Raw genomic sequence first — 135,743 nt, 5'->3', positions numbered from 1 at the left:
TAACAATGGCAAAGCACTGGAAGACATCCCAGTTGAATCGAGTGGGCATAACAGCATCAAGAAATCTGGAACTGGAGAGCAATGAAGAAAGGAAAGGAGACAAATGTGTAGAAACATCGTGCTGCTGTATGGAACGCACTGTTTAAAAAGAACTCGCCGCCTCAATCATATGGGGAAATGACTTTGGTCGCTGGTAGGCGCGACAGAACAGATGCAACTCGGGGCGCGCCGGCTTTGCCCAATGCAATGCCCATTGCAAGCGGTGCAGCTGCGCCCAGTTCTCCGCCTGCGTTTTCTCCCGCTGCCGCCACCGCTTTGCCTCGCCTCTCCCGGCCCCGCCCACCCGCGCGAGCCGGGCTCCCCCGCCCTCCGCCTGCCGTCGAGGCCTCCCGATTGGCTGGGCCCGGCATGGGCTCATGTCAGTCCAGATCGGATGTTGCGCCGCGCGCTTCGGGACTTGTAGTTCCCTCCGCCGAAGCGCCGCAGCCGCCGCCGCCCGCCTGGACTTCCCTTCCCGGCATGCCGCGGGGCGAGGCTCCCCGGCTCCAACTCCCCGGCGAAAAATGCGGCGGCGGAGTGTGGGCTCGGGCGGCGTAGTGGCAAGATGGAGGGGGCGTGAGTATGGCGCGGAGGAGCCGGGGCTGCTGCAAAAGGAGCGCGGGGGCGGCGGGGCGCTTGTGCTTTATTTTTCGGGGCGCTTGTGCTTTATTTTTCGCACCGGCGTCGCTTCTGGCGCTGCGCTCGCGGTCGCCCCGGGGTTGCAAAAGTAGCATCACTTGAGCTCCGTTGAGAAAAGGGAACGACAAAAAGGAGCAGGCTTGAAACCCTTCCCTCAGGAGAACCTTTCACTCCCTGCAAGCTCAGAAAAGTTCTTACCCTGCCTCAAATTTGCCTGAGCCCAGTCCTGATGCTGACCTGCAACCCTTTACAGTGGTACCTCGGGTTACAGACGCTCCAGGTTACAGACACTTCAGGTTACAGACTCTGCTAACCCAGAAATAGTACCTCGGGTTAAGAACTTTACCTCAGGATGAGAACAGAAATCGTGCTCCGGTGGCAGCAGGAGGCCCCGTTAGCTAAAGTGGTACCTCAGGTTAAGAACAGTTTCAGGTTAAGAACGGACCTCCGGAACGAATCAGGTTCTTAACCTGAGGTACCACTGCACTGTAGTTTGAAGATGGAAGTCCTTTGGGGACACTTTTTTTCCTGAACCAAAAAAACATCCTAGTGCTCCGTTATTTTTAATCTGAACTATCCTAAGATTTGACTCTCCCCTGGAATTCACCTGTTCCCTGTATCTCCCCTGCTAGATGTCTGCGGAGAAGAAGAGGCGGTCCCTATAAGACAGAGCCGGCCACGGACTTGACCCGCTGGCGCTTGAGCAACGAAGAAGGGCGGCAGCAGTGGCGATTCCTGGCGGATGGCGAGGATGGTGGTCGGGAGCAAACGGCGCTGGAAGCTCACTCGCTAGGGCTCAGCACGGTAGGTAGGAGGCTGAGGCGACCCCTCGCTTGCTACCAGGTTCTGTGGAGAACATGCCAGTTGCATTAGGACCGCTTGGTTCTTTGGGGATAGTTCCGTTGGAAGTTTGATTTTCAAACTTCATTTTGTCTGAATGCACATTGACTTGTCTGCTGAAGAAATCCTGTAATGCTTCTTCTTTGGCGATCCCTCACAGCCGAGTAAGAGTGTCTTCCATGATCATGGTCTTAACAGTGAGCCCGTAAGTGACTGGAAGCCAATTCTGGATCCCCACATCCTTCCACAGTGGCAACATAGGTTTCCAGGAGGGAGTTGATCACAGTGAGGGTTTGCTAAACGTGCCTTCCTCTTGGCACATTTCTCCCTTTTGTCCTGAGTTTGAGTGTTTGAAGGCATATCTTAGGGTACAGGCAATGTTCATGTGGGGCTTCCCTAGTGCCCCATGTGCCCAGAAAATGGGTCCTAAAGCTTTGGCGGTGCTTCCTGGCATCAGCGTGTTGAAGGGAAAGGGCAGAAGAGGGTGCCTTGCAGGAGAGGTTATGAGTTTCTTGTTGAGGAATTCCTGATGAGATTCCAGGGAATCCCAACTCATCTGAGGCTGCAGTTTAATTTCCTAAATGTTACAAAGTGGTCCTAGAAGTCTGTGTTTTTCCAGTGCTAACTGGGATGTGAGAATTGCCCATATCTCTGCTCCAGAGAAAGTAAGCAGTCTTCATGTATTGGGAAGGTTCTTTACTAGCTTGTTTATTCTTGTTGGAAAAAATACGTCGTAAAAAAGCTAAATTGATCTGGCGGCAGCCCCTATGCTGCATTTATGGCCCCTTTCTCCCTTGCCCACACCTTCTGGCTGTTCCTTCAGCCTCTCTTGTGATACCCTCCTGAAAACTGGTTGGTCCTAATAAAATTTGGCTCCAGAGGCAGGTATTCAGCCCTCAGATTCCCGGTGTGTGGAGGGGTATGCCACCCTAAGGAAGCCTGGGAACATACTGAGAGGAGGCCCTGTGGTCCTTCCTGATAGATGCCAGAGTCTTTGATTCCCTTTCTGTTTGCCTGTTTTGCCAGCCCAGTCTCCTGCTTTTCCTTGCCTTGTTGTTCCTCCTTTGCCCTCTCCCTTCTCCTAGGAAGAAGAGAGGAACTGAGTGCTCCACAACTTGTGGAATTGGTCTCCTGCCCTACAAGGTGCTCGCTGGAGACATTTATTCATTCATTCTATTTCCCTGTCTGTTGTGAACCTAAGCTTCTGCTATAGAATTCACCTGTGTCTCTTTCCTCTTTCTTCTTCACTGTAATTGGCAGAGCGAATTTTTCCCGGACTTGCCAAAGGCCTGTACAGCACAGGAAGCAGCAGTGAATGGGATGAAGTTTTACTCAGGCCTGCAAGCAGAAGATGGCCACTGGGCTGGGGACTACGGAGGGCCTCTCTTTCTGATGCCAGGTAGAGTTACCATGACAGCAGACTTTTTCTCCAACCAGAAAAGCAGTGTTCCAGCAAGGGGTGATGTGTAACAAGTCCGAAAGCGAACGCTTTGGGTGCGACCGAATCCCCCAACATCCCTGTGAGGGAGAGGTAGTGGCTGGGCCTTGCTTCTCCTGCTTGAAGGTACCCGTGGAGTTGACACAGTTGAGAGAAGTGTCAGCTGGAGAAGTGCTGCATGTGTGCAGGAGAAGGAATCATAGTGTCATAGAATTGGAAGGGACCCAAGGGTCACCTAGTTGCATCTGTCAGCTACCAACTTAGATAAGAAAGTTAATTTTTAAGTAAAGGGAGGTTAAAATAACATGTGCCTCATCTTATGGAATCATGTTGCTGGAACATTTAAGGAGGCAAAGAACCTTGCTTGTTTCACGACAGAGCTGTGTAAATTCATGATCAGGATTTTGTGAGGTATTGTCTACATTGACTGGCAGCCACTCTCCGGGTTGTCAGGGAGGTGCTTTCCTCAGCCCTGCCTGGAGATGCCAAGGACTGAATGAGGGAGCTTCTGTGTGCAAGCCAGGTCCTTCCCCACTGTGCGCACCCATCCCTACAATCTTGGATCTCACGCAGGTGTATCCGCCTGGGTGTGAGGCTGGTGGCCTGCCCCTTCTCTGCAGCCTGTGGCTGGACCAGGCGGCTTCCTGCCTATGTCAAGACGTTGCTCTCAGCACCTTTGATTGTAGCCAACGTGAATCTGTCTATCTCTCCTCCTAAACATTAATGTTCTTTTTAGCTGACTAAGAGAATCAGCATCTTTGGTGCTTCTGAGGACTGATTGTGTAACACACTGATGTCCCTAAAACAGGGCTCTTAAATGTTAAAATGTTGAGGTTCTTAGAAAGAAAAGGAGATTACAGCAACAAAAGGTTAAGTTAAAGAAAAGAATAAGGAACACATTTGATAAAATTAAGTTTAGGATTTGCTGAAATAATTTTTGAAATTGGGATGTAGAAAGGGGAGGTTTGGGGGAGTCCGAGAAGTGAGGTATATGAAAAAAAAGGATATGAAATTATACATGTTTGTTTGTCTTTTTACTTGTCTGTATTGTTCATAAAAATTTTGTAAAATTAATAAAAAAATTATTATAAAACAGGGCTCTTAATCACATGCTACGTTGCCAAGATCCCACTGCCAGAAGAGACCAAGAAGGAAATGGTGAGGTACTTGCGTTCAGTTCAGCTCCCAGATGGAGGATGGGGCCTGTGAGTAAACTATAAAATTTGGTGCTTTAGAAACTGCCCACCTGCCAAGCTTGGTCCATGAGGGGTTCGGGGTAGGAGGGATCTGACCCAGCCGCTGGATCTAGTTCACCAGCCCTTGTTGAACAATATGTTATGTTCCAGGTTGTGGAGACTAAAAAGTGAGTTTGCCTTCTCCACTGCTCAGTGCTAGAAACTGGAAACTGGTGGACTAGAAAGGAAAATGGAGAAAATGACTCCCCCACAGCCAAAGGTTAAAGTAAATGTTGGGTGATAAAGTTGACTGTCCCCAGTGAGAGTGATGATAGATACAACACGCCAAAAACATTAGCACATAGATAATTGAGTAACAAAAATGCTCATAACAAAAGGGCCCTGAAAAAAACAGACAGAAGTTGTGGGAGAGTTACAGATTAGCTGGTGTGTCATATGCAGAGCCCATGTGCAGCAGTAGTGGGAAAAAACCCCTTGTGCATTTGGCCCTTAGATTAGCCAGTTTGCATGAAGAGCATGGAAACAGTGGAAGAGGCAAGGCTCATTCTTGTAAAATTTAACTATGGATTATGTATTACATCCAAACTGGTCTAGTGTGTAAACAAAACCCTGTCCAGCAGAACCAGACCTGCTGGGAATTGAAACACCACATGAAATTTGTATAGTCTACATTTAAAATAGATGACATAATGTTCCCATTTGTTTTTGATGGTTGTTCTCTGCATGGAAGAGGATCAAGCTCTTTCTGTTGCTCAAATTGCCTTAGCCAGCTTGCAGTAATCTTGATCTATCTGAAGTCAATCAGGACAGACTGAGTAACTGGGTGCAAGGCACATATTCCTAACAGTTCTGATGTTTTTGTCTGGCAGGCATGTTGAGGACGTATCCAAGGTATTTTGTACTGCTCTCAACTACACAGCCATGCGAATCCTTGGGGTCAGTCCTGATGACCCAGATCTGTTGCGGGCTCGGAACAACCTCCACAGTAAAGGTGACTAACCAGGAGGCCAGCTCACATGAAGGTGGCTTTGTTTTTCAGTCTTGTTAGCCTGTGGAAAGGGAACTCTCCTTATTCCTAGAGTGAGTGTCTAGTTCTTCCAACATCCTATCACATCCATGGACTGTCTCCTTTCAGGAGAGTTGGAATCTCTTTTGAATTTAATATTGGCTGCCTTGAGTGCATCTGCTTAAAACACTAGGCATGAGGATGCTGTGATAGAGCTCCATGCTGTTGTGCACAGGAGGCCAGAGTTCCCTGTTTGGGTCTTCTCTCACCACCGATTCAGCATGATTGGCGGCACAGTAAGGAGGACTCTTTGGAGAAGGCTGAGAGGAGGAGGGATGAGGAAATAATCAGGGGTCATCCTTTGGCTCCAGTGGGAGTGTTTTGTTTATACTATCCCTTTTGCAGACAAAAATGTCAAACAGTAAACATTTGTTTCTTACAGAAGAGTCCATTTTACTGCAGCGATCTCTGGTTTTATAAATATCTGTATGAGTTCTTGTATATTTGGCTCTTCAGGTGGTGCTACAGGAGTCGCTTCCTGGGGTAAATTTTGGCTGGCTGTTTTGAATGTCTACAGCTGGGAAGGAATGAATACACTTTTCCCTGAGATGTGGTACGTGCAGTTTTAGAGTATTACAGTGCAAGCCTAACCATGTCTTCTCTGAAGAAAGTGCTGTTAAATTCAATGTGACCTGCAGGTATATGGCAGTAAAAAAATTAATACATAATAATGTGGCTTACTCCCTGGTAAGTGGGAATATCAATTTGAAGAGCCAAAAAAGACCTAAGTTTCAGGAGGCCCCAGAGACTGGCCACAGGAAATCTAAATGTCAATTAACATTTTAGCTCATACTGGTGAAAATTTAGCTTTCAGAAAGCTTTTTGGGTAGGAAACCTTAGCTTTACGCAGGCTACGGTACAAAGGCAAGACTCACAGCCATTGCTCCACCCACCTTTGTCTCTTGCCACGCCTACTTTTATGCCTGCTCATGCTCGTTATGGACATGCAGTCTCTGAAAGGTTGCCCATGAGTGAACACAGACCTCAGCCAAAAACCGGCTTCCCAAGCCCCAGTTTATCATGTTGTCTGAACCCTAAATTCTGGTTAGTGTTAAGTATGGTTTGTTTAAACAAACCAGCTTGATGAATTTTGGCTTGCAGTTAGCCTGTTTCAATAATTAAAATTTATTAGAGTTTGTCAGGTTCAGGCAGCAGAGCAAGCTGTGTTTGATGGAAATCAGAAGAGAAAGCTTGTCGCACCTCCTTGGGGCTCAGCCAACCAGGACGGTGTGCGAGCTCCTTCTGGTCCCATTCAGGTGGGCCATGGGCTCAGCACTCAGCCAGTTTAGTCTTGAGTCTGCTCTGGAGCCCTGCTGCGTTCTGGGTAGCTTGCTGTGGAATGGATGCTCTGTGGGAATCTCCTTAGGGCCACAGATACATGGCTACCAGCTACCGGCTGCCATTTCTAGAGTTCTGCCCATCCTTTACCGCAGGCTTCCCTTTTGATTTCTGATAGGCTGTTTCCTCGCTGGATGCCAGCCCATCCTTCCACTCTTTGGTGTCACTGCCGTCAAGTTTACCTGCCCATGGCCTACTGCTATGCTACGCGACTCACTGCGGAAGAAGATGAGCTGGTTCTGAGCCTCCGGGAGGTAGTTCAAAAGGGCCTTTTTTCCTTCCTCCGTCTGTCTGTTTCTCTCTCATAGAACCATAAAATTGTAGAGTTGGAAGGGACCCAAGGGTCATCTAGTCCAGCCCCCTGCAATGCAGGAATCTCAGCTCAAGCATCCATGACAGATGGCCTTCCAACTTCTGCTTAGAAACCTCCAAAGAAGAAGAATCCACCTGAGGGAGACTGTTCACTGTCAGACAGCTCTTACTGTCAGAAAGTTTTTCCTGCTGTTTAGTTAGAATCTCCTTTCTTGTAACTTGAAGTCATTGGTTTGAGTCCTACCCTCCAGAGCAGGAGAAACAAGCTGGCTCCCCCTCCATGGAGCAGCCCTTGAGATATCTGAAGATGACTATCCTATCTCCTCTCAGTCTTCTCTTTTCCAGGCTAAACATACCCAGCTCCTTCAACCATTCCTCATAAGGCTTGGTTTCCAGCCCCTTGATCATCTTGGTTGCCCTCCTCTGCACTCGCCCCAGCTTGTCAACATCTTCCTTAAATTGTGGTGCCCAGAATTGGACACAGGACTCCAGGTGTGGTCTGACCAAGGCAGAATAGAGTGGGACTATTGCTTCCTTGATCTGGACACTGTGAAGTGCTTTAGAAAAGTGTTTTTGATGTGATTCCTCTGGAGGCAACACAGATGTTCTCCTGGAACCCCAGTGAAAGCGTGGCTTACAAATTACATTGACTTCTTTAAGACTTTATATCTCTTTAAGGTTGTACAGAAGTCAAGGTACTTAGTCCAAAAGTGTGTGATGGATTGGGAGGCGGAACATACAGCAGATACATAATTTAAGCATTTGCTTAGGTGGCATAAACGGAATGAAATTCTGTGGTCAGAGAAGACGCTCCGCCTGGTCTTATAGCAGGTCTGAGGTTGAGAAGGAGCCTAGGCAGCCTGTTTCCAGCTTTCTCTTCTCTTGCCAATTCTGCTTGGTGTTGTGTGACCCTTCTTTGCACCCAGGAGCTCTACACCCAGGACTATTCCCTCATTGACTGGCCGGCGCAGAGGAACAACGTCGCTGCGGGTGATGTGTACACGCCACACAGTTGGCTGCTCTCCATCATCTATGGTGAGCAGAGTGTGACCTCTGGGCTTGGAAGGTAGTCATGCTTGTTTGCGGACCTGTTTGCCGTCGCCAGGCCTCTTGTGCTGTTCACTAGCTGAGATGGTTACTGCTGGTCAGAAGAAGGAAAAGCGATGGTTCACAGAGAGGCATCGCTGTATTGCCCCAAGTGGAGAATTGGGCGGTAGTGCATACACCCTTAGAGGATAGTGTAATGTGCAGATCAGGGCTGCCCGTGTATACCTGGAAGTAAATCCCACCATGTTAGCGGGTCTTCCTTCACTTGGGAAATGTAAGGTTGCCTGCCTGCTCTCCTTGATGCTTTTTTGCTTTTGCTTTCTGGCACATAGTGGATAAATGCAATGGAAAACTCTGTAGAGGAAGGTTCTGCCCTGTGAAGAGGCCTCACCTGTATGCATGCACTATGTGTAGTTGGCCTAAATGCCTCTCTGGCAACGGCACATCTCCTGGCATCCGATGCGTTTCCTTCAGATATAAAGGCTGCATAGGCCTGGCACGGGGTGGGCTTGGCCTGGTCAGGGCAATGCTTGTGTGAGTCTTCTTCAGAGAGTCCTCTGCCTCTCTTGGTCAAGGGAGCCCTCAAAGCTTTTCTTCAGCCTGCCTTTTCCTTTTTAATCTTGCTGGCCGTGGCTGGCTTCATTGCTCAGTGCTGCAGGGGTAATCAGAACTTGGATTAGCAGCCTACTTGACATTATTCTCCTTTTGTACAACTCCACTTACCTGCTGATTTCACAAGCCATTGCTTTGTTGTGATTCAGAGATTTCATCCAACAGTAGACAGAAGTGGTTTGCTTTGTTTACCTGACAGGCCCACTCACTTTGCAGGGTTGCTGCAAGCGCTCCGCCCATGTTGAACAGGACTTGTCTGTTCAGAGCATATAGCATATATAATTCAGCCCCCTAGTCTCTATGTTCTCATCCCTCAACCCTTGCTTGGCTATCAGCTGAATCCTGACTCCAGAGACACAGTAATGCCACAGCAGCTGATTCTGGGTGATTCCACTACTTCAGCGCAGTTTGTGCTGGTACAGGGACACGAAGGAAAAGAGTGAACATGCTTCTCATGTGCACAGGGATTGTTTGCAAATGTGGCTTTGCCATTTTCCAGTGACAGGATTGATAATTCACAAATGAAGTTTGATTAGCTCTGAACTGCCATGGAAACCTAAGTTAGGGATTTGCTAAGTGCATGTGGCTCAATTCCTGCCCGTATTACTCTTCAGTGCTCATATTCAGCAGATAAATATGAAACCTCTTTCTCTCTGCTTCCATTCCAGCAATTATCAACACCTACGAGAGATTCCACAGCACAGCTCTGAGACAACGAGCAATTGAGCAGCTGTACGACCACATTAAAGCTGATGACCGATTCACCAAATCCATCAGCATTGGCCCTGTAGGTCACTTGGAGTGGCACTTACAGCTGAATAGCTCTGGAATGGAACTTGATTAGCAGATTCCAAAATGTTTGTTCAGTGCATCTGTTCTTGGTAGCACAGTACCTAATGAGCACAGGCAGATGGCTGCAAAATTTGTCACCCCATTGATCACCAGGGTTGATTTGGCTGCCCTGACTGGCTGGTCAGCCACCCCCAATGCCCCCCCCCCGTGCAACCCTCCCGGTGGAGCACAACCATCCTGGATGGAAGATGTGTGCCTCCTGCTCTTCAGTGGAAAGCAAATGGTCGTTGATGAGCCCAGGCTCAAAGCTATACACACCTGGAAGGTTCCTTCCATAGAGCTGAGTGGAAATCTCAGTGGCAGGGCACATGTTCTGCAAACAGAAGGTCCTGGATTCCACCTTTGGCATCTCCCAGTAGAAAAGGAGCCACGAGTACCAGCAGAGCTCAGAAATAGCCCTGCTCTCCACTGACCCCCTGATCCCCTTCAGCCGTTCTGCAGTGGGGAGAAGCGTTTTGGCTCCACCCCCACCTCTCTTCCAGGCAGGGGAGGGCGGTTGGGGCAGAGCTCAGCATAGTTGTCCCAGCTGCAGTTAATGCTGGAGGCAGCTACTGTTGATGAGTCTTCTTTTTGACCGCATCCTTAGGATTGATGTTGGAGTTGAGTTTATAAAGAGGCACAAATATTAGGGGCTGTTTGCTCTATTGTTCTTAGGAGAAATGACTTTGCCTTTCTCTGCCCATTTAGATATCTAAAACGATTAACATGCTTGTGCGCTGGAATGTGGAGGGAGACAAGTCTGCTGCCTTCCAAGAACACATTTCCAGAATCCCCGACTACCTCTGGTAAGGCTTTGTTGGAACTCAGACTTGTACATCCTTACAGCTGCTTGTGCATAATGCTCTTAAGGACTCCTGAGTACTGACGGTTCATCAGGAGAGACTGGAGGACACTTGGAAAGTAGCTGCTGAACTCCCCTGATGAGAGCAGGATTGCCTCGTGTTGGTGTTGCCGTTCACCATTTCGACGGCATATTAAGCTCCCAAGCAGAGGACCATTCCTCTTCTCTTCCCAGGAGACCAGTAGTATTTGAACAATAAGGTTGAGCGTCGGCAACTTGCCCAAGGCCTCCCTGTTGGCTTAAGAGCTGAACAGGGATTTGAACCTGAGCTCTCTTCAGCCCCTGTCAAGTGGGGACTCCCTTAGGGCAAAGTTTATGAGGAGCTCATTAGTGCTGGTGTGAAGATAATTCAGCTTGCACACCCTTTGCCCTTTTGTTCACCCAGGGTACAGGAAACATAGTTGAGGTGCAGGACTCTGTTTAGCCAGTCTACAACGCTGAGTGTTTTCTGTCTCCTTGCAGGCTGGGACTGGATGGCTTGAAGATGCAGGTAATAATCCCTGGAATGGATGAAAGGGATTTATTTTTTCTCTGTCTCATTGAGGGCGACATTGCATCAGTCACCCTGTTCAAACTGGAAAAGCTGCTTCCAGAGTGGCTTCAGGATCTGGGAAGCCGCAGGGTCAGCTGACATATTCCTGCTCCAAATTGCCCTTTCTCCTGAACCCCACAGCCACCCTCTGGTTTCAGAAATGTGGGGGGAAATGCATTATAAACTTGGAGCAACAAAGCAGTTTGGGAGATGTCTAGGACACAGGTGGCAGAAAGCTTGCCATGAATCCAACTTAATGCAAGTTGAGAGCCACTTGGTGTCAGTGGTTGAGGAGTGAAAACAGAGCTTCTCCTTGACAGTTGCATCTTCAGAAGGTCGTGTCATGAAGCATTTTGAGACCTCCTCCATTCTGGCCCAAATGATTTAGTATAAGAGTCCCCAGAGGACTCCTGCGACATGTTTACTTAATACTTTAGGCATAAAAGCCCCCAAATCCACCTCGTTCAGATATCACAGTTGCAACAGTTTAGCCCATGGATGGATCCAGAGCACCATTTAGCTTTGGGTTTTGGGGGGTGATTTTCAGCTGTTGCAGCCAAAGGAGACAAACACAGTTTTTGGAGGGGTGCAACTGACCACTTGCCCTTTTTGGCTTGAGGCATCTAGCAAGAGGGTATTATTGAATGACTCAGCCCAGTAGGTGATTTATGTCCCCTCGCAAGAGGAGTTTTTGAGCACTGCAATAACTATTGTCCGGTTGCTTTTAGTTTATTTTTATATTTAAAAATCTGTCCTGCTCTTCTGGTGCTCATGTGCCACTCAGGACGGCTTACAACAAATTAAAACCACAATACAATTCAATGTAGTAAAATTGAAATGAAAATAAAAACACACATCAGACGAACTACACAACATTAAAATCCATTTTGAAGCAACTTTGGCCGAGATCCCACGTGAAAACCCCACTAGCCAACTTCACTTTGTGCCAGTACCAGAGGGAGTCCTGGCTGGCACTTGCCCATGAAACATTAGTTCTTTGGGCATATTGCCGCAGGTGGATTTTTAAACTGCATAGGTTGAAAGAAAACATTTATCCAAGTTATAGATAAATTGTTGAGTTTGTAAAACGGTTACATTGGTCACATCCTCTAAAATACAATAAAAAGAAAGCATATAAACTACTTGTTGTATACTTCTTAATTATTTTTGCAGGGATGATCAAACCAGTTAACAAATAGTTTAATGTTAATGAGAATTCAAATAATATTAACCAAAGACAAAATATTACGTAAAGCAGATTACAAATGTTTTGTTGGTCACTACGGAGTTCCCCCCTCCCAGCTATTTTGATGGCTAGCACTTGGTATACGAGTGGGGAAGGTTGTAATAAGGACTTCCTTGGTGACAATATAAAAAAATTCCTTCCAGTAGCACCTTAAAGACCAACTAAGTTAGTTCTTGGTATGAGCTTTCGTGTGCATGCACACTAATTCAGATACACTGAAACAGAAGTTGCCAGATCCTTCTATATAGTGAGAAGGTGGGGAGGGGTATTACTCAGAAGGGTGGTGGGAATGGGAGATTGGCAGATAGCTGAGATGAGCCTGTTGACGACTCTTAACGACTGCAATAGGTCTTACAGGAAAAGGCAAGGGGTGAGAAGGTGAAAAATGGCTTAGTCATGTATAATGAGATAAGAATCCAATGTCTCTGTTCAGACCAGGTCTCTCCATGGTTTTAAGTTTGGTAATGAGTTGCAATTCAGCAGCTTCTCTTTCCAGTCTATTTCTGAAATTCCTTTGTAGTAAAACAGCTACTTTGAGATCTTGTATAGAATGTCCTGGGAGATTGAAGTGTTCTCCTACTGGTTTCTCTGTTTTGTGATTCTTGATGTCAGATTTATGTCCGTTTATTCTTTGGCGTAAGGTTTGGCCTGTTTGTCCAATATAGAGAGCTGAAGGACACTGTTGGCATTTGATGGCATACACAATGTTAGACGATGAGCAATTAAATAGTCCCGAGATGGTATGTGTGATGTTGTTGGGGCCAGTAATGGTGTTGTCTGGGTGTATGTGGCAGCAAAGTTGGCATCTGGGTTTATTGCAGGCTCTGGTGCCAGTGTCCGTGTTAAGTCTGGTTGTAGTATTATTGTGGGTTAGGAGTTGTTTAAGATTGGGTGGCTGTCTGTAGGCAGTGAAAGGTCTTCCTCCCAGAGCTTGAGAAAGAGAACTGTCATTGTCTAGGAGAGGTTGTAGATCTCTGATGATGCGTTGTACTGTTTTAACTTGGGAGCTGTATGTGATGACTAGAGGTGTTCTGTTATTTTCTTTTTTGGGTCTGTCTTGTAATACCCCTCCCCACCTTCTCACTATATAGAAGGATCTGGCAACTTCTGTTTCAGTGTATCTGAAGAAGTGTGCATGCACACGAAAGCTCATACCAAGAACTAACTTAGTTGGTCTTTAAGGTGCTACTGGAAGGAATTTTTTTATTTTGACTATGGCAGACCAACACGGCTACCTATCTGTAATTGTTGACAATAGGCTTTTCCTTTTTAACCCATTGCCAATAGTAGGGGAAATTGCTTCTGGGGAACAGCTGAGCACCTTCTGTTGGCTACAAGGGAGACAAGTCAGGTGGGAGGTGAGTGTTTCTTACTGCACCTTCCTTCTCTTTCAGGGCACTAATGGGTCACAGCTTTGGGACACGGCATTTGCTATCCAAGCTTTCCTGGAGGTAATTATTTTTCTTTGTTTTGACCTAGGACTTAATAGGGGGAAACATGGCTGTTCCTCTGTAATTTTGGGGAGAATTTCTAAATCAAATGACTGAAGAAACAGTCTGGGATATAGAGCATATCTAGTTCACACAACACAGAAAAGTATTACAAATGGTGACATGTGACTAGTAGAGATGCAGTCAGGCAGACAGCCAGTAAATTTCTGTTAAGAATGTCTTTTGATTGCTATTGCAAGGGAATGCAAAGCAGCAAAGTTTTAAATAGCCTAGGATGTTTAATTAATGTTACTCAAAGGGTATTCCTCAGCACATAATAGCATGAAGACAGTTTTGTTTTGTACATAGGAACCACAAGGAAGTCTGAGCAGCTTTAGGACTTTGGGGGTGAGCCGGGGAGTTCAACTTTTTCCCTGCCCCAGTTCTGATATAGTGATTTATCGGAAGCTTTCAAGGAAAGCATATTCCTTGTGCTCATGGGAGTTTCCTTCAAATGCAGATGACAGTTCTGAGAGGTCATTTTTGCCAAGACTGTGGGAGGGAAAGAGTTAAATTCCCTTCCAGTCCCGTCACTGCTTGCGTTAACTACACTCACGCAATTATCACAACTCAGTTACTGCTTGGCCCTGAATTCTAGTGAGATTTGTGGGCCTGCCCCCCCCCCAGGTAAGTATAGGATAAGATTGTAGCCTTAATTCATCAAATTTTAATGAAATTAATCTTAACAAAATATTATTAAGATTGATTACTGCTCCTGGATTCAGTTTTTTAAAATCACATTATGTCAAATGAAACACCTTTTTCTTTTTTTTAAAGGCAGGTGCCCATAAAAGGCCTGAATTTAACTCCTGCCTGCTACGTGCGCATGAGTTTTTAAGAATCAGCCAGGTAAGAACCAGGCATATACGTATCCATGATCCAGTTCTGCTGTAATACTGCCCACATTCTAAAAATATGTAGGTTTTGATTTTGCAGTGTGCCTCATAGTTATGTCCAAGAACCACACCCACAGCCATACCCACCTATGCTTTGCTCCCGGGAATGTGTCCCTTTGTTGTAAGACAAAAATAGCGTATCTTCTGAGTTTATGCCAATAAAAACTCCGAAACGTGAGGAGTCCAGCGTTTATGCAAGAATGTGAATTTCAGCCTCTCCAAATTCACGTCTTGGGGGGAAGTGTTCCAGCAGGTGAACCAAATTTAACTACTACATCTGGAGCACTTTATTCCTTTTCTCTATGCAGAGAATTTCTTGATTTCTTCTCTGTAGTTCTCAAGGCACTGCAACATCAAGAAAGATTCCTTGTTGAGGTCAAAATTTGCTGGCATTGAATTGCTGAATTGTGTGTGTTTGTTTATAGTTGCAAATATCTATACCCATACAAAAATGTTTTTATGTCTATAACACCTTCAGGCCCAAACTTGAAATTACAAAGACCGCTGTGGCTTGTGCTTGTATTTCAGACTTTTTATATCACTTTCTCCCTTGCGTCTAGCATTTTTAATAGTGTAGCTCTTAAAATAGTGTTCCTTTTATGTCAATTGCACTTGCTTTCTTTGTCTGAGTGTAGCTTGTATCTCCTCCAGATTCCAGATAATCCACCTGATTATGAGAAGTACTACCGTCAGATGAACAAGGTATAATCACAAAAAGAGCTCCCTTTCTGAAAGCATCAATGCCAGATGCTAAGTTAACTTGGGAAGATACCTGTCCAAAAATCTTACTCTGAATTTTTTCCAGGAGAAAGTTGCTCATGAAGTTAGGATTGTTTTCCTCACTCTTTAACCTAAATCTTCCCGCAGGGCTGTCTAGGCTGCGGATAGCAGCCTGCTGCCCGGTGCGCATGGCGCCCTGAAACAGAGCGCCCCTCGTGCTGGACAGACATCCGCAGTGTGGGGAGCCCCGCGGGAGTTCCCGCAGGGCTCCCTACGCTGCGGATAGCAGCCTTCAACCCGGCGCGCGGGGCGCCCTGAAGCAGGGCGCCCCGTGCGCCGGACAGACATCGGCCAGCCCCACAAGCTCGGGGGACAGCGGGGAGGCGCAGCGCCGCCATCCCGCTGTTCCTCGACCTGGTTTGGTTTCCCTGACCTGGTTTTGGGGGGGAAATAAAGGGAATTTTTTTCCCCTTTATTTCCCCCCAAAAAACTAGGTGCGTCCTATGGGACGGAGCGTCCTATGGGACAAAAAATACGGTATCTAAAAGAGTAAGTTTTTCTGTACTCAAATGCTGGAAGAAAGGTCAGCTGAGCAGCAGTGTTATTGGCAATATATGTGGTCCTGCAAGAATCCTCTGCTCTGCATTGCCTAATGCTCTCAATTGTCTAATGCTCTCCAGGGTGGATTTCCTTTCAGCACGCGGGACTGTGGCTGGATTGTAGCTGACTGCACTGCGGAGGGGCTGAAGTCAGTGATCCTTCTGCAGAACAATTGCTCTTTTATAAAGGAGCAAATCCCACCGAACCGTCTCTTTGATGCTGTGAATGTGGTGAGTGGCTTGGAAGCAGAAGCAGCCCCTGGGTCAGAGTCCAATCTGCCTCCCAGACGATGTTGCCTTTGGCTAGTTGGTGGTCATAAGCCGGAGGTGGGGATTTCTGGGTGAAGCGTGGAGCTTGTGGGAGTATTTCTGATTTCCGCTGGGCCACTGCTTAAGGCTGTGGGGCAACTCCACTGAGCTCCATCTTTGCCATGCCCTTGTCCAGACGCTCTCTCTCTCTTCCTCTGTGTCTGACTTCAGTTGCTGAACATGCAAAATGTGGACGGTGGCTTTTCCACGTATGAAACGAAGCGTGGCGGCTGGCTGCTGGAGCTCCTGAACCCTTCCGAGGTGTTTGGTAAGAGAAGGGACTTGCTTTGCATCCGTGCTAGCATAGTTAGTAAGAGGTTTGTGTGTCAGTGGAAGTCCTCTTGGGCAAGCATGGGGAATGGGGCATCGTTGTCTCAGTAGAAGAACTGAAGCCATTCCACACCCACCCAGCCTGCCTGCCCCGGCAATGTGATTTGGCTCCTGCTGGCCCCTCTTAATCTTCTTCTTTTTTAAAAATAATTTTTATTAACCGACCAATCAAATCAAATCAAATCACATCACATAAATTCCGAATTACAAGGCCGAATTTTAAATTTTTGTTGGGGGTACCCATATTTCAAGTTCCGAAGGGGATTCCAATCATCTTCTTGCTGCTGCATTAATGTCCACAAATCTGTCCAAATAATATTCACAATTATATCCAGTCCTATCTTGCTGTTCCCACATCTCATCTTTTTATTTTCATATATTTTTCATTTTTCTTTGTGATCTCTTCTGATAATCTCCTTAAGCAGGTAAGCACAAATTGTAATCCTGTGTGAGTTTTTCCGTTCGTCCAATAACCATATCAAGATGGTTTCCATATATCATCAGTTCCATAAATAAAAGCACTCTTTCCATCATTAATCTTCACAAATCTGTCGCCTTCTTTAGTCCTCTGATGAGGTTCGCCCGCAGTATGAAAGCAGATGCATTCCTCCTCCCAGACATAAATCTTTCGACAGAACTTGCGAAAATGGTGACGCTGTTTTTTACTGCGTCATCCCAAAGCTCTTGTACTTTCCACGATCTCCTTAAAACATGCTTTTTGTTAAAAATTATCTCCACACAGTCTTAAATCATCCTGCTTAGGTCATTTAAGCGGAATTTCTGACTTGTGGGGGGGGGTTATTGGTTAATCACATAGAAGAAAGAAAGGAAAGTGTCCGTCCCCCCATCCAGTCCCGTTGCCGACATACCGAGCCTTGATGTGTCTTCTCATGATATATTCCCGTTTATCCGACCCGTCTTCTTTCTCAGAGATCCCTTCAATTAGCAGTCTTTACTCCCCATTCTTCCTTGAAATATGTGCATTTGCTTCATCCTAATTGTTTCTTTTGAAGTTGCCGCAGCTAGTGGCGCGAATCGGAGACAGCGTCCAGGAGAGCCGAAGTCCGCACAAGGGCTTTCTGCCTAGTGCCCCCACCCCCTCGAGTTTGGGGGTGGTATATGGGCACAGCAGGCAAGGGCAGTCCCCCCATTCCCTTGGGGGGGGGGCAGGGAGGCTGCATACTCCCATCACAGCCACTTAATTACGTCGTGTGGGTCGGCGAGATGTTATTGTCGGCCATCTTCCAATGCGCCCCTAGTGGCCCCCCGGCCCCTCTTAATCTTCAATCAAACTCTGATATTAAAAAGTTGACAACAACTGTACCCGAAAGGAAAAGACAAATTATTTTAAGTTTCAAGAAACAGAGGCATGACACACAGGAATCTCACATCTCTCTCTAGAATCTGTCTTACTGATTTTCAATATATAGCCTTTAATGATATTTCTGCTGCATTTCAATCTATTAATCAAAATAGACTCTGGGAGAAATCTGAAATTGCCAACCTTGACTGCATTCTTTGGCTTTCATCCAAGAACATTACAGCAACACAGGAATGAAGGTCAGAGTAGGTTTAAATGGTGATACGACTAAGGCTTTTAAAAGTCACAAGGAATGAAGGAAGGTTGCATTCTGACTGCCACGCTGGAAGCTGGCTCCTATTACGGATCTATGATCTGTATTGTTTTATTGGTTCTGGTGCTGTGGGTTTGTCATGGCCTTTCGCTGTATCAGCAAACTTGTATTTTTTTGTGGTTTGCAGGGGATATCATGGTGGACTACACTTACGTAGAATGCACCTCGGCGGTCATGCAGGGGCTGAAGCATTTCCAAGAGTGCTTCCCTGAACACAGGGCAGAGGAGATCAGGTAAGAGGAGGGAAGGGAAGGAGCGGAGCAATGGAAAAACAGGATGTGAAACCTTCGTTTCAGAGTTGACATGGGAAAATAAATTCCCTCCTGTCATTGGGCACCTGACCCTTCTGTGGGGTGGGAGTGAATAGCATTTTTATTCCTTCCAGTCTGGGCTAGAGAGAGGGGTGCTGGGAATCGTGGGTATTCACAGGGTTGAAAGGGTTTCCCACTCTTTCCTTTTTGCTCAGAGAGACGCTGCAAAGGGGCCTCCGCTACTGTCAGAAACTTCAGAGAGCTGATGGTTCGTGGGAAGGGTGAGTGTCCTCATAAAGCCAAGGGCCGCTTCAATAATTGGTTGGGCTTTCCAGCTGCTTGGCAGGGTATTTAAAATAAATAGCAAATTGCCTGCCTTGGGGCAATTTTAAGAATCGGAGGTAAAAAATCCCACTTTTGAGCACCAGTTTGAGACCTTTGGGTAGTTCTAGTAGGAGAAGCCAATAGCACCTTTTTATTAGCAGTTTAATTTGTCTGAGAGACCAGTGTGGCATCTGACCCTACAAGTCCCGGGTTCAAATCCTGTTTCAGTCGTGCTCCCACTGGATAGCTTTAGGCAACCCGCCCTCCTGCTTTGTCGCAGTCACTCAAAGAGTTAAAATTCATATCTTGTCCATATGAAACACCTTGAAACTGCCCAGTGCTATATAAATGCTCAGCATTATCATTTATCTTTTATTAAGTCTTAAACCATCAAAGTTAGAAAAGAAAATGTTCATGCCTTTATTTAAAAAGTAATTGTACAAATGTAATACATAAGCTTGACAGATTACAAGAATTTAAAATTTGTTCTAGAATATTGTATGGAACATGGCTGGGGAATCTGTAAGCCTCCAGCTGCTGTTGAACTACAACTTCCATAATTCCTGGCCATTTGCCACTCAGACTGGAGCTGATCTCCTCCCCTTCCTCCCAGTCAAGAAAGAGCATGCCAACGTCCTCAGGGGCAATGGGTTGGGGGGCTGGTAGTGATAGAACTAAGTCACCAGGTGTAGGGAGAGAGGGGCTGGGGGAATATCTAGGGTCAGCCAATATTCTGAAGTTGCAGGTCCATACTTACCTAGGAGTAAGCGCCACTGAACTTGGCTCTCTTTAGACAAATGATGTTGGTGCAATAAGCGAAGGGAAGCTGCAGAGTTTTTAGAATAAACATTTAAAGTAGATGAATTGTATAAATGCTATGAAGACATTTTTTAGAGAGAGGAGGTGGAATTTATAGCAGCTTGCCAGATGGAACGATCTCTCCCCCATCCCCTGTGTCCCACCCTAGCCAATTTTGGGAGGTGTGTGAGGGTTGGGGGGGGGGGAGCTTTTTTATGTGCGGGTGGAAGCCCTTGCAGAGGAGCTGGTGGCGTTTATCAGAGGAATCATGGCCAACAGCTTCGGCAGCATTTGTTTTTATTCCATATCCAAAGTAATGGCTGAAATACTAGACTGGTATCTGATGCCAGAAACATGAAATGAAGCAGAAATTAGTTACGTCAAAGAAACCAGCTTTAATTTCCTCCAATATATCTCACGTGTTAAAAATGATTACAACATTTGTGTTGCTGTGGCAGCAGCCAAGCTGAATGTATATGTTCCAGACATATACATTGAATCATGTTGGCTTAATAGATATTTGAAAGATAAGGAAAATAATTTACAGTGGTGCCTCGCAAGACGAAAAGAATTCGTTCCGCGAGTCTTTTCGTCTTGCGATGTTTTTCGTCTTGCGAAGCACGGTCCGTCGCAACTGCGCCTCTTCAAGCGGCTTTAAAAAAAAAGCGCAAGACGTTTTCATCTTGCGAAGCAAGCCCATAGGGAAATTCGTCTAGCGAAGCAACGCAAAAACGGAAAACCCTTTCGTCTAGCGAGTTTTTCGTCTTGGGAGGCATTCGTCTTGCGGGGCACCACTGTATATTGTTGGTTTTGCTTCTGCAAGTAAACTTCAGGCTCATTCCCTTGATTTGGGATTGTTTGGCACAGCAAGGAGGAAGGAACTGGCTCTCCTCCCGGCTCGGTTCTGTTTGCTGACCGACTTCTCCCTCCTAGGTGCTGGGGGGTGTGCATCACCTACGGCACGTGGTTTGCTCTGGAAGCCTTTGCTTGTATGCAACACACCTACCAGGATGGGTGAGTGAAGACCTTCACCAGGTTTTATAATGGAAGCTCCTCTGATCAGAAGAGCTTGCTGGCAGTGAGTGGCCTTTCATTCAGCATGAAGAATTGCGCCGTCTTATTGCCCTCTATGGGATGGGGAGAAGGAGGGCACCATCTCCCTACACTGAGCCTAGAGGCAAACCACTCTGGGATTCAGCTGGGAGCCAGCCTCACCTGAAGAGCCGAGTCAGCAAAGGTGGCCGCTCTCTCAGGCTCACCTGCGCAGGGGAGGGACTGGAGAGACCGGCACTACTGGGCCAGGCAGACCCATTGTTCTCACCCACAACTTACGGCGGTTTCAGCAGCTGAGGACAGGCCTCCTGGTCAGCACTGGTTTGCAGTGGTGACATCCGCTCTTCTCTCCATAAGTTTCTTCCCCTGTATATATTATCCTGGCCCCATCAGAATGCAGAAAGACCATCCCATCAGGCATCAGGTGGGCCTCCTGCAAATGCTTCTCCCTTGACATTTCCAGATTCATCTTGTAGCTCTCAGCCAGCTGATGGGTGCTGTGTCTATGGGTGCACATGCACTCTGGGGAGCATGGAGCCTGTGCTTTCCCTTGATATCCTGTCTCCTTTTCGTTTGTCTCTGCCTGGCGTGATAAAATTCCTTGCCTTGTCCTTGCTAACCACCATATGTTCCTCCGCTGAGGACATGGAGCCGCTCTGTGAGTTCCCGTTCTCCTGCCCTTTCTCTTCCAGAGTGGCGTGTGGGGAGGTGACCCGCGCTTGTGAGTTCTTGGTCTCCAAGCAGATGGAGGACGGTGGATGGGGAGAAGACTTTGAATCTTGTGAGCAGCGCAGATACGTCCAGAGCACCACATCCCAAATACACAACACTTGCTGGGCTCTTCTGGGGCTCATGGCTGTTAGGTAAATGTGCTTGGAAGTGACCCTTGGCCTCTGCACGGGGACGAGGGCAGATAGAAACAGCCACCAGTCTTGAATTGCATCTTTGGGGGACCCCCATTGGCTAGTAGAGGCTACCACCAAGCATGGCCAAACAGTAGTTTCCTGGGTCTGTGCTGCAGCCTGCACACAAGAAGTCCCTTGGGAAAAGGCAGGCCTCCCTTTCTCCTGGAATGCCCTTGTGCAGAAATTCAACTTTTGGCAGCTGCAATGAAAAGATCACAGCTGCCTTGTCTGGCAAATATTTCTGCCTGAGCATAGCCTGCTGTCACTGCGCATCTCTCCTTGTTAGCCATGCACCCTGGCATCATGCTCCTCTGCCTTGCAGGGAACAGAAATGCTCAGTTGCTGCATCCAGTCCTTGAGGCCGTCCCTTTAGCTGCTCGCTTTGTTTGTGGGAACAGTTAACAAGTCTCTGACTGAGGCCATGCTAACCTGGTGGCATTTGATCTTCCTGCCTAGGATATTACATCACTTGCAAGAATCTTTCCGATATTTGTGAATTACCTGAGCCTTAGCTTTTCCTCTCTAAACCTACTTGAGCAGAGAACTTGGGTCAAAACAACTCTTCTTGCTTTGCAGGTATCCAGACGTTAGAGTCCTGGAAAGAGGGATCAAAGTTTTGATTGACAAACAGCTGCCTAATGGAGACTGGCCTCAGGTGAAGTGTGCCTCGAGTGCATTCCATATAAAGGAAGGGCACAAGCAACTTGCACATCTTTGCAAATCACAGCATTGCCATTTGCTTACATTCTCTCTCACACTAATACACCTACAAGCACACCTTTCTTCTTAGCTTCTCAGAATTCCTCTTCCACCCGGGTTGCGGATTTTCCTTCAAGCACCAGAATCTCTTTTGTGTTCCTTTTTTCAGTATGATTCCCACCACCCACGTTTTAGCTCCTGTTTGTACCAATCCCAATCAAACACAGCCTTTCCTTGGCTGGGAGGGAATTCCCTCTTGACTATTCAGCAGCTCATGAAAAAAGCAGCCCTGGCTATTGCTACTTCTTGGAAGGGCTGGTTCTCAAAGTGTCCTTTAAGCCGCCTGAAGTTTTAAATGTTTAAGCATGGATCAGGAACAGTGGAAGTAGGAAAGCTGGCGCAAGCCAGACTATCAAGATCATTGTGCATTGTCTGGTTTATCCTGGAATGCCTGCATATTGGAATCAGAGCCTTTGGTCCAGTTCATGCTCAGGGCAGTGAAGGTGTCATTTATTTAATTTTAAAATGTAAACATTTCAAAAAGTATCAGCTACCTTTTCGCCATAGATAGTCAAAGCAGGTCACACCTGTCATATGGTACCTCCATGTATGAGGAGGTTTGTGCAGCTCAAGGCCGCTTTGCAGGTGCTGATGCCCTTATAGGTCGCTCATCTTTCCGTGCTTCTTACTGTGTTGGAAAGATGAGAGGATGGATGAGATGGAATTTCTGTGTTTCTTTGCCTTTCAGGAGAACATTTCCGGAGTGTTCAACAAGACCTGTGCAATCAGCTATACCTCCTACCGAAACGTCTTCCCCATCTGGACCCTGGGGCGCTTTTCTCACCTGCATCCTGCCCACCTACTGGCTGGCAAGCGCTTGACGGAGGCATTAAGAAATGGAGAGAGGGGCCTGGCTGGCAGGATGGCAAACGGACATGGAGAAGCACCCTCTTCCTGAGTTTGGGTCTGGTACCAACATTGCAGGCGTGGACTGCCAATCTCTCTGCTTATTTTTCTAAACTCTTTGGAAGCTGGTGAGGAGGGAGAATTGAAGGGGAAACACGGAAGGCTTCTCTGGATGGTTTGCTGCCCTCTTGCTTCTCGCACTTCTACATGCCGGACAGAAAGGAGTTGGCCCAGGAGAAGTGATGAGTGGCAGACTCTGGGTCTGTGCTGTGGTTGACTCGCATTTGCTGCTTAGAATGGACACTTTAGACACAAAAACCCATGATTCTGTGCCATTTACTGGGCATTAACATTTATTTAACTTTCTGTACATGCATACCAAACATTATGGTGGCTGCGTGTATCCCTGCTGTTTCACTGTTATACTTGCAGTATTTGCAGTGGAAGCAGAAGAGTGTAACTTTTAGAGTAATTGAGGTAAATTAACACATAACTTAATCAGTGTTGATGCCTTATTTTTCTCTTACCTTAAAGATAAGCTTAAATTGTTCTTTAGGGTATGGGTGGGGAACCCTAGTGCCTCATCCCCCCTCATGGCCAACTTGCTGGGGTGCGTAGGTGGCACAACAATTGAATAGTGTGTGCTAGTTGCATAGACTACACATGCATATCCCAGGGAACAGACATTCTGGGATTGGGTCCGCCCAACTGCCACTGAGAGCCAGCCCACATCCAAGGTAGTGGGGAGGCTACAGCTGACCACATGGCCTAAGTAACTTGTGGTCCTTGACGTCTGCCAGCATTGGCCAGCGTTTTGGAGCTTACATAGCCTGGAGTTCGAGTCCCTTCTTATCATTTGATCTACTTACCCCAAGCTGAACATAATTTTCTTACCAGAGAAGATTCAATACATGTTTTGTGGAGATTGACACACACACAAGCCTTGGCCTGTGCACATCTGGCCCTGATCTTGCTGTGTTGCAGGGGAAAGGTTTGCACAAGGCCTTAACTTGTGGTTGCTGGAAGGCAAGTAAAACCCTCCACGCAATCTGAAGGCTCTACTGAAATTTGGTACTTTTCTCCTGAAAGTCAGGCATACCTCAAGCAGGAGGGCATTCTGCAAACAGGGAACCACCACTGAGAAGACCCTGTCATGGTAAACACTAAGCAGCCAGAAGTGGCATCTCCAACAGGACTCGAGTTGCTCCTTTAGGCTCTGGGATCCTAAGCCATGTAGGGCTTTGCATGCTGGTACTCACACCTTGATTTGGGCTTGGTAGCTCACTGACAGGCAGCGCAGAGCTTTCTGGACTTGTGACCCTTGGTTCTACCAGGCTGTCCCATTTACCAATCTAGCAGCTGCATTCTGTGTGAGCTGCAGCCTCCAGACTGTTCAAGGGTAGCCCCGTGTGGAGTGCATTGTAGTAATCTATATGGGGGGTCAGTAGAACATGGGCAACTGAGGCCAGGATATCCTGGTCCTGGAATGACTGTGACTGGAATATTAGCCTTCCTGGCTTGGCACTCAAATGACGATTTGGAATCTAGGACTCTTTCTTCCAGGAGAAGTGCAACCCTTCCCAGAACAGGTCATGCATCTCATTCCTGGGTATGGGAACCACCACCAACAGGATTCAGCCTCAGTTCTCCAAGGACCCCAAAGCCCAGGGAGCCAAGCAACCATCTCCTAGATCAGGGGTCTGCAACCCGCGGCTCCGGAGCCGCATGTGGCTCTTTTACACCTTTGCCGCGGCTCCGGGGCGGATACTAGCGAGGGGAGGAGGTGCATTGTGCGCCCCAACACTCCCCACTGTGGCGGGCACCGTACTGGCTGTGACGTCGCATGGGGGCGGTGCGTGTGTTAGTCACGCACCGTCCCGACGTCACCTTCCCGCCCACTGTTGGATCGGAGGGCAGCGGCGTGCATGTTTGCGGCTCCCAGTGTTTTTTTTCTTCGGAAACGGGTCCAAGTGGCTCTTTTTGTCTTAAAGGTTGCAGACCCCTGTCCTAGATCTACCTCCTGCTGATGACCCTGTAGATAGGAAGAGAATGGCAATGCTGCCTCCACCTCCTCTTCCAGAAGTTCCCAGAGCTGCTGAGAAATCAAGAAGATGCCACAGGGTTACAGTCCCCCACTTCCACTTCCATCCCAATAAAGGGCATCCGTCAGGGCAACACAGGTGCTAAAACGGGGCCTGGAGCCTGATTGAAATGGCTCCAGATAATCTGCTTCCTCCAAGAACACTGCAGCTGCTGCCCTCCATCACCTTGCCCAAGAAGTAAACGATAAGAGGCGGGACTAAACTTCTGGATCCAGGGACAGTCTCTTCAAGAGAGGTTTATCGCCACCCCTTTGAAGGCAGAGAACATAACTCACTCTCACAATAAGGCATCAGCTGTTCCTAGACCCATCCAGTCAGTCTTGCTAGTGTTTGTCAGCCTTGATAATAATAATAATAATAATAATAATAATAATAATAATAATAATAATAATAAATAATATCTTTATTGTCATTGCCCCCTTCGGGGACAACGAAATTACTTGACTGCTCCATAAAAACACTAATTAAACAATACAGTATAATACAGCAAGGGAGATTAGATGACTTTCAAAGTCCGGGCTTCCCATTCAGGGCCGAGATCGCTCTGGAGAAGAAGCTGTTCTTAAGACGGCTCGTTCTGGTCTTCATCGTCCTGTATCTCTGTCCCGACGGCAGGAGCTCGAAGAGACAGTGACCAGGATGCGATGGATCTTTTACTATGTCCAGTGCCTTCCTATGGCACCTTGTGGCATAAATCTGCTCTAAGGTGGAGAGTGGGCAGCCAACAATGCTCTCTGCTGCCTTAACAACTCTGCACAACCCCAACCTGTCCCGGGTAGTACAGCTTCCGTACCACACACATAAGCCATAAGTGAGCACGCTCTCAATGGCACAGTGATAGAAGGCAAGCAGCAGTTTCTGCGGAAGATGGTTTTTCCTTAGAATTCTCAAAAAGTACAGTCTCTGCTGCGCCTTCTTCACAAGCCCCCTTGTGTTGACACTCCAGGACAGATCCTCTTGTAAGGGGATGGGCAGGGAGCAAGGTATGCATTTGGCCTCAGCACCACAAGGGTGCTGTCTGTCACCAGGCTGCAACAATGGAAACTGACCCCACAGGTTGGACTCTTAACAGTTCTCCCAGGACTCCTAATGAGCCTGGACTGTGATGTTGGGTTTGGCGTGGATCCAATGAATTTCCCCCTCAAAGTGCTTTTGCAGCAGGCTAATAATGGAGGGGCACTGGGCAGCACCAGCCCATTTGCCAGCTCTGCTGCTGGAGATGGCCAGAAATTATTTAGAGGATGGGTCTGCCTTCTGAACGTGCTTAAACTTCTATTGAAAAAGAGCTAGCATGTTCAGAACAATTGGGCTTACTGGGGAAATGGGGAGGCTAAACTTGGAGTGAATTGTGCATTAGACCCGTGGCATCTTTCTGCTCAGGAATTTCCAGAGACTAGATTCCAATATAGGGGTTTGTGACATTGGAGGCTCCCCATGATTGAAACGTGGCCTTCTCCATGTCCCAGAAGTTATTGCAGTGGGGCTGCTGCATGTAGGAACCAGACCCATGTGCTGAATAGATGCACAAGAAGTTTGTCATCTGGCAGAGGGTTCATGGGAAAACCATTTCCTACCCGGGCAGCTTGTATCTGTAACTACATTTACCATTAACCGCCACCTCCCCGCCGCCAAGCTACTGAAAAACTGGCTGGAGCATTCAAAGGCACGATGGTAAGTAGAAACTGGGTTGTGAGATGGGTGCGTGACAGAGCAATGATGTGCCTGCATGTGCCTTGCCTTTTGTGACCAGCAGTGAGCCATGCAGCCGTCAGGGCTGGGAGCAGCTGCTGCTTCGACCCCTCTGACCAGCAGACCTTGCGCAGCTCTTGCCTCATCCTGAGACACAGGAGGCAGAAAGCACCTTAAGATGCAACCGGGAGAGAGAAAAACAAAGCATTCAAAAGGTGGCCTCAAATTAGTGCTGGAATTTAATAAAGTTGTAGAACACCCAACACATATAGAAGTGAAAATCTTCAGAGGTTTCCCAGTACCATTTTACTGATAAGTTTACTTTTAAAAATAATACTGCTTAACAAAAACAACAAAATACAACAAAAACAACTTAATAAAAACCATTAAGTGGCTTACATAAAAACAACAATTCACCAACAGCATCCAATAGCATTTGAAAAACCAAAACTACACAAATAAAAATTAGGAGCCAGAATCCAGGAAAAACTGGGTAAGCCTGCATATTTTAAGGAAACATTTAAAGCTAATTGGCACCTCCACATCACAAATTACCTGAGGGAGGCCTGCTGTCCCTGAAGAGGCCCCCTTATGTGCTGTTGCCAAGGGACAATGGCGTGTTCTCAGTAAACCCATCTTCTGACCTGGTGGTCATAAGCAGGTGGAGGTGGAAGCTTAGGATGGCTGTTCCATCCAGTAGGTAAGCCGTGCCATTTTGGTCACATCTATACATTTAAAATGCATGGCTTCCCCCAAAGAATCCTGGGAACTGTAGTTTTTAAGGATGCTGGGAGCTGTTAGCTCCGTGCAGGGCAAACTACAGTTCCCAGGATTCTTTGTGAGAAGCCATGTGCTTCAAATGTGGCATGGCTGTGATCTAATTCGGCTGCCCACAGGCCTAGCCAAAATAAATGATTTCAGTGGAGCAACAGGGCGTACTGTTAAGAGGTGGCGACATCATAATGCCGTAGAAACATTCTAAACCTGTTGAGCTTCCTGTCAGCCTTTCAAAGCACTGGGACAAGTGACCTGTCCAGCCAAGGCTGTTCCTTACCAATTAATCCTTCCTCACCAAGGAGGAAGAAGAGGATGACCGAGGAGAGAGAGTGGATGAAAAGGATTCAAGACGAAAATGCGCACCTGAAAAATCAGATTCGGCTGCTCAGGGAAAACTATGAACTCCGTGCTATGTTGGGTCAACAGTGTGACAACAGCAGCCAAGTCCAGTTCTTAACGTATCCAATTTCTCCTGCGTATACTGATGCCGGTTTATTGGTAAAAGGAGGTAAGGAGCAAGATCTACAAATTTGCTTACCAGACATTTTAGAAATAAACAAGTGATAAGCATATTCCTGCCTATGTGTGCGTTTGAATTTATATGTGCAGCTCAGCCAGACATGGCCTAGTCTGCCCACCTGCGTAAAATGCTCATTAGAGCAGTGTTCCCCAACCTTGGGCCTCCAGCTGTTTTTGGACTACAACTCCCATAATCCCCCACTAGCAAGACCAGTGGTCAAGGATGATGGGATTTGTAGTCCAAAAACAGCTGGAGGCCCAAGGTTGGGGAACACTGCATTAGAGGAAGAGGCATTTGTAATAGAAACCTGCCTTGGCCGCTGGACGACCCCGTGATCCCAAGGAGAGCTGAGTCTCCTCAGCACCTTCAAGTTTCAGCTTTTGAGCAGAACTGGATGAAACTACGTAGGCTTAGCAAGCACATTAATTTCATTTGTATGAAATTTCGTTTCATTTTACTTTTAATTTGTATGCCGCCTTTCCGTGTTACTATACACAAGCTGAAGAAACAACAAAATAGACAGCAAAGAGCATACACATAATAGCAATCTGATCCAATACAAAAAGTCATAATAAAAACATAAGTTTAAAATAAACAATTTATATCAAATAAAGCAATATTAAATAATCCATTAGAAATAAAGCTTATACATTCACCAGCGCCATTCGTAGCTTTAGTTGCAAAGGCAAAAGTAGACAGGTCTCTGTCTTGGGGAGCTGACAATGTCCTTTCCTGAAATCATGAAAGTGGAGCAAATTCCAGGCCTGCAACAGTTCCTGACCAGATGATGGCCACTGTCATCTGGTTTAGGTACTTAAATATTCAATTGCACCTCTACCCGTGTTTAAGGTGGCTAACAGCAAAGAGTTTTGCACAAAAAATGCAATGGTAACAATAAAACTAGGTAATAATTTTTTGGAAAATTAAAAGTTTCCAGGTTTGTGTCTTAACATGCTATTACGCAGTATAAAATTGGGTTTTGTTTTTTAAAAACGAGCTGGAGGCTGAAATTTGAGATCTGTTCTGAGGAAGGACTTAAACATGTGTAGTTGGAATGGGGGAATGGTTGCAAGTCAGAGGAATCGACACTTACCCTGAAGGAACTGGGGCAGGACAGGATGTTATGTCTGCTACGCCTCTGGGGTCTCCCTCGCTCCCCACCTGTCCAGGCATCCATCATTCTCCCCTGCTGCTGCTGCTATAGCAAAAAGGTGCAACTTACTTGTTGCAAAAAAGGGTGCAACTTAGTTCAAGAGACGGGGAAGAAAGATGGCCCCAGAAAAGACAGAATCAGTGCTGAGAATTGCTTCTGCTGAGTCGGTACTATTTAAAGGTAAGGGTAGGTATGGTGTCTGTGTGTATTTGAGGGGGTAGAGAGAGGAGGGTCCAAGACATTTCGCTGCATGTGGTGCTGTAGCAACCCCCCCTCTACAGCCACCCCCTCCTCACCGCCAAGGTGCGTCACAGCCAAGGTTGGTCAAGTTGTTTTGATGCCTGAAGCAGAAAAATCCCTCAATTGCCTCTTCTGGGGAAGTAAAAATCCAGCAATAATAAAGGCTGCTTTAATGAAATTCTCTCCCTCCCCCCGCAGATAAGATCCTCCTTGGTGCAGAGGAGCCAATCTATCTCCCTGTCTTTACAATAAGGCTGCATATTGGGCTGTTGCCATATATTTGGCGGCAATTGTGATTTTCCTCTTCCATATTCTCTCAAGAGGAGTGGTTTGCCTGTTCTATAAAATAACATCTCATCCTCAGACACATAGGACAAATATTTGGGTACCTTCCAAGCTGCATTTTTAAATTGCATAGCCTGTCTCTTTAAGGGTGTACGGCACCTCTGGAACTTTAATCTCAAGTTAATTTTCTTCTCTGGAACAGAGACTCTGACACAGATGTCAGTCAACTACAAATACACAAACTTCATCCCTTGCTGTAGTTAACAAAACTGTATGTGTTGTTGTTGTTGTAGCTCAGTATCTCGGAAGAGAAGATTTTGGTTACTGCTCACACATCATCTCCAAGGAGCCCACTGTTCTGCCCAACCCCAGTGCCCAGTCTCCGCTGAAGCAGCTCCAAAATGAGCCTCCCCCTTTTCAGCCTAGAAGTGGAGAAAAGAAACCCGGACATTTGTCAAGCATGTCGTGCTCCACCATTGGAGGGAAACAGCTGGAGGAACCCACAGAACTGATGGGACTCAAGAAAGCGTGGCTGATGGACGGCCATTTCCCTGGCGGCGATAAGGCTCAGTCGCCCCTAGCACTAAACATGGGTAAGAAATGGTCACTGGATGTCCACTCTGGGGAAGGGAAGAGGGTGTGGCAGTTTATTTTATGGATAATTTAAACAGGTTCCAATTTCAACCCATCAGATCAGACATAGCATTGGTTAGTAGCAGCTATTGCATGTGATAAAGTCCTATCTCTGGGCCTATTTAAATGATAGCCAGCTTCACGTGAGATGCTTTCCTTCCTGCTGCTGCCACCACACACTGGTGTTAGCCCTGGTCATGTCACTGGTTTGCTAGCTGCAGAAGTGGACATTTCTGAATGTCACAGCTATTGGCATGGTTTGTAGTGGTGTACAAAGCTACATACATTGTTTTGCCTTCCCGGTTAGGTTGTTAACAGAAATCCATTGGCAGTTGGTCTGAAGAAGGGAGGGGAAGGGGCGCATGACGCAGCTCATGCTGTCAGTCGTGAAGGCAAGGGAGACTCAGCAGGAGGGAAGCCATATTGTACTGGGGTTGGAAGGGGCCATCAAAGTGTGTAGTATCCAGACCTATTGGTCAGGGAAGAGCATGGGAGACTCTCATGCATCAGCATTTTGTCTTGATGTTTCTTTGAATTTGGAATAAAACTTTTGCTAAATGTGCTTTGTCGTAGCTCAATACAAGGCTGCAAGGCTACTCGGTTCAAAAGACACGGCGAGTCATTCACCATCATGGACAGAAGAATTAGCTTCCTCCAACCCTACACGCTTGGCGAGCAAGGAGGAAGCTCAGACCACATTTTCAGATGACTTCAAAATACGCAAAGGAAGTTCTTCCTTGGGGATTTCTGAAAGGCAGTCCTATCACCTTTTGGGCAGTGCCCAGGACCCAAGCGCAGGCAAAGCACAGCTTGAAGAGATGCCCAGGAAGAAGAGAGTCTGGTTTTCTGATGCACCAGACACAGACAAGTTAAGGAAGTCCCATACGTTCTACTTGAATGGTAATACTGAGACATGGCATGGGGCTAGTGTAAAAGACTGGTGTACCCCCTAGTGTACCCCTTTCCCCTTCCTACTTCAGATGTCTTCTAAAAATCTGGTAGTTGTTTTTTTCCTTTGACATCTGGTGGCAGGGTGTTCCACAGGGCAGGTGCCACTACTGAGAAGGCCCTCTGCCTGGTTCCCTGTAATTTCGCTTCTCGTAGTGAGGGAACTGCCAGAAGGCCCTCGGTGCTGGACCTCAGAGTCTGGGCTGAATGATGGGGGTGGAGATGCTTCTTCAGATATACTGGGCTGAGGCTGTTTAGGGCTTTAAAGGTCAGCACCAACATTTGAATTGTGCTCGGAAACGTACTGGGAGCCAGTGTAGGTCTTTCAAGACCGGTGTTATGTAGTCTTGGCGGCTGCCCCCAGTCACCAGTCTAGCTGCCACATTCTGGATTAGTTGTAGTTTCCGGGTCACCTTCAAAGGTAGCCCCACGTAGAGCACAGTGCAGTAGTCCAAGCAGGAGATAACTAGAGCATGCACCACTCTGGCAAGACAGTCTGTGAGCAGATAGGGTCTCAGCCTGCGTACCAGATGGAGCTGGTAGACAGCTGCCCTGGACACAGAATTGACCTGCACCTCCATGGACAGCTTTGAGTCCAAAATGACTCCCAGGCTGCACACCTGGTCCTTCAGGGGCACAGTTACCCCATTCAGGACCAGGGAGTCCTCCACACCTGCCCGCCTCCTGTCCCCCCAAATCAGTACTTCTGTCTTGTCAGGATTCAATGTCAATCTGTTAGCCGCCATCCATCCTCCAACAGCCTTTGTTCCGATTCAGCAGCAAACAACGGGGTTTCCCCAGGGAAAGTGGCAGGTCCAAAAACAAAACAAAACAAAATAAAACAAAACACCCTGCTCAGACCTTAACGTGGAAAGCATGGACACTTTTCAAGAAAGCCTGGTGCAAAAGGAAGTCTGGATGAGCCCTCAGATAACAAGTTCACCAACAGAATATAGATGGATGAAAGGGTGATTGGCATCTCAACTACCAAGGAGATATATACATTTCAGACAAGCCTGTTTTTAATATAAGCTCTGGCCTCGTATAGCAAAGGCCCAGTATATCTACGAAGTAGCCTCTTTCTTTCACTTCCTTGTAGATATAGAGATTACTCAGAACAGCAAGAGGAATGGGCGCATCGTGGGAGAGATTGCCTTCCAGTTAGACAGGCGCATTCTTGCACATGTGTTTCCTGGAATCACAAGGCTCTACGGGTTCACAGTGTCCAATATTCCTGAGAAAATCAAACAGGTGAGACCCAGCACTTTGAGGTAAATTTGTCTTTTTGTCAAAACATTAGTCACTTAGGTCTCAGAAATTTAGTGCAAAGCCTGCTTGGCCATAAAACAACTTCCTAAAGACGTCTATCTATTGGTATCACTCATTATCACTCCATACCCAGTTGTTAACAACACCACAGTATCACATCCTGTTGAAGAAGCAACCATACCCTGTATTACCAGGGTATACCTTAGTACTTTCAGTTAACTCTAATGCAGCTGAAAATGACAGAGCAGATTTGTTCATAGGTCTGGAAAAGATTTACATTTCTGCTAAATTCAGCTAAGCTCCTCCTTAGTTTCTACTAAGTGCAGATAAGAGCCATATTTAAATTGTTTTAACTGGAATGCATATGAGAATGAGAGGGAAATTATTGGTCCATATGGTGCCTCCAAATTTATTAGATCCTTATGGGCAGGGCTGGCCCAAAACATTTTGGCACCTGAGGCAAACCACAAAATGGTGTCCCAAAGTGAAGATCTGCCTTGTTAGGAACAAGGTGGGCAGGAGACCACCAGCCCCCTATTAGCCAAGAGGCAACTGTAGAGGCACTGGCTAAAGGCTGTCCAGGCAAAGGCCTCCAAGGAATGTGCCACAACGTTTGCTTGTCTACACTTCCACTTGTCTTGCTGCTTTCCCCCAAGGAAAACCTGCTCTTTACCCCTGAATCGGGGCAAACGTCAGTTGGGTTTTCTGTACATTGATGCTTGCAAAGAGCTGGTTTTCCTGGGGAAAGTGGAGGGGCAAACAGAAAGGGTGGATGAGTCTTTTGTAACAGAGGCATTGCTCTGACATGGTGATAGGGGGATTCCAGATGGGGGCTTAATCCTGCAGATGGGCCATAGAATTTATTTTGAACCTTATCAGATTTTTTTCCTGGGAACAGCAAATCCTAATGGGGGGGGGGAATACAGGCGAGTATTTTGACGTCAATGGCATATGAATCCTGCAAAAAAACTTGCTTGCACTGAAGCAACCATTCCATAATAAAAACCAGTCTGGAAGCAGCCATAATATCAGTAAACCCTTCCTTGTTTAGTTTTTGCATAGCGGAATTCTGCCCAGCAATTATCACTTCATTATATTGTTTATCTTTGATTTGCTCTCTTGTCTCCTAAAAGCCGACAGTAATTAAGTCCATGTTGCCCTGCATCTCTCTGTATCTTTCTAAAAAGCTATTTCAAGAGTCTCAGAGGGAATTCTGGCTGGTTCCACTTAACCATAAATATAATACTGCAATCATTCATAGGCAACTAATATTCCCACAGTGACTTCTTACTTACTTGGTGTGTTTATCTTGTTTTTGCAGCAGTTATTGCTTGGGATGTGTCTGCTATGGTTGCTAGAAGTCATCAGATTTCAGTAGAATTATTGCTCCTAACTCAAACTGCGATGCATTATCTGAAATTTGGATAGCACAACATTGTCTGAGGTGTAAACAACCCCAGTGCAATATTTTAAATAAATTGTTTTTCTTTGAGCTGCTGCTTTGGTGGATACTTTCAGTTTAAATTTCCTCAGCTAATTTACTATTCCCAGAAAAATTCTGAATATCCTGTGTGGATTGGGGTATCATTCAATGGGCAGAGCTCACGTCTTGTCAGATTCTGGAGACAATTTCTCACCGAGAGAACTCTGTTTCCCAAAATACACACTTGCTGTTCATATGTCCACAAATCCATGCCCACTTTGGTCTTCTTTGGTGGGACCCAAGATAATGATATAATCCATTAATGTTTTTGCACTGGTAAAATGCTTGTGTATCATGGGCCACAATCCAACATCAAATGAAGCACTCGTAGGTTTCTTGATTTTAGCAACTGAACTTTCGAAGCACAGACATTTTCGCTTCCTGTTTTGTTAATAAATTCCATTTCTGCATCCATTACTTTACTCTTTCCCCTCTTTCTCCCCCCCCCCAAATATTCAGACCTTGCCCAAATTGCACTGAACTTCATAGTTTGCCCTATGGCAGGCAGAAACTTGTTACAAACGTCTAAAATTTCTTCCCTTACAAAACAATGCAACAAAACTTTTGATTTAACTTGACCCTATTTCTCCTCTGCTCCTATTGATGCTAAATTAACATTAGGATCTTTAGCCCTTCCATAAAGTGCTAGCGATAGCTTTTTAAAATGTATATATGTATGTGTATATGTGTGTGTATATCTAATGAAAATACCTAGGTCTCCATGAAATCCCTAGATGGCTCTGTGGACGAGAAGAAGTACCGAGCCATGACCCAGCGCTACCTGGACCTGACTGCTCGCCTGGAGAAGATGGGCTACCACGTGGACGTCCACCCGGTGTTCAGTGAATTCCTCATCAACACGTACGGCATCCTGAAGCAAAGGCCAGACCTCAGTTCCAACCCCTTGCACAACAGCCCCGCGGATCTCAGGAAGATGGTGATTGACATTGTCCCATCCAAGTTCCTTGGAGATACCTTGCTGCTCTTGAACTGTTTGTGTGAACTTTCTAAAGAAGACAAAAAGGCCCTGTTTGCCTGGTAGTAGTGCACCTGCTGCAGCTCTTGCCCTCAGATCTCTACGGAAAGAACACACAAACAAACATAGCATATATGTAATAAAAGGATATCTGCTGAAAGTGGGCATGGAGTCGTGTGGATGCTTTTTGTATCAGGCTCCTGCTGACTTGAGTTGCTCCTTAGGGAAGGGTTTGTTCATTTGCTTTCGGTTAACTGTTACTCTCTTGTTTTTTTATCGACTCTGTACTTTATATCTGACTTGTTCATAGCTGCTATGAGAGCCACATTTGGGCTAGATGGCACATAATAAAGTTTAGTAAAAATAAACTATATAAGAAAATAAATGTAGTTGCTGGCACTCAGTTCACAAATGCCAAATTAAAGTGCTGCACTGTTTGTTACATAAGGAAAGACATGCCAGCCAGCTCTATTTTTTCCTCACATTCTGCTTGAGATGCAGCCCTTGTGGCAGCCTGAATGAGCTTCTGAAAGGCATCTGTTCTCTGTAGCTCATACTCTAGGATTTTGCTTATGACTATTTATCTCCTATATCTGACTAAAGAGCCTTCCCTTGTCTGAATTCTAGCTCCATGTGGTCATTGCAAGGGGATCAGGGGTAAAAATTGTACATGTTGTTCTAAAGGGCCTCTCCTCCCTCGTCAGTTACATGCTGTCTGGGTATGTGGACATCTGCCACGATCCTAATGAATGATTCTAGTAAAAATGGTGAAGATGCATGTATATGCCTCCAGGTAGAGAGTTGCCAGCCCTGCTCTGGCCTCCTTTGGTCTGCTGATCCATCTGCCATGGATGCTTTAGCTGAGATTTCTGCATTGCAGGGACTAAATTACCATTGAGGTCCCTTCCAACTCAACAGTTCTATGATTCTGTGATAATTGCAGTTTCAGCTGTTTATAGTTTCAATGAAGAGTACTTTGGCTTTGTATGCTCCTTGCAATTTTGCTTGTTCCTTTAAACCACTTCCTGCCCAAACATTCTGTGCTGATGGCATTCCCAAGGTAAGCAAAGTCTACTTTCCTACAGAAATTCTAGAACTCGCTGTGAGAAAGGGCATATTCTCTAACAGTCTTCCAATCGCTTCTGGATGGAACAGCAAAACCACAAGCCATTATAATGAAAAATATTTCGGGTGCTATAAATAAACTTAGACAACTTCATCTCAGCGAATGTCGTTTCTTATGAACATATATATCCCACAATATCCCACAACCACACATCAGCTTTTCCATCTCTGCTTGCTTCATGGGCAAGAAAATGTGAAACAACTTTCTTTTGATCCATAGATCTTAAGATGTTTAGCAACACTAGTTGTTTCAATAGCTGTGGAGTTGTGTAGATCTATTTGTCTCCAAACTAGATTTATAGATTCTACACGTGATATTAAATGTGTGATCATATTTGCACATGTGGTTTGTTAAAAACCAAGAACTGTCATTTTACAACACCTGCACCTGAACCCCAATCTGGATCAGGATGGTTGGGGTGTTAAACTTTTTATTTCCCTCCCCCACTTTCATTCAGATTCACTTTTTTGGGGGGGGGCACACAAAAAAACTCCATTGTTAAAATAAACTTGTTGCCCAATTGTGATTATCTAGATAAGCTCCACCTGGAAGACCCCTTAGCCTGTAAAAGAAAAACAACAACATACAAGTATTGTGGCCCCTGGTAGGGAAGGAGACTCATTCAGGTATGAGGTTTCAGAGAATAGTGCCCACCTTGTTAGATGCATGAAAGCAAAATTAGCAGCAACTTTCATGCAGTTTTTATAACTGTGGGGTGAATTCTTGTGAGAATAGTTTGACTGTTTTCGAGGTAGCATTTTACTTTAAGGGACAATGTGCTGCTGTGGGATGATGACCAATGATGAAGACAGGCTTCAGAAGCAGAGAGGACAGTCCAAAGTGCCATGGAGGGCTGTTTGGAATAGTTAATGAGAAATCCCGGAGGTAGAGGAAGGCCATTGGCTTTAAGCCAGAGAGTTTCCTGATCCCATAGTTCCATTTTGTCACCCAGAGCAGAAGAGGGGGAAATCATTCAGGACTCCCCACAACTCTAAGAAAGAAAACATAAACGGAGCAATGTCAAAATTAGTGGAGTGTGTCCCCAATTTTTCTGAAGGCAACAACAAAGAGGTAAGTTCAGAATTGGTTTTTGTATAAAGACAGTTCCTTGTGTGGCAATATGGTGGCAATATAATACTGGTGAAACCACAAAATCTATTCCCCCCCTGTCTAAATTAGTTTTGCAAGTCTGAGTTCAAAGCATATTTGAATCACCTGTCCATGAGAAATTAATTTTGAAAACAGTTTTACAGGTGTACTGAAATTCTAACCCCACACATATCAGCTTAAATATACAGAAGAAAACTTCAATCTTCTATTAATAAAACCTAAGTTTAATATAACCAACAGCAAAAATAAAATTAAAAGGGAGAGGAGGGGGAAATACTTCTAAGTGTAAATGTTGTAAAAATTGAAAATACAATGTTTGGGGTAAACTTAATGATTTGACATGCAAATGCCATGCTTTTGGAGGGAGCTTTCTTCTCAGGGTTTACCTACATTTTAAAAAAATGAAGTGAATGCATATTACTTTTACATGTTACTTTACTAGATTATAAGCCCATCTGCTCTTGGCTGGGCGTGTGGTGGAGAAGCTTCTTAGCAGCTTTGCTTCACTGAAACTCTTTTGCTTTATTCAGAAAAAACACATGATCACACAGAGAAGGAAGAAAAAAAGGAAATGTCTCCTCTCTCACGGTGTCCTTCCAACCTTCTCCATAACATCACCACCATTAGCCTGTTGTTTTCTCTTGCTACCCAACGTAGATAGCACACAAAACCTGTCCTGCCTCTATTATGTAGGGTAGAAAGGGTTGGACTGGATACAATCAGGCGCCATACTGAATGCCAGACAGTGGACTGAACCTTTCAAAACTGCACTGACTTCAAAACTGCATGGATTTTTTTATTGGTTTCTTAGAATTCCCATGCAATACCAAGTACAAGGCTGCTGGTCAGTTATAAAATAGTACAAAAATATACAATTTTATTACATGCAGAGAACAATATGTGCTGAGAAACCAGAGAGAGGAGCTGCGGGAAGTCTGGGGTGGTGGTGGGAGGGTGGGTTTTTCTTTTTTGCGGGGAGAGGGGGGAAATGGGGGGAGGGAAATGTGGATGATATATTTTTGATAAATTGTTATGTTGAAATCCCTAATAAAAACATTTAATAAAATAGTACAAAAATAGTACAAAGGTGATATAAAATTAACTAACACACCCAATAAACCCACTAAATATACCGGTACCTTCATATCAGGCAGACCCAATTAAGCTTGCAGGACTTTTTTGACTCAGCAGCACCATCCCTTGACAGTGCCAGCCCCCCAGTAAGGTAGCCCACTAGCAATAGGTGCCCAGTCTGATTTCCTTTTCTCGGCCTGCTCCCACCGATGTGTCTGTCAACTAGGATAAGGGGTATGGGATTCCCACTGCCTCATGGTGGTCTACTTGGAAACAGGGAAACAGCTGGATTCCAAGTGTCTTCAGCCCCTCCCCCTGCTCTCCCAAGCAGGTATGCATGTGCCAAATGGAAATAATGCACCTGATCCCACACAATGCAAAACTAGCAAAGAGATCTTTGGATTGTAATGGATATCTCATTTGATGTTGATGTGAACAATACATCAATTTAATATGAAGCAGGAAAAGGCAAAATCCACGTTAGGGATCGCTAGGAATGGGTTTCCTCTTTTTATTTTTTTTAATGTGACATGAGCATTTATTCACTTAAAAGAGTTGTCACTTTAAAAGCAAAATCCATTCTGAAAGACCAGCTAATAATAATAATAATAATAATAATAATAATAATAATAATTTATTATTTATACCCCGCCCATCTGGCTGGGTTTCCCCAGCCACTCTGGGCGGCTTCCAACTGAATATTAAAAACAGTACAGCATCAAACATTAAAAACTTCCCTAAAGAGGGCTGCCTTCAGATGACCTTTAAAAGTAAAATAGTTGTTTAGTGGTTTGACATCTGCTGGGAGGGCGTTCCACAGGGCAGGTGCCACTACCGAGAAGGCCCTCTGACTGGTTCCCTGTAACCTTACTTCTCGCAATGAGGGAACCGACAGAAGGCCCTCGGCGCTGGATCTCAGTGTCCGGGCTGAACGATGGGGGTGGAGACGCTCCTGCAAAGCTGCTTTAAGTTGCTTGTGATCCCACAACCAGCAGCCAGTCCAAAGAGCACAAATGGCAGTGCTACTTTTCCCTGAGCTCATTGGCAGGGGTGTGTGTGCGCTTCAGCCATTATGTATTTTGTGGTTCTTAGATTGTAATTTTATGTTGTGAACCACACTGAGGTCTACGGATAACAACCCTGACTTGACCACTTGCACAATATGCACACGCATGGACTGCACTCTTTGATCAGTGGATTTGCTTGCTCCCTGAATAGTCTGAAGCCATGAGCATGAGGTCCATGCGCTCTAACAGGCTCTGCTTGTGGGAATGTTCTGGGGTGCAGGAGAGGATATATTGACTAATTATATCCTTATCCAACTTGTGCTAACAAGTTCCCAAAATATCAGTAGAGTTTATAGACATTCCCCTTTAAGTTTGCAACGGTAACGTGTGCACAGGTTCGCTAGAACCTCTATAATAATTACCCTGGTAATTTCCCCTTTGTTCCCTCTTAAAATACAAGACACAACACAGTCTTTATAAAAGTATAAAAGAGTTTACTCACGTTCTGTTCACAACATGATCCCAGAAGGCAGACAGGCTTAAAAAGTTACATACACTTAGAATCTATCTTGTTGCAAGATAGACCTTATCTCCTCTCTTGGCTGAGAACCAAGAGGGCATCTTTACATGCTTCCTCATCGAAGGAAAATGGCAGAGAGAGGGAGATGGCTGCCTGCCCTGTGCTTTTGTCATTACCTGCACAGGTGAGGCCACACCCACCTCTGGTCACATGCGGAGGAAGTCCGTCCCCAGGAAGTTTACCTGCTTGCTGGACAGACATCCCTCCCCATGTTCTAACATGTACACTCTAGGAATGTTGTCATTGACTGCTCCTGTGTTTACATCCCACACTGCTCTGCACAGGTGATAGATGAGATTGCCAAGGCCATCTCTCAGACCGAGGGCTGCATGCTCCTGGATGTGGATGCAGGTCCTTCCACCAATCGGACCGTTTACACCTTCGTAGGAAGTCCTGAAGATATAATTGAAGGTGCACTGAATGCGGCCAGAACAGCTTTTCAACATATTGACATGGCAAAACATAAAGGTAATCAGAGTGATATAAGTGTTAATCATAGAGAGTAAGACAGCCAAACAAGTTTTAATTGATGACGCCTTGTTCAACTACTTTGCAGCCTTTCTCATACTCTGAGCACCTTGTTTTGTCCTAGATCCGGAAGAAACTAGAAATGACCTGTGAGAGGCAACGTGTACCTATAAAGGAATGGAATTTGGGATCCCACAGCGCTAGGCATTTCTACATGCTAACTCTCTGGATTCTGATAGTTAAGGTGGGGCCTATGGAACCAGGTTGAAAGATCAGCCAGCAAAATCAGGCGGCCTTGGACAAGTTCGTCCTTTTCTCCTTTCAGCATAACCTACCTTGTGAAGTTGCTGTAAGGATACAATTGTCAGAAGCCAGAGTCAATAGTCAGGGACGCGGGTGGCGCTGTGGGTAAAACCTCAGTGCCTAGGACTTGCTGATCATATGGTCGGCGGTTCGAATCCCCGTGGCAGGTTGAGCTCCCGTCTTTCGGTCCCAGCTCCTGCCCACCTAGCAGTTTGAAAGCACCCTTAAGTGCAAGTAGATAAATAGCGGGAAGGTAAATGGCGTTTCCGTGTGCTGCGCTGGTGCAGGCTCGCCAGAGCAGCTTCTTCACGCTGGCCACGTGACCCGGAAGTGTCTTCGGACGGCGCCGGCTCACGGCCTCTAGAGCGAGATGAGCACGCAACCCTAGAGTCGGACACGACTGGCCCGTACGGGCAGGGGTACCTTTACCTTTTAGAGTCAATAGTAGGTCAGCATAAAAACGCCAGTGTCAGGGAAATTAACTCTGTGCAATGAAACCAGAACAGCTCAAACCCAGTGAGCCCAATAATTCTCCCCAGTAGATCTTGCTCCAATGAGTTGGTTGCAAGGGCTGAAGGGCCCCTGTCTTCCCACAGCTCCCTAAGACTCCACCTCCACCACGTCCTTCCCAAACAGTCTGAGACTTCTCTGCCTTGTCTGTCTTCGTTTTGCCCTCTTCATACTGGGAGACCAGGGGGGAGGGGAACTAGTTGTTCTTCTCCAGCCTCCTCTTCTGCCTCTGAATCTAGACTGCTCTCTGCCACAGCCTCTTCCTGCTCACTAAACCCTGTTGCCTTTTCAGCTTCCAGCACCACCTCCCCCCAGTCTGCTCCCTCGTCTCCCTCTGACCAGGCATCATCATCCCACTCCCTGGCTCTGAGCTTTCTTTCTTTTTCTTTTTATTAAATGATATTTATTAAAAGTTTAAGAATTACAAAAAAAAGAAAAAAAGAAAACAACAAAAAATTTGACAAAACATACATTACAATACATAAAAGGAAAAGCATAAAAGACAATACAACAATACAGCAAAAAACCCCAATAACATTAAAACACACATCCAATGTTCCATATCTTTATCTTTCATTTACTTGTTTCATCGACCTCCTCACACCTCACTTTTTGTATTCTAATTTAATTAATTGTTTCAGCAGATTCTTTCCATCTTTCTCAATTTTTGTTATATAATTTATCTTAACGATCTAACCTTTTAATTAACTCAACAAATCCTTTCCATCTTTCACTTTATTCTGTCATTCAATTTACCTTAATTTATTTAACCTTATCTTACCATAAAAAAACCTTAAAACTTAAAACTTAATACTTATTTGTACATAACTCCTTATATCATTTCTACTAAAGCCAAATAGTTTCATTCCAACATTTTCCCTAATACTTGTTAATTTTACACTAATTCTCAAAATAAATTTTTTAAAAACTTTCTTCCAATCTTCATCCAACGTCTCTTCTTCCTGGTCTCGGGTTTTGTCAGTCCTTCTTGTCCATTCCATCTAGTCCATCAACCTGGTGATCTTATGTCTGAGGCTCTTAAGTCTTTTCCATGTCCCTTCTGCAGATCTTCTTCTTGTTTATACCTGCACTTTACTTTGTCCTTTGTTGATCTTTTTCTTAATTTCTTTCCTTTCTCATTGGGGGGTAGGTCTCGGGAGGACTCCAATCCAAAAATATCTCCATCTCCCCTCAGCAGATCAGCTCACTCCCCGCAGTCCCATTCCCCACAGTCAACACTGTAATCCAGGAAGTATTTAAAAGCATGTTTCAAAGTCCTTCCAAAATTAAGAGCCCTCACAACTCCAGACCCCCCCCCGGTCCACTCCAGATTCAAACTTCAAGAACAGCGGCTTATGCTCCTGCAAGGCCTCGGGTCTCTCCATTTGTGTTACTTGAGGTTAAACAGCAACCTCCTCCATTATCTTCTGCACTTGCACTTGCCCTGTCAAAACAGGTTCCTGGGTTGGTTCCTGAATGGTTTCTATATGGGTATTCGCCGTTTGTCCAAAGTTTTTAACTGCAACAGTCATCAAATCCATCTTCTCATGCATCTGCTCCAGCAAAGCGCTTGTCTTGCAAAAAGCAAGCACCAAAACTTCTTCTAAACACATTTTTATTCAAGGTCAGAGTCTGGTCTCACGATCCTAATCTTACAGCTGTGAAATCCCCAGTTCGACTCCAGCAACAAATTAACAAGCTCCCTCTAGAGGAGACAATTTCTATTTGTATCCATCTTTTGAAAGCAGGACCAACAAAAGAAAATTACTTTCATTTTTCAAATATTTTGTTTCTTTTGAATGCAAGAGGCAACACTGAAATCAAATTGTTTCTCTTTTTTAACTATCTGTCAAAAGACGTTCCATTCACAGTCGATGAACTTCCCCATAAATTTCTGTCTCTGACACCCCGTTCCCAGGTTTGAGACGGTGGAAATTTATCTTTCTTTACTCTCTCTCCTGCAGGCCTCAACAGTAACCCCCCCCCCTTTTCTCCTGCTTCCAAGAGGGGTTTTGGTAGTAATAACTGAAGGAAATTTAGACCTTTATATACGACTTTCCAGACTTTAGCTTGCAAAGTTTTTGCTTCAATCTATTTACAAAAACAGGAGGCGGACTTCCTGTTTAGAGCCTTCCCGCTTCAGTGCCAAATTAAAATGTTTCTTAATCCAATTTTTTGTTCTACTCACGGGTACTTGTTTAGAGTCCAATTGTCCACCGGAAAAAGTCAGCGCTCTCCGTCAACGGCTGTGCGGCTTCACTCCGTAAAAGTAGCGGTTGATTCAAAACACCGCGCCACTCACCCCACGTCGCTTCGGATCCCCGAAAAAGGGTTTCCCTGCAAGTGGGGGGGGGCGCTCCTGGTGTCAGCCAAATCCCACGTTCCCAGACTTCCTCCGCCTGGGATTTTTAAAGGGTCTCCGCCTCCGCCACAGCGGCAAGACCCGATTTTCACGGAGCAGGTTCCTCTCGGTCAGAGGAACTCCGCCATTGCCATTGCTAACCCGGAAGTCCCTGGCTCTGAGCTTTCTTCCCCTGGGGGTTCCCTGGCTGGTGCCTCCCACCAATCCTCTGCACCCAGCCAGTCCATAACAACAACACAATTACTCTCCTGTGTGTTAGCCTGAGCTCCTTGAGTAAGTAACAAATAAACAAATGCAGCAAACAAATGCAATCAATCAATAAGTATTCACCTCTGAGCCTGAGAATCGTTTCCAATTTATTCCAAGTTACACAACCTTACAACAGTCTTACTTACCCAACTGTGGATTTAAGAGGAGAGGTCATGCGTCCCTGAAAGCCTGGCACTGAAATCCATAAATAGGAATCTTTAGGGTGAAAATGTAACACAAGTCCACAACAGGCCTCAATACAAATAACTCATCATTAGGTTGCTTTTGATACACAAATTGCTTTACAATTTACCATACACCTCCTGAATCATAGAATTGTAGAATTGGAAGGGAGCCTAATGTTCATCTAGTCCAACCCCCTGCAATGCAAAAATCTCAGCTAAAGCATCCATGACAGATGACTATCCAATCTCCCTTGCCTCAGTATCATGAAACCAAAGAGGACACGATCACTTATTCCCACGTTTCTGAGTACTTCCACTTCGTCAATCAGTTCTTCCCTGTTGGTGAGGACCAGGTCCAAGATAGATGACCCCCTTGTTGCTTCTTCCACCTTCTGGGAAATGAAATTGTCAGTGAGGCAATGGAGGAATTAGTTGGACCTTGCATTCTAGGCTGAGTTTGAGTTCCAACAGATATTTGGGTAGTTTTAGTCTCCCATGACTACCATATCTCTCCATTTTGAATGTCTGGTAATCTGCTCTAGGAAAGCATCATCCAAGTCTTCAGTCTGGCTTGGAGGTCTATAGCAGACATCCACAGGAAGGTCACTGTTGTTTCTCTCTCCTACAATGTTTACCCATATACTGCTTTTGATGCTCCAAGTCATGGATTTCTTCACAAGTGTACACATCCTTTACATATAATGTTCCTCCTCCTCCCTTCCTGTTTGGTCTATTCCTTTTGAGCAAGTTATACCCCTCAATTCCTACATTCCAGTCATGAGTCTCATCCATCAGGTTTCAGTAACGCCTATTAGTTCATATTTGCCATCCTGTATTAAGAGTTCCAATTCATCTTGCTTGTTTCCCATACTCTGTGAATTAGTATACAGATGAAACTATGAGTCATTCCCTCCATCCGCTTCCTTCTAGTACTTTCCTGTCCTTTAGCAGGTTTTTGTAGCACCACCTCAGTTTCCTGTGCACCAGTGAAGCTATTATCCCCAGTACCAGGTGTTCTTCTGGTTCTTCTGTCTTCTGTAATGTTGTCTCCCTCAGGATTTAGTTTAAAGCTCTCCCAATCAGGTTCTTGTCAACCACTGCGAGAAGTCCTTTCTCCAGGAAGTGGAGACCATGGTCCAAGAAGCAAACCCTTTTCAGATGACACCACCTGCTGAAGGGTCTTGGGGCGCCGCCCGTCTTTCCTGTTGAAGGTTGGGGCTTGTGTATGTGAAAATGGCAAGCATGGGAACAATGTAGCTGACCCCAGGTCACACCTGCGTACTTACTAAACTTTTGTCCTCTTTAGTAACAAGATGATGTTACTAAAATACTGTACCAAACATTAGTATATAGGACAAATATCTGTGATGTATTTCTAATGGATTGTTTTGAGGCATAGGCTTGAATGTGTGGTGAGTAACTTTTTATCCTAAAATATATTCCACTTAATCAGTTACTCTTTCCATGAGGTTCAATGACTCTTTGTATTCAAATGCAGCTTCTTGTAAAGTCCAGTTTTCTCTGTATTTTATATTCTCTTTCCCAAAATTGCTGTTTTCCTTCCTTCTGATTTCCTGCATGTTTCTGAAGGACTGCCTTCCTCTCCTAGGTGAACATCCTCGGATGGGAGCCCTGGATGTTTGCCCCTTCATCCCAGTGAGGAATGTTACTATGGAAGAATGTGTCCAGTGTGCCAATCTGTTTGGGAAGCGTTTAGCAGGTGAACTGCATGTGCCAGGTGAGTTGGGTTTGGAAGACAGCACCTGGTCACTCCAGGCCACCAAGTGAAATTACTTCAACAATCTCTGTTGGCCACTGTAATGTATGCCTTATCAACTAAATATCTGGCATGTGGCACCTTTAAGGTAAACAGCTGTGACCCATGGGGTCAGCTCCTGGAGAGCTGATTAAGAAGGGTGGTCAACTCTGGAGGCCCCCAGTCCTTGTGAAGAATAATGTTTGATTTGCCATTAACCCAGCTTGTGGCGTGTTCCTATATGAACATCAGAAGACAAAATAGCCACCTCTCTCCTCATTTAGTTCTCCCTTCTTCTTGTGGGCAGGTTTCTGCCCTACATTGCCTTGATGTTTTGGCACATACAATGTGCACAGACATTCCAGATAAAGTGTGCTGGGGAGGTTGGATGGTGTCCACTGGACCCAGTCTCCATGGGGACATCTGCCCAGGGAGCCTATGCACACAGACTCTATATGTGCCATTGGTAGGGAATGTGTGTTATGAACCTATGCATGCTGGTCAATATGTGTGTTGGTTCCCTGTGCTATCACCTTTTCTGGGTAGTCTGACATCACGGCACAATGGAAATATCAGATTCTATCTGTCTGGCGTTACCCTGGAAGTAACTGCAAGGGTGGCAAAGTTTTTATTGCATGGACAGGCGGAGTCCCCCAAACCCTGGGCGGCCCCCCGTGTGGAATAACGACTCAAGACAACGTGCTATAGGATTAAAATTGGCCACAACTTTAATATATTTCAGATGTGGGTAGACCTTGGCTCAGGCATTGGGCGTTTATCCCTCCCAGTCCCCCACCAGGGATCTGGGGAACATCTGGGTTATCCAGTGTGTGTGGGTGTGGGGGGAATGGGCTGGCTCTGGAGAACATATGTTCAAGCAGAGAGAGCCCGCCCCTGTTACGCCGCCATCGCAGGGGAGAGCAATGACGACCTCTAGGCGTACGACCAAAGCCTCCCCTCAAACAACCTATTTAACGGGGAACCCTGGTATTGCCGCCGCAAAGAGGAGGGGGGCATGTGTCACTGCTGCACGCCCCCCCTCATTCAGGGAAGACAGACTAAAGGATTCCGCCCAAGGCCTGATACCGGCAAAGTTGTGACGTTTTGCTACGGGAAAGGCAAACCTGCCAATGCAGGGGAATTCCTTCCCGGCCCTTCAACAGCGACCTTGACGTAGCAGCACCCGCGTACCTGTGGAGAAAACGTTAACCTGCAAAAGAAGTCTTAACTGAGGGTGGGGAGGGCGATTCCCAGGTAAGATCCTCCCCCTATTGTGTGGGCAGGTAGTCCCTCCCCCCTACCTGGCCTGATCACCTTGGCAACGCCTCCCCAGGCGGGATTGGGCAACTGACTGAGGTAGGCGGAGACCTCCAGGTATCCCACCTGGGGGAAGGTCATTAATAGTAGTGTCTCTTAGTGGTGAATGGCACTATTTAGCGGGAAGAAACTGCAATGAAAATCCTTGTTATTACATATTTTTACATGGCTACTTACTTGTATATATTTTAAAATTTTATATGACTGTTTTATGATGGCCTATATTTGTAATGCCTAATAAAGGTTTCCTGTGCAGTTAGGCACTCTGTTCCCCGGAGGCCAGGGGCAGGGAAGGGGCAGGAGATGTGATCCAAGCCGCCGCCGCCACACAATGACCTCCTGCATTTGCTGAGTGGTGTGAGGTGCTCTGGAAAGCAGTGAGTCCCATGCACCGTTGTGCGGCTGGAAGCTTCTTGAAATAAATCTGTTGCAAGCCAGCTCCTGGCCTGTGACCATCTGGCTGTGAGTAGCTTGTGTGGATGCAGCATTTTTTGAATTACACCACAAGCCAGCATTCTCAGTAGGCATGTCTGGCTTATTTGTGTACCCCTAACGGCAATCACACAAAGACCCAGCTAACCCCTGGGATGCAGTACACAACTCACAAGTTCCCCAGCATTCCCTGATTGGTCCCAGCACCATGGGGCAGTGTTATGTACTGAAGTTCTCACCCTGGGCCAGCAGGGGGATACTGTAGATAGTTTTCACTCAGGTCCACACATGCAAATAAGGGATCGAAAGTGACGTTCAGTGATTGGATAGTTAGAGAAAGTTGTACAGTTACGTTGTACTGGAGCTCTATATAAGCAGGCTGGCTGAACCCTTCAGTTCAGTTCTGTTCTGACCTGTGAATACACAAGAGCTGTTTGGAGAATTGCTGTGTCGTCTGATGTGTTCACCCACAACTTAACAGGCAGCAAGCTGGTTGCACCACAGAGTTCAAGAAGTGGGGCTGTCCATGGAAGGGAAACCCCTGCAGTCTCCTTTCCCCAGGGCCTCCTCAAACCTGGAACCAGGCCTCCTCCTCCCTCCTCTCCTCTGACTCTTGAGTCCTGCAAAACCAGCTTCTTTAGGTTGCAGCCTGGCAACTCCCTGACTGGATCCATGTGCTTTCTCAGTAAATCTGCCCCTCTTTTGCAGTGTATCTCTATGGCAAAGCAGCTCTGAAGGAGAGCAGAATATCCTTGCCAGCCATCCGAGCAGGAGAATATGAAGCCCTCCCTGAGAAAGTAAGACTACGTGTTGCTTGCAACAACAGCAGCTGTACTGCCAACCCTTAGATCAGCGGTCAGTGCCCTAGTCTGGGTAGCAAGGGAGGCATTTTAAGAAGGGATGCTCAGATTTTATTGGATGGAGCTGGTTTACGGTTACAGCACAGCTGGCATAATGGAACTACCACAGCTGCAGCTTCGAGCTCCTGCTTACTGTTGTACTAGTTGCTAAAGTGTGAGCAAGTCTCTCCCAATACTTGTGTGTGCACAGGGTGGAGATGCCCTCTCATTCCTGCTCCTGAATCATTCCTGCAATGGTCCATGTGGATTCTGCAATCCAGCTTCATTTTTAGGTGTATTTATCCATGGCATTTGCATCAGATTTGACTTACAGATTCCTTTTAATAGAAATGAGAAGAACATTCAAATACACATGGCCACTCGGGCAAATTTCTTTGAACACATTAGCTCAGAATATAAGTTCCTACAGTGGTACCTCGGGTTACAGACGCTTCAGGTTGCAGACGCTTCAGGTTACAGACTCTGCTAACCCAGAAATAGTACCTTTGCTTCAGGATGAGAACAGAAATCGCGCAGCGGTGGCGGGAGGCCCCATTAGCTAAAGTGGTACCTCAGGTTAAGAACAGTTTCAGGTTAAGAACAGACCTCCAGAATGAATTAAGTTCTTAACCCGAGGTACCACTGTATTTTAAAGAGCTACTGAAAATACCAAATTGTGTTGATTTAATCTCAAGATAAAAAGTTGCATGAATAAATTCCAGTGCAGGAATCCCCAGGTGAAAGTGTTCCAAATGATTTTTCTGACTAGACCGAGGACAGTGCTGCTTTCCCTTTCACAGTCCTCACCACGGAGCCCATGCTCTCCTGTGCATGCTCAGTCCATGATAGGGCCCACTGACAAACCAAGAGCAGACAGTAAATACAATAATCATTTGCATTCATCATCACACATCACAGTTCTCAAGGTAACAAATATCTCTGGAGTGTGACACTGCCCAGCAAGACCGCTGTCTGGCTCTTACATAACTGGGTCTATCTAACAGTGAAATTGTTATTATTACTGGAATATTACAACCCCCTCTTTTTCTTTGTTTTGTTTTTTTAGCTAACAAACCCAGAATGGGCTCCTGATTTTGGCTCTGCAACCTTTGTTCCAAGATGGGGAGCCACAGCAACAGGCGCACGGACATTCCTCATAGCCTACAACATCAATTTGCTGTGTACAAAGGAGCTGGCGCACCGGATAGCACTGAACATTCGGGAGCAAGGTCGTGGAAAGGACCAGGTATTCCTGTGTCCAGGGAAGAATTGGCTTGCAGATTCCCTCCTCCCACAATTCAGAAAAGGGCAAGGAAAGGAGAGATCTCCCCAATTTCCTCCTGTAATCGCTAACCCTGTATTACTCTTCATTTTTATCACACTACATGCATAGAGTAGGCTATGCAGGCCACAGATGATGGAAGGGGAACATATGAGTTCACTCATTGCTCACTGAAACTGGCAGCTTGTGCCAGAGCTGCCAGGAATCAAGGTCTGACTAGAAGCCTGAGGGTTTTGAATCTTCTTTTCAGGGTCTCCTGGGCAAAGACAAAAGTCCTAGGCTGGGAAGATGGAACCAAAGGAGTGAACTCTCCTAAGAGTGATTAGATTTTTGCTGTGGTCTTTTGGCCCCTACAATTTACAGCTCTTTCCTCTGCTTCTTTAAGGGTAGCTGATGAAGCAGACTCCAGTCCATCAGCCCTCATGCTATAATAATCTTTAAAGTGCCACAGGATTCATTGTTGTCATTTGGATATGTGATGAAGCGAATGTATGAAGAGTCTCAAAAAAGAAATATTTTGGGAATGGGGTAGGAACTTTAAAATCTGGTAGGAATATGATAGGAATGTTAGCTTTTGGCTGCTGGGGTTAAGAAGACAGGAAGTGCTTGGCTTCTGTTTGCCAGCTTCCCATCTTATTCTGTAGATGGTTGAAATTCTTGCTCCTGTTTGTCCTTTGTAGCCTGGGCGATTGAAGCAGGTGCAAGGCATGGGCTGGTACTTGGACGAGGAGAATATTGCTCAGGTTTCTGCAAATTTGCTGGACTTTGAGACCACGCCGCTGCACACCGTCTATGAGGAGGTCTGCAAGGATGCCCAGGTGAGCTGGACAAGGAGGTTGCACCAGAGCATCCCAGAGATGACCTGAGCTAAGACCTTTAGGGTGAAATGTGTTGGGAGTTGCAGCCCAAAGCTCTTGCGGCTGTGCCTCTGGCTCACTTTTATGGAGCTGCTCTCTGGTTACAGAAGAACTGATTACAGCACACAAAGAGAGAGAGAGAGAGCTACCAGTTTGTGTAGGCATTGGCAGCTGGGCTAAGAGCAGGGGATCTGGGGGCTGTCTGGCTCTTTAGCTCACTTCCTGCCCTCTGCTGCAAACGCTGCAGAACAGCAGGGGAAGAGAGGGAAGGGACTGCTGCTCAATTGCATATGTAAGCCAAATATTCCTCAATATGGCACCAGAAGAAAGAGACGTCTCCCCTTTTCACCTGCATGGGGGTTAACCTCCCTTCCCGGTGCCCCAAACACAGTGGGCAAGCTTTGCCTGTCCTCAAAGAGCCCTCACACAGCAATGACCACCTACGAGTCCGCAAGGGTTAGGGCTGGGGTTTCTGCTTGGCACTAAAGATACCAGACAAACGATCCCACTTCCAGCCATTCAAACCTTTCAAAACATGCTCGGCTTCTTATGAACTGGAAAAACATCGCTTGCAGGCTGAGATTGCATTGGTTATACCTTCTTCTCTGAGTGTTATTTGAGAACATTTCTGTATTGAGAGTTTTGGGTTATTTGGATTATTTTCTAGTCTATGCAGTAGTGGGAACTTGTGGTGGTAGAAACTTAAGCGTCATTTGAAGAGACCGGGGTTCGTGTTGCATCTCTGCCAGAGACTTGTTGCCTTGAGCGTGTGTCTGGATCCCTGGGGTTGTGCTGGACTGCTGTCAAATCCCTGTTCTTGTTTCTAGGATCTCAATCTGCCAGTGGTGGGATCTCAGCTGGTGGGTCTGGTCCCCAAAAAGGCCATGCTGGATGCAGCAGAATATTATATTAACAAAGAAAATCTATTCATCCTTGAGGAGGAGCATAAAATCAGACTGGTAACCTACTTGAGTATCCTATGAAATGTATTACTGTACAGTGGTACCTCGGGTTACATACGCTTCAGGTTATAGACTCCGCTAACCCAGAAATAGTACCTCGGGTTAAGAACTCTGCTTCAGGATAAGAACAGAAATCGTGCTCCGGCGGCGTAGCGGCAGCAGGAGGCCCCATTAGCTAAAGTGGTGCTTCAGGTTAAAACAGTTTCAGGTTAAGAACGGACCTCCAGAACGAATTAAGTTCTTAACCCAAGGTACCACTGTAACAGGATTCTCCTTTTCCACACATACTTTCACTCTGTTTTCCAACTGGCTTACTGTGTTTTTGCCTTACTATATAGTGAGAATGGTTGACATGTGGGAGGGATGTAGAGAATTCTGATGGCAACGGGAGCAGAAATTCCCTGGTTTTGCTTATTCACCATGAGTGAAGAACAGAAATCCATTCAGAGAATATGATTAGTAGTAGCTGTTGCTGTTGTTGACAGTCTGCAGATTACACATAATTGACTACTTCTCCATTTGCATTAAATTTCCTTTGCATTGAAATAAATGTTGTGGAATAATGTAATACATTATGTAAAATTCTGCCATAGTGGATAATGAGACGCATTACAAGCTGCAGTAGAATGGAAGCAGCACTGCATGTGATAAACCATGAGTTGGCATCAGTCTTTTCCATGCCTAAACTGTGACCAGGGCTGCCCCGAGACATTTTGGCACCTGAGGCAAAACACCACCGCCTGCTGGGCCCCTGCTGTTCTTTTTCTGTGCCCTTGCTTTGGTATGGGGGTGGGGGAAGCAAGATTCCACAAGGTCTTCTCCTTGAGGAAAAGTCCTTGCAGAGCCTCACTGCCCAGGGGAGGGGTGAGACACTGCAGGTGGACTGAGGCTCTGGCCAGCAAGCCACTGCTGCGAGGGACCAGGAGATGGCAGCAGTCAAGTGGGCTGGCGAGGTTCTGCATGTACCGTATTTTTTGCTCTATAAGACTCACCTTTTCCCTCCTAAAAAGTAAGGGGAAATGTGTGTGCGTCTTATGGAGTGAATGCAGGCTGCCCAGCTATCCCAGAAGCCAGAACAGCAAGAGGGATTGCTGCTTTCCCTGCGTAGCGATCCCTCTTGCTGTTCTGGCTTCTGAGATTCAGATTTTTTTTCCTCTTGTTTTCCTCCTCCAAAAACTAGGTGCGTCTTGTGGTCTGGTGCGTCTTATAGAGCGAAAAATACGGCAGCTCCAGCTGCCTCCTTCCTTTCTTCCCCTTAATGGCCCATCACTCAAGCTATCATCTCACCAGGAAGCTAGCCTGGCACTTCCAAGAATTAGAAGGGGGCTTCAGCCTCCCCCTGGGAAAAAAAACCCCATAACTATATGTCTGGTATATTTTAATGTAGTTGTTATTTTTATATTGAAGTGTGGTGTGAACCTAGAAGCCTTTGAGTTGAATGGCGGACGCAAACGAACAAATAAATAGTTTTTGAAGTAAAAGAAAGAATGGGGGGTTCTGAACAGATCTGAGAATGATTTCATCTGTTCTGCAGGAAGCACATTTTGAATTTTGATAGACGCTCAGACTCTTGGGATTGGAAAAGGTGGACATCTAAATAAATAAAAAAAGGCGTGGGGCAAGAGTATGCCTGAGAAGTGGAACAGTTTGAAAGTTCTGTTTAGATTCATGGTGCGGGGTGTTACGCTTTTTAAAAGGAGGTACAAACACTTGTACAAAATAAATAGATCACACACACTCTCAAAATGGAGAGACAGTTTGTGGGATGTGGGGTGAACTGCACTGTTTTATCAAGTAATTTTCTTGAAGATCTGAAACCCCTCCCCACCATTTCTGTATTCCCCAGATTATTTCAGTTTATGTTTAGCGCAGTGAATCTCTATTCATTTTCCATTCTCAGGTAATCAACCGACTGGGGCTGGACTCTTTGTCTCCTTTCAATCCCAAGGAGCGCATCATTGAGTACGGATGTTTTCATTGTCCTCCTTCCGTTTTTTGTTTGTTTGCTGGGCACTGTACATCTGGCAGGCTTGGCTGGGTGCAGGCCCACACCACAGGATGCTCCTGGAAGTCCACTAGCTTGTCTTACATCCGTTTCCATTGCAAACAGGACCATAGGAAGTGCTGGGAAGCTGTGGGCAAGCGAGTCTGGGGTTGGGGTGACCCATGCGCTAGCTTGAAAGGGAGGAAGCAATGGGCCACTGGCTTCCCTACATTTCCTTATTTGTGTCAGGTAAAATTCTGGCACCTGTGTGTTGCTCTTTGCTTCCAGAGATGCTCACTGGCAGTTTGAGGGTCACAGGAATGCCCAGCCCTAATCTGGGGGAGGTTTGTGAGGTTTTGAGTCAGATTTGACGGTTGTTTGCCCCACCTGCTTGAGATGTAATTAAACAGTTTCATGTGCCATCACATTTTCAAGGGAGTGAGTTTTGGTTAGCGAATGCAAGACCAATTCCTAGAAAGAGACAAAGCAATCCTCCCTGCTCTTGGTTCACCAGGGACAATGCTAGCGAAAGGCTGTATTCTGCTAATATTCTAAGTCCTACTTTGAATCTTTGCAAAAGAGTTACCATCCTACACATGGCAGAGAGATGCCTTCTCCTTCCTTGACTTTAGTTCATTCTGTCCTCTTGATGTTACGTGAATGTGCTTTTCCTATGTCCTTCTTGTCTTCCGAAGGGATATGGTGCAGGATGGCAAAGAGAGCGGCTGCCTGATATCCTTGCCTCTTCACACTTTTGTGCAGAAAGTTGGTGCCAGGTCGGCTGCTCCTGGAGGAGGATCCGTAGCAGCAGCAATGTCTTCTTTGGTACATGAGCCACTTGTTTTTATTATGTTATATAGATTGCTTGTGCACCTTACACATAAATCGGACAGGGCTGGCTTCCAAGTCCAGATGGGAGACTTGAATTTAGTCAAAAGTAGAGTGTAATCTGCATTGAGAGTATTGATATCACCTAAATCAGGGTGTCATTGGACAGTGCCATTTCTTCTTGCCCTATTCCCATTAAAGGTTATCTTAGCCTCTGGGTTGGGAGGACTGGAAAAATCATTGTGTTTATTAATATTGCACATATGGAAACAGTAAGATGAATTAAAATGGACTCTTATTGAAATAAAAATTGTGCAGTCCAAAAATATGGTTCCAAAGCTTAACTTACAGAATTTGTTCCAAAACAGACACTCCAAATAATAATGTTCCCCAGAGTGGCAGGGGAAACCCAGCCAGATGGACGGGGTATTAATAATAATAATAATAATAATAATAATAATAATAATAATAATAATAATGTTACATCCAAATAGTTGCATAGAATCATGTGCTTGTCTAAGCACAGGTACAGCCTCTTAGAAATATGAAATTACTTCAAACAGAGCAGAACACAAAGCTCTGACTCTCCCACAGCTTTCATTACAGCCTGAGAGAGAGAGAGAGAGAGAGAGAGACCATTAGCACATGTCCTTTCTTCTCTGGTGCTTGAGAACAAAGATCCAACTCCCACAAAATGGAGATTTGCAGCTGAATACTTATCATGTGATCTAAAGTTAAACACCTCGTCACAGAGTTGCAGAGATACATTTTAAGTTAATTATCAACCCTTTAGGCTCTCTGCAACTCCTTTGTTTAACTACAGTGGAAGTTTACATGATATGCAGTTAGCAGTACACATACAGAGGTATTTTCCATTTCAATGTACCATTAAACAATTATACTTTACAAAAAGTCCATGAAGCTGAAGTTGGTTACTGTTTCCAGTTCCTTATTTACACAAAAGCGAAGCTCATTCAGAAACCTTTAGTGACGAATCAAAGCTTACTGTGGGAAGCACCTCTTCCCTGCCACTTTCTCGTTTGCCCTGCATCAAGCACATTATGCGAGAGGTGAACAGGAGATGTGGAAGAAGGGAGCACTTGTTGTATTTGATTGTTTCCATATCAGGACCCTTTAATACTGCTAAAGCATTGCTTTTCAGGAATCAGCTAGATGCAGAGTTTAAAATGGCGTTTTTTATTCTCCCCATACCACACTCAGATGCTGATCTCCAAGATCCAGTGGGTTGGGGTGGTTACAGTGCTGGACTAGGATCTGGGAGACCAGGCTTCAAATCCCCCACCCAACCATGGAGCTCAGTGGGGGACACTGGGCCAGTCACTGCCTCTCAGCTTAACTACACGTGATCTTAGCCCAAAGGCTGAGAAGCCATCTCAGAGGGTTGTTGTGAGGATGAAATGGGGAAGGGGAGAGCCACATAAATGCAATAATAAGCAAACAATCAATATATGTTTACTGAGAAGTAAGTTGCATTTGGCAAAGGTCCCACTTCTCCTGGCTTATACAAACCCGTTCATTGTACTGATTAAGGGTGTAAATCTGTTCTTAATTGTTTCATTTATTTTACTTCTAGGGGGCAGCGCTGGGCTGCATGGTGGGGCTGATGACCTACGGGAAGCGTCAGTTTGAGGATCTGGACCCAGTCATGAGGCGGTTGATCCCTCCATTCCATCAGGCCATGAAGGAGCTGCTAGTCCTGGTGGACACAGACTCTCTGGCTTTCAGCAGCTACATGGTGAGTGAGAGCCAGTGTGGTGTAGTGGGTAAGAGCGGTGGACTCGTAATCTGGTGAACCGGGTTTGCTTCCCCGCTCCTCCTCATGCAGCTGCTGGGTGACCTTGGGCTAGTCACACTTCTCTGAAGTCTCTCAGCCCCACTCACCTCACAGAGTGTTTGTTGTGGGGGAGGAAGGGAAAAAGAGATTGTTAGCTGCTTTGAGACTCCTTAGGGTAGGGATAAAGCAGGATATCAAATCCAAATCCAAACTCCTCTTTTTGACAGCGGAATTCCTCCTGCATTCTTTACCCCCTTGTTATCTTCCGCAACACGTCTCTCCCTCTCTGCATTGAACAAGAAAGGTAATAGTTTGAGGATCGGGAACAATTTTTAATTATTATTGGTGATGTGATTTCATTTCAGTCACCTGGAATGGTGATTGGAATGACAAATGTAGAGAGGTAAATTCCGGGACAGGGAGGGATGGAAATGTGCTGCCGCAAAGAGCAGCCTGGTCTTTACCAGCAGAAAATAACAAATGCAGACAACTGCTGGAGATGTGGGAGTACAAATGCGAACCTAGTACATATGATGATTAACTGCCCGATGATAAGATCATTTTGGTGCGAGGTGAAGATATATATAGCAAGAGTAATAAAAAGAAATTGTTATTTAGAGGAATTGAATTGAATTCTAAATTATATACCGGAAACGTGGGAAATTACAAGGGGTCAAAAAAAATGGATGTACCGTGCAAAAAAACTTGTTTTGATGAATTGGAAGAGCTGCAAAAAGATTCCATTGAGCACATGGATTGATAATAAGGACAGACTAGCGACATACGAACGAATTGCATGTCAATGCAAATTAAGAATGGATAAATATGAAGAAATCTGGAAGGAATATTTAAGTGATAAGGCGGACAGTGGTGGGACGTAGGGGGAGGAGAGGTGGGGAAATATTGTTAAAAAGGTATATCATAGGTATATCAGTACTCAAATCTGAAATGTTAAATTGTGTTATTAGCGTTATTGTGGTTTTTGTTGTATGTGTTTTTTGTGGCTGTTGTTTGTATTGAAAAAATGATTAAATAAATTAAAAAAGAAAAGAGCAGCCTTGTCTGTCTGGGTGCAGCTTGGGCCTTGTTCTGTAAACAGGTGGTTCTGCGATGGGCAAAGTGGAAGATAATGGGAAGCAGTTCTTATAGCCTGAATAACTACTGGACACAGTTAACTAAATATATTTTTCTCCCTTCACCTTAGGCTGCTATGAAGCTCCCTAAGAACACACCTGAGGAGAAAGAAAGGTATGTATCAATATCTCACTTTCCATCTGTTTAACAATTATGGCTACTAAATAATCTTTTGTATGTACCTGGTTGCTGAAGTTCCCTTAGCTCCTCTCATACATTTACAGATACCTGGAATAAGCAATGGCTTCTACACCTTTTCAGAGTGATATAGCCACTGTTAGTCATGCTCAGAAATCAATGGACAATCAATAAAGTCTATATATCACTTAAACGTGTGATATATGGACACGTTGGCCTAAATGCTATGAAGAGATTCCTGCAAGGTCTTGCAGTTATTGAAAGAGAGGGTGGAATGTGGATGCAGCTAAATGGACTCATGGCAGCTCATTTTTGATTAAATATTACTTGAATGAGATCAGGCAGTTTTCACTGATTCTCTGTTCCCTGTGCACACAGCCTGCACCCCTCTCTCACCAGAGGATTTGGGGGAACCTCTGGAACAGTTTGTGAGGTGACACGCAATGGTGGCTGCAGGAAAAAGGAGAAAGCCGCCCAGAGGGTGGGGTACAAATGACAAAATCATTATTGTTATTGAAATGTTAACCTCCTCTCTCCCCTCCTTTCTGCTCATGGATCAGAGAGCCTTCCATGCTAACCTTGTGGGGCCTTAATTTAGGGTGGCATTAGCTTAGGGGGCCCAGAGTCCATTGCCTTCTGAGCAACTGTCACCAAAAGGCTTGTCCAAATGTGTCGGTTAATTTTTAAGGTGTTGGAAGACTGCCGCTGTTCCCCTCTGCAATGTCTCTTTTAGGTATCATTTCCTTGTTTGTGATTTCCAGTTGAATTTACTAGAAATATATTTGGTATATACCTACAGTGGTGCCCCGCAAGACGAATGCCTCGCAAGACGGAAAACTCGCTAGACGAAAGAGTTTTCCGTTTTGGAGGTGCTTCGCAAAACGAATCTCCTATGGGCTTGCTTCGCAAGACGAAAATGTCATGCGAGTTCCTGCTGGGTTTTTCCCCTATCCCCCCCTTTTTCTAAGCCGCTAAGCCGCTTATCAGCTGATCCGATCAGCAGATAAGCCGCTAAAAGCAGCTAAAAGCCGCTAATAGTGCTAATCCGCTAATCCTTCAATGGGCTTGCTTCGCAAGACGAAAAAAACCGCTGGACGAAGAGAATCACAGAACGGATTCTTTTCAAGCACCACTGTACTTTTGTCTATTTATTCTCTTGCAGGCGGACAGCAGCCATGCAGCTGGGTCTGAAAAGTGCGGTTGGTGTTCCCTTTTCACTGGCAGAAAAAGTTCATTCTTTGTGGCCTCTTTTAAAAGAAATGGCTCAGCAAGGAAATATCGCCTGCAAATCAGATATACAGGTATAGTAAGTATTTGGTGGATGAGAAGCATTCCTTTAAAAGGGCTGTGTACCTGTTTTATCTTTTTAATAGATCTTTTAGATATATGTGAGTAGTTTTCATTCTATTACTGCTTAGTTGTTTTTTAACCCCCCCCCCATTTTTAAACCATTCTTATTTTATCTGTAAGCCGCCTTGAGTCCCTTTGAGGAGAAAAAGTGGGGAATAAATGAATGAATGAATAAAATAATCAAATAATGTCTCTGTTCTGTTTTTTTAAAAAAACAATTTTAATTATATTTAGTCTAAAATTTATATTTAGTCAGGTTTTAATTTTATTTGTTAAAACCTGCCTGGGATTCTGTCAATGAAGGGCAGTTTAAGCTTTTAAATAAATAAATATGATACACCGATTACAAATTTTCTAAAGAAATAACTGTCGATTATATAAGAATTGCAAAGCATTTTGTATGCTAAAAGGTGCCTTAGACATGGCAGATAATTACAGTTTATCACTGCTGTTTTGAAATTAGTGGTTTAAAACTGCAGTTTTGAAAGGTTCAGTCCTCCATCTTGATTCAAAATGGCATCCCATTTGTCCAAACAAAAATGAAAATCTGCTCATTGATTTAAGAAATTTGGTTACAATATCTTTAAGAGTTGTCCAAAGGTAAAGAGAACAAACAAATTTCAAATATATATATTATATTGTCAGTTACCGTATTTTTCGCCCCATAGGACGCACCGGCCCATAGGACGCATCAAGTTTTTTGGGGGGGAAATAAAGAAAAAAAAATTTATTCCCCCCCCCCAGGCGCTTGTGGGGCAGGCAGCGGGAGAAGCGCTCTTCTCCCCGCCGCCCGCCTTGAGATCAGGTCCGGGGACAGCCTGGAGACGCGCTGCGTCTCCCAGCTGTCCCTGGAGCTTGTGGGGCAGGCAGCGGGGAGAAGCGCTCTTCTCCCCACCGCCCACCTTCAGATCAGGTCCGGGGACAGCAGGGAGACGCAGCGCGTCTCCCTGCTGTCCCCGGAGTGGTGGGGCAGGCAGCGGGGAGAAGCGCTCTTCTCCCCGCCGTCAGCCTCCAAACCACTTCGGGACACAGCGGGATGGCGGCGTTCCGCCTCCCTCTGTCCCCCGACCTTGTGGGGCTGGCGCTGGGGCTCTCCTGAAGCCTGGAGAGTGAGAGGGGTCGGTGCGCACCAACCCCTCTCGCTCTCCAGGCTTCAGTGAAAGCCTGCATTCGCCCCATAGGACGCACCCACATTTCCCCTTCATTTTTGGAGGGGAAAAAGTGCGTCCTATAGGGCGAAAAATACGGTATACTGTGTGTGTAGATTTTTTGTAGACCTAAAAATGAGTCCTTGGGCTGAAATGTGCTACAAGGAGATAGCATCTTCAGGCTACAGATGAAAGTAGCAATGTCTCAGCAAACCATAAAATAGATAAATTACTATTTTTATCTTGTGAACCACCCTTACAAAAGGGTTGTATATAAATGTTAATACAGTACATAAATACCTACAAACATGGACTTGGGTAGCGCAGAGCATAATAGAAGCCTAGCCTTTTAAGTACTTCTGCATAAGTTCCAGAATGCTCTTACCAGTTGCTGGTTTGGGTGGTTTTCAGTGGTTCATAGTGACCTGAATCTTTTACTGATGGTGTTTGAAGTCGCAGGCCTCCTCTGTGTGCTTTGTCTACAGGTGGCAGCTAAAGCTTTAGAAGCTGGTGTGTTTGGTGCCTATTTTAATGTTGTTACCAACCTGAAAGATATAACAGATGAAGGCTTTAAGCAAGAGGTAAGAAATGCTCAGGTTTTCTGCTCCAGGCACTATGTTAACCTCTAGTTAAGTGCTGTGTCTCTGGCATTGTTCATACAGGCAAATCAAATATATTGATTTCAGTTCTCCCGATTTCTATTTTTTCCCAGTCTTAAATTTGCTTTTCCATATTTCCACCAATAGCTTACAATTTATTTCTCCCCCTCCCCCCAAAAAAATCCTCATGGAAATTCTTTAGAATTTTAGGACAATTTTATCTGAATGTACACATTTTTCAAAAGCAATTTCCCCTAACATATAATGTCTGTGTGTACTGTACGTTATTTTTACTAATACACACATACTTTACCCTAATATATGCATTTTGTGCCTGCTACTTGACTGGAAAGCTGCGTTGCAAAATTCAGAGAGCTGCAAATATCAGAGGGTAACTGGCGTTGGTCTGATGTACTCCCTCCCCTGTAATCGGCTGCAAACAGGCGCTAAACCAGGCATGGCCAAACTTGGCCCTTCAGCTGTTTTGGGGACTACAGCTCCCATCATCCCTAGCTAACAGGACCAGTGGTCAGGGATGATGGGAACTGTAGTCCCAAAACAGCTGGAGGGCCAAGTTTGGCCATGACTGCGCTAAGGGAATTGTCACAGAAGGTCCACCTGACCCTCCTTATTCTTCAAGCCCTGAACATGGGTGGAAGTGGCGAGGCAACCTAACTAGCTACCTTAAATGCCTTAAATGTGTTTCTTGTGTGTTGTGTGGGGCTGTTAAATGTAATATTAAGCTGGGACGGGGTGGGGGAAGGCATTTTGAATTGGGACCACAGCTTGTGGGGAGAGGAGGTTTAATTCTTCCTTACCTCCCCCCAATCCTGATGAAAATCCTGAGGTCTCTTCCAACTCTATGACTGTGGTCAGGGCTTGCCTGCCAAAGGGGCAGGGTGAACCAACTGCCTCAGGCAGTAGGACCCACGGGGGCAGAAGATCAGGCCCCAAGGACATGCTGCCTCCTCCACACAAGGTGCCACCACACACGGGCACACCAGCACTACAGTGGCCAGAGTCCCATGTCCCTTCCTGGCAGCAAGTCTCTGCCAGGGTTTTTCCTTGAGAAGAAGTCCTTGTGGAGTGTCACCCCCCCCCTTGTTGCAGGGGGCCCTTATGGAGTCCCCTCTCCCCGCACAGTTCCAAAGAGAAGCCACAGCAGGGGCACTTCAGAGGCTGGATCTGTGGGGCGGCAGAGGGGGATGTTGGCCTCAGGTGCCCAAGGGTCTTGGGCTGGCTCTGTCTGTGCCACGAATGAGGTCAGGGACCAGAGCCCCTCAAGTCACATGGCCCACCCTTTGTTTGAACAGGCTTGGGTAATCCAAGGCTGAGCCTGGGGATTGTAGTCCTTACATGGGAAGGTTGGGTTATGGCTAGAAGACTCTGCCCCCCTGCACACATACTTCTCCCCAGGGCTGCTTCATGCATTTGTGCTTCACACAATTTTAACTCTCCTGTTCTGCGTAGGTGCAAGGGAAACTTTCCCACTTTTTAGAGGAAGCCAAGAAAAGTACTGCGTTTGTGCTACATCATCTGGAGAAGCGGACAATGTGAATGATTCTTCATATCAGGAACTTCTTATCTATGGATGTACAGTGGTACCCCGCAAGACGAACGCCTCGCGAGACGAAAAACTCGCAAAACGAAAGGTTTTTTCGTTTTCGAGTTGCCTCGCAAGACGAATTTCCCTATGGGCTTGCTTCGCAAAACGAAGCTTGCCCCGGGGACAGCGGATCTTCTCTTTGAAGCAAGGGGCCGCGGGGAGATAGCGATCTCCCTGCAGCCCCTTGCTGCAAAAGACCGGGGGAAGCGGGGAAGCGAAGCGCTTCGCTTCCCGCTTCCCCCGCACCTCTTCTAAAGCAAGGGGCTGGGGGGAGATAGCGATCTCCCCACAGCCCCTTGCAGCAAAAGATGTCGGGGGAAGCGGGAAGCGAAGCGCTTCGCTTCCCGCTTCCCCCGCACCTCTTCTAAAGCAAGGGGCTGGGGGGAGATAGCGATCTCCCCCCAGCCCCTTGCAGCGAAAGATGTCGGGGGAAGCGGGAAGCGAAGCGCTTCGCTTCCCGCTTCCCCCGCACCTCTTCTAAAGCAAGGGGCTGGGGGGAGATAGCGATCTCCCCCCAGCCCCTTGCAGCAAAAGATGTCGGGGGAAGCGGGAAGCGAAGCGCTTCGCTTCCCCGCTTCCCCCGACGTCTTTTGCTGCAAGGGGCTGCGGGGAGATCGCTATCTCCCCCCAGCCCCTTGCTTTAGAAGAGGTGCGGGGGAAGCGGGAAGCGAAGCGCTTCGCTTCCCGCTTCCCCCGACATCTTTTGCTGCAAGCGGCTGAAGGGAGATCGCTTCTCCCGGTGCTCCGAAGCCGGGCGGGGGGCATGGGACACCTCCCGCCGCAGCGGGGACACCTTTTGAAGGCAGGCGGGGGGGGGGCAAAGACTTTGGCCCCCCGCCCGCCTTCAGAAGAGGTCCAGGACCTCTTCTGAAGGCTGGCGGGGGGCAAAAGTCTTTGTCCCCCCTGCCTGCCTTCCCAGGGGCTTTTAAATCGCCCCGGACAGCGGAGAAGTCCTCCGCTGTCCGGGGCGATTTTAAAATGCCGCCCGCCAGCATTTTAAGTTCGCCCCGCACAGCGGAGAAGTCCTCCGCTGTTCCGGGGTTTTTTAAAATGCTGGGGGTGGGAAGAAAAGCCCTTGTCCCCCCCCCCAGCCTTCAGACGAGGTCCGGGGACAGACTGTCCCCGGACCTGGTCTGAAGTCGGTTTCCCTAGGAACGCATTAATTGATTTTCAATGCATTCCTATGGGAAACCGTGCATCGCAAGACGAAAAAACCGCAAGACGAAGAGAATTGCGGAACGAATTAATTTCGTCTTGCGAGGCACCACTGTAAAAGAACCAGTTGTAGTACAGTGGTGCCTCGCAAGACGAAATTAATCCGTTCCGCGAGTCTCTTCGTCTAGTGGTTTTTTTCGTCTTGCGAAGCAACCCTATTAGCGGCTTAGTGCTATTAGCAGTTTAGCTGCTATTAAAGGCGTAGCAGCTATTAAAGGCTTAGCGGATTAGCGGCTAAAAGGCTATTAGCGGTTTAGCGGCTTAGAAAAGGGGGGGGAAAGGGGGGAAAAATCGGAACACTTGCAAGACGTTTTCGTCTTGCAAAGCAAGCCCATAGGGAAAATGCGAAGCAGCTCAAAAACGGAAAACCCTTTCGTCTAGCGGGTTTTCCATCTTGCGAGGCATTCGTCTTGCGGGGCACCACTGTATTGCCAGGTTGTTTGTAGATAGACATGCAGATATTTTGCCGAGTGAAATACCAGCGCAACAGTGCTTGTGATTTCTGTTCTACAGCTGGAAATGCAGAGTTCCATGTGCCCCAATTCTAGTCTTGCACATTGCTTCCTTGGTGGCAGCGTGGGGCTTGTTGTTCTTGGTAGCTCCCTTGAACCAAAGTAGCCCCACCCACACCACTAGGATAACAGGAGGATGCATTATTTTGTGACTCAAAAAATATTTTTGATAACTTTCTGTGGAATGTTTGAGATCTAGAAGAGGGAAGGATGCTATAGCTCAGTTGCTTTCAACAGTGTTTCTAATGAAGTTCAGCTTGCTGTTGTGAGGACCAGCACCAAAGTCTCCAGCCTTGGCTTCTGGTTTCCAGTTGCCTTAATGGCACAGCTCCCACAAAAGCGGAGATTGTTAGCGAAGATAAACAAGGATTATTTGAGGGTAATTGTCCTTGCAAACTCCCTCCCCCCCGGGCCTGGGGGGAGGGAGCTTCACTCGCAGATTGTATTGGTACAGTGGTGCCCCGCAAGACGAATGCCTCGCAAGACAAAAAACTCGCTAGACGAAAGGTTTTTTCCGTTTTTGATTTGCCTCGCAAGACGAATTTCCCTATGGGTTTGCTTCGCAAGACGAAAACGTCTCGCGACTTTGTTAAACCGTTAAAACCGTGCTTCGCAAGACGAAAAATTCGCTAGACGGCAAAACTTGCGGAACGAATTAATTTCATCTTGCGAGGCACCACTGTACCTGGCTTTTGCTCCGACATGGATGGGAGAGGTATCACTTCATTATAAATCCTTTGTTACATAACCCCCCTCCCTTCTTCACTAAAGTAAGTGAAGAAGAAAGGAGATGGTAGTACAGATATAGATTATAATGTAAAACAGGATTGTGTGAGGAAAATATTAACGTTTGGAATAACTATAAAAAGGGCTTGGAGTCTCTGTGGAGTTAATTTGTTACTTGCCCCCTGATTGAGGGGAGGAGGGACTGGATTTTGAAGGCTTGCCGGGGCTCTGGCGGGACACCAGATCATTCTTCTATGAATAATTATAATTAATTGTTTCGAATGGAGGGGAGAACTTGGAGGCCTGCCAGGGTTTGGGCAGGACATTGGGTGACACCCTGCTTGAAATCAAAAGTGAAATTTTGCAGCTGCATCAGAAGAGCTGAGAACAAAGAGAGACCTCTCCAGAGTAACTTTGAGTCAACGGAGCCGTAAGGCACAAAGGAGATCAGGAATAACTAATATGGACCTAATATTTGATAAAGAATTAAAGGAACAATTGATGGAAATTAAAACCTCACACAGGAAGAAGAAAGGAGAACTTCACTTGTGAATATACAAATTACAGTACTATATGTGTTAATGCGGATTGAAGTTAATTATTGTAGCTGTGGTATAAGGGAGTGGATTGTATTTGGTCTGAGTAACAGTCTGGAGGAAGAATTAAAGGAATAAGACCCTGAAGTGCAGCACGTGGGAAGCCACACAAAATTACAAATTGGCTATGTAATTGATTTGTATTTGAATTGGTATTGCTATTTGGTATCAATATAATATGGCACATACTGGGTTTTTGTAATTGAAAATTAATAAAAATTATTTAACAAAGACTCCAGCCCTGGGGTGTAATTTGAATGGCAGACACATCGAAGATGCCTTTCTGTAAAGTGGGAATAAATACTTTCAAATTGCTCTGTGTTCTAGTAAATGCTTTTTATACAAAATATGTCCAATGTATCAATCAGAGCCCAACTTCATTGCACTGTGCTTGTTCTAACTCAGAAGCTGGTAGTATCTGTGTGTTGTATTGATCAGCCTAACGATTGGTTTTGCCTGGATTTACTCACAATGATTTCCTTTCACAATAAAGCTATAAAGAACTGTGTTATATGCCGTGCCTAAAGTGAGTCTTTAATAGATCCAGCTACCGCACTGATTTCTGAGCTCTGAAAGGTTGCAAGCAGGACTTTCTTTCAGCTGGAACCTCTCAGGTGGGCCCCAATGCCATTCTGAAAGAACGAGGGAGGCGTCCAGGATGAGTTCCGGCACCCCTCTTTCCAGAAAAATAGCACTAGTTGCAAGCAAAGATGTTTCCTCATCCTGTATGTGCAGCAAGGCAGCTGCTCTCCTGATGAGTGGCAGCCACGAGGGGCAGCTTCACGTATTTATCACACTCAATATCTGCTTTTATTTATTACCCCTCTAATTACAGCAATTAATCTACATTGCATTTATCAAGTGGCATATGAAAGGACCCTGCTCAGTCCAACATTCAATAACCTCCACGTCGTCTGTTGTTGAAATTTTCAGCCCACTCCCTGCTGGAGTGCGTTACAGTGTCAGAAGGCTTTCTCTCTCCCTGTGTGAGGGCTCAGCAGTTATGCCCTTTGGCCTGACTTGCGTCACTCTGTAAACAGGGTGGAAACAAAGATAAGCTCCTTTATCGAGGCAATTTGACTCCAGCTCTTGCTTCTGCTCCAAACTCTGGATAATTCTGCATATAGAGCTCGCCAGCTAGAATAAGTTGCTCCTCCTGTATTTCATGTATGATTCCTGTGTCATGTGCTTACAGGGAACCTTTAATTCACTCTGCATAAGTAATAAGAATATATTGGCAGTCATCTGCAATACATCTCTTACTGGGCTGAGTTCAAGGTGCTGCTTTTGGTGTCTAAAGCCCTATACAGCCATGGAGTCAACATCACTGCAACTCAACTCTAAACTCTGGCTTTGTCCTTCTAACTAACCATAAACTGGTGGGGGGGGCACCCATTTGCTGTCTCATGCAGAGTCGCTTTCCTTTGTCTCCCTTAATGGCCCATCACCCAGGTGATCACCTCAACACAGGAAGCGAGCCTGTCTTAAATGTTAACACTTGCTGGATCACAGTGTTTCTCAACCTTGGGTCCCCAGTTGTTGTTGGACTACAACTCCCATCACCCCTGAGCTCTGGCCTTGCTAGCTAGGGATGATGGGAGTTGTAGGCCAAAAACATCTGGGGACCCAAGGTTGAGAAAGGCTGGAGGATCTCACATACAGCCTACTTAAAGGTAAAGGTAAAGGGACCCCTGACCATTAGGTCCAGTCGTGGCCGACTCTGGGGTTGCGGCGCTCATCTCTCTTTACTGGCTGAGGGAGCCGGCGTACAGCTTCCGGGTCATGTGGTCAGCATGACTAAGCTACTTCTGGCGAACCAGAGCAGCGCACAGAAACGCCGTTTACCTTCCCGCCGGAGTGGTACCTATTTATCTATTTGCACTTTGACATGCTTTCGAACTGCTAGGTTGGCAGGAGCAGGGACCGAGCAACGGGAGCTCACTCCATCGCGGGGATTCGAACCGCCGACCTTCTGATCGGCAAGTCCTATGCTCTGTGGTTTAACCCACAGTGCCACCCGTGTCCCACGACAGCCTACTTACTTCTCCACAAATTCCTAGCATTACCTGCTGAAGAACAAGACACCTGTCCGTAGATCTACAAAGAAACAGCAAGAAGCAGTTTCCCTGTAGGAAAGAAACAGGCAAGTGTTGTAAATAAAAATATGCCCCTTTCCCTTATGGGGTATCCAAGAGCCCATATAGAGTCCTTACATAGGTTCCCTATTGGTAGGAGAAAATAACAGAGGCCAACCAGAGAATATTGAGAAGCAAAGCAGCTAGTAAGCTTGATCTTTATTGATCTGTTGCAACAGGGTACTCCCCTCACACGCAGGAGAGGAAGAGGACCCAGAACAATGGCCTGCAAGGCCTTATAAAGACTTTTGAAATTCCCCTTCTCTAGATCAGGACCACCCCCAGAAACATTATGCATACATCACAGAAGGGGTGTAACCTAAGACCACCCCTCAGATACATCCCACCTACATCACAGAAATTTAAATGTTGTTTTTCTCTTCTCCTTGTTTATCTCCTGTCTAGCAGGTTACTTGATTGGATTTTCTGTGGAGCCTGGCCATTCTTTTGTAATGCTAAAATACTTATTTCCTGGGCCAGGTCACAGGCTCACACCTTATTCATATCTTTGAGACAGGATTTGTGAGGAAACAGACAATGGGGAGGCTTTTCCAGTTTAACCTTGCAGAGAAACATTTGCTCAGTTTAGGAATCAAAATGGTTCCAGGATGGCTTTTCTGTGTTGATCTATGTATGTGCAGTTATGAACATTACTATATATTTAAGACCATAAAATTCCTATCACATTATTCCCACCTTTGGGGCTAGAATTTTTCTTAAAAATTTTTGCCCCACAAATAATAACATCGTATGTTGTAAATGGATGTGTTTGTATAAATATATCATAAAAATAACACATGTTGCGTTTTGCTACTAAATTACTTGTGGCATTCTAACACTTTGGGAGAGACCATTTACTCAATAGTGTTCTATGCTTTACACCTAGCAGGAAGGTAAGGTCCACTAATGACTGAAAAGTGCAGTTTGCTTCCCCCCCGCCATTTTAGTGTTCTCAGGTGTCAAGGTAGCTCTTCTGTGGTCTCACACTGACATAGTGCTACAGCAACACATCCTTTCTGTTGAATCCCCTCAGGGCTTTCATTTAACCATGTCGCCCGGCATTCACCATAGCTGGCACAGGTTTTGGGCATCTCGTGAGGGAGAGGTCTTCGCCTTGGCCTTTAGCTATGGGATTTTATTATAGGCTGTGGTCTTGTACTCATGGAAGTTGCTCACTTGCACTTAAAGGACCGAAAAGCTAATTGCAGCCTGGATACACTTGCCCAATTCAAACTGAGTCCAATTTGAATTTATCTTGCCCCATGGTTCTCAACTCTTCAAACCAATCTGTTAAAAGAAAACCATTCTTAACAAGGGCAGTTGTCCAAATAAGTCAATTTAAGTCTATAAGGGATCATTCCTGCTAAACCAAAGCATATCCACCTTCATGTTTCTTAGAAGCTTCTCCCTGGTAAAGCAAGTTTAGGGAAAGTTGGCAGAGTGCCAGGTGGAACAATGAAATGTTATAAATTGAGCTAAACATTGGACTACACAATAGTGTGAGCTATTAGAAAGTATAAAATGCATGAGAATTCTCCATTGGTGTGTAAGCAATAAGACATTAAATATAAAAACAGTTACACACAATAAATTGCCCCCCTTTGTGGAAATCACACTGTCAGACACATTTCAACATTCTTACATAATATCACATAATACAAAACAAAATAATTAAATATCTGTTGCATATCTTGACACAATTGTGATCTTTTACGTATGTATCTTTTGAATCCTGGAGCAGAGGCTTGAGGTTCAAGTGAAAAAATGTCCTTGCAATTCAACTCCTCCCCCCTTTGTCAGTTCAACCCCTCCCCCCTTTGTCAGCCCCACTCCCCCCTCAGTCTATAGCCTTTGAAAGAGATAACTGTGGGCACTTTGAAAACTCTGGTGTTGCAGGTCTTGTGAGTTGAGGGGTTGTTGCTGCTTTTCATCATTGCACATCTGTAGAAGTGATATCCTGTAAGGGGGCAGGGTTTTGGGGAGACTTAAACACAGTTAGACAAGAAAGGGGCAAAAGGCAAAAAGGATGTCCTCGAGTTTTCCGTGGGAAGCTGCAGATAATAAAAAATCTTAGCACATTAAGCATTTTATTTATTTCAATATTATTATCACATTTCCACATAATTACTGTTATTATCTGCTAAGTTTGTTTGCTTTCCTTCACTTAATTTTTGTTGTTGTTGTTCTTTTCATATTATAAAATAAAAAATTACTCCACATGTATAGAAAGAGAACTGTAAAAAATACAAAGGTTAAAAAATAAAAAGAAAGCAAAAAATTAGATTACCAGTTAGATGAAAATGGACTTGACACAAAGACATCAGATTCAGAAAATAACTATTATTAAATAGTACAAAGATATTATCAAAACCACACAGATTACTACTGGACTGGGGAAAAAAAGGGAAAACAATGGGGAAAACTTAAAATTCACCATGTGCTATCCAATAAAAGAACTTCATGAAACTGACTTTCAACATGTGATGAACATGTCCCCAAAGTAAAACACACACACACAAATGACCTATGAGGAACCAAAAATAAATAAATGCTAAGACACACAATTAATAAGCAACCTGAAGTAACCTGAAGTAATCTGTTTTGGCATTCTAACATCCCAAATGAAAATAAAATAGTGTTTCTTGATGTGACATCATCAGCTGTAATGTTAATACTGGGAAATGAGTTAATACCAAGAAAAAATGAATGGCAATTTTAAAGTTGTGCAAATAACTTGCACTAGCCAAAATGACAGAATTAATAAGAAATGCTCAGGCAAAAAGGTAATAAACGAAACAAATTATTTGTAACCTAAAAAAAAATGTCAAAGCCACAAAGAGATAGATGGAAATCAATTAATATAGCAGGGATTCAGACTTGTTTTGCTGAACAGAAAGAAAGTGACTGTTTGCCTTTAAGGGAAGAAAAACAAAAAGAAAAACAAATGCAATTACTTTTTATAGAGTATTTAAATCACTGTTTGCATCCCCTCATTATCATTTGTGCTGTGGGAGAAAAGAAAGGACACTCTGTTAAAAGGGAAAATTATTTCATGTGAGAGGTCTGTCAGGAAATGCTGTTCCTAAAATGCATAGGCATACACACACACACACACACACACACACAAAAACTGTTATAAAATTTAAATCCCATGGGGGGGGGGAAACTACTCAAGAGAGGAACTCACAGTGGGATCTCTCTCCCCCCTCCAATCCCTCTCTCTCTCTCTTTTTTTTTTTAAGCTGATCTAGCCTCTGTGCATGTGCAGAGTTCATGCCTCAGCAAACCTTTTATACCATTGAAAATGTTGCATCTTTTGGCTCAATTAGAATAAGGAAGGGAAAGGTAAGGGGTAGATTTTAAAAATAGGGTTAGATTTTAAAACAAAAAAGAGAAACTCAGCAATTCAAGTATTCACCATTCAGCCCAAGCAAAGGAGTGCTTCCTTTATGTACAGGAAAGGGCTATCATTATTGGTCATTTTATCTGGTCATTCGCGGAACAATCAACCGCTCTCTTATTTATGAGTAAAAATGGCCAGGTAAGGAGCAGATGTTAAAAATAGGGTTAGATTTTAAAACAAAAAAGAGAAACTCAGCAATTCAAGTATTCACCATTCAGCCCAAGCAAACGAGACTGCTTCCTTTATGTACAGGAAAGGGCTAATATCCCTCTGGCCATTCGCGGAACAATCAACCGCTCTCTTATTTATGAGTAAAAATGGCCAGAGAGTTAGAATTCATAGGATTTTTTATTTTATTTTTTTAACATTCTCAGTCATGGTCAAGGCTAATTCTACTTAACTATATGAATTTTTATGTGCTTAAACTTTGAGTAGACTTTTAAGTTTGATTTTTAAATAGACAAAATGATAAACACTATAATCACTCAAATGCTTGATATTACCAGTTCTGCTTCAAACATCATGAGCAAATCTGGGCTGAGTTTCAACACATCAGCTACAAATTGGGAAAGTTGAAAGGGACCTGGGGTCATCTAGTCCAACCCTAAAATACAGGGTTCATAGCAAGATTTGTACTACCAGAAACACACACATTCATCTCTCACCTTTAAAAACAAAGAGCAAATCTGGGCTGGATTTCAACTCATCAGCCACAAATTGGGAAAGTTGAAAGGGACCTGGGGTCATCTAGTCCAACCCTAAAATACAGGGTTCATAGCAAGATTTGTACTACCAGAGAGACACACACATACTTATGTACACAGACACAACTGGGGAAGAGACCACAAGCCATGCGCCTATCATGTACTAAGGAAGAGGAAAATAAAAGTACCCAACCCTTTTAGCAGATCTTGAAGCTAGTTTGAGCGAGTGTTTACTTCCTTAGACTAAAGAGTGAAAGTTCCTAGATAAATTATCTTTAAAGACTGAAGTGAACATTTTTCCTAAGATAGGGAGAGGATCTCTTATAAAGCATAGTTTAAACAGCCATAGATTTGATTTAAAAGGAATACAAGAGTGAACAATTTTTCCTGAACTTGCAGAGGAATAGTAAGCCTAATCTATGCCCCCCCCTTTGCAGTTTCCTTTAAAGGAAGCTTACTCGGGAGTAAATTTACCTGGCACAGAATAAGAAGGAGAAGGGAAAAAAAAAACCTGAAAGAGACAGAATGAAACAGGAGGGGCATTTTCTAAGAAAAGAGGCCAGGACGTCTTATAGAGACTGATACCAGGAGCCTTACAATAACTCTTCTGTCCAACCAGATCAAAGTTAAAACTGGACTCAGATATTTTTCTTAGAAGGAACACCATACTTTCATAGGCATATGCTTAATGAAATACATACACTGCATTTTAGCTTGAGAGAGCAGTTGGCTCAACTAGGCTTTTGCAGCAGAAACATTAGGTTAACTTAGACTGGAACACAGGTGTAGTCACAAACTCAAAAGTTACAACACATCATTTACCATTAGACTTAAAATCACCCTCCCCACTGAAACTAGAGAAAGGAGGTGGGGTAATCCTCCTTTCAGAACACAAGTAGCACATATACAGGATTTTACCACTTGGGAGAAAAACTCTCTTTTAGAGCCTCTCTCAAATAACAAACATTTGCACACTTCATTCTCCATTTTGTCTTGTTTTTTAAGACTGATAAGGTTCAACATGGCTTCCTTAGATTTAGAATTTGGAGCAAGCTTGCATTTTTATTTTAGATGGCACATTTAAGATAAGCAGCTGCTGGATGTTACCGAAGTACAATTTAAACACAGGAAAAACGTTTCTTAAACACAAATTGAAGGGGACTGTCAGAGTCCAGGCGGGAAGTAAGCACCAACTGGGCTTCTTTCACGCCAGGGGTCTGGGGACTATTTTTCTTTTGACTGAGGTGCACCCATTTTTCAATTAAAAGGGTTTTGGACCTGGGCAAAACTCCGAAGGGTCCGGAAAAGCGGAAACCTGGACAAATCTCCGAGGGGAAAAACCTGGGGATACCTGGACAAATCTCCGAGGGGAAAAACCTGGGGATACCTGGACAAATCTCCGAGGGGAAAAACCTGGGGATACCTGGACAAATCTCCGAGGGGAAAAACCTGGGGATACCTGGACAAATCTCCGAGGGGAAAAACTTGGGGATACCTGGACAATCTCCGAGGGGAAAAACCTGGGGATACCTGGACAAATCTCCGAGGGGAAAAACTTGGGGATACCTCACTTAATCTCTATTCTACAACCCACAGCAACCTCCCTGCCTTTTACAATCTAACTCAGAGTCCCTACTGAACGCTTGCACACTTGCAATGCCAGATTGAGACTCTGGAATACAAAAGATGGAAAGGAATTCAGCGCCCTTGCGTTCTCTGTTCACAGGTCATTTCTAACAAAGATCGCCATGGCAGAGGTGCGGCTGCGCTGGGAGTTATAGTTTTCAGTGCAGAAGAAATTGCACAACCTTTCTGGGCAAAACTCCGAAGGAATAGGTTGGCATACAGAATTAAGTGGAAGAAATCACACACAACCTTTGCCTGGGCATACTCCGAAGGGCTAAGGCTGGTGTTGAGATCGAGGGGACAGAAAGGAGTAGAAGGCAATTTTTTCAAGAGTTAAGGTGAGGAAAGAAGTAAGGATTTGAGAAGTATAGGTTTGCTGTGGTTTGCAGAATCCCACCCCACTACCCATTTTTCCTACTCATACTCACTTCGCAAGCGCTGTCCTGGTGATCCCGGGATCTCTTGACTGGTTGTTTAAGGCCGGCCTGATCAAGCTTTGCTTCCTCTGGTTAGCCCCGCTGAAACTCCAAGTTATTGCCAGACCCTGGGACCGATGGAAGACTGGTTATTCCTCCTGGCAAACTGCCTGGTGCGCGCTGGATAACCAGTCCTTCCTCGCCTCCAGAATCCGGGTAACCAAAAGTCCCTTCGTGGTCGCCATCTGTTGTAAATAAAAATATGCCCCTTTCCCTTATGGGGTATCCAAGAGCCCATATAGAGTCCTTACATAGGTTCCCTATTGGTAGGAGAAAATAACAGAGGCCAACCAGAGAATATTGAGAAGCAAAGCAGCTAGTAAGCTTGATCTTTATTGATCTGTTGCAACAGGGTACTCCCCTCACACGCAGGAGAGGAAGAGGACCCAGAACAATGGCCTGCAAGGCCTTATAAAGACTTTTGAAATTCCCCTTCTCTAGATCAGGACCACCCCCAGAAACATTATGCATACATCACAGAAGGGGTGTAACCTAAGACCACCCCTCAGATACATCCCACCTACATCACAGAAATTTAAATGTTGTTTTTCTCTTCTCCTTGTTTATCTCCTGTCTAGCAGGTTACTTGATTGGATTTTCTGTGGAGCCTGGCCATTCTTTTGTAATGCTAAAATACTTATTTCCTGGGCCAGGTCACAGGCTCACACCTTATTCATATCTTTGAGACAGGATTTGTGAGGAAACAGACAATGGGGAGGCTTTTCCAGTTTAACCTTGCAGAGAAACATTTGCTCAGTTTAGGAATCAAAATGGTTCCAGGATGGCTTTTCTGTGTTGATCTATGTATGTGCAGTTATGAACATTACTATATATTTAAGACCATAAAATTCCTATCACACAAGTTAGCAAAGGAATTGGGGTGGTGGTGGTAAAAATTGCTTTACCTTGTGCAGAAATGACTTCAAAGCAATCCATTACAATGGCACACATGGCTCACAGTGCTTTATTCAATGAAAGAAACAACAACAAAAGCACTATGATTTACAACCGTAAGAAAACTATTGCATATTACATGCATTGCTGGGCTTTGTAATGCTAAATGGTTTGACACAAACCAGCATGAAACATAACAACATCTTTGTTTCTGTGGAAAGGGCCAGTCAGCAAGCCCCTCTGCTTTGAGACAGTGCTCTCTCTCTCTCTCTCTCTCTCTCTCTCTCTCTCTCTCCTTCACCTTCCATGACTACTTTCTGTCACTCCTTGCTGCATTAAGCAGTTGTTTGCCTTCAAATAGAATGTGGAATGGGATTGGGATTTTGCCACAAGGCAGGAGGAAAATACATATAAGCTAAACAAGCTATAGCTTAGGGCCCCACTCTCTTGCCACCCCCCCCCCAAATTTAAAGGATATACATTTCCAAAATATAAGATAAAAAACAAATAAAATAAAACCTACATACAGCAACAGTGTTCTGTGTTCTGTAGGCTCCTATTTGTTGTGTGCAAATGGCTTTAGATACCTATTAGGTCCATAAATTACCATATAGCATATAAAAAAGGTAAAGGGACCCCTGACCGTTAGGTCCAGTTGCGGACGACTCTGGGGTTGCGGCACTCATCTCGCTTTACTGGCCAAGGAAGCCGGCGTATATATTCAACACAAAAAACAGTGACAATTGTTGTTGACAAAGGACAGCTGGACGTATAAAGGGCCCCATTACCTTCAGTAGCCGAGGGCCTCATCAAACCTAAATCTGGCCCTGATCACATTGCACATTACGTGTCTAGGCATAGCATAGATGGGCTTTGTAAACCTATTTGCAAGGAATTTCACAGCTATACCTGCAAGCCTTCTCAAAACATCAACGTAATAATGCAAAATTAACATCTTCCCATCCATCTGTTTGAGAAGCTGGGCTTTTCACAGAGCTTTTCAATGTATCTGAAGGTGATCTTGCCATCTTGGAGGGAGAGGGGCCGCAGGAGGTAAAGCCAGTTGCTGTTGGAAAAACCAAACCATTATTCAATTTACCTAATGGCAGTGTCAATGAATGCAATGAACTATCCCGTTTTTCCAGGGATGGGTGGCAATCCGACTCCCAACATTTCTGGAGCACTTCATGGGCCAATCAAAGGCAGATAACCCTCCCAGTGGCTCTTACTCCCGAAACTCATGGGACCCTTGCTGCTGGGGCCTCTTTAAGGCCTTCACACATAAGGATTGGCCCCACTCCGCAAGGCCATCTTGGGGTGTTGTAACCAAATAATCTCCCTTTTCCCCTTATGGGGTATCCAAGAGCCCATATAGAGTCCTTATGTAGGTTCCCTATTGGTAGGAGAAAATAACAGGCCAACCAGAGAATATTGAGAAGCAAAGCAGCTAGTAAGCCTGATCTTTATTGATCTGTTGCAACCGGGTGCTCCCTTCACACTCAGGAAAAGAGGAGGAAACCAGAACCAAAGTGTTCCTGCCCGGGAGCTCAAGACCACCCCTCCATACATCATACATACATCACAGAAGGGGTATAACCTAAGACCATCCCCCCAGATACATCATATGTACATCACAGAAAAGGTGGTCTACAGCAGAAATCTGAGTGCGTTGTTTATCTCGTCTGACAGGTTACCTGTTAATGCTCACTTGATTGGATACCCTGGGGAGCCTGGCCAGTCTTTTGTAATGATAAATACTTAGTTCCTGAGCCAGGTCACAGGCTCGCCCTATTCTAACACAGACATACACTTAAGACAGGATTTGTGAAGGAAAAGACAATGGGGAGGCTTTTCCATTTTCCTTGACCTTGCAGAGAAATCATTTGGTCAGCTGGGGGGGTCAAAAGTGGTTTCCGGGCTGTTTTCCTGTGCTGCTTCAGACATGTGGTTTATATATTTATGTACGTGTTTGCTTGGTACATTTATGAACATTTAATATATATCTAAGACCTTAAAATTCTTATCACAGGGGCACCCAGGGGGCAAAATCACTGGAGTTTTTTTGGGTTTGTTTTTTTTAAATCTCACTCAGTTCTGCCGGCCTCGGCTGCTCCTCCAGCACATTCAGACGCACCTCCAATTCCTGCTGCTCATGCATGCAAAATGTATTTCCCTCTTATCATTGGGCCAGAATAAATATAGCTCACCGAATCAAGGTATTCCCTTTCCATTCCACACCTCAGGCAGGTTTGCATTGTCATTGTGTACCTAGTCTCCAACACAAGCCGGTGACCTTAGTGCTGGGGGGTGGAGTTTGCATTTAAAAGAATGTGTGCAAACTGGAAATAATAGGAAAAATGACCTTTTACTACGCTTGCTCTCCGACGGTGACACTGGTTCACCGTGCTCTCTGATTGGTAGGAAAGTCTTTAATTGCTGAAGGTGTGGTTATATAAGTGAAGGACGCTTATTGTATTGATCCCCTAGGAAAGACTCCACCAGGACTGCAGGCGTCACTTTGGTACTGTATGCAGTTTCAGTATTGAGCTGGGGGCAGTGGCGTAGCGTGGGGGGTGCAGGGGGGGCCGGCTGCACCGGGCGCAACATCTGGGGGTTAGGGTTAGGGGGCGCAAATCCACGGGTTAGGGGGCGCAAATTACTTGCCTTGCCCCGGGTGCTGACAACCCATGCTACGCCACTGGCTGGGGGAGAAGGCGGTGGAAGACCTGCTTCTTCTCCCAGGCATTTGAGGGAATATTACTGCACTTGTAGCTACTTTTGTGTTGTAGTCTGGGGGGAGGTATTCTTGTTTTATTGTTAAAACTTTGTGCTTTGAGTTCGTATGCCAGTTCCCTATAAATGCTTTGTAACAGGTGAAAAATTAATCAAATAAATTTTCAGTTGCATGCCTTCTATTTAGGAGAACCAGATATATAAAGATATATAAACCTTTATTTTTTATTCAGCTTAAGTTTGCTGGTGTAGACATATAATTCAAAATCCAGCATACCCCTAAAGACTTACTTAAGCTAGCACCAACTTTTATATTTGGCTCTCCTGTCTGTGGAAGATACAGCAACTACTTTGCTTGTCAAAGCAACAATGCCTATTTTAACAAAAGGTGAAAAGTTGGGCCCCACTCACTGGATAGTTTTCATACGGTGCTGTTGTTCTTGGACAGGACTTGTCAATGGATGATTCAAGGTTACGAGGTTTTTCAGAGTTTTGCCCCATAAAAAGCATTGCCAATCTCAACGCTTGTCTGGAGCTGATTCTTAGGGCTGTTTCATGTGACATTTTCTGTTTCTTTCTCACTGCCTTCCCAGCCGCCCTCGTCCATTTTCTGCGTCACTCCTCATAGTGTGATCCGTGCAGGTTGTGACTCAGAAAGTCGAAGGAGTTACGTTGCGTAAAGGAAGCCCTGAAACACTTGCTGAGAAAATGCAGTAACTTCCTTTCCCTCTTTATCGCCAATTTTGTTGCTTGCTAAACCTTCACAGCCAAGCAACAAAGTCTACTTTAAAAAACAAAAACAGATGCCCTGTCACATTTTATTGTCAAATTAATAAAGACGGTGGTTCACCACAGATGTAAAAATAGGGATTGCTGGGTAATGGCAGTTTTGTGAGAGGTGGGTTGGGGAACAAGGGCTCTCCTGAAGTAAATTGTCAGTAACTACAGTTCCTTCCCATTGAATATGTGAATGCTGCCAAGTAAATTAACTGTGATAGGAGGTATAGGGGTCTGATTATTGCACATTGAAGTTCATCCCACAGATCACTGTGGTTGCAAGATCCACTTGAAAATTGCTTAGGGACTGGTGATTTTTCTGCCTGTTGTAGCAGTCATAATGAGCTAGGTGCTGTACAATTTTTAATTGTATTTCTATTGCTTCTTTTGTTTCTTATATATTGTATTTTAATTATACCAATGCAAATAAATATAAAAGAAGGAATAAAAGAAGCAATAAAATATAATTAAAAGTCAATATACTTCATGTGATGCATGTGCTGTATGCAAGCACAAACACACCATTGGCCACCTGGATGAAGCTTGTGTGTGGACCATTTTGGGGCCCCCTGTGACAGATGTGGTACAGAATTGAGTTTGCCTGGGAGATGTCAAAGCACACTTACCATTTCCCTTTGTGTCAACTTGTTGTTAGGGATGCTTGCTGACTGTGCTTCCTTAAGCTGATCTTTTGACAGAAATGATAGGGTAGCCCAAGATTTAACAAAAGAATGACTCTCCATCTCTCGGAACGCACTCCCAGTTCTCTCAGCTGCGAGAGGTTCCTTCCTGGGCTTCCCTTGCTTAGGTTTTGTTCTCTTTGGAATGAGATCACTGGAGTCTGACTGGTGTTTGTAATATTTGATCTGAAGTGGAGCAAAGCAAAGGTGAAGGCATGGCGTAAGCATCTTCACAAATTGCCGAAATCTTCCACAACGGTTCTTGAGGGAAACAGTACCCCCTCAGACAAGACACCACGAGCTTTTCAGAACCTAAAACTTCAGGCATCCGACCTGTCTCAAAACTTTGCTCTTTCTTGTTGGCGTCTTACTCATAGCCCTAGGTTGTCTCCCCTGCCAAAAAGTGGGGGAGGGGAGTGTAGGGTTGCCATATTTCAAAAAATAAAAACTAGGACACCCCGAAAGTTGTTGAGCTTTTATTTAGGAAGATCCCAACATTGTTGCACTTTTTTTTAGGGAACCCCCAAAGAGTTGCTTCCTCCCCCCATCAGTTCCACCTTTGAAATCCCGGTCATGTCTGGGAAAATCCGGATGTCTTGCAGCCCTAGTGGGGATGGGAGAGAAATAAGGATGAGTCATCTCTGGCCGTCACCTTTGGCCTCTTGGGCTGTTTTAGCTCCCATGGCAACATATCACCAGCCTATTTATCTCACCAGATAATATACGGGACCAGCCCTGGCCATCTAGTTTGACCACTTTAGCAGCCCTGGCCTTCCACAGAGTTGGAAGCAAAGTCCAGCCACCCCACTCCCTTTCCTAAGAGAAACCTAAAGCTAACAGTTAGTGGAAGGGCACAGAGAAACAGTTCTGAGCTATACTGGCAGTTTTGAAGACAATTTTCTAGCTGGAGTTAGCTGGATCTGGGGGGCAGCCTTGTGGATTTCTTACATTTGATCTCTGGGAATCTGATGCAGAGTTAGTAGCTGTGCTGCCTGTTGCTGGGGATGTTGATAGGTACGCACTCTTCATTGCTTGTGTAGCATATACAACACCTTTTTAAAAAGAGCTGCAAGTCCAGAAGCCTCTTGTTCAAATGCCACTTCTGCTGACAAGAGGGGCTTCAGGTAATCCACTCTCGGCTTCATCCCCACATCCACAACAAGGGAATGCATGTTGTAACTTACCTTACCAAAGCACCGTAAGGATGATCAGTTAATGCATGTGAACCACTGTGAAAATTTGAAAGCAGTATACAAATGCTAAGTGCTCTTATTAAATAAAATAAACAGTATAAAAACTAAAAAAGTTCATTCCAGTAGCACCTTAAAGACCAACTAAGTTAGTTCTTGGTATGAGCTTTCGTGTGCATGCACACTTCTTCAGATACACTGAAACAGAAGTTGCCAGATCCTTCTATATAGTGAGAAGGTGGGGAGGGGTATTACTCAGAAGGGTGGTGGGAATGGGTGATTGGCAGGATAGCTGAGATGAGCCTGTTGACGACTCTTAACGACTGCAATAAGTCTTACAGGAAAAGGCAAGGGGTGAGAAGGTGAAAAATGGTTTAGTCATGTATAATGAGATAAGAATCCAATGTCTTTGTTCAGACCAGGTCTCTCCATGGTTTTAAGTTTGGTAATGAGTTGCAATTCAGCAGCTTCTCTTTCCAGTCTATGTCTGAAATTCCTTTGTAGTAAAACAGCTACTTTGAGATCTTGTATAGAATGTGGCAACAGAATCTGGCAACTTCTGTTTCAGTGTATCTGAAGAAGTGTGCATGCACACGAAAGCTCATACCAAGAACTAACTTAGTTGGTCTTTAAGGTGCTACTGGAAGGAACTTTTTTATTTTGACTATGGCAGACCAACACGGCTACCTATCTGTAACTGTTAGTATAAAAACTGTGTAAGTTTCCATCTCATCCAATGAAAATGAGCCTGCAACATCCTATAAAAATCCTCTGGGAACAAATGTCATTGAACTGACTGGGCTCATGTCTGAATGGACTTCCCATATGACTACAACCATTGATGGCCTGAGCAACTCCCATCACTGTGGAAAATAGAGAACCCTTCATGATCTGAAGCCTGTTGAACTTCACTCATTATAAATGTGCAGCTTAAAATGATGCAAAGTTAGTGATATGTAAGTCATAAAATCACAGAATAGTAGAGTTGGAACAAAAGCCTTTAATAAAAGTAATGCAAATACCATCTGAATAAATGATAAATGGACACTGCAAGGGCAAGCAGCTTGGATTCACTGAATACATTCTCCTTTTGGAGCTACTGAAGGCATAGCGCTGCCAGAACAGGGTTGGAAGCCTTGGGAGAGAGAGAGAAGAGAAGAGAAGAGAAGACCAGATGGGGACAGGACAGGACTTTTCAAATAACTAAACAGTATGACTTCATTGCAGGTCGAGACTTTCTCTTCTGACATGTGGAACCCCAATTCAGGTAAACTTTGCCTTGTCAACATATCTGGTGGAGGCAGTTATTGGGCTCTGGCTTCAGTGGCAAGTTGATTCACCACATTGTAGCATATTTAAATGACCTAGACCAGTGCAGACAAACAGCCCACACATGAGATTGTGGCCTACACACACACACACACACACACACACACACAGGGATGGGGGAGCTGTTTTATTTGAAAATAAATCTGGTATATTATTTATAGCACTATAGACCCTGAAGAAAGTTTACTTTTTGTTCACAAATAAGCACTGACCTTTACAGTTACCCAGCTGGGAACCAGCTGTAACTAAGCCATCTGCAGGGTCGGATACTGACTTACCTTGCAGGTCTGCTGTGAGGAGAAAAGGCACACCGGGCATGAAAAATGATCCGAAAAAACCCCCAGGGAGGCAGAGAGTGGGTCATGGTTTCCTGAGAGAAGACCGTCCCAGTTTCTGGCTCCAATGCATCAGCTTGATCAAACCTGTTAGTTGACGAAGGCAGTAACTATACATGGCCCCAATCCTATGATTTTTGTTTTACTCTCTGGCAGGAATGCCTGGTGGGATGCCGCCGCAGCAGCCTTACCCTCCTGCTCCTCCATACTCTGGACCAGGCATGCAGCCCTGCCCACCCCCAGGGTACCCTGGCCAGCTGCCTCCCCAGTCTGGATTCCCTGGGCCCTGTGCGCCCCCTCCTCATGGACCACCCCACCATGGACACCACCCTCCACCTGGAATGCTCCCTGGAGGCTGCCCTCCCCAACCACCTGGTTGCTACCCTCCCGGAAGCCACCATGGGCATCACAAAAAGCCAAAGCACCACAAGCACGGGCATGAGCACCATGGGCACCACGGGCACCACGGCAAAAAGGTAAGGAGGAGTGACTTGAAGGTGTCTCCCCGAGTCAAGCGGCAGAAGAAAGGCAGCTTCAGTAGCCATGGGCCTACGGGGCTCCAGTGCAAGGACGACCAGGGAGTCAGTTAAGGCGTGGGAAATGTGAAGTTAGTCTAAGGAGAATGAGGATGCCAGAATTTATCTTTCCATGTAAGGTAAAGGGGGTTGTTAAGCAAATTGCTCAACCTAAAAGGTAAAGGGTAAAGGGACCCCTGACCATTAGGTCCAGTCATGGCTGACTCTGGGGTTGCGGCACTCATCTCGCTTTATTGGCCAAGGGAGCCGGCGTACAGCTTCCGGGTCATGTGGCCAGCAGGACTAAGCTGCTTCTGGTGAACCAGAGCAGCGCATGGAAACGCAGTTTACCTTCCCGCTGGAGCGGCACCTATTTATCTACTTGCACTTTGACGTGCTTTCAAACTGCTAGGTTGGCAGGAGCAGGGACTGAGCAACGGGAGCTCACCCCGTCGCGGGGATTCGAACCGCTGACCTTCTGATCGGCAAGTCCTAGGCTCTGTGGTTTAACCCACAGCGCCACCCGCATCCCTATCTTTCCATGTAATGCCCCATTAATTACTCAAAATCTTCATCATAGCAAGCAGGCAGAAATAAAACTAAAGAGGTGAAAATGCAGGAGGAGAAGAAAACACAACAGAAATCAATAAATAGGAGCTGAAATAGCAGCAGTGATGGCAGGCTGGCATCTGTTTCTCTTTCAGCACCATGGCAGCTCCAGCAGCAGCTCCGATTCAGACTGAGGAAGGTGTCCGCTCCCACCTGCACGCCTGCAATCGAGACCTATTCTGACATTCCTCCATTGTCTTTCACATGTAATACTTTGTTCAGTTTGTAGCAATTCCAAAAGAAATGTTTAAAAAGCCATGTGATATCATTCCCCTTCCATTTTCCATATCCATTCCTATCTGTTTCCATCTTACCCCTGAAATAAAGGCATAATTTAGATACCCACCTTGACAAAGACTGAAATCGTTGCATTTTGCAGGAGTAAAACTCCTAGTCGCACATGGAACATGCTTCACACGAATGTTTACATCGAATGCATGTTTGTCCACGGACTCTTCTAGCAGTTTGCTGAACCTAACGACTGGCTCGTAAAGGGTATTCTATGCTAGCTAACATGAAAGTGTGTTCTACTGCAATGATAAACGACAATATTTTTAAGCTAGTGTGAAAATGAGTTTATTTACCAAGAGTGCAATTTTGGCTCAAGTAAGGATGTTATTGCAGAAACAGCAATCCCAAGAATACACTGAACTTGCAATTTCATTGCACATCCATCAACATGTTTTGCATGATGTCTGACTTGATGATTCACACTGTGTCTCCAAGGAGAAGGTGCTTTGTGATTAATGCGGGAGAAAGGGTGGCAACAGCAGTTAGAAGGAGGAGAGACAGACTTTCCACAGGAAGGTTGGGTACGTAATAAAGGCACTCAGAAAGACAAAGTCTAATGCCATCTCATGCCAGCAGTGCTACGCATTGTGATTGGGGAAAGGGAAACGGAAACCTGAGGCAAGGCAAGGCAAGGCAGGTGGCTTTTGGCTTCTCCTTAAGCATGGTGTGAAAACTCATGTTGCAGCAGGGGGAGCCAGAGACAATCCAAAGTGATCCCCATAAAAGGTCTCAATGGCTGTCACCTGGACTGGAACAGGACGGTGTCAGCACAAGATGAGGGCCTTGCACGGCTCTTCACCCTTTCCCTGGCTCTTGGTGTTACAAAGCGGACATAGTTAAGCTTGCAAAGTACATTTAATGGATGCAAAGTACATTTAAGTGCTAGAAAATTCTTTTGCTGCAACCATTAAGCAATCGCATGAAAAAGCGAGGAAGAAAGTCCAGGCATTCACTAATGGAGTGGCCCAAAGCCCAGGACTCAGTGCTGATCATTTCCTGCAGCTGCTTTCACCTGTGAAAAAGGGTGGGATATGACACAGCTGCATAGGAAACACTGGCAGGGTTTCCTTGGAAAGAGAATAAGGAGGTTTTAGCACCAGGATCAGGACAAGATTCAAATTATCCCCACCTCCCAGTAAAGGAACCAGTTTCTAGAAACAGATGATTGGGACGTGAGGTGCTGATGTGTGGTGTGGGGATGGAAGGACAGTTTACTGGAGACCCTTGTTGGAGATGATTATTCTTTGTGCTGAATGTGAACACGTTGCTGTTCTTCTGTTTAGCACCTACATGATTACAGCAGCACAAAAAAATCTGTTTAAACAAAGTTGTAAGACATGACAGATTACACTGTGTAGTTTTGGATCCTTCCTCCACCTTGGTTTTAATTAGCACCATAAAAGTGAGTTGAGTTTCATCATGAAATTTAAAATGAGCCTACAGGTTTTGGCTATAAAAATAAATCCACCATTTGCTAAAAACCATATAACAATTTTAGGACATTAATAACTTTGGTGTGTGATGAGAGACTGCACTTCCCTGCAGCTAACAGATCCACCTAATGAATCTATCAAAGAAGCCAGGCTGGGAGAGGCTGGCATAGTCCTTCTCCCGGAAAATGGCTGCCTGGTCCCCCAGACCAATCTTCAGCAGAACGTCCATGTCCACATCGCTCCCTAAGGCCACCACGGTGGGCATCACATTCTGCTTCTTCATGGAGTCAACAGCCTCAACCAGGTTTTTGCTGCCTGTAATGCCATCTGTGATGAAGACAAATGACAGCTCGGCGTTGCGCCTGGCTGCTCTCTGCCTGTCTCTTGGGTTGATGACAATGTTGTTGACGGCATGGATGATGCCAGACCCAATGTTGGAAGAAGAGTCCAAGTATTTGATCTGATCTAAGGCATCCGAGATGATAGTGAGATTGTGTGTCAATTCAAAAGCCACCCTATGTTCGTTCTCACTTCCGTACTGCACAAGGGCAATGCGCGCATTCATATTGTCATTGTTACTTCTGGCCAGGGTTAGACGTCGGGCCACATCTTCAACAAAACGGTAGGCCCTCTGGAAGTTCAGTTCGCCAATTCTTTCAGAGCCATCCAGGAGGAAGACAATGTCCACAGGGCGCTGTGTGCACTGGGCAACAGCAAGCTCTGTAGGGGGAAAAGAAAACAGACCGTCATCCCTCTGGGGCTACTGATGAGGGCATGGCTTTCATAGACTCATAGAACTGAAGAGTTGGAAAGGACCCCAAGGGTCACCCAAGCCCTGCGATGTAGGGGGCGCGGCTGTTTTTCTAGGCTGTAAGGTCTGAAAACCTATTGACCTATCAGGTTGAGGGAATGTTTCCTCTGCTATAGCCCAAGAAACAGACGAGGGCCTGGGGTTGAAACCCATATTCAGCCATAAAGCCCATTGGGGCTTGTTAAGCAAATGACTCAACCTAAAAGGTAAAGGGTAAAGGGACCCCTGACCATTAGGTCCAGTCGTGCCCGACTCTGGGGTTGCGGCGCTCATCTTGCTTTATTGGCCGAGGGAGCTGGCGTGCAGCTTCTGGGTCATGTGGCCAGCATGACTAAGCCGCTTCTGGCGAACCAGAGCAGCGCATGGAAATGCCGTTTACCTTCCCACCTGAGTGGTACCTATTTATCTACTTGCACTTTGACGTGCTTTTGAACTGCTAGGTTGGCAGGAGCTGGGACCGAGCAATGGGAGCTCACCCCGTCGCGGGGATTCGAACCGCTGACCTTCTGATCGGCAAGTCCTAGGCTCTGTGGTTTAACCAATAGCGCCACCCGCGTCTCACCTCAAAGGGCTGTTTGAGGATAAAAGGGTATGAGAGGGAGAACCATGTATGCTGCCTTGGAGAAAAGGTGGGATAGAAACGGGATGCAAAAATTAAAAATACCCAGCATACTTCAAAGGAATATTGACAGTGGCAGATATGACAAGCAGCTAGTCCTGTGAATCAGTAAATAATCTAAATCAAATAAACCTCTTTTTCTGAACCCACATCTCTCTATTAACAAGTGAGTTCTTTCCCCACCAAAGAAAGAGTGAACAATACAAAACCTTTCAATGTTTCACATTCACATAACTGATTCATTTCCTCCCCTTGAATCTGGCACCAATATTTTCTACCTGAATGTTTGTAGAAAGTAAGGTCGTCATCTGAGATTGTTAAACACTGGACATGATATTTTGGGCAAAGAAGAGTAATTTATACAATGATCCAGACTTGAAAGAAAACCTGAAGTGCATTCAGGAAGGCAACTCAAAGTCAAACACAAAATGCTTAAAGCAGCTCACAAGAACTCCAGACAATAATGACCGAAGAGCCAACAATAAAGAAATATGTTATAATATTTGTTGCTCCCAAATTATACAATGAAGGAAAAGAAGGCTGCATACAAAGCCGAACCCCTGTCCATTTCTGCCCCAGGTGTGGTATTGCTTAGTACTTCAGACATCTTAGTTAAAGGAAGAAAACATACGTTTCAAAGAGGCTGCATCTACAAACAGCAAACATTTCTATAACTTCATGTCAGATATTTGTGGACTACCAGTTCTTCAGCATTCTGAGGAGGCTTTTCTCTTACATCTAAAAAATGATAACACCCCACCCCCGACTCCTGCAATTGAGGGGTATTTCATGCAGCAATTGGAAAAGTGTAATGATAAACTCCTTTTGGCGTGAAAGGGAGGAGTGGTGCATCTGATGGTCTCGGTGTTGGCCATCTGCTTCACAACCTCTGTGCCTGGGGAAGAACCTGCCCCACAGCAAGGCAAGACCTGGGCACAGAAATCTGTGGTTTTCTACACATATCCCCCCCCCACCTCAGTGACTTATTCTAAATTTAACCAAGCCAACCTGGGGCAACAGCACTTTGGGCTTGTCCACACTTCCAGCTGCCCCATTCTTTCTAGCCCTGGCCCTGAGAGGCTCTTCTTTTATCCGTGGGAAAACCTGCTGTTTCCCGCTGAATTGGAACAAACATCGATGGGGGTTTCTGTGGATTGACATTTGTCAGAGCAATCCACAATTCAGCGGTAAAAAGCGTGGAGCGAACAGAAGAAAAGCTGGATCAAATGGAGAAGACCTGGCAGTTTGTAAACTAACCCAATTATACACCCCCCCCTACTTTTGAGTTATCAATACTCTACTTTTAAGGATACCTGTAGATGTTATTGCTAGCTCCTTTTTAGTTGTACAGCTTGCGCTGTTAAAGAAACCAAAACGGACCTAGCAGTTCATGCCCCATGAAAAGAGGCCGCAAATGCGTAAAAACTCTTCATATTAAGAGTCAAAAGCTCCAGTCTTGCCTGGTGCCTGCTATGAACTAGGAGCTTACTTACCTGTATTATTTATGCCCGAGAAAGGTTCACATTCTCAGAACTTTCGAAAACTTCCTTGCCAGTGAGGGATATTGGAACAACAACTTTGTATATGCTTAAGCGCAGAACGCCAGGAGGACCCTGGAAAGGGTCTGCCTTCCTACCTTCCTTCCTTCAAATGGCCACTTTGCTCCCAGAACCTTCATGACTGTCCTGCCACGGCCACAAATGCAGCCACAACCCTCACCTGTTGACCATGCTCCTCAAGGGAGGCCATCTGGGCTGCAGGACCAGCCCTGTTACCCGAAAGAACACTCAGTCAGCTGCCCCTGAGGACCAGCCCAGATCCTTTCATTTATTTGGTAAATTTCTATAACACCCTTCATCCAAGGATCACAGGGTAGATTACAGTAAACCTAGCAACACTAGGCATTACAGTGGTGCCCCGCAAGACGAATGCCTTGCAAGACGGAAAACTCGCTAGACGAAAGAGTTTTCCGTTTTGGAGGTGCTTCGCAAAACGAATCTCCTATGGGCTTGCTTCGCAAGACGACAATGTCTTGCGAGTTCCTGCGGGTTTTTTCCCCTTCCCCCCTTTTTCTAAGCCGCTAAGCCGCATATCAGCTGATCCGATAAGCTGATAAGCCGCTAAAAGCCGCTAATAGCGCTAATCTGCTAATCCGTCAATGGGCTTGCTTCGCAAGACGAAAAAACCGCTAGACGAAGAGAATCACAGAACGGATTCTTTTCGTCTTGCGAGGCACCACTGTATATAAAAAAAACCCCTCTGCCTTCAGAGCTAACTTTTGAACCTGGAGCACCTTGTCTCACTCACGAGAACCTTGCCTGGTGATGCTTCTGCTTCTTTTAATGATTGGCTCTGCCCCCCCCCCCCGGATTACATTTTCTGTCACTTTAATTGGATTACTGTTTTCTCTCATGTTACTTTATGGAACACAAGGTGTGGGCTTCACGGTCTGCCCTGTCCTTGACAAGCCCACAGCTTTTCACATAATTTATATGATCTACAACAGATCTGCTCAAAGCATAGCTGATGGCATCCTGCAAGTCAGTGAGGCATCAGGCATAAGCCTGCATTTTATTAATGTTTGATCAGGGCTTGTATATTAAAGAGGGCTTAGATTTTTAAAAGTTTCATGCCAGGCAAGAAGGCTAGCTGCTTAAGAAAACACTGACAGTGTTTTCTTCCTAGACAAGGGGCCCCTTGATTGATAGCAGAAAACAATTCTCAAAGTCGTAAAAGCTGAAATTACAGACTGAGTAAGGACACTGACCCTACATGTTATAGAAGATAAAAAAGGCAGAGATAAACATAATTAATAGTTGGTAAATAGTAAAATAATGCCAATGTGCCTCCCAGTAAAATGAGCTAGATCTTCTTTCTAAGGTTAAAGACCAAATGGAGAAACATCTAGCTGGTAGAAAGAAAGCATTTTTTGGGAAGTCTTTTACAGCTGTTTCTTTCTTAAACTGAGAGAGTTAGAGGGCAATAAATGTTGGGAAGAGATAATGGGAAAAGCAGCTGGCTGAAGCAGCTGGAGAAGGGGGGGATGCAAACTGAAGAGGTTTCTTCTGAAACTGTTTTAAACTGAGTTCCTTTTTTACAAAGGCCTTATTCCTTTTAAGAGGCTACTTGTGTTGTGTATTAAATATATTGGCTTAAATGTAATTATGCAAAGGATTTAACAAATGCTAGATTCTTATTTCATATAGTTGTAAAGAGTTGTATTTATCCTGAAATTAAGTCAGCCACCAGCCTAGCCCTCCTGCCAGACAAGAAGACGCCATCCAAGCTGTCCTGATATATTAGCTGTCAGACATTTGTTTAGAAACCTTCAAATGAAGGAGATCTTTCAATGTTGATGTGAAACTCAAGATCCTTGACATATGTTTAAGATAAAAATTTAAGATTAACCATTTGTTTTAGAAGGCAATAGGGCAAGGAGGGCAAGAGGTGAGCTGGTAATTAAGATTCCTTGTTGAGACACATGTAAGATATATTACTACTTATTTGTCATTTATAGATGTAACAATATATAGCTCTTTGTGTTCCATATAAGGACAGGAGGATATGGGTGTATCTTTTTGTGATTGGTTCTAGCAATCAGCCAATAGGAAATTCAACCAGGCTGATTGGACAGAGGCAGCCACAGGAGGAGCAAAGGGGGCTGGATTAAGGGAATATAAGGGCTGGCCATAATGGCAGGAGGCCAGGCCAGAGCTTGGTAACCATATACCACTGTGCCTCTTATTTATTTGTCTGACAAATAAATAATTATTTTAATTTCTCTGTTGCTGCGTTGAATATTTCATTCCAGCTAAGCGTTAACCACAAGCAGGGTGCTACATCAGCTCAGCAAGGAGCCACAGAAGCAGCTACAACCATTTTTTAAAATAAAATGCAGTCGGTGGCCATGTGGGTCTTAGGGGCGGTTCCACATGTGTGCAAAGGTGAAGGCAATATCAGATGAGCAAATTTCATGTATTAGGACAAAAATTGCATTGGCCTGTGATCACGTCAGACTACAGTCACAAGACGTACACAGTTCGTTTGGGTCAACCTTGCATCAACTGCAAAATTAAAATTAAGGGGGTATGTAAAATGTGTGTGAATTCTGTCTTTATGATAAACCTCTGTTTGCCTCATGAGGTTGGAATAGTGGAAGGGGGACTTGCACAATAGTGGAAGGGGGACTTGCATTCAGAATTCGGTTCTGCTTGGCTAGGTGTATACTATCAATAGTTACTTGGGATTTAGCCAGTCATTACTGAAGTTTGCAGTGGTGGGAGTCGGGTGAAATTAGATTGCTTAAAAGTGTCTAGCAAGCAAGCAATCCCTCCCTCACTGAAGCCCTTCAGACAGTCTAGTTCCACCTGCTTTCTAATGCTTGGTGAAGAAAATAACGTTTGCTAGCGAAAATACCATTTGAAGCTATATGGGATTCCCCCCCACACACTTGGTCACAACTAATAATGATAAAACACAAATACTGAATTGAATAATTGTTCAGAGTCTTTTAAAAACAGGCCAATATATTTGTAGTTTTCCCAAATGTGTATTATAAATGCATTATTTCTTCATGCAGAGGCTGTTTTTGCTACAGTGTTGGAAATACAACAATAGCTTAAATGGATTACTTCTGGGTTGGATGCCTTATCCAGTTCTCTTATTGACTATCTATGGCATTTTGGGCTCAATCATGGGCCCTCATGTATCACAGACATTCGCCCACGCAAAAGGTGGCAGGACAGTCATCTCAGAGTCTCAAGATGTAGAATCTTCGTACTCACAAACCTAAATTTTCATTTTGCATTGCTTTTTACAGTAATAGAATATCCTTCTTAATTTCCATCAGTAATTTTGATGACAGTAGCTCACTAAGGAGGGCAAAAGATGTGCAAAATGGAGAAACACATATATACAAAAACAAACAAATAGACCAGGAATGAAACAAAGCCCACAGAGACCAAGTTCTACCAAGGACAATCCTCAGGTTTCCCTAGGAAGGACTTCTGTTGTTTGCTCCATACCAGTTTTGACCAGTGGATACTGAGCTGGGCAACTGATCTGGCAGACTAAGTTATTTCTAGGTGGGAGCATCCAAGGCTTTAGGGTGAAGACAGAGACAAGGGCTGCGTTTTGAATACACATTCCAAGCTGTGAAAACAAATGCTCTGGGAATGCTGTGAATGTGTGTTCAAAACACTTCGGCCACAGTTCAGAATATCTGGCTGCACCCTGAGAATTCAAGAGAGAAAATATATGGGATCAATGTTTCCTTCCGTTACCTAGAAAAGTCCTTTCAGTAAAAAGTCAGACAACAATTTATAGACAGACAATAGGGAGAGGAACACATATAGCTTTACAACACAGGATCAAAATTCCAGCTCATAAGTTTCTGCCATACTGATAGGCTGGCAAACAGACGATTTCCAACCACTTGGGAATGATCCGTGTTTGTAATGGTGTGAAGAAGCAGTCATCTGTAAGTGTGTTGGTAAACTGAGGATTCCTACGCTCCAAAAATCACTTCACAATTAAGGGAAGTGGGGAATAGGAAAGGTAGGGATGCAAGTGTGTAGTTCATATTTTGCAGCTTTTAGCATGCCCAGAGGCTGCCATCATGTGGTTGGCAAGAGGACTGTTCTTAGTCTCCCCACCCAAAAAGTCCACGTTGGAATGTTTCAAGAATATGTGAGTTTATCAGCACAGTGTGGTTTTTCAAGTGAGAAACTCAGGAAAGTCTGTTTTGGGGCCATTCTGCCTTGTTTGCTTTGTTCTCTACATGATAGCTCCATTTCTCCTCTGGCAAGGGCCAAATGAGCTGGTCTGCGTATAAGCCTTAAAAGCAGCTGAGACTGACTTTTTCAGAAGTTCCTATTTCTAGAAGCTTCTCTTGTTGCAATCGCCTAGCACTAATGAGAGCTCCAGCAAGATTTCTACAGATAAAGTGACATTTCTGACTAGCTTTGTGTTTCATAGGCAGAATGAAGTCCTATTCTTTTGACAGAGGCAGAGCACAGTCTCAGCAAAGGCCTATCACAGTATCTGGATCCCCAACAATCTCGCTGTGCACCATTTTAAAGGTGTCAATGAACAGGTCCATCCACTCCTGCCGCTCATGTCCAGTGGAAAACTTGGCTTTTTCGGCGGTATAGGCCAAGGTGGCCACGAGCTGGGTGTACATGCTGGGGTCCTGGATCTCCCTCGTGGAGTTCAGGAACTGGGCGATCATAGGTTTGGTGCTGGGGAAAGGTATCTTGTCTCCCTTTTCCATAGGGCGGAAAATAACTGGGTTTTCGATCCCAGGGTTCCTCCCATCTGCAAGTGAGTGTCAAAAGAATATTTTCAGGGCTTTCTGGTATGGCATGGACCTCTGGTTTCTATTCACTTTGATTCTGTATACCACACAGGTGTTGGGTTCTTAAAAGGGTGCTCACCTGGGTGGAGTTAGGGTGGAGCCTAGTGCCTTACAGATCTAGCTTGGCATAACCTGGGGGTTACTGGCTTTCCAGACTTCAAGCTACCTGACCAAAATGGTTCTCCGAGTTTTAAACTGAGGTGGTAACAACTACAGCTCTATGTTCCCTCTCATCCTCAAACAGAATTTTAGGTTCAGAAAGGATTTCTCTTCTACTGCATCATAGGAACGTCAACAGTCTATCAAGCGAAAGACCAACACCAGTGCCACCACCAATGCGCAAGAAGCAACGGAAAAGGATCCTACCGCATCAAACAAGTTCATTGACAGAGTTACAACAGGAAAATAAGAAGGATGAAAATGCAATTCACTTTAATGTTAAAGCTAATCAAGAGTGAAGCCACATTTGACAAATGAAGAGGGTGTCATTCCTTAGCCTTCTCCTTCCTGAACCATAGCCACTCCAAAATCCATATCAGAGGCTGGCAAACGAAAATATTAGAAAACAGTGCGGGAGCCATTCAGTCCGCATCTGACAAGAGTCTTAAGATGGGATGTGGGAGGAGGTATAAAAATCTTGTTGGTTCTGTGCAGGTTTCAGGTAAGGCATTTCAGGAAAAAGAAACACACAATGGCTGATTCATCTCCCCTGATAATACAAAAACCAGCTTTCACATAACCTAAAACCTGCACAGTACCCATCACAGTCTCCTTTGGAGGCCTGCTGCCTCCTCCCAGGTTCCATCTTCAGACCATTACCAGGTACAGACTGGATGGTTTCAACACCAGCCAAGTCCTCACTCTCATTTGTTTGCCATCTGAACCAATTATTTGGAACAATATGATTGGCCTAACAAAATCCCTACTATGGATTTTGGAATGATTAAATAAGTCATTACTTTTATATAGGATACTTGCTCAAGACATTCTCAAATCATACTTTTTATTGTGTATTTCTATGGATAATGGGTGGTATACAAATTTAATAAATAGAAAAAAATGAAATACTGTAATGAAAAAAACCCTCTTCTACATGCTTCAACCTCACGTAAAGAATGGAATGGCTTGTTTTGCCACTTTCCCTGGGAAAAGCCACATTTTACCACTGAATCAGAGCAAGTGGCAATCTGCAGAAAACTTGATTGCTGTTGATCCAATTCAATGGTAAAAAACAGGTTTTCCTGGGGAAAGTTCAGGGACAGAAAAGACCTGCTTGGACACAGAGCTTTTAAGCCAGACCTGTGCCCAGAAGCATGGCTCCTGACAGACAGAGACTCCTCAACAATTTGTCCATGAAGTTTGGTTCTAATGAATTCACGCAGCTGAGAAACTCAAAGCAAACCTGCTGAAGCTGATGGCCTGATCAGAAGAGGCTGCAGTGAACACTCCCTGTTCTATGTTCTAGGAGTTTAACTTTCTTTCACACTCATTCCTTCCTTCCTTCCTTCCTTTCCACTCAATTTATAGAACTACTAAGAACAAAAAAATACAACATGAAATTACAGGAGAAGGTCCTTCCATCAAACCACACAGAGCAAGCGTAAGCTTTACCATTAAAAAACTCTATTTTTATCAATATACAGCCGGCAACCATTTTAGGCCTGCCCCATTGATGCACTATTGCCAACGTCTGCAGAAAAGGACAAAATGGGGGGGGGTAAGGGGGGGCGCTTATGCATGCTCCACTGACACGAGCGGGGACAAGAAGAGAAACCAAATCTAAACTTAAATAATAGTAGGACTTATTAGAACAGCACTAGAAATACTACGCATTGATCAACTACCTTTATCTCTTTTAACTTAAGCAGGCTTTTGCCCTGATCTGGTTCCTCTGTTCTCTGTCAGTTATAGAAAGGGTCTTGCCTGATGTTCAGCTTCTAACAAGCCTTGACTGCGCAGTGCTGAACATATCCCTCTGATCCAGATTTAAAGGGTTGTGCTCTTTGGAAAAGCATAGCTCAAAGAGCATTTGGTTTTGTCCTAAACCTGCAGGCCAGCAGTGCCTTAGCATGAGTGTCCATCACACTATGAGGTTTTATCCCGAGCTCATTACACATATGGCCTTGCTGACTAAAACTGGTCTTCCTCACAACTCTGCAAATGTGGAGCATTTCACATTCTTCCTGTCCTGTCATAAACCTGTCTACTTGTTGTCTGGCTGGAGGACTGGAGCAGAAATCCCCACAAATGGAGTGTTTCTATCCTCTGACAGGCTGTTTCAGAGAAGGCTCCGGAATGGCCGCAATATTGGCGCACATTCTCAGGGCGTAAATGGCTATTCCCAAGATGTAAACTAGCTGTAATGCAAAAATACATTTACTTGGAGATATAGATAATTAAGTGTAATGGAATAATGTTTCAAAGGAGACGTATTGACATAAGCTCTCCCTCCCCCACCTTCTGTTTCCTGGACTAGAACTTTCCATTATTTCTCCAAATCAGATGATACAGCGAACAGGGAGGGGGTGGCAGGGACACAATGACAAATGCTTTTACCTGTTTGGCAGGGCAGTTCAGGGCAGACAATCTGAGGATCTGAAATAAGAATGAAGATGTTTGGTTGAAACCATGCAGAACACTATTGGTCTAATAATGGTCAGGCACACAGAAGTCAGAGGTTTCTGCAACCCAACCTCCCACGCCCCTCTCTATCCAGACGAGCAAGAGCTCAAGGACACAAATGCGCTTGAGAAGGAAACAGAGTCAGTCCCACGCACTGCATCCAGCAGATTCCCAAGAGCACAGGGTTCAACACCACCTATGGGGCAGTTTCCCCAACCGCTGGAGGTAAAAAGAGGGCCTTACACTTGGAAGTAAATCCTGTAGATCTAGGATTTCAGTCTCAACCAAGAGGCCACAGGGCATGTTAGTGGCCTTCAGATGAATACCTGGGGACTGGCAAACATGCCAACAGACTCTCCACGTTTGACTCCTATGATGTGTCCTCCAACAGTCCGGCTTTGAAATTTATTCAGAGGTTTCTAGTTGGCTCAAAATATGGTGACTGTACAAGTTCAGCAGGACTGGCTTGCATCAGGGCTGCACTATTATTTTCAGGATGAGTTTTAGTTGGCACTGGGAAGTGATGTGGAATTAGTCTGGGATATATGGTATTAAAAATACTGGGATTGTGTGGATTTCTCCCAATACAGTTGTACACAATTTATTTATTTTTTTACTTTTCAGTTTTAGTCCTTTTTGAAACATGTTGTGGACCAGTCTGACACCCCTTGGGAAAGGATGGGCCCTACATCCCATCAGAATGATGTAATGTAGCCTGCTATTGGCTTTGATGTAGCCCATTATGGGCCACTTTGAACATATGGTGCCAGGACAGAGAGAGAGAGAGAGAGAGAGACAGAGATAGAGATAGAGATAGAGATAGAGATAGAGATAGAGATAGAGATAGAGATAGAGATAGAGATAGAGATAGAGATGAGAGAGAGAGAGAGAGAGAGAGAGAGAGAGAGAGAGAGAGGCTGCTTTAAATTGGAGAGGCTGTGACCATAAACCTCAAAGCAAAAGCTGAGGGAGTTAGGATCACATTCCCACTACTTCGTTCCATCCTCAGCGGGGGCAGGACTGACAGACCTGGACAAAGTTCATGCTCCATGCTGTCGATGAACTCATCAGCCACCAGCTCCGAAAACAACTTCATTCTCTGAACTCTCTTGTCGTCATCACAGGCAATCGAGCTCAGGGTCTCGTCTTCCTCCTTCTTGTTGAACATGTCACCAATCCCAATGGCATGGACTGTGACCCCCTTGCTGCAGAGAGCCGGTAAGTTGGACTCGCTATCCCGGGGATCATGGCGCCCATCTGTAATCACCACAGCAAACACCCGGGCTTTGTCTCTCCGGCTCTCCTTGATGAGGGTGTTGTAGGCGAACTGAAGAGCAGAGGGGGTCCACGTGCCCCCAGCAATCCACTCCAGCTTCTTCACTGCCTCTTTGAAACTGGAGAGGGAGTCAATGCGGTCATCGTTCAGCTGGATGGCTTCGAATGTCCCTTCGTGGCTGTACTGCACGACCCCAACACGGGCGCCTGGCAGAGAAAGAAACCATCAGCTCCACCTCATTTCCCCTTAAGGCAGACATCACATTGCCCTGCAGCCAGAGAGCCTTCTGAAAACCAAAGGCTCTGTATCTTGGGCTAGTGGTTTAAAATCCTTTTCATTTAGGGGAACAGTTAAGAAAAAGCTGCCCAGATGTAGTACAGACTTATGTAAGGAATACAGGTGCCTGTTCTCTTCTGCCATGTCTCAAACACTTCCAGAGAGTGTCCCACTCAAAGCAGTTCTAATCAAAGGCATTTCTACACACACACAAGCTTTCCTGTGACAAATGCAGCACTTGCAGGACACAAAGTCAAAGTTGGATGTCCACAAGTCCTTTCGCTAGGGTCCTCCAAGGGGGAGGTGGCCCAGTAAGGATGGCTGCCCATGCTATTGTTTGCACTGCAATTTGGAACAGGTAAGAAACAAGAAGAGCTTCTCCTGTGTGTCTGATCTTCTCCACAAAAGAGTTAAGTCCCAGCTCTGCCATTAGACCTTCTGGCACACCTAGAACCATGGATTTCTCTCATTTGTGCTGCTATTTGGAGAAGGAAAGAAACAGCAGAGAGATTCCTGCTGTGATTCTCTTCTCTGTTCTTTGCACATGCCTTTTTCCCCAGGCTTCTGCACTTGCCACATGGCCCAGTGAGGGAAGGAAGGGAGCCAGGAGTTGGTGGCAAGCGCAGTTAGATGGCACACACAACACGATCATGCTCAACATGATCAAGGCAAATGGAACACTTCTAGAAACCAAGAGATATTTTAGTTCCCAATATTCGGTTAGGCACTGCATAAGCATCTCATCATCACATCTAATGTTCAGCAATAAAATCAGATTCTCAGCCATACCACTAACCTGTCTCAGATTTTGGATCCTTGGCTATGGAACCAAGTCTGCTCACCACATTTATGACAAAGTTCTTTTCCAGGGTGAAATTGGTGTAGCCAATACTTTCTGAGCTGTCTATAACAAAGACTAAGTCCAAGGGGCCACACCGCTTCTCACAGTCTACGGAAAGCAGAGACAGAGCAGTCAGAAGCTTTGCATCCAAACACCATAAAACCAGCTGACCACAGCACCAACCTGGAGGACCCTGGAACAGATGGCATGCTGTGTTATAAAGCCAAGTATCCGAGAGACAACAAGCAGGCTATTAACAGTCCTTCCTTGTGTTTCCCAGTGACTGCAGTGTTCTTTCCTAGAGACAGGCAGGACATGGTACGGCTATTTCCAGCTCTTGCCTCCAGGATCAGCAGTGGATACAGAGGAACAGTACCAAAGGGGTTGCTCCCAGCCTGGTTTCTGTATCTGGGCAGCACTGGAAAATGCAGTGGTGCCATCGCAGCTGAAAGGTCTACATACGAAGCACCTGTTCTTCAAGCCTTCTTGTAAGTGCAACCCCATGTAACCCAAATTTATACTTTGATTAACACTGTGATTTAGAAGTTTAAATGAGGAATGGGCATTTTTACATATTCACAAGATGGTGGGCCTGAGTCCGAAGGACGTATATTCTACCATACCACATCTAAGATTCTATGATAAAGCACCCAGTACTTTTAAATCATGGAGTGTACGAAGCATGATTGAGGCATCGCATCCCAAACCCAAAGCATGGTGCAACATTAACTCTCTCTCTCTCTGTACAAATTCCCCTCTTTCTCAACTTCTGGAGACAGTATTTCCTTTTCTTATACGTGATTAAACATTTCTTGGGAGTACCAAAGGCACAGTAAGATGTCTCTGCCAAACTCATGAAACCTATTTAGTCTCTGACCAAGTAAAGCTCCCACAGAAGGACAGAGGGAAATCACTGCATGACTGTGATCTTTGTTTGGGAATAAAATGCATCCTCCTGGGAGAGGCATCCTACGCTAAAGCAAGATTATGCAAACTAATTATTCTTATAAGTCCACAAGGAGAAGACTCTGAACCAACCACAACAGCCACAGGTCTCTCTGATGTATGCCATCACATCACAGTCCTATCAAGAAAAAGAAAGAAAGAAAATGAGTAAAGAGGTGCTCTGAATGTAAGGTCCTAAATTGTTTGACAGCATGACAAGATCTGGTAGGAAATCAGTCACTGCAGTTTGAGTGACGATTCTGCTAGTTTTCATTTGCATCTTGTCATTGTGAAAACTTGACTGAATAATACACAAGCTTTACTGTGCACAAGAGGACATCACTGCAGATTTCATCGGGAATATCTTCCACATAGTGGGAAGCAACCATTTTAATGTTCCTGCTATATTCCACAGTAAACTGGAACTGACACTAGATAGGTATCCCGCTCCACAGGTGGGAGAATAAATATAGGTTTTTCTCTCCACTTACGGTCAGGCCAGGATCTCCGGCAGGGCCAGGGCCACCCTATAAAAAAACGGAGAAGAAGACTTCAGGGGTGTTTCATCTCTCTCTCTCTTACGCACATTCAGCTATGCTCCATCCCTACTACTGGGCTTGACTTGGCCACAGGAACAGGGAAAGGATAATTTACAGGGCACACCATTTCCCGCAGCTAGAGACCAAGTTCCTTCTTCCCTCACAGAGGCCTCAGAACCAATTGCCTGGTGAGGAAGACAAGCAGCAGCCACAGGGGTGAAACATCATCATCATCACTACTGTTTTAAATAGGCTACCTACAGACCATTTTTACCGTTTTAATAATTTGCGAATCTTTGTACTGCTTTTACGCACGTCATTCTGGGAGCACTGGCAGCTCAAGAGCAAGTGGGCGGGGGGGGGATGAGCTATAAGTGGAAAAGTGGATGAGGCTTAAGAAGGACTTCCTTTTCCCTGTCCTTCACCCTCCAACATTCAGCTTTGTTGGCTGTCCATGACTTCTAGTGTTATGAGAGAGGGATTGCCCCCCCCTCCCTTTCTCTATGGCATGCTGGATTTTATAAACTTCTGTCATGCCTCCTCTTGCTGCCACCTTTCTTCCTAGGGGAGTTGCTCCACCCCCTGGATCACTTTGCTTTCCCCTTTCTGAAACTTTCCCAAATCCACAATATCCCTTTTGAGGTGAGCTGACCACTGAATTCAGATTCAGAATGCTCATCAAGTATAATACATATTTATTTTTTTAAAATCAACATTCTGAATTCAAGACATATCTGTTTTCTCTTCCTTAAAATGGAAATCTGTATTCCATGCAGGCTCAGGTTGTTCATTTCAATTTTTGAGTCTGGTGGCTGCTCCTGTTGTGCAGCAAAGAACTGCCCAGGGTCCTGTGATCCAGCTCCAGAAGATCAAAGGAAGGAGCTGGCAAGATCTAGGGCCCAAGGCGACACTCAGCTGCCGTACCTCGGGGCCTCCTTCGCCTGGAGGTCCTCTGGGTCCAGGCTCACCAGGTGGGCCAGGGTCAGCCTAGAAAAAGAGAGAGGGAAAGGAATGCATGCTTATAAGTTTAGCAACACGAATGGGAAAAAAGTATTTCAATTAACATGAATTCAGTGTCCTAGAGATCAGGAGAACCTCTGCTTGCTTACCCATCCTATCTACCCATTACAATGTCTCAAATAATTTTTTTTTACCAATAATTTCTATAGCACACAAAGTGTTTATTTATTCTTAGTACTTTTATCCTCATTGACAGTTGTGAAAAATATATGTTTCCTTCCTCTCTGCTATGAGAAGCAAAACTTCTCTCAAACCAGTTTCAACCCAGCTGGAGTATTGCCTGTCTCCAGCCTATCACATCATATTTTTTAATAGACATCAGCAACCTGAAAAGCAGGTGGGAATTACCAGATAGACAGACTGAGAAACCTAAAACCCTTCTTCCTCTCCATAGAGGACAAACCCAGAGGCTAGCTAGATAGGGCAGGGGCCTCCACATTTGTTTAGCCATGTGATTGAGAGAATTTATGCAGCATCAGGGATCACCAGTATGGGAAACACCAGTGGACACCAGAATTTCTCGCAACAAAGATGTAGAGATCAAACCTGCACACATTCATCTACAGACATCAGTGTGAACAGGTCTGGGAAACATAGTACTATCCACATGCACCGACACATGAATGTTCAGAAGAACATGTGAGGCTCAAACTGTGTGCCAATGGATGTGCCGGCCCTGCCTGCCTTTTGTGCACTGAGCAGAAAGGTCTGCAGGGGGGTTCATGCTGTGTGCAGCAGAACATGGCGAGAATTTTCCAGGCAACTAGTAATCAGGTTCTGGATCAAAGGGAGAATTTAAACTGCATTCAGCTCAGCATGATTAGAATATCCAAAGAGACTTTTGTGTTCAACGCTGTGGGCAGGGGCTGCTTGTGTGCCCCTATGCAGTTTCTGCATTCTTCTGAACAACTGAAGGGGGCTATGTTCACTGGCATTTAAAGATGTCTACACAGCATCAGCTATTTAGAAGTGTGGCGTCCTATATTCAGCTGGTGGTCCTAGAGTATAATTTAAAATTTATCAGGGAGCTCAAAGTTTACGAAAGACAGGCATTATCCCATTGTCTCCTAGACTTATCACCCCAAACCCTGACAACTGAAAGGCAACACAAATTGAAATTTAGCTCCAATATCTTTTGTGTACAGCAAATCCACATTGTGAGTCAAACTAACTGTTTATGTTCCACACATTTGTTAGTAATTTGTTAGTAATACTTACAGGTTCACCTCGTTCTCCTTTGCTTCCTGGAGGGCCTTTTAGTCCAAAGTCACCTCTTCCACCCTGTTCCAAAAAAATGTTAAAAAGAATAAAGATTTTTCTTTTCTCTACTGCCCCCCTTTTCAACCCCCCATTTATCTTTTGTTATTCATTTAAGGGCACTTCTATTATTCCTTTAAAGCAGTTCTCTGTGCTGATGCTTGAAGGCTTAGAGCTAAGCTGGAAGCACAGAGGAAAAGGACCTGAGCGCAGAATGCATTTTTTCACAGACAAAATAGCAGTAAGCCTGGCTGTATAGAGAAAATAATCTACGTCAACACTAGTTAAACCTTGTACTGCATACAGTCGTACCTTGGCTGTCGAATGCCCTGGAACTCGTACGTTTTGACTCCTGAACGCAGCGAACCCGGAAGTGACTGTTCCGGTTTGCGAATGTTCTTTTGCACCCCAAACGTCCGACAGGGCTTCCACAATTTCTGATTGGCTGCAGGAGCTTCCTGCAACTAATCAGAAGCTGTGATTTGGTTTTCTAAAGTTTTGGAAGTCGAACGGACTTCCGCAACAGATTCCGTTCTTCTTCCAAGGTACAACTGTACTTCATAATGGCACCAGGAGTCACAACACTGAGCCACCTGAGAATTATTTAATTGGGCAGAGCACAACGAGTGTGTGGTTTTCTGACTCACTTGTGCTTTGGTGTTCCACTGATATGAAAAACAAGCCACACAACAGCTTCTGTGTGGACACAGCCTGAGAAGTGGCCCTCCATATCCTCATAAGCATTTCAAAGAAAGAACAGGATCACTAGCTTTGTTGGCAGAATAAGGTGGCAAACGTGATCATACTATACCTCTGGTCCTGGAAGCCCCTTCTCACCTTTCTCACCCTGGAAACAGAGAAGAGCCAGTCAACTTTCAGTTTCATGGGCTTACCCAGACATAGCAAGGATGGACAAATTCTAAAGTAAATAACAGTTGTGGCCAACTAGGCATCTAGAGTTGCTGAGCACAGGAATTTTCCAGTGGGTCCAACAGAAAGCAGGGGCTCTTAGAATATCTGATTAGTAGCCTCTTGAAGTGACCTCAGTTGCTTCTGGACTGGGCAGAAATGGACGACTTGTTCCTCCACATGGTCTATCCTTCTCCTGAGAGAGTGAGGTGTGGAGCACCCTCACTAAGGGCAAGGCATATTTTATTAACTTATTTTATTTCACAAAATTTACTCTACAGCAGGGTTTCCCAAACTTGGGTCTCCAGCTGTTTTTGGACTACAACTCCCATCATCCCTAGCTAGCAGGACCAGCGGTCAGGGATGATGGGATTTGTAGTCCCAAAACAGCTGGAGACTCAAGTTTGGGAAACCCTGCTCTACAGGAAAACCTCTAGGTGTTTTACATGTCATAATCTAGAATATGCATTAAAAAGCACCAATAAAAGGAAATCAGGACTGATTTGCTCCCAGATTTCTTAGATGTGTCAAGGGGTTCAAAATGAAAAATGAAACATCTCTTGCAAAGATGTCTTTTTTCAATATTTTGCTGTACATTGGCATAATCTAATGGACTCAGAAAAATACCCTCTTCCTAATGTATGCTTTAAATAATGTGTAATATAACTAAAGCAGAACTAGGTTTTGATTCAGATTTCACCATTTTCCTTTCTTTCTTTCTTTTTTTATTTTTAATAGTTTCCTATGTCTAGAGGACACTTAAAACAGCAAACTGATTCTGGAGTAGCTTTCACCATAACGATGATGTACATCAAACACGTAAGGAAAATAATATTTACTTTTAATAATTTAATTATTAGTTATTTGCTCATTTGTCCATATCAAGAACCTTATTTTGCCTAATCCTAAAAGCTTAAAAACAGTTTAAAATAACAACATCAAGCCTCATTCATATCTCTGGAATGATATTAAAAATGAAATCCTATCTTAATAACATTCAGTAAGTCTAGAAAATGACAGCATTAAACTCATGGCCCCAAATGGCTTGTTGCCAGAGCCGAGTGGCCTACTCCGAAGGAGACGAAGAATTTCTATAGCAATTTGTGAAGCTTCCTTCCCAACTGAGGCATTTCAATGTGTGAATACTGTACGTGAACAAAACATACCGCAGCTCCTCTTGGACCGGGATAGTTAAAGCCAGGTCTTCCTCTGTCACCCTAGAACGTTGTTTTAAAAAGAGAGAATGATTCTTCAAAGATTCTATATTTGCAGAAATGGCCACATCTCCCTTCCTTTGGAGTACAGTATGTTAGGTCTTGGGGTTAAAAGGTCTGGCAAGCGAATGCGCATTGAGATGCACACTGAGCCACTGCAGAACTCAACTTCCTAATTTAGTCAGCAAGAATCCCCCAACAATAGTAAGTCCTTTAATACATTGAATTACAGATACAAAAAATCTGGAGCTCGGACTGCTTAAGGAAAAAGAGACTTTCTGTGGCTAGAAAATTACCAGCATTAAAAGAGGCCAGTGATGAGGCCTGCAGGATCAGACCAACACTACAATATCAAATGTAAACACAGTCCTGTTGATCAAAGTTACACTTATGGCTTACCTTTGGACCTGGCACCCCGGGGTCGCCCCTGACACCAGAATCACCGGGATCCCCTCGTGAGCCCTGCAAAAGAGTGTAGCATAAAGCGCATGGTGAGTTGGGGTGTGTGCTGCTGCTGATCTGTACGAGGGGCAGAGATGCTACTACAGTTGTGATTTTCAACACGACAATGATTCCGTATGACAGGAGGGAAGTCTCAGAGGAAACTCTTTTTGCTCACACACAAATGGGGGACAATGTTTCTGATATTAAATCCTAATTGACATGGAATTAATCTGTGACCTCAGAAAAGCTGAGACAAAATATTCCTAAAGCCTCCGCAGACTGAATTTTTTTGCAGGGATTTCATTGATGCTATAATAGTCCATCAATGGAAGATTTATACTAGATTGTCTGCACTCCATTCTACTTTATCAGTTCTTCTGTGAAGCTTCCCAGTATTTCTGCTTTACTGTCATTTGACAGGGAACTCCTGCGCTATGGAGCACAAGGAAAGCAGGACAAAAAATAAGGTAGAACATTTGTGATACAAGGAGTTACAGGATCTCAGCGGGAGGTTAAGGGACATGCACTGATCGGAAATGATGAAGGCTCAAACCATACTAAAAGTAAGATTGTGTTTCACCTCCCCAATACTGCCGTGAGCACAAATCGTCATGAATGTGCCATGGCAGATGAAGGTGATAGACTACATGGGACTGGCAGAAATGACCGGCAGAATCCGAAACCAGGGAAGAGAGACGGCGGAAGAAGATTGGAAGAAATTTAAGGACTATTTTGGGAAATATTACAAAATTAGTGAATGTTAAATAGATGTTGGATAGAATTTAAGTGGTTATCAGCTGAAATGATTAAGATAATTGGGGAAAAATAAAAAGAAAGAAAGGTGTAAAATTAAGTGAAAATTAAGGGTGAGGATTTGCTAAATGAATAATTTGAATTGGAATACAAAAAGGGGAGGTATGAGGAGGTCCGAGAAATAAGTTAAAGGAAAATAAGTGAATGAAATTATACGTGTTGTTAATTTTTTGTATTTTTGTTTTTTTGTTTTTGTTGTATAATTTTTGAAAATTTAATAAATATACTTAAAAAAAAACAAATTGTCACGAATGCACAACGAAAAGGATGTCTGCTGGGGGCGGATGGCAGACGGGGCTTCTCTTGCCAGCTGCATGGAGAGCAAGCCAACACCCACAGGCGGAAGAGGCGTGTGAATGAAACTTACAGGCTTTCCTGGTTCTCCCACACCACCTTGAGTACCTCGTGGGCCAGGCATTCCTCGCTCTCCCTGTGAAACACAGAAATGAGAGGGAGAGTCAGACCTTGCAAGAAGTAAACATTTCAGACTGTTCAAGGGAAGAAATACCTAATTAGTTAACAGTTGGCAGCTGAGATGAGGCAACTCTTTCCCTCCCCCACTGTTTTCTTGCGTCTGTCCTCAGGAGTGGAGCAGAGGATGTCCCCCGTCCCCCCCGATAAGATGTGCTCAACACTCAACATCATTTTGAGCCCCATTTTGCCGGATTCAAATTTGGCACTCCAATCTCATCAGTGTGAACATACACTGGTGGTGAAGTCCTTGATGGACAAGTATCTTCAAATGTGCTTTCAAATAAACTGCTTGGGGGGCCCCTGCTGCCTCCTGTGCATGGAGGGAAAATGTTCTGCCATTTTGTCATTCTTTCATACCCTGCCTCCCTTGTTTCCAACTTCTCCTGGTAGCCCTCTCTGGCCCTCAGAACCAGGGTCTCCCTGTGAAAGAAGAAACAAGGCGTTAGAGAGCCAATCTGTTCAGTCCAAGTTCAGCAAGTTCCTAGACCTTCTCTGGTGACAAGAAGTCTCACAGAAGCTGCAGCCATAGCTATAGCTACGACCACCAGCTCCCTGCTGCTTGAGGTTATGGTGCTTTTAGGCGGAATCTGTTACGGAATGAGTGCTACTTATGCATACAAGTTTGTATCATCCACATCACCAATGATTTCCTCAAAATGACAGCCTGGAGTTTTTCTTCATTTGATTTGGATTTACCCACAGAAAAATCAGATAGCCTGCTATGGACCTGCAAGCCAAGGCTCATTAGCATTTTTTCTTTGGATGGGTGGTTTGTCACCTGCGTGCTGTTTCAGTGGGTGGCCATGTGCTCCTCCTAGGAGGGTGACCAGTGGAGTCTCTCTCTCTCTCCATCTTAAGAAAGCAGACCTGAACTTAGGCAACCCAATTCAGAGGAGCTGCTCTCTCAAGACCTTGCAAGAGAGTGCATGTGGGGGATGACTTCTTGGAGGCTAATCACATAGCAGTAGGGTTTAGTCAGTCTTGTGCAAGAGCTTGGTTTTAAAAATTAAGCAACAACAACCTTGCATTGCAGGGGGTTGGGGTCCCTTCCAACACAATTCTATGAGTCTATGAAAAACAACAAATGTGCTTTTGTTGTTTTGCAGGCTTATTTTACAATCATTATGACTAGAATCAAAATTAATAAAGAATCTCTCTCTCTCTCTCCGCCCCCACCCCCCAGTTAATTAGGGGTGGATTTCCTTCCATTACTTTGGAAGCCTGATGAACTTACTCTCCCGCCTGGGGGTCCAGCACCTCCCGGTCCCCCCTTGGTTCCAGGATCACCACGACGGCCCTTAAAAAAAAGAAACAATGAAAGCAAACAAAACAAAATGATCTTGAGCAAATGCTCTTCAAGCAAACCCCTTGTGCCTTATTTGAGCTGAAAGAACTAGGCGTGCCTGAAGGATGGCTCCAACCTCTGTAGAAAGAGGGGCCCACTTCTCCCATTGCCATGACGCCCCCTTTCATGCAATGCTCTTGCCAGAGACGGGGCAGCGTCCGTAGCATTCAGACCCCAACTTGCACCCTTGATGTCATTAGGTATGCAAAAAGGTTCCTGCAAGTTACCCAGATAAATTGAACTATTTTCCGAGTCACCTGGCAAAATAGCTCACTTCTTCAAGCTTAATTGCAAATCAAGTCCGGGGGGCTCCTCCAAGCGTGATCAGGTGAGGAAAGGCTGCGTAACTTCTCCTCTGTTACTTTTCTAGCTTAAAATCGTCCTTCCCAAGCTGCCTTTTCATCCACAGGGGATGCTGTGGGGACTCAGTATCTTTCTTCCCATACATAGGTGAAAAATAGGCTTAGAGAGGAGGACTTTGAACTGTAAAAGGACCACGTAGGAGAGTAGCCTTTCTCGGCTTCTCCTCTCTCCCCCTTCTGCTTCCACACAGCTAGGTTAAAAGAGTAAAGCAAACCTGAAGGACATAATTCTGGGCAACGTGTGGATTGACACTTATTGCAAGAAAGATAAAGAGTGGGTGAAAGTAAAAGCAAGTAACAATGCTTTCAATATTGTGAATATAATCCCATAAGTGGGGTGTGGCGTTTGTGGGAAAGGGAGACATAAATTCCTATACTAGCTTTGTGTCTGGTCCAGCCAAAGTTAAGCTCTTTCTAAAGCACAATTATTTCAATGAGAGAAATTTCAGGTTAAATTTAACTCTCCAACTGAAACCGAAGCATCTTAAAAGTGCTTTATGTGGGCTGGATCATGCCCTCTGTTAAAAGGACAATCAAATTAAATGTCAGCACACATCCAACTTCCTATTGGATGACATTTGGTTGCTTGCATACTGGAATGCACAGATCTGGCATGAATCTCAATCGCTGATTGTGAACAAATCCAGTTTTAATATTGCTCTGGAAGATGGAGTAAGAACCACTGAAATCTGTGTCTTGGTGATGCATTTAGGAGTGTAGTCAAGCAGTGGCAGCCTAGAATACTTGCCTGTATGCAAATCTTGCTATTGCGATAGATGATAGATAGATAGATAGATAGATAGATAGATAGATAGATAGACAGACAGACAGACAGACAGACAGATGAAGTAAGTGGGGTTAGAATCTTACAGGTTCTCCTTTGGGTCCAATAGTTCCAGGGCCACCTTTGGCTCCCTTTGTGCCAGGAGTGCCAGGAGATCCATTGTTGCCTTTTGGTCCCTTTGAAAAATAAAAGGAAACGGCATTAGAAGACCTTTGGGGAGAAGGGAAGGGCAAGGAAGGGAGGTGTCAGAGCACAGCCTACGTATAATGGGGCACAGACAGTACAAAGAGTCACATCTTATGCAGGATGGTGAGATCCATCTTAATCTTAGGCCCACTTTTGGCACAGAAACTGCTCTGGTCACACTGTACGATGATGACCTCTGTCAGCAGTGGAAGTGCTGGGCCTTCCACTTGCATTTCTGTTACCACTCTGAAAGAGTGGGTGCACAGCTTGGGGGTCCTCCTGGATCCTTTGCTGTCACTTGAGGCTCAGGTGGCCTCAGTGTCCTGGAGTGCCTTCCATCAGCTTCAGCTGGTGGTCCAGCTACACGCCTATCTGGACAAGGATAGCCTGACTACTGCTGCCTATGCTCCGATAATCTCAAGGTTAGATTACTGCAATGCGTTATATGTAGGGCTGCCTATGAAGATGCTTTGGAAACCTCAACTGGTGCAGAATTTGAATGCCAGTCTGCTCACTAGGACAAGACAGTTTGAGCATCTTACACTGATCCTGGCCAAACTGCATTGACTGCCAACTAGTTTCCAGGCCCAATTCAAAGTGCTGGTTTTGACCTATAAAGCCTTCAATGACTTGGGACCACAATACCTCAAGGACTGCCTCTCCCCATATAATCTGACCTGGACTCTGTGATCATCCTCTGAGGACCTTTCTCGTGTGTCACAAGAGGTCTGGAGGGTGGCCTTTTTCTGCCATGGCTCCCTGTCTGTGGAATGCTCTCCCCAGGAAAGTTAGTCTGATGCCTTCATTATACATAGAATCATAGAATCCTAGAGTTGGAAGAGACCACAAGGGCCATCGAGTCCAACCCCCTGCCAAGCAGGAAACACCATCAGAGCACTCCTGACATATGGTTGTCAAGCCTCTGCTTAAAGACCTCCAAAGTAGGAGACTCCACCACACTCCTTGGCAGCAAATTCCACTGTCGAACAGCTCTTACTGTCAGGAAGTTCTTCCTAATGTTTAGGTGGAATCTTCTTTCTTGTAGTTTGGATCCATTGCTCCATGTCCGCTTCTCTGGAGCAGCAGAAAACAACCTTTCTCCCTCCTCTATGTGACATCCTTTTATATATTTGAACATGGCTATCATATCACCCCTTAACCTCCTCTTTTCCAGGCTAAACATGCCCAGCTCCCTTAGCCGTTCCTCATAAGGCATCGTTTCCAGGCCTTTGACCATTTTAGGTGCCAAGCAAAAACGTTCCTCTTCTTCCAGACCTTGGGCTGATTAACATTTGATGCCCTTTTAAATGTCTTCATGTGTGGGGGGTGGGTGGGGGTGGGGGTGGGGGTGGAACTAGCCAAGTTCAGCTTATTCAACGCCTAGCATATTGCAGTTGCTATAAATGGAACAGAATCAGATCACTGCATGGAGAGTTTAATGCAATGCTGCCAATTTTCTCAATTCTTGTTCTGACAACTATGATAACAACAGGATGACTTCTGACTGTGGCCCAGAACTTCAAAGAGATCCAGCAGTTTTATAACGTGCAGTGGTGGACCTACGTTTTGGGGGCCCCTGAAGCTTGAACTGTTATGGCGGTCTCTTCACAACCAGCAATGAGGTCTGGGTAACCCCTGTTATCTTCTTCAGCGGGATCACCACTGATGGGTTTTTCCACAACAGATCACAACACCTTTACAACATTTGTGCTACTGACTCTCAAACTTTGGGATTGTTGAAATACATAGAACAAAAAAGCAATCACTTTAAGTCATGTGACTCAAATTGAGTCTACTAGCAATGTGGACTAAAATCGCTTCTGGGGCCCCTCCAGGAGTTTAAGCTTCATTAATTTCATAGTAGATCTGCCCCTGAGAGCATGTCTAAAATTTTAGGGGTACTGTCAGGGAACTGACATCGGAGCCAGAGGCGGAGGGAAGGCTCCCAAGTGATGCTGGAGAGGGACCCAGCAGGGAGAGAAGCAGCTCAGCAGATGGGGATGGAGATCAGCGCAACACCAGGGACAAAGGGGGGCAGATGGGGGAATCGGCGAGAGGGCTCCAGGACTCCTCGCCGGATACCAGCGGGGCGAGCACGGGTCCTCCGCTACCCACACCCTCCCTGCGCAGAAGACTTCCGCGCAGGGAGAGTAGGAGGAGACTTGGCGTCAAACAGCTTTTATGCTGGAAAAGGTTTAAGAAATGCCCACTGACAGATTCTGCTAGCGACTGAGGCAGCCATGAAGTGAAGGGCTGCCCAGACAGAAAAGGTTTAACAAGGCAACATAGCCAGGAGTGGCGGCAACTTACGCATGAGCAACCCCTATAGTCATTAAAGGTACATACCCGATTTCCTTTCTCTCCAGCCAACCCAGGCGGCCCACTGCGACCAGGACGACCAGGATCACCCTGATACAGAAGGAGTAAGCAGAAACAGAAGTAGTAAGAAATGGTCACAACCAGCTCTACATCCACGTAGATCAAAACTGAATTGTATGTGCAGCAGTATAAGCAGTCTGAAATTTTCCCCAAACCAATTTTGGGGGAATTCTGGTGCAAAATAGATGGCAACTACTGTATATTCAGTGTTTGGTATTTGACAATTGACATTAAATAGCTGATATTTTACACAGCTCCATTCTTACGGGTTCAAGAATTATGCATATACACTAGAAACACACCAAACAGCCACAATAAATACCTGGGCAATTTTTAATAAAGCCTTCCAATCCGTTTGTAGCACTTTAAATGCTGTTATGCTGATCTGCTCACAATACCATCTACTTCTGAGTCATTTTCTTCTGAGGGCCAAACCACGCCTTTATGCTGGGTGTGTGGTTTTTGTTTCATGTTGACATTATATATGGGGGGGGGTAGGGGTTAAATCAGGAACACCACGGTGCTGTTTTCAGGGCCGAAGGAAGACTAACCAGCGCCCGGTGCGGGGTGTCGAGGGGCAGGGCAAACCGCCCTGTGCCGCCACACATGCGCTGCCGGGAGGTTTGCCGATGGCGCCACTCTAGCACTGTATGGACGGTGTCAAGATCCTCCGCATGTGGCTGTGGTGGCACGATGGAGGCAGCTCGCGTCGCCGCACCTGGAAGCGGCGGGGCGAGCCCCCCTTCTTGTCACTCCCCCTCAGAGATGGCACCCAAGTTGGACCGCCCCCCTGCCCCCTTCCTCCACCACTGGCTCTTTTGAAAAATGCTTTCTCCCTGCAACATTTTCTCAATGACTCCTCTGCTTCCTCTGATTTTTTTGTTTTGCCTTGAGGGAGAAAACATAGGTACTTTTGTACCTGGTTTTTGTTGCACCTACAGAGTTTCTGCTTTTTTTGTGTAAAACATTGTGTGTGTGTTTGTGCACATTTACACGAAACACTGCCTGAATGCCCCGGTGCCTGCTCTAGTCCTCAATGACACCTAGAGATTGGCAGTAATGATAGCAATTCTGTAACAGAACAGGATTTTCAATTCAAAATCAGAATTGGAAGTCAAATGCATGAATTTCAACCAGTTATAAGACTTATCAACGCAGCCTTTGTTGAGCATTTACATTCTGCACAGAAATGCCAAAACGCTTTGTAATAGCACTATTTTATTTTATTTTTTACAAAAGGTGTGTCCGTTCCAAAAAGCCAGGATTCAATAAAAGAAGAAGAGTTCCACCGGATTAGGCCGAAGCTCATCTGCCTAGTCCAGCTCTTGGCTAAAGAGATGTTGCGGGGAAGACGTCCTCTGCTGTGTGCTTGCCGTGACTGGCGCACCTGAATGCAGAAGCTTCACACAACTGTCATGGCTGGTAGCCACTGACAAACCTCTTCCCGGGGGGGGGGGGCTTTTCAACCCCCCCTTTAGAGCCACCTAAGACCATGGTCGTCACCACATCCACAGGTTATGTGAAACAGTGCCTTTTTCAAACTGGCTGACCCAGAGTTGTACTGTTTAAAGAGGGAGGGGGGAACCCCTCTTTACCCACCACCAATGTCTAAGTCTTTATCATGTCTCCCCACCCACAACCCCAAGGCAACCTTCCCCCAAAACTAAAGAAACCCAGACACAGGCTTTTCCGTGCGAGGAAGGCGCTCCTAACCAACCCTTCCGCCCAACATTTTGATTGCCCCTTTCTGCCCCTTTCCCATGTCCTTTTGTCATGGGGTGGCCAAATATTCATAGCACAGCACGACTGCCCTGGCTGCATATTGGGTGCACTTTTGGACCCTGCGGCACAAGGGGCTGCCTGTCTTGCAACACCTTCAGCTTATTCTCAGTGAGTCTGTGTCACTGCTGCCTTGAGTGACTTTGAGGAAGGGTACAGACCTTGATGCCTTGGTCCCCAGGCAACCCTTGATCTCCAGCACCTCCAGGATAACCATCAGGGCCCTAGGAAGAAAGGCAAAGGTGAGCTGCTTCTTTTCTGAAAGCTCTGGCTTGTGGTGACATCTGCACATGGAAAGCAATGGGCCACCTTTCGACAAAGAGGCAATCTGATCGCCTCTTCCCTCCCTGATGCCCACCTGCGTGGGAACCTCCCTGTCAGCTCCAGGAATGCATTCAGATGCAAATTAAAATACAGTGGTGCCCCGCAAGACAAATGCCTCGCAAGACGAAAAACTCGCTAGACGAAAGGGTTTTTTGGTTTTTGCGTTGCTTCGCTAGACGAATTTCCCTATGGGCTTGCTTCGCAAGACGAAAACGTCTTGCGAGATTGTTCGCTTTTTTCTTAAAGCCGCTTGAAGAGGCGCAGTTGCGACGGACCGTGCTTCGCAAGACGAAAAACATCGCAAGGCGAAAAGACTCGCGGAACGAATTAATTTCGTCTTGCGAGGCACCACTGTAGGAGCTACAGGTCTTCCTCCATTTATTTATTTCATAAAATTTATACACCACTTGATTGTAAAACAAACAAACAAACAAAAAAAACCCCTCAAAGTGGTTTACAAAAAGATAAAACAACAGATTCAAGAAAAATTCACAACCCTGTCTTTCGGTTAAAATACTAAAACAGATTAAAATTCACCTCAGCGTTTCTAAGCATCTGGGTTGACCTGTCTAAACAAGAATGTTTTTAGCAAGGGCCAAAACCAAAGTGCAGGTGTTGCCACACTAAACGATCAATTTCTTACATCTGCAAAATGAGTATTATGTGGCACGTGTAGTAGTGCCAATTCTGCCGATCAAAGTGGTCATACAGAATCACAGAATCTTAAGACTTGGAGGGGACCCCAAGGGTCATCTAGTCCAACCCTGCAATGCAGGAATCTCAGTTAAATCACCCATGCCAGATGGCCACCCAACCTCTGCTTAGAAACCTGCAAGGAAGGAAAGTCTGCCAAGTGGGGCACATGTGGCGTGAGGCAATAAAAAAACGCCCTTTTATTACCATTATTTATTTTATATTTGTTACTTGTGTGTTAGCTGCCATGTTACTTTACGCAGCACGCTCCAAGAAACACTGCGCCCCCCACCCCACTGCTGGAATGCACAAAGCCAAGATGAGAAAACATTCTTACCCTGTTGCCTGGGTCTCCTTTACAGCCAGGAGGTCCAATGCGCCCCAGTTTGCCCTGGAAAGATCACATGCAAAAACAAAGAAGTGAGAGACTGTGAACAGTAGAGAACTCTATAGATGTTTCATTCTCCTGGGGAAAGACATCCAGTGGCTCGGGCAAGATGTAGCCCTGGGGGGTGGGGAGGGGGCTTTCAATTTCTCTCTCTCCCCCTTTGTATGAAACAGGAGGGAATTAGCTACTATGAGATGTGCCTGGCTTGTTTGGGGTGCTTTGAGGGAACTTAGGATCTTGCAGGTCTTGGGTTCCTATCACATGCCCCCCTCAGAATCCCAGAATGCCATGTCTTAAACCACAGAGCCTAGGACTTGCCGATCAGAAGGTCGGCGGTTCAAATCCCCGCGATGGGGTGAGCTCCCGTTGCTCGGTCCCTGCTCCTGCCAACCTAGCAGTTTGAAAGCACGTCAAAGTGCAAGTAGATAAACAGGTACCGCTTCGGTGGGAAGGCAAACGGTGTTTCCGTGCGCTGCTCTGATTCGCCAGAAGCAGCTTAGTCATGCTGGCCGCATGACCCAGAAGCTGTATGCCGGCTCCCTTGGGCAATAAAGCGAGATGAGCGCCGCAACCCCAGAGTTGGTCACGACTGGACCTAATGGTCAGGGGTCCCTTTACCTTTAGGATCTTGCAGGTCTTGGGTTCCTATCACATGCCCCCCATAGAATCCCAGAATGCCATGTCTTGGTCCACATGGCCACATGGGGAAGGATGCCAGCAGTCCACCAGCACCCATCAGAGCTTTTGGCAGGTGAACCAAGGGGTCTTTTGGTGGGACAAGCCTGTTGGCAGGCTTTACTCTCCGTTGGCAGAGCAGCTCTTGCGAGCTGTGGGGTGGCAGCCATAGCGGTTTCCTTTTAAAGGACATAAGCAACCCGTTGACTGTGTCTGATCCTTGAGTAGCCCTACCTTTTGCCCACTTGTGCCGTTCCGTCCAAACAAGCCAAAAGCCCCCTGAAAGAAAAGAAGCAGAGCGTGAGAAAGCTGCTCTCATCAGGAAAGCGGAGCTGGAATAATAGGTAGCAATCCAGGATTTGCCTTTACCTTTCGTCCATCTCCTCCAAACTCTCCCTGCAAACACAAGAAAGGGGGGGGGGGGGAGCAAACAATGTTGAGTCAAGCCTATTAAAATCAGCCACGCTGGCAGAACAGAATGGAAAATATATATATGTAATTCTTTGTTACTGAATTGATTATGATCCAAAAGCTAGCAAACAAGATTACATGCAAAGACCTCCCTAGATATTTAAGCAATCTGAACAAGCAGTTTCCCCTCGCAGAATGCATTTTGTATACTGTTTACAAGAATATATTATACACTAATAATTATGGACACTTTCCCCCAGGAAAGCATTGTTTTGTTGGAAAACGGCACCACAGAATTCAGATAAGTGTGAATATTAAAGGATAGCTGTGTTCCAGTTCACATATAGTTTCAGAAAGTGCAAATCTGACAGAATTTAAATTTCTCCACCATCCTTTGCGGAGATTTAATCTGTCTACAATTTCCACCTTGGAACTGAGGCTCCAGCTGGGTCTCCTGGCTCTGGGCTCCAGCTGGGAGGTCCAATCTCTGTGCGTTTCTTATTTTCCCCCTCCCCTCCTCTTTTGTAAAACATCTCGCTGGATGAAGAGTTCTGGAGCACTTGAAAGCTTGCCACTAATCTTGTGACATTTTGGCTGGTTTGAATAAAATCACAATATGCGTCCCATAATTTTCTGAATGTAGTATATAAAATAGCTTACCTTTTCTCCTTTTAGACCATGAATACCCTATAGAAGGAACAAAAAATGTACATTGTGTTAATGTTTGTTGATACGTGTGACATCGATTTAGAGTTCTGGCTTTGATATAGTATCATATATTTCATGTATATATGATCATATCTTTCCTGAAAAAGTTCTAAGTGGTTTCTAGAGATAAATAAATAAATAAATAAATAAATAAATACATAAATAAGACATATTTGTTTGCAATGAAGCAGAGCTTTTATTACCCAGAAGCACCATCAAAAGCCTTTAGTCATGCAGGCCCATGTCCCTTTTGCCTGACAGAATTTACAGAAAGAATTTATTTTAGGGACTCTCTGCAAAGTGTAAGGGCATTAAGCCATTATCAGTTACTTGGAAAACTATGCATCCAAAACATTTTAGACAAGGGCCGGTAGTGACTGGGCAGAATAGTGTTTCACATTAACACAGACACCAAATGCCCAAACTGGCAGCCTCAATATTCATAATTTAAATAATAACACACAACCTATTGGCCTTATTATATTATATTGGATTATATATAACTATATGCTAGCTATATATATAATCCAACAGACAAGCAGCCCCAACCAGTGCAGCTATGGCTAGCCCTGCTTTCCCCAGCCAAGCCAGGCAAGTGGCTTCTGCTTCTGGCACTCATCCGCGGCAGTCAGCCTCGTGGTCTGGATGCTTCATCAATGCTGCAGGTGTGCAGTTATCACCACATGGCATTTTCTACCACTAGTCCTTCGCACTAGTAGCCGGTTGCCTTTCCCCTGTCCTCTGAGTGCCTCTGGGTCAAACATTGTGGCCCCAGATGAAGGGTTAATCCGACAACTGGTGAGCCACTAAAATGGGGGAAAAAATATGGCAGAAGGATAAACAGATGCAAATCTTTTACCTTGGGACCTGGATATCCAATTGGACCTTCAATTCCTGGGTCACCCTATATTTAAAAAGACAAACAGCATTATTAGTTGCAATAATTTAAACAGTATATTAAGACTGCCATCCTATACACATTTATCCGGGAGTAAAGTCCCACTGAGCTTTGGAAAGGACATGTACAGGATTGCCCTGTTAGAGATTTTCAAATCATTATGTCCTTCATTACTGCAAGAGGCAAACACTGACGTTTCACTGCTTCTGTTTTATAATGGTGAAATGAAACCGCTAAGATACTTGGACATTGTTTTAAAGAGAGGTTTCAATATGCTGCTTTAGCAGTTTCAAGGATCACAGTCTGATTTGGTTAAATATCAACCCCTAAACAGGTGTTCAAATTGGAATATTACTCCATATGATCCTGAACATTTAAATATTCAATGTCAAAACTCACCCCAGTGGCTAATGGAGTGGGAAGGGAGCCCTCCTATTTTTTTCAGCTACTCACCTGTCGTCCTTTTAGCCCAGGAACACCTGGCACCCCCATGTTGCCCTTTGCACCCTAAAAGCAAATAAAACAATGAAACAAATTAGAGCACTGTGTCTTGCATTCTCCCCACTGCAATAGAAGGGCAATTTCAGCAGTTTTCAGGGACAAAAATGTTTGTGCTAGGCAACCCCTCACGGAAATTTGGAAGGAAATAACAACGTCTCTTTAACTTTTTCCATCCCAAAGGGTACTTACCTTATATCAGGTTTTTTTCTTCTTCTCCCCCAACTTACAGTGTGTGTTTGTGTGCATGTGTGTGTGTGTGGGGGGGGGAGTCAAGATCAGGACTGCACTGAGAGTGGAGAGTATATTTAATCTTTTGATCCCCACAAAAATAAATAAAGCTGTATTCTGTTTAATTTGGTTGATTAATTGGGTTGTTGATCACTGGATAAAGTGGGAAAATGAATAAATATATTTGTAATTATAAATGAAGTGTATATTTCATACCTTTTTGAGCTGATTAATTGCTCTGATCAGTGGGTATATTGGGGAAATGAATGAATGAATATTTAACACTTTTGGAATTAATAACTTACATGGGGGAAATAAATGAATTTTTGCAGCCTTCTTTGATTTTGGCACATTTGCAGATTCATTTAAAAGCATTGCTGGGTTCATAAACATTTCCCCCCACATCATGTACGGTATTTTCTTAATTAACAGAGACTTAAATTATAACAATTAGCATGTAGGAATCTTCAGAAATATTTGAGGTTAAAAGGAGGTTCCTCACACTTGCAAAGGCACACAATTCTGTCAGCATATGCACATTTCCTACAGGCTGTTGGAGATTATGCATACTAGCTGGGAAATGTACAAAATTCCCTGTTCATGGAAGGATTATGGGCACATTCTCCATAAGGCCTAGGGAATGTGCACAATGGCTAGTTATTACAGACCTCCCCAAGGGTCCCTATTTTCCAGGGACGTCTTTGATTTAGAGAAGCCATCCCAGTTTCTGATTTGATCCCAATTTCTCCCGTTTTTGCTTAGGATGTCCCTATTTTCATCAGAGAAATGTTGGAGAGTATGTGATTATACACACTGACCAGTCAAAGAACAATTGGTCTAATCATTTAACACTCTGCAGCCCAGTAGTAGTCAATTGCACTTTGTCCCAAAGTGGAGTTTTGTCCAGGGGCATTTTATTTGTGGGAGGAGCCCCTGCCTACCTGCTACAAGGAGGGAGGGAGTCTGCGTCAAAGGAAGCTTTTGCTAAGTGCTGGAAGACAGTTTCTGCACTCCAGTCCGGAGTGGGGAGGGGAGAGACTGTTTCTGCCAGGACCCCTTAGGACAGTGGTGGCAAACCTTTTAGAGACCGAGTGCCCAAACTGCAACCCAAAACCCACTGATTTATCGCAAAGTGCCAATCTGGGGGATAATGCAGGGAGAGTTGTTGAACTTTTTTTGGGAGGAGTCAGTGGCGTAGTGTGGGGGGTGCCAGGGGTGCCGGCTGCACCGGGCGCAACATGGGCGGGGGGCGCACTCGCACTAGCAGCTCTCTGCCCCTACTAAAATCCACGGGTTAGGGAGCCCGCGCTCGCTCGGCTTGGCGAGGAGGTCGCGGAAGGGGGAGAGCGAAGCCTTCTGCCGCAGGCAAAAAAAGGAGAGGAAGCCGGGCTGGCTGGCTGGCGGGGGTCTGGCTGCGCCTGCTGCTGCCGGGCTTTGACAGCTTGGCGAAGCGGAGGGAGAGGAGCTTTATGGTAATTGCGGCTCTCTCTCCACTGGCCACCTGGGTAGTGAGCCGAGCCGAGCAGGGAGTCTGGCGAGGGGGCGGGAAGAGACTTTTCCACCTCGCCTGGTCAAAAAGGAGAGCGGAGTCTCCTCAGGGCGCCCTCAGGCAGGGCAGGGCAAGGCAAGCAGAGCGAGGAGGAGAGAGAGGGGAAGGGGGGGGGGAAGCAGCCAGGAAACGCTGCGGTGTGGAGGAGGAATCAATTAAGGAGAGAAAGCGAAAAGCCTTGGAGAAAGGGAAAAAAGGAAAGAAAAGAGGCAGCTCCAGGAGAGCGCGGGGGAAAGAGAAGCCTCGCTGCTGCTGCTTGGGAGAGTACTTGCCTTGCCCTGGGTTAGGGGGTGCAAATTAATTGCCTTGCCCCGGGTTAGGGGGCGCAAATTACTTGCCTTGCCCCGGGTGCTGATAACCCACGCTACGCCGCTGGGAGGAGTACCCCGGCGTTAGGGACGCAGGTGGTGCTGTGGGTTATATGGGATGTGTCTGGCTTGTTTGGGGTGTTTTGAGGGAACTTAGGATCTTGCAGGTCTTGGGTTCCTATCACATGCCCCCCTCAGAATCCCAGAATACCATGTCTTAAACCACAGAGCCTAGGACTTGCTGATCAGAAGGTCGGCGGTTCGAATCCCCGCGATGGGGTGAGCGCCTGTTGCTCGGTCCCTGCTCCTGCCAACCTAGCAGTTTGAAAGCATGTCAAAGTGCAAACAGATAAATAGGTACCGCTCCAGCGGGAAGGTAAATGGTGTTTCCGTGCACTGCTCTGGTTCGCCAGAAGCAGATTAGTCATGCTGGCCACATGACCCGGAAGCTGTATGCTGGCTCCCTCGGCCAATAAAGCGAGATGAGCGCTGCAACCCCCGAGTCGGTCACAACTGGACCTAATGTTCAGGGGTCCCTTTACCTTTACCCTTTACCCCGGCCTTGTTGAGCTTATTTCTGCACTTTATGTATAATATTTTCAAAATAAATAGTTACCTTTCTTAAATTACAGATTTACTAAAGTTCAAGAAAACACAAATTGTCTCCAGAAAATGTAGAATTATATACATGCTACTTAAGAGGCAATTCAAAGGCTTGAATAACTTTTGGAAACTTGGAGAGGTTTTTAAAAGTGGTCTTTGCTCTCTGCTGTAGTGCTGAAAGGAAGAATCCTATATGTGCATTATTGGGGGGGGGGGAGTGAGAAATATGGTCTTGTGGAACCACTGCTGTATCTTGCGTGTTACCAAGCCAGGAGGGATGGCTGCAATAGCGTTACATCTAGCAATTGGCCTACTTTTCCCCACTCTTGACTATGGCAGGCATCTCAATTTCCTTATGCTCTTCACAACCACGGTCTTGCAGCACAACATAGCACTCTGGGACACAAGGTTCCACTCTCCTCAGGGTGTTTTAATTTTAATTTTTGCTAAGTGTAAGGCCAAGAGAAGCAACGAAGGCTTACACAATCACAACAGCAACCTGGTTGGGCGCTTGGATGAGCAGCAGAAAAGGGGAGTTCAAACCCCACCAAGCCTGGGGGGGGGGGAGTGCCACCGCTCACCACCTGCAGGGGAATTCGCAACAGGAACCAAAGGAGGGTGACTGCAGGGACTCAAGCCCCCACCTGGCTTGACCTCATTGCTTTAGAGTACTTTCCAGGTGGAAAGATAGGAGGGCTTAACCTCTTCCTGGAGCACGGGCTGCTTAGCGCTGCCCCAGGAAAGGTTTGCTCGGGAAGAGGTGAGTTGCGCGGAATTCAAGCACACGCGAGGGAGCAGGTCCTGGAGGAAGAACTGTGAGGGGAGAGACTCCATCAGGCAAGGCCTCTTTCCACCTGTTGAATGTTACTTTTTTGATGTCGGTTGCCTATTTTTAAAGTTTTATTATCACATTTTTGTATTGCACTAGATTGTTATAAGATGTACATTTTTTGTTTCTTCAGCTTGTAAACCGCCTTGAGTATTGTAAGATAGAAAGTTGATAAACAAATTAAAAAATGATGATGATGACGACGTGTTTCCGTGTCTCGCGCAGCGCAACCGTGTGCAACTTTGTGCGGAAACGTCCCCAGAGAAACGAGTGAAAGCACCGCCGGGCACTTCGAAGGCGCCTTTTCCACCCTCCCAGCCCTGTTTGCGGCTTCGTTTCCCCTGGGGACGAGAGAGGGGCGCAACCACCCCACACTCCCTCCCCTCAGGCTCCACCTTCTCGGGAAAGGAGCAACTGACCCCTTCTCTCTCACTCTTCCCTACACAAAACTTTGTCCTCTGGCAACTGCGCGGGCAGCGCCACTTCTTCTGCCTGCAGGCCAGTGGGTGAGAAAAGAAGAGGGCTTGCCACAAAACGAGCGCCCTATTGCAGCCGCAGCAGCAGCCAACCAGATGGTGGTGGGCACGAAACTCTGAAAAAACGCACCTGATGGGGCGATGTTGCAAGTGTCCACAGAGAGGGCTCTGTGTGCCATAGGTTCGCCAGCACTGCCTTAGGATAACTCTGGACCCCACCCGTGGTTTGTGGTCCCTGGGTTAGGAATCTCTACCAGACTGAACTATGCCATTCAACTTACCTTTTGTCCCCGAAACCCCTTTGGGCCAGGTGGGCCTGCAATTTCTAGGCAGCTCATTTTGTAGCACTGAAATAAATCCAAACAAAAAATGAAATGAACTTTCATAGCTGAGAAATTGATTAAATTTCTACACTGTGATAAAAATAAAGAGACCCTCACCCCAAATCTAATGAATCCCAGCGGTCTACTGAATGACTCTGGGGACTCTGCCCCATTTCCCAGAGGGAAGGCTAAGATCTGCTACCAGAACTTTGTGGTCTCTTGCTAGGTAGGCAAATGTGTTTCATTCCCCTAGGATTTTGCAATATGAACTGGGCGCCTGCTGAATTTGGCTTTGTTCAATCCTCTCTTTCTCATTCACAGAATAATTTGTTAAGAAGTCTGTAGCAGCAGTTAAAGCAAACAATATGTGCCAGGTATTATTGTGCTCGAAGAGAACCCGGCTAACCCTCCCTCCAGGCCCCTCATGTGGTAACAGGGAACATCTGTAGTAGGAGCTTTTCGTATCCACAGAGGCTTCCCGTGCAACTCAGAAACCTGGGAGCCTCCATGGGCACAAAAACCCCACACCTCCCACTGCAGTTCAGGTGAGGGGCTGGGAGAATTCACACCACCTTAAGGTAGTCTAGGCAGCCTGCTCTCCCCATCTTCCCCTTGTGCATCATAAATGCCTGACGAGGCCTATGGAATTAGGCAAATTTGCGGCCCACTCCTGTAGATGTTTTATTTAAAATCACTCCCACTAAGTTAGCTGAGATAGCTCATCTCAGCTATCTGCCAATCTCCCATTCCCACCACCCTTCTGAGTAATACCCCTCCCCACCTTCTCACTATATAGAAGGATCTGGCAACTTCTGTTTCAGTGTATCTGAAGAAGTGTGCATGCACACGAAAGCTCATACCAAGAACTAACTTAGTTGGTCTTTAAGGTGCTACTGGAAGGATTTTTTTTATTTTAAGTTAAATAGAATTTGCTCCAGTCCTAAGTAAATATGCCTGGGTACTGCTGCCCTTCTATGGAGCTCCAGTTGCTCTTTTGAGCACTCTAATTTTGTCAACAATTGAAATGCTGTTATTTGGGAAAGAATCTGTACTTACCTCTCCATAGGCTTCGTGTTTCTGTTGGGAGGAAAAAGATTTTTAAATATTAACTGAGTTAAATCTAGGAAGAAGAAAACCGAGACAGCGCTTTCCTCTGCATATTCTCTCTGCGTCCCCTGGGCAAACATGGATATTGGCACCTCATCTGGGCATCATTCATGAGGCACCCCAGCCCCTCCCTTGTTAAAAGCAGCTCTCCAGTTTTTAGCATTGCAAATAAATGCTTGTGCGCATGTTCTCTGACAAAGGGCCAGAAATCAGGGAGGGACATTTCAGTGATTACGGATGGCTCTCCTTTACCTCCTTGCTTCTGCCCTCTCTTGCTTGCCCCTAGAGGTTGTCTTCGCGTCTTTTCCTCACTTTGCCAGCGGCCATTGTGTTTTGAAAGCAAATCCCACACACTCAAAATGTGAATTCTGAAGGCAGAATGAGCTATACAAAGTAGAAGGAAAGACTTGGTGGAGCGTCACAGCTCAGGGGCAGAGACCATGATTTCCCTGTAGAAGCCCCAGGTTCAATCCCAGGAAAAAGTAATCAGGCAGCAGGGCCAGAGACCTTGGGGAGCCACTGCCAACAGCCTCAGAATAAAACAGGATACATGCAAATCTATTCAGTTTGCACGGCCTGTGCAGAATTTGATTTTCTGGAGATCCTCCAAACCCGTGAGTGGGTAGGGCCGGGTTGCGGACAGGTTGCCCAGCCTCCTGCCTCAGCAGGGGGCGGGGCAGCGTCCCGCATCACACTAGGGGAGACCCCAGCCATGTCAGGTTGCCAGGCGGCCAATCAGATTGCTTGGGGGTGTGGCCAGGGCCAATTTAAGCCATGGTGCGACTCTGAGGCTTCCCTTTCAGTCTCGCACTGAGGATCTCCCACCCTTTTCCAGGTTGCGTCACTGGCCTTGCTATGGACTTCGGTTGGTTGCTGTTGAGGGGCCTGGTAGGTCTTTTTCCACTTGGCAAATTGGCACCAGCCACTTGGTTTTTGCCTACCTCATAGCAATTGTCACACCTTTGTAAGGTTTGGCGGGTAGGCATTGGAATAGCAATGTGTGGAGGAGGAAAGGTGTGGCCATCACCTGCCCCTCCATGAATAAGGGTATTCCATTAAAGGAATCTGGGGGTGTGGATCTCCTCCGTCGGGAACCCAGTGGTGCTTGAGTCGATCCGCATCGGTGGGGCTCCCCCTACTGGTAGTTTCTCCTTACCAGACTTCCCCAGAATAATATGTGCTGGGAAATAAAGGTGGGGTCCTCCTCACCCCTGCCTGTCATTTCAGCAGCACCACTCTAACCCAGAGGCAGGAGGCTTGGCTCATTCCCCAGCCACTGCAACCAAGGGGGACATCGGGCTGGTAGGGCCAGGGACACCCCGATGGATGTACAGATCGTGCAACCCCCAAGTGAGGACGGCAGCCTAGAACGCTGGCCGAATGTGGGGCTGTGGAAATCCAGTGATAGTTTTTGCTCCAATTTTTGTGGTTGGCATGGCTTCCAGCTAAAGGACTTGAGCTGAATAATTTTATCACACTACAGGTTTTAAGAAGGCTGCATGCTTGGTGTTCTGCTTAAATTACTGATGGAGCAAGCCCATAAATCTAGGAAGCCTCAATGACCACTGGCTCTTAGTTGGTTACTGGGTGTCTGGGAGGACACTCCTTGTACTTTGGAGGAGCTAGGCTCCTTTGGGTGGGAGGGCAGGATAGAAATTTAATAAAATCTATAAAGCTTCTGCTTTGATATCCAGCTCGGACAATGCAAACTGCCTGAAGCTAAATAGTATTTCAAGAAATTGCATTATTCCCCCCACCCGAGAGCCATTCTTACCATAACTTGGATGATCCTATCAATGGTATTGGTATCTATCTCGGTGGTTGATTCTTTTCTGATAGGATCCATCTTTGTGATGGCGTAATTGCTCCGGTAAAGCTCCAGCGGGGGGTTGGCAATCTCTCGCAGCCCCTGCTCAAAGATGTTGTGGCTGGGGGCCACTGCAAAGAGCCTGATCCCTGCGTCTCGGGCTCTTTCAGCTTGCAGCTTCATCCCTCCACAGGGACTCCCTGTCACATGGCCATCAGTGATCACAATGGCGTAATTGACAGCCCCAGGGGATGGATTGGACAGGATCTGTGCTGTCATGTTGGAGATAGCACAATCTGTGAAGGTGCCCCGACCAATGTACTGGACACTCTCCAACCGATCACGGTAGATCGTCTTGCTGTTAGTGAACTCGCTGTATATTTTCACCACATCTGAAAAATGGAGTCCTGCAAATTGCCAGTTGATGGACACTTGGCTCTGGTAGAGCTCATTCTCCAGCTTTGTGATGAATTCAGGGATGAAGCTCTTCATATGGGTCACTATACTCCCCAAAGGTGCAGTCTGCAGCGCAATACTCTCAGATGTGTCAATCACAAAATACACCCTGATGGGACAGTCAGTTTGATCTGTATAGAAACAGCAAAGAAAAGTGCGCTGATGGAACCACATCAGTCATACCAAGGCTTCTCAGAGGTCTCTATGAGGCCTGAACACTTTGGACTTGTGCCCTTAAAAACAATCACAGGGCACAGGATGGGAAATACCTGGCTTGGAGCTCAACCTTGAATTCAACTTGGGATCAGGGCTTTTTTCCCAGTCAGAACTTGCTGGAACACAGTCCCAGCCCCTCTCAGATGGGCGCCATTGCCATCACAAGAGAACAAGGGAGGTGTTCTTGGAGAGCTCCGACACCTCTGTTTCGAGAAAAATAGCACTGCTTGGGATTATAGTCAGTCACAAACTGAATGTGAGTTAGCAGTGTGCTGTGGCTACAAAAGAGGGCCTGCATTGATTAATTAATAGTTTACAAGTCACAGGAAGTGGCTTCATTCTGCCACCAGAAGGAGACTCCCTGGACTCAGCTATACAGCTGTGAATAAACATTTTAAATGTGTTGAAAAGTGCAATATACAAATGTGGCACTAGATGGCGACAGTGAACTATGCAAAAATTCAATGTATTTTTCAAAACGGTTTTTGAAAAAGCATTTTCACAGTGTTTTTTATATGTGTGTAAAGTCCACCACTATCTCTCAGTGAAGCTCCAAATCGAATAAATGGGTGACAACGTGGAAAATGAGGTTCCAAGTAAGTAATAGTGGTGGTCAGTGAGGTGAGATGGAAAGGAATAAGTTAGCCACTGTGAACCAAGCAAAGAAGAAAAGTCAGCAAGTAATTTTCCACAGGGATAGGAAAGAGGAGGCCAAAAGAAAAGACAAGGGATAAGGCGGAGTTTTAAAGATTGTGCTTTTACCTGCACAGGACGAAGCTGCAGCAACATCATCATCATTTTGAGCATGGAGTGGAGCCAGCGTTGTGCACAGCAGAACAGCTAAAAAGGCTTCTGGGAACATCTTGGCCACTTTATCATACACCTGGAGTCCTGTGAGGACAGAGCCAACATAACAGTCTTAGATTATGAGCTGATTAAGGCACTAGATATGAACAGTGTGGCGTTTCAAATATTCTTTTTTCTATCGCCAAGGCAATAGTATTCAGTGCCATGGAGGGGCAACCATAACATGAGGTGATTGAGATTTAGCTTGGCTGGAGCGGGTGAGCCTTTTATTTAATTTAAGTCTGGCAGTGCAACTTTTGCCAGGAAGAAACTACTCAAGCGGCTTGTCCTGGGCGGTGCTTGTTCCATTAGCTGACTGGAGTCCTTCCTGGGGAAAGGTCAGCAAGTTTAAAACATCCAGGTAAGTGGATGAATATGGTGGCAGAGAATGGCACTGCCCAGTATTGGGGGGAGAAACCAAACAGGGGGAGGAGTTTGGGAGTTCATCAGCCTCCGGGATAACCTGAAGTACCCTCTAGCACCCAAGTGCAATTGAATTCACTATCTGTAGCCTGCCCTGTAATTTTAAATGTGCTGTTATTGTTTTTTCCTTAATTATCTAATCACCCTACAGAAGTGTTCCTGCAGAACACTGCTCCTTGAGTGCCTGCCTTAAGAAACTACTCCAGATTCCATTCTGTTTATTAAAAACTAGTACAAACGTACCTCGGAAGTCGAATGGAATCTTTTCCAGAAGTCCATTCAACTTCCAAAACACTTGGAAACCCAAGCGTGGCTTCTGATTGGCTGCAGGAAGCTCCTGCAGCCAATGGGAAGCCACAGGAGTTCTGTTGGATGTTCGGCTTCCAAAAATAGTTTGCAAACCGTAACACTCACTTCCGGTTTTGCGGCGTTTGGGAGCCAAAACATTTGAGAACTAAGCTGGTCGAAAACCACAGTACGGCTGTATACAGTATATTTCCTTTACAAAGGACTTTAGTGATGTGAATATATTTTGCTGGCTATAAGAGAGAAATACTGGAGGAATTACACTGCAAGCCCAGGGAGAAAATGACTATACGTGTGCAGGATTGCACCACTAGTGAAAACTACCAGATATTCAGCCTTGATCCTAAGCATGTTTCTGCTCACAATAAATGTAGGTAAATCTTAACAATTTTAGTGACCTGATCAAGATGCATTTTAAACTTCCAAGTTTATATCAGCTCCCTGATTCAGCCTGTCCGCTCCTCCCTGGGGCTGTATAGCTCTGGCCATCTTTGCTGACAGCCTTCGGGTTCCCTGGCATTGGAGAATTTGCAGGCCTGAATACTGAAGGCCCACAGTTCTTTGCTTTAGCTCCCTAAAATCACAGTAGCCTTATCACACCAGGCTCCCAGCAGTGCACTGTTTCTGTGTTCTAGGTTTTATTTAAGTTACACCTTCTTAACAGTGTGACAGAGCAGATTTCAAAGAAATGTGGGTCTTAAAACACTCACTCTCTCTCACACACACAAACACACACACCTGGCAGGCAAACCTAACTAATGCTAATGTAGAATGCATACATTTCTCTGGTCGATGAAATGTGCATAAAGGCCAACCTTAAACAACTTAGCAAAATTATTATAAGTGACGGAAAGGGGAGAAGGCTTTGTTTAATCATGTGGTTAGAAACACTAAAGAGTTTTCTCACACACCTGTTCCATACCCTCTAACATTTCTCTGATGAAAATAGGGGCATCCCAGACCTGCTCTGGGGGAGACCGGTACCCGTGGGAGATGCTCAGACTACAAGGTGGCCAGTTCAGACACAGAAAGATGCAAAAAGTGAGTTACGGTGGTTGCCTAAAATGGAGATCCTTCACCTGACTTTTCCAGCGAAGATTTCTTTTTCCTTATTACAGAACTGGCCTCTCGAGTGTTTTCTCCAACATTGTACATTAATGGATATTGTACATGAAAATTCAAATTCCCTTTTAGCTTCCCTCCAATTTTGCTTTCTGTATGAACGCTGCCTCAGAAAATGCTGCACTCTGATTTAACTGAAAGTTCTGGTGCATTTTTTCCTCTGGCTCCCAGTTTACTTGTTTGTGTGCTCCCAATACTGGGCAAAGCATCATCTGTTGCAGCACTGGAAGAGTCCAGGCCACAAATCCAGGTAAGGAAGAGAAAACCAAAAGCAGTCAGTGCCTCCCTTTCCCCAGACTTGGCTCATGGTCTGTGCATGGAAGAGAAGAGTCACGACTTCATAGCCTCATCTAAGAGTGAAATTCCCAGACACACAACCAACACAAACTCCTGCCCCTCCTTCCTACAACTTTGGGGTGCTGCTCATGTCTCTAAATTACACATCCTACTGAGGAACAAAACAGTTCACAATTAGGCTGCAATCCGAGTAAGTCCTAGTTGACCAAAAAAGGACTTACTGTTGAGTAGACATCTATAGGATAGCACTTTAAGTCAGAAAGAGATGCCAAGAGTCTCTTGCAGCAACGAAGGAGAAAAGCCATTCTTTTCATTAGCAAAGAGTCTTAATTGCCTCCAATCTAGACATGCCATAGACAACAGAAGCAATGTTGTTGCTACTTTCTGCCAAATCTGCCTAATATCTCTGGAGAACAAAATATGCCTGTTAGCGAGTTACTGCGGTGCTCTAGTTCTGGAAGAACACACGCCCTGCAACCCGCTGGCCAAAGGCACCAGATCTAAAGCAAAGCCAGGCAAGCCACGAAAGCCAATTTGTGAATTCCGCCTTATGGGTGCAAAACTATCGAAGTTGCCGTGCCAATGTTGGAAGGAGAAAAGTGTCTGCGCTTTGAAGAGCAACGGCTGTTTTCTAGCCACGTAGAAATCAAAGACCAGCACAAGCATTTCATGACATTCATCGCCTATTGTCACTTGAGGTGACAGCACCTCATCCTTCACAGGTGCCTTTGGTCCTGCGCTTGGTGCGCAGAGTCCTGCTGGGGCTGCTTCGATGAGCGCAACCCCCCTAGATCTGCCCGCTATTCCGGGCGCGGCTGCCTGCCGCCCCAGCCCCGCCGAGCTTCGCCCGCTCCCTGCGCGCTTCCCGAGCCAGAGCCGCGGGCGAAGCTGCCGTCCGCTTACCTGGGGAACCGACTCGCGACAGCTCCGTTGGCGCGGACGAAGGGCTTGCGCGCGTTTCACGAGGGGCGCAGCATCTTGGGCGACAGGGGCTCCTTGCCTTCGCTAGATTTGGGAGTGGAGAGAGGGAGCCCTCCGGGCGGGGCGCGGGCGCCTGGCTCCGTCCTGCCTCTTTCTCCTCCCCCCGGAGCGGGCCAGCCAGCGCCACCCGAGGCAGCGGCCACCCGGCGGCGCTGTGGCTCCACCATCCGCGCTCGGGGGCGCGGACCGTTCCCGGGTCTCCCGCCCGGGCGAGCGAGCTCCTGCTCGGGCTGCCTCTTGCGCAAGCGAAGCTTCCGCCCGGAGCCCCTTCTCGCGCCTCTCCAGGGCGCCCTTCGCCAACGCGGTGCCCGCCAGGGGCTTGGGACCCCCCCCCGCCCGCCCGACGGCTCTCCCAGCAGCGTTTAGAAAACTCACGGAAAGGGGAAAGACCAAAGGTTTTCAAACCCGTCACTTGTTCAAAGTACAATCTGTGCAACTAAATCTTTGCATTATTGTCTTAGGGTAATTTAAATTTCATTACGCCAGCAATATTGCCCTGAATTTTGCTTGGTTGCTTGTCTCTAGCATTTTTGTATTGTCTTATTTTGCTATGGCTGTAGCTAATGCAATAAAGGTTTGATTGATTGATTGACAATCTGTGCCACTTAGTGGCGTAGCGTGGGTTGTCAGCACCCGGGGCAAGGCAAGTAATTTGCGCCCCCTAACCCGTGGATTTGCGCTCCCTAACCCTAACCCCCAGATGTTGCGCCCGGTGCGGCCCGCCCCCCTGCACCCCCCACGCTACGCCACTGGTGCCACTGTAAACTAGCAGCCCACCGCCCCCTTCCCAAGGCCAGCCGGCAGCTCGGGCCATCGCGGACGGAAGGAGGCGATGTGGGCTTTGGTGATCCTGCTGAGGAACTTGGTATCCAGGTCACCAGTTATTCGAAATTTCTCAGGACGACACTTTTCACGGTGTCTGGAATTGATGCTGATTGTATTTTTAAATCAGCTATATAGATTTCCCTCTAGTCCAGATTCTCTTTACAAGGATGTTTGGTGACTCTAGAAAAGGGTAAGAGTGAAATAGGAATATTTTGATAGGTTTTCCTTTCTCCCTCCCTGCTGCTTGGTTTTCAAATCAGGACGGTTGGCTGAACCATTTCTGAGATTTCCCCTTTTCTCACCCAAAGAGGAGGAGGCCGCTTTGCATAAATTTCTCCAAATATTCTCCATCATTTGTTTGTAGTGGCTGCTATTTCTCTCTCTCTCTCTCTCTCTCTCTCTCTCTCTCTCTCTCTCTCTCTCTCCCCTCCCCTTCTGACCTGGTTGCAAACACAATTTTTTGGGTGATTGAATAAATATTGTTTTCCAGTATTCTGGGACTGTGCTAATCTCAAACCGGCTGGATTCTTAAGAACCCCTGGCAGCATTCTTTGCTCCGTCCGGCTGCCACATTTACAGGAAGGGCTTGAAAGAAAGCATGTGGGAATTCAGTCCTCAGAACTGAAACTTCTACCATCCTGTGGCCAAGTTCAAATGCTTGTGAGTATTTTAGTGCATATCAATTGTTAGTTCAGAAACATGTGTTAGGAAAATTAGGAAGCTAATTTATACTTATATATAATTTATAATTAGGGACACTGGTGGTGCTGTGGGTTAAACCACAGAGCCTAGGACTTGCCGATCAGAAGGTCGGCGGTTCGAATCCCCATGATGGGGTGAGCTCCCGTTGCTCGGTCCCTGCTCCTGCCAACCTAACAGTTCGAAAGCACGTCAAAGTGCAAGTAGATAAATAGGTACCACTCCGGCGGGAAGGTAAACGGCATTTCTGTGTGCTGCTCTGGTTCACCAGGAGCGGCTTAGTCCTGCTGGCCACATGACCCGGAAGCTGTACGCCGGCTCCCTCGGCCAATAAAGCGAGATGAGTGCCGCAACCCCAGAGTCGGCCACGACGGGACCTAATGGTCAGGGGTCCCTTTACCTTTATAATTTATAATTATGGTGCTGGAGGAGACTCTTGAGAGTCCCATGGACTGCAAGATCAAACCTATCCATTCTGAAGCCTTGTCTCTAGAGGGAGGTCAACACAAGGTAGAGACCATTCCCTGGGCGAGATTTCTTCTATGTTGGTTATACATCTACCTCACATTAGACAAAGATCCTCTCCTTAGCGAAGTCTTGTCAGACCCCTTTCTTTCCCCAGGGCAACAACAGTTTTAACATAAAGGTACAGCAACTTGGACTGTCAATGGAACTTTTGCAATCGATGTCCCCACCATCTGCCAAGGCTATAATAAAAACTAGGTTGTGGGACATTGAACGCCAGGAACTAACAGCAGCAGCAGAGAAAACATGTTCCCCTCTTTACTTTTAACTTTCTTGGGCATATGAAACTAATCACAATTATCTTGAATTTCTGCTTAACCCTCAAGAAAGAAGGGCATTTTCATTGGCCAGGTTTAATTCAAACCCATCAAACCTCCTTTGGGAAAGGTTCTTGGGAATGGTGGAAGGAGAAAGAATTTGCCCATGTGAAGACCACCTGCTGGAAACTCTTACTCATATGGTTCTTAAATGTAAACTATATGCTGATCTCTGCCAGCAGTTTCTAGATCAACTCTGCATCCCCAAATGCAAATCATAGTTGGAGGTCATACATTTTCTATTACTGGGGAATGATCAGGAGCTCACCAAGTTAGTGGCTAAATATCTTTATTTGGTTTTTTGTCGCAGAAACACATTGCAGACGTTTGATCTCTCTGGAGACCTAGAGATGTAACATTAGACTGTTTTGCCTCTTTTCATCTGACAAATGTTTTGTGACATTGGGGAGGTGGTAATTCTGTATTGATTTACTATGAATGTTTGTATGTGATGCCAATAAAAGGTTTGATGATGATGAAGGAAATCAGCCCTGAGTGCTCACTGGAAGGACAGATCCTGAAGCTGAGGCTCCAATACTTTGGCCACCTCATGAGAAGAGAAGACTCCCTGGAAAAGACCCTGATGTTGGGAAAGATGGAGGGCACAAGGAGAAGGGGACGACAGAGGACGAGATGGTTGGACAGTGTTCTCGAAGCTACAAACATGAGTTTGACCAAGATGCGGGAGGCAGTGGAAGACAGGAGTGCCTGGCGTGCTCTGGTCCAGGGGGTCACAAAGTTGGACACGACTAAACAACTAAACAACAACAAAAAATTTATACCGAATCAAACCATCAATCCACGTGGCTCGGGATTGTCTGCACTCCTCACAACGGGGTGATAGAAGAAAATGTCCCTGAAAATGGAGGGGCAGGGGGAAATATTCTGTGAAGCTCCAGTGACTGGGTGGGTTTGGCTCAGGCACAACAACTCTCGGGTGCTGAGGTGTCTTTGGCCCCCTCAATACTTGTTTGAAGGGCCCCCAGTGCACATCATGCATGTGTGACACATCACAGCTTCACCAGAAATGAAATGGACATTGCTAACACCTGGTCGAACCTGTTAATTTAGGAACCCAGAATCTGAAGAGGGGTCTGGGATCCTAATGGATATTTTCCAAGGGCTTCTTACTGAAGCTGCAGGTTGCTCACTCAGCCTGCTCTCCTTCTTGTGCTGTTGCTTGACAATGGCTCTTCCTGTGTAATTGATTCCAATGTTTCCCTTTCGTTTTTTTTTTTTTAAATAAAGTACCAGCAGGAGGCAATAAATATTATATCTGGACAGCTTTTCAGACATTGGTTGCATCCAGATTGTCTAGTCTATTGACCTGTGAACCACCCTGAGACCTGTGGGTATAGGGCACTATATAAATTTAATAAATGATGATATTTTCTTAAACTAGAAGCATGGGGCAGGCTTGTATTCCCCCTGCCCACCCCCACCCCCACCTGGAGTGCTTTCTTCCTGGTTTGCCTTGAGCCGGAGTAATCCATTATGTCTGAACTCTGGCGAAGATGAAGTCTCAAAGCCAAAGGGCAAGGGAGGGACTGAAGGGGCAGGCAGGGAGCGCAAGAGCCTGGTATTCATTCTTCCAGTATATAAAACTTGGCTTATCATAGAGTTGGAAGGGACCCAGGAATCTCAACTACATCATACATAGCAGATGGTCAGCCAACTTCTGTTTAAAAACCTCCAAGGAAGCAGAGTCCACAAACTCCCAAGGGAGACTGTTCCACTGTTGAACAGCTATTACCATCAGAAAGTTATTCCTGAAATTTAGTTGGAATCTCCTTTCTTGTAGCTTGAAGCCATGGGTTCAAGTCCTACCCTCCAGAGCAGGAGAAAACAAGCATGTTCTCTCTTCCCTGTGACAGCCGTTAAGATATTTGAAGATGGCTGTCATATCTCCTCTCAGAGAGCCAGTGTGGTGTAGTGGTTAAGAGCGGTAGACTTGTAATCTGGGGAACCGGGTTCGCGTCTCCGCTCCTCCACATGCAGCTGCTGGGTGACCTTGGGCCAGTCACACTTCTGTGAAGTCTCTCAGCCCCACTCACCTCACAGAGTGTTTGTTGTGGGGGAGGAAGGGAAAGGAGAATGTTAGCCGCTTTGAGACTCCTGAAGGGGAGTGAAAGGCGGGATATCAAATCCAAACTACTACTACTATTCTTCTTCTTCTTCTTCTTCTTCTTCTTCTTCTTCTTCTTCTTCTTCTTCTTCTTCTTCTTCTTCTTCTCCTCTTACCCAACTCCTTCAAGTGTTCCTCATAAGGCTTAGTTTCCAGTTCCTTGATGATCTGCACGTTCCAGCTTGTCAACATTCTTCTTAAATTGCGGTGCCCAGAAGTGGGCACAGGACTCCAGGTGTGGTCTTACCAAGGCAGAATACAGTGGGACTATTACTTGCCTTGAAAGATGGAGGGCACAAGGAGAAGGGGACAACAGAGGATGAGATGGTTGGATGGTGTTCTTGAAGCTACCAGCATGAGTTTGATCAAACTGCGGGAGGCAGTGGAGGACAGAAGTGCCTGGCGTGCTCTGGTCCAGGGGGTCACGAAGAGTCGGACATGACTAAACGACTAAACAACAACAACAACATTACTTGCCTTGATCTGAACATATACTTCTGTTGATGTAGCCATTGCTGCTGCATCACACTGTTGACTTGTGTTAATCTTGTTGTCCGCCAAGACCCCTCAATCCTTTTCACATATACTACTGGCCAGCCAAGTGTTCCCCATCTAATATTTGTGCAGCTGGTTATCCCTGCCTAACATGTTTATAACTTTGGATGAGAAAACTAGCTGATCATTTTGAACTATTGAGCAACCCCCCCTTGACTTCCAGGTGTATCACTCTGAGTCAGTCATTTGGTGACAATTTCTTAGCTTTTGGGGAGGGCAAGGGATTTAAAGTCTGTCCAGTCTCGAGAACAGGGTTGGGCCTGATCCTGCTTCCTCTTTGGCATTTCCACCAATGCTCAGCAAGGTAATGTTAGCTGTGTGTTTGGCCTGTTCTTGTGCCTTTCTGCATGGCACCAGCCTTGCCTGGTTGGCTGTGCTCATCACGACTGGAACGCTCTGCTGTGTTCGCTTTATTTTCTAGTCACCAGAGAAACCAGAAGGGGAATCTTGAAATCAGTTCCCCAAGAAATCCAGCTGGACGGATACCACAGGATGGATTTCCTCCTGTTCGCTTTGGCAACGATGCCTTGAAAGAGGAACATTTTTCTTAACTCCTTTTTCCTCCAGGCGCCTCCCAACATCGTACCCACACCCACCCAGCCACCCACGGGTAATATTTGTGCACTTTCCCCCTTTACACTAAGCTTTTGACTTTGCTCTGCATGACTCAGATGCCACACGTTAGAGAAACCTTTTTTTGGCAGTGGCTTCAGAGAAAAGACAATATTTCTGCTGTTAGGTTTTTGTTGGTTGAATGAGTAATGCTACCTCTGTGCACAGTGGTGTGTGTGTGTGTGTGTGTGTGTGTGTGTGTGTACCAGAGACCATCTCTTTTGCAACAAGTAAGTGGGCAGTGGGGTGGTGTTAATTATTGCATTAGCCAGAATGCAATAGTCTGGGAAAAGAGGGGGCTGCTGTCTACAAAAATAGGTAGCAGGGCACTGTTCTGAATACAGTACAAACCCACATGGGTTTCTGAGTGCTGTGGCTGGAAGGAAAACACATGGACTGGAAAGACTATGAACTTTCCATTGTCCTTTCCATTGTTCCCCGAGGAACAATGTGGTGGTTGTTCCTGAGGTTGTCAACGCAGCTGCAATGAGGAGTATAAAATTTAAAAATGCACATTTGAATCATTTTTGCCATCTTGTTTTACTATGTTCTTAATACAGGGTGAATTCAGACACCAAGAGGTGACTTTCAGTAAATCACACCATGCCATAGATATGTGGAACCTGTGTAAGCAATGCTAAAATTTAGCCCCATCAGCCAGTTGATGAGTACTCAGTGAAGAATGGATCTTGAACTTCATTCTTCCATGAAGTGTCTGCTTAAAAAGCTATGAATGTGAATGAACCCCTGCATGTGGATCTGAATTGCCCTACACCCTTTATTTTGGCATTGGAATTAAAGGAGTGACAGGAATGAGCAGCATGTTGCTAAGTATTTGTGCTGCCTTGACAGCCCATAGCAGAAACAGGACGGGATGATCACAATGTCTGACTGTCAGTTTGAAAGTAAACTGGGGTCATCCATAAATAAGGGAGTAGTTTCTATATATGCATATACTGGGCAAAGGAGATGCGGGTGGCGCTGTGGTCTAAACCACTGAGCTTTTTGGGCTTGCTGATTGGAAGGTAAGCGGTTGAAATCTGTGTGATAGTGGTGAGCTCCCGTTGCTCTGTCCTAGCTTCTACCAACCTAGCAGTTCGAAAGCATACCAATGCAAGTAGATATATAGGTAGCGCTGCTGCGGGAAGGAAAACAGTGTTTCCATGCACTCTGGTTTCTGTCACGATATCCCATTGTGCCAGAAGCGGTTTAGTCATGCTGGCCACATGACCCAGAAAGCTGAATGTGGACAAATACTTGCTCCCTCAGCCTGAAAGCGAGATGAGCGCTGCTCATCCAGGGGTCCTTTGCCTTTATGCTGGGAAAAGTGTGAATAAAAATGTATAAGTGAAAATAATATACAAAATTGTGTTCTTAAGGGGAAATTTAAAAAACATATATTTAGCAAAATTGCATACAAAGATATGTACATGAAGCATAAATAGCACTCAAAGGATGGTGAATTTTCATTGACACACCTGTTAAAATGCACAGGGGAGCTCCATTTTAGCATGAGTGCCAATGCAAACCCCTTTGTCATCCTGGTGCAAACCTTGTTGAAGGTGTGCTTCAAAGAAGTTCATCCCCTGATGCCATGGTGAGTGCCACCTATCTGTCAAATTCAACCTGCAAAGGATACGGAAGATTCAGACCTGGGGTCTGGGGAGGCGGAGTGTTTCCCACTCCTGCACAAAGGTCTGAAGAACAGCCGGCACATCTGGAGTCATTGGGTTTGCATTCACATCCCTGTCCCCCTGTCCCCAGTCTCCTGTAATATCTCGCCCATTCAAGCAAACACCTCAACACAACTCTTGTGTTCCAGGCCCCACTGGACGGACTCCTTAACAACGAGGAAGATTCCATATAAACATTCCATTAACTTATTTCTCTAATTTGTGGCTCATCCTCTGGACCAGCCTTTCTCAACCTTGGGTTCACAGATGTTGTTGGACTACAACTCCCATCATCCCTAGTTAGAAGGACCAGTGGTCAGGGGTGGTGGCAGTTACAGTCCAGCCACATCTGAGGACCAAAGGCTGAGAAAGGCTGCAGTCTAGCGGGGTCAAGTATGCCTCACCACAAAGGCTTGGGCTCTTCAGCTGGTGGGTTTTTTCCCCCTGTACTCAGGAGATTACAAACAATTGTGTCCTGTGCATCTCTTCTAATTGGCCATGTTTCTTTAATCTTGAAAGG

General features: G+C 45.5%; 5 protein-coding genes across 8 annotated transcripts; 4 read left to right on the top strand and 1 right to left on the bottom strand.

Moving 5' to 3' along the window:
* The first annotated feature begins 488 nt into the window (after positions 1–488).
* Positions 489–23,410, top strand: LSS (lanosterol synthase). The gene is made up of 22 exons (XM_083473083.1): positions 489–615; positions 1,311–1,482; positions 2,779–2,917; positions 4,053–4,161; positions 5,022–5,143; positions 5,675–5,771; positions 6,675–6,810; positions 7,795–7,903; positions 9,196–9,314; positions 10,067–10,164; positions 10,683–10,710; positions 13,393–13,449; positions 14,266–14,337; positions 15,036–15,086; positions 15,785–15,934; positions 16,184–16,280; positions 18,104–18,209; positions 18,443–18,508; positions 20,283–20,363; positions 21,095–21,265; positions 21,884–21,962; positions 22,755–23,410. The coding sequence occupies exons 1-22, from the start codon at positions 605–607 to the stop codon at positions 22,962–22,964; spliced, it is 2,280 nt and encodes a 759-aa protein (XP_083329209.1). The 5' UTR covers positions 489–604; the 3' UTR covers positions 22,965–23,410.
* A 4,133-nt stretch (positions 23,411–27,543) lies between these two features.
* SPATC1L (spermatogenesis and centriole associated 1 like) lies at positions 27,544–35,150 on the top strand. The gene is made up of 5 exons (XM_083513302.1): positions 27,544–27,988; positions 29,972–30,271; positions 30,885–31,211; positions 32,359–32,510; positions 34,727–35,150. The coding sequence occupies exons 1-5, from the start codon at positions 27,793–27,795 to the stop codon at positions 35,051–35,053; spliced, it is 1,302 nt and encodes a 433-aa protein (XP_083369428.1). The 5' UTR covers positions 27,544–27,792; the 3' UTR covers positions 35,054–35,150.
* A 1,884-nt stretch (positions 35,151–37,034) lies between these two features.
* On the top strand, positions 37,035–61,978 carry FTCD (formimidoyltransferase cyclodeaminase). 2 transcript variants are annotated; one of them, XM_083473754.1, is made up of 15 exons: positions 37,047–37,184; positions 39,516–39,561; positions 40,161–40,352; positions 45,571–45,699; positions 48,175–48,263; positions 49,372–49,551; positions 50,268–50,405; positions 51,272–51,403; positions 53,307–53,368; positions 54,086–54,215; positions 55,813–55,974; positions 57,218–57,261; positions 58,448–58,586; positions 60,269–60,364; positions 61,853–61,978. In XM_083473754.1, the coding sequence occupies exons 1-15, from the start codon at positions 37,131–37,133 to the stop codon at positions 61,937–61,939; spliced, it is 1,680 nt and encodes a 559-aa protein (XP_083329880.1). In that variant the 5' UTR covers positions 37,047–37,130; the 3' UTR covers positions 61,940–61,978. The 2 variants fall into 2 exon arrangements, with proteins under 2 accessions (XP_083329879.1, XP_083329880.1); XM_083473753.1 differs by lacking the exon at positions 39,516–39,561 and having other exon boundaries at positions 37,035–37,184; positions 40,169–40,352.
* A 14,685-nt stretch (positions 61,979–76,663) lies between these two features.
* LOC310693440 (uncharacterized protein) lies at positions 76,664–82,788 on the top strand. 3 transcript variants are annotated; one of them, XM_083475522.1, is made up of 5 exons: positions 76,664–76,831; positions 76,987–79,753; positions 80,360–80,922; positions 81,476–81,795; positions 82,539–82,788. In XM_083475522.1, exons 3-5 carry the CDS (start codon positions 80,868–80,870, stop codon positions 82,575–82,577), a joined length of 414 nt encoding a protein of 137 aa, XP_083331648.1. In that variant the 5' UTR covers positions 76,664–76,831; positions 76,987–79,753; positions 80,360–80,867; the 3' UTR covers positions 82,578–82,788. The 3 variants fall into 3 exon arrangements, 2 of the variants coding, with proteins under 2 accessions (XP_083331648.1, XP_083331649.1); XM_083475523.1 differs by having other exon boundaries at positions 76,739–76,831; positions 76,987–79,780; XR_014519174.1 differs by lacking the exon at positions 76,987–79,753 and having other exon boundaries at positions 76,680–76,796; positions 80,883–80,922.
* A 206-nt stretch (positions 82,789–82,994) lies between these two features.
* Positions 82,995–128,748, bottom strand: COL6A2 (collagen type VI alpha 2 chain). The gene is made up of 29 exons (XM_083472777.1): positions 128,643–128,748; positions 127,815–128,320; positions 124,680–124,808; positions 123,213–123,832; positions 121,388–121,408; positions 120,290–120,355; positions 115,968–116,021; positions 115,476–115,520; positions 114,569–114,595; positions 113,867–113,893; positions 113,732–113,776; positions 112,772–112,825; positions 111,579–111,641; positions 109,606–109,668; positions 107,160–107,249; positions 105,817–105,879; positions 104,940–105,002; positions 104,476–104,538; positions 103,251–103,313; positions 102,804–102,854; positions 101,540–101,575; positions 100,690–100,752; positions 99,376–99,438; positions 98,404–98,439; positions 98,006–98,051; positions 96,923–97,075; positions 95,604–96,056; positions 94,509–94,547; positions 82,995–84,887 (listed from the first exon to the last, which is right to left on the bottom strand). Exons 3-29 carry the CDS (start codon positions 124,777–124,779, stop codon positions 84,280–84,282), a joined length of 3,075 nt encoding a protein of 1,024 aa, XP_083328903.1. The 5' UTR covers positions 124,780–124,808; positions 127,815–128,320; positions 128,643–128,748; the 3' UTR covers positions 82,995–84,279.
* Between the last annotated feature and the right edge of the window lie 6,995 nt (positions 128,749–135,743).

The sequence above is a fragment of the Podarcis liolepis genome (assembly GCF_965112155.1).
Source record: "Podarcis liolepis genome assembly, chromosome: 1".
Classification (NCBI taxonomy): Eukaryota; Metazoa; Chordata; class Lepidosauria; order Squamata; family Lacertidae; genus Podarcis; species Podarcis liolepis.
The sequence above is the reverse complement of the archived record's forward strand: the minus strand, read 5'-3'. Positions and strand labels throughout refer to the sequence as shown.

What these genes read in the sequence shown, in the direction of transcription:
- LSS (XM_083473083.1), top strand. An exon ending in ACTCGCTAGGGCTCAGCACG is followed by an intron (nt 1,483 to 2,778) that starts GTAGGTAGGAGG and finishes TGTAATTGGCAG; the next exon opens with AGCGAATTTTTCCCGGACTT. An exon ending in CCAGATGGAGGATGGGGCCT is followed by an intron (nt 4,162 to 5,021) that starts GTGAGTAAACTA and finishes TTTGTCTGGCAG; the next exon opens with GCATGTTGAGGACGTATCCA.
- SPATC1L (XM_083513302.1), top strand. Translation starts at nt 27,793, where the DNA reads ATGACCGAGGAGAGAGAGTGGATGAAAAGGATTCAAGACGAAAATGCG. An exon ending in CGGTTTATTGGTAAAAGGAG is followed by an intron (nt 27,989 to 29,971) that starts GTAAGGAGCAAG and finishes TTGTTGTTGTAG; the next exon opens with CTCAGTATCTCGGAAGAGAA. An exon ending in CCATACGTTCTACTTGAATG is followed by an intron (nt 31,212 to 32,358) that starts GTAATACTGAGA and finishes ACTTCCTTGTAG; the next exon opens with ATATAGAGATTACTCAGAAC.
- FTCD (XM_083473754.1), top strand. Translation starts at nt 37,131, where the DNA reads ATGTCAAAATTAGTGGAGTGTGTCCCCAATTTTTCTGAAGGCAACAAC. An exon ending in AGGTCTGCAAGGATGCCCAG is followed by an intron (nt 50,406 to 51,271) that starts GTGAGCTGGACA and finishes TCTTGTTTCTAG; the next exon opens with GATCTCAATCTGCCAGTGGT. An exon ending in ACACCTGAGGAGAAAGAAAG is followed by an intron (nt 57,262 to 58,447) that starts GTATGTATCAAT and finishes ATTCTCTTGCAG; the next exon opens with GCGGACAGCAGCCATGCAGC.
- LOC310693440 (XM_083475522.1), top strand. Translation starts at nt 80,868, where the DNA reads ATGACTTCATTGCAGGTCGAGACTTTCTCTTCTGACATGTGGAACCCC. An exon ending in CATGTGGAACCCCAATTCAG is followed by an intron (nt 80,923 to 81,475) that starts GTAAACTTTGCC and finishes ACTCTCTGGCAG; the next exon opens with GAATGCCTGGTGGGATGCCG. An exon ending in ACGGGCACCACGGCAAAAAG is followed by an intron (nt 81,796 to 82,538) that starts GTAAGGAGGAGT and finishes TTTCTCTTTCAG; the next exon opens with CACCATGGCAGCTCCAGCAG.
- COL6A2 (XM_083472777.1), bottom strand. Translation starts at nt 124,779, where the DNA reads ATGTTCCCAGAAGCCTTTTTAGCTGTTCTGCTGTGCACAACGCTGGCT. An exon ending in TGCAGCTTCGTCCTGTGCAG is followed by an intron (nt 123,833 to 124,679) that starts GTAAAAGCACAA and finishes GTTTCTATACAG; the next exon opens with ATCAAACTGACTGTCCCATC. An exon ending in CTGGGCTAAAAGGACGACAG is followed by an intron (nt 115,521 to 115,967) that starts GTGAGTAGCTGA and finishes TTTTAAATATAG; the next exon opens with GGTGACCCAGGAATTGAAGG.